The 144179-nt window shown below is 41.8% G+C and overlaps 2 protein-coding genes and 2 long non-coding RNA genes across 7 annotated transcripts in view; 2 read left to right on the forward strand and 2 right to left on the reverse strand.

Moving 5' to 3' along the window:
• Positions 1-15999: 15999 nt before the first annotated feature.
• Positions 16000-37501, reverse strand: ppp4r2.S (protein phosphatase 4 regulatory subunit 2 S homeolog). 2 transcript variants are annotated; one of them, NM_001093586.1, is given in 9 exon segments: positions 16000-17907; positions 20694-20950; positions 22484-22624; positions 22727-22801; positions 25779-25816; positions 26190-26283; positions 29049-29219; positions 30377-30458; positions 37417-37501. In NM_001093586.1, coding segments are annotated over 9 exon segments (1197 nt in total). In that variant the 5' UTR covers positions 37451-37501; the 3' UTR covers positions 16000-17602.
• Positions 37502-66334: 28833 nt separating this feature from the next.
• Positions 66335-98290, reverse strand: gxylt2.S (glucoside xylosyltransferase 2 S homeolog). 2 transcript variants are annotated; one of them, XM_018259621.2, is made up of 8 exons: positions 97756-98290; positions 84930-85113; positions 83065-83196; positions 76418-76669; positions 76155-76214; positions 70419-70542; positions 68867-69039; positions 66335-67463 (listed from the first exon to the last, which is right to left on the reverse strand). In XM_018259621.2, exons 1-8 carry the CDS (start codon positions 97983-97985, stop codon positions 67287-67289), a joined length of 1332 nt encoding a protein of 443 aa, XP_018115110.1. In that variant the 5' UTR covers positions 97986-98290; the 3' UTR covers positions 66335-67286.
• LOC121393373 lies at positions 73590-86399 on the forward strand. Of its 2 annotated transcripts, none has more exons than XR_005961033.1 (4): positions 73590-73678; positions 85428-85489; positions 85604-85703; positions 86263-86399. It is a non-coding gene; the product is annotated as an uncharacterized LOC121393373 (long non-coding RNA). The 2 variants fall into 2 exon arrangements; XR_005961032.1 differs by lacking the exon at positions 73590-73678 and adding an exon at positions 79970-80112.
• A 27917-nt stretch (positions 98291-126207) lies between the features above and the next one.
• LOC108715112 overlaps positions 126208-144179 on the forward strand; it is a 20669-nt gene continuing 2697 nt past the window's right edge. The window contains exons 1-3 of the long non-coding RNA XR_001935454.2: positions 126208-126696; positions 130664-130690; positions 142281-142396. This is a non-coding gene — a long non-coding RNA (uncharacterized LOC108715112). The remainder of the gene's footprint in view (positions 126697-130663; positions 130691-142280; positions 142397-144179) is intronic.

Genomic DNA, 144179 nt, shown 5'->3' on the forward strand with positions numbered 1-144179 from the left:
AACCCACCAAAACTAATTAAACTTTATTAATAAATAACTTACCGAAACTCCGCTTGCGCTCCTCTTCAGTAAAGGTGATGCAGCGACAATCCTTCGAATGGTGCTCGATTTCTCCTCCCTGGCTATCTCCTATAAGGAAGGCAAGGAGGAGAAAACGAGCGCCCCATGATGGATCGCCGGATCGCCTTTTTTGAAGAGGAGCGCAAGCGAAGTTTCTGTAAGTTATTTCTTAATAAAGACTTAGGGATTTCAAAGTTTCATTTGTCTTTGTGGTTTTTTTTCGTTGTATACTAACAAATTTAAAAAAAAAAAAAAAAAAAAAAAATATGATGTTACTGGTCCTTTAAGTACAGACAGCTATCATAACTCTACTCCAGTATATGTATTCCCTCTAATAAGATCAAATATGCCGCAGATGCTTAAAATAATATATGGAGTTTCTTGGCAGACTTAATATAATATGTTAATGTCGAGAGTAAATATAAATAACAAATGAGTTCTTAGGAACATATTTATAGGCCATTTATGACTGATGTTCCCTTCTCCCAGTGTATGTATGTGCATATTTAATATGAGAACCATCCATTGCATTCTGCTGAGCCTGAGCCGTACAGAAATAAATATATATACTCGCAGACCTCGCGGGGGCCCTGACCAGTAAAACCAAAACGAGGCCTTTGATATTTGGGGGAATGGCAGGTTAAAATCGATAGTTTTAATTTTCACGCGGAAACCACAATGTTGGGCTGACAATCTCAGCAGGTTTTAATGGACACAAACAATTTGCTTTTACGATTTTAATTGTTTGAGGACGATTCCTTTTTTATTGCGCTGTTTGGCACGTGGAATAAATTAATAAGAGCTGCCGGGTAATCATAACTGGGAGAGCTTCAAAGAGAACAGTTTGAATGTCGGCAGTCTCTGCTTGGGGTCTATGTGATGCCTTCTTGTATTATTACTGGTCTAGCGCTTCTTATATCCACCGGCCAAACCCTCCTATGGCGCATGCTGGGGCTCATTTCTCCATTGCTGAGCCTTAATCACCATAGGGCGCTCATCCAAGAACAGCTGCCCTGTGGGGCCAAAGATACTTAAAGGGATACTGTCATGGGAAAAAAATTTTTTTTCAAAATGAATCAGTTAATAGTGCTGCTCCAGCAGAATTCTGAGCTGAAATCCATTTCTCAAAAGAGCAAACAGATTTTTTGATATTCAGTTTTGAAATCTGACATGGGGCTAGACATATTGTCAATTTCCCAGCTGCCCCAAGTCATGTGACTTGTGCTCTGATAAACTTCAATCACTCTTTACTGCTGTACTGCAAGTTGGAGTGATATCACCCCCTCCCTTTTCCCCCCCAGCAGCCAAACAAAAGAACAATGGGAAGGTAACCAGATAACAGCTCCCTAACACAAGATAGCAGCTGCCTGGTAGATCTAAGAACAACACTCAATAGTAAAAACCCATGTCTCACTGAGACACATTCAGTTACATTGAGAAGGAAAAACAGCAGCCTGCCAGAAAGCAATTCTCTCCTAAAGTGCAGGCACAAGTCACATGACCAGGGGCAGCTGGGGAATTGACAAGATGTCTAGCCCCATGTCAGATTTCAAAATTGAATATAAAAAAAAACTGTTTGCTCTTTTGAGGAATGGATTTCAGTGCAGAATTCTGCTGGAGTAGCACTATTAACTGATTCATTTTGAAAAAAACATGTTTTCCGATGACAGGATCCCTTTAAGGTTCTGACCAGCTAACTAAATTGTAGCAACGTAGACTTTAAAGACCTAAAAATCTATTCACTGACACATCCACATTCTAATTATGTCACAGTCCAAGGGGGTTATTTATTAGAATCCAAATTTTTGTACTGTTTCGAATTAAAAAAAAAAAAGTCCAGAATCCACAATGTACCCTTATTTATCATTAAAAGCCACCAAAAATCAGATCTCAGAAAAATTTCCGGACTTTTTGATCTTGTGGCACGACTTTCCCGCTTGTCGCACATAATCCGAGTCTTTTTCGGATTGTTGTGCGAATAATCTGAATTTTTTCCGTATTCAACGCCTGAATAGTCCAAATTTTTCGTGAAATCGGCCGAAAAGCCCGAAATGTTTGGATTATCATATGAAACCCAGCGCAGACCATCATATCTTTAAATCACAAATAGGACCTCTGCCATTGACTTATATACAACCTTGACAGGTTAAAGATGGAGTATTTTCGGATTCTGACTTTTTGCATCCTCAGGGTATAATAAATCTAAAAAAAGAATCAAGGGGTTTTTTTTTCACAGAAAATTCGGATTTTATTGTAAGGGCTGGGACACACTGGGCGATTTGGGGAGATTTAGTCGCCTGGCGACTAATCGCCGTGACTTTTCTCCCGGAATGCCTCCCCTTGCTCTGCGCCTGGATAAAATGAAAAGTCGCCGTTGCTAATCAAACACGGCGATTAGTTTTCCGAAGTTGCCCGAAGTTGCCTCACGAGGAAACTTTGGGCGACTTCAGAAAACGAATCGCCGCATGTGATTAGCGCAGGCGATTTTTCATTTTAGCCAGGCACAGAGTGAGGGGAAGATTGGTCGCGGAAAGTCACGGTGATTAGTCGCCAGGCGACTAAATCTCCCCAAATCGCCCAGTGTGTCCCGGCCCTAAAAGAACTCAAATTTTTTGTGTTTTTAGCATTTGGACTTTAGTAAATAACCCCCCAATGCTAAGGGCAGTCACACATGGGCTGAACAGACAGAAAACTTAATTTATTTTATTTTAACTCAATGTTGATTAATTGCCTGAAATTAAAAGGGGTTTTCACCTTCAAACACTTTTCCCACTTTAGTTGGTTTCAGATAGTTCAATAGAAATAAAGACTTTTTCCAATAACTTTCTATTTGTGATCATTTTTCTAATATTGAATTGTAAAATTAAATTTTTAATTCAATTAAATTTTTCACCTTGCAAAGCAGCTAGGGGGGTCGCCATCCCTTTAACTGTTCTAAATTGATACATTTAGTTGATACTAGGGATGCACCGAATACAGGATTTGGTTTGGGATTCAGCCAGGATTTGGCCTTTTTAGCAGAATTCGGATTCGGCCGAATCATTCTGTTTGGCCAAACCGAATCTGAATCCTAAAGTGCATATGCAAATTAGGGGCGTGGAGGGAATCGAGTGAAGTAAAAAATGTTTTCTGCGTTCCACCACTAATTTGCATATGCAAATTCTGATTCGGTTCAGTATTCGGCCGAATCTTTTGCAAAGGATTCAGGGGTTTGGCCGAATCCGAAATAGTAGATTCGGTGCATCCCGAGTTTCATTAAAGGCAGCTGTTAAAATTGATCCAATAGTTGCTAATATTCCACAGATACTGCTGAGAAATGTAACAACTCATGAAGCCACTAAGGAAGTTATTTATCAAATTTCGAATTTATCTCTATAATTTCTAAAATATCCTCTGACCAAATCCGCACGGGTTATTTCCCCTTATTTATTAATACATTTTCCGGAAAGTTTCCTGTGTGGGAAAAAAACTTGAAAAAAACGCGAACAATTACGTTTACGCGAACGAATTTAAAGATTTTCCACCTAAAAACTCAGATTTTTTTTTGATTTTTGCCTGAAAACCACAAAATCTTCTGATTATTGCACGAAACCCGGCGCAGGATCTCTTTGGGACTTCTCTCAATGACTTATATACAATCTCGGCAGGTCTGAGATGGCAGATTTTTGTTTTTAGGTTTTTTTTCACTAAAAAAATATGTAACCCAGGCCAGTTTTAGGGGCCCGGGGTGGGATAAAAAAGAAGAAATGTACAGGACACGTGAGGACAAAATCACACTATTATGCGTGTTCTCTTAAAGGAGAACTAAACCCTTAAAATGAATATGGCTGAAATGCCATATTTTATATAGTGAACGTACTGCACCAGCCTAAAGTTTCAGCTCGTCAATAGCAGCAATGATCCAGGACTTCAAACTTGTCACAGGGGGTCACCATCTTGGAAAGTGTCTGTGACACTCACATGCTCAGTGGGCTCTGATTGGCTGTTGAGAAGCTAAGCTTAGGGCTTGTCACTAATTATCCAGCAGAAAATGAGCTTCCCTGGCTGTAATATAAGCTGATGCTACAGGTTTGCTGATTATTAAATTCTGATGCTAATTGCACTGGTTTCTGTGCTGCCATGTAGTAATTATCTGTATTAATTACTAATCAGCCTTATATTGTGACATTTCTATTCTATGTGTACTGTATATTGTGAGTGGGTCCCTAAGCTCAGTAAGTGACAGCAGCACAGAGCATGTGCAGTGGATCAGCAGAAAAGAAGATGGGGAGCTACTGGGGCATCTTTGGAGACACAGATCTTTACTGCTAAAGGGCTGTGGTTGCCTTGGGCTGGTACAGAAGCACAAAACATAATGTACAACATTTCTAGCCTAATTCTTTAGTTTAACTTTCCTTGTCCTTTAAACACCATAAAGGTCCTTTTATTTATTCATTCTCCTACCAGCATGTGCTTTGTGCCAATCTTCTGATTTAACGGGCAGTTTATTAAACAAATGTCCGGTCCCCAGTTAATTTGAACGTACCACAATAAGAGAGAGCTCAGCTGCACAGCAGCCCCGGGTCTGGATAATGGGCCTTATCTGGCTGCAAATTAAATGTCAAGTCATAGGCTGCACCAAGCGCTGTTTGATGGTCTCTCCCCAAGGGTCTTCAACTGCCCCCTGCCCTAGACCTTTATAGTAAGGATATATCACCCCCCCCAAAAAAAAACCCCTAATAAAACAGCTGAGAATTTGCATAAGGCCGGATTATGAAGGAGCAGCCGAGAGAAGCAGTTAATGAAAGTAACAAACAGGTTGCAGTGTAATAGGGCAATGCTTGTGTCATTATTTGGGGATTAATAGAGTGATGTGCAGTCCTGCTGGCGGCTTGATCAAAAGGCCTGCGCTCAAGGACACACAATGGATAATTGGGTCTCTGAATCAAAGGGTAACACTTTAATGGCCATAAATCTGCTTGGGAAGCAACGGCACAGGCAGGGAGGTCGGTTCAGAGAAGCACAGACATCGAGGTGATATGATTCTGCGGATGTCAGGGGAGGCATTCATGAATATACCTGAGAGCCAATAGCAGCAGCATAAATATCTAATGCATAGAGTTTAAAGGGGAAATAAACTCTGGTTATATGGTCATTTCAGCATAAAGGCACAGGTACTTACAGGGACAAGAGTAAAAGGAGTGATTCACCTTCAAGTTAAATTTTAGTATGTAATAGAACGGTAAATTCTAAGCAAATTTTCAATTGGTCTTCATTATTTATTTTGTATCGTTTTTTTTTACATTTTTGGCCTTCTTCTTCTGACTCTTTTCAGCTTTCAAATGGAGGTCACTGACCCATCTACAAATGCTCGGAAAGGTTACAAAAGTATAGTTATTGCTAATTATTCTCACTCCTCTTTCTATTCAGCCCCTCTCCTATTCATAGATTCTTATTCAAATAAATGCATGGTAGCTAGGGTAATTTGGACCCTAGCAACCAGATTGCTGACACTGCAAACTGAAAAGCTTCTGAATAAAAAGCTCACAAAATACACAAATAATGAAAAATTAAAACCAATTGCAAATTGTCTCAGCATATCACTCTCTGCATCATACTTAACGTGATACTGACACTAAAATCTTTATTTCAAAATATTAATCTACATGAAAAGTTACCTTTAGGTCATTTTAATTGTTTTTTGCTGATAGTTCTGCTTTTGTAAGTAATTGTTACTTGAAGCTTGTCAGTTAGAGCTAATAGACAACTGCTGCACAGATATGGCAGCCTCCTCAGGGTCGAACTACACGGACGTTTTCAGCACGATCCGACAAGCTGCGACAAAACGCCGGCATTATATGGCATGAGATGGAAATAAGGTAAGTGAATGCATTGTCGGATGGTGTCGCAACGTTGATCCGACGCGACACAACTGTCGGATGAAGACGCTGCACGCTGAGTCTGCATCCGACAGTCGTGTTGCGTCGGATCAACGCTGCGACTTCATCCGACATTTCCATTACTTACCTTATTTCCGTTGCGTGCAATTTAACGCCGGCGTTTGGTCACATCGCTTCTGATCGCGCTGAAAACGTCCGTGTAGTTCTACCCTCATAGGGAAAAAAGGGGATAAGAAAGGTAATGTAAAAGCATTAGGCAGATACTTTTAAGGCAACATTATAAATAGCATCCAAAGATAATGTTATGATATTAAGATATTAAAACAGTTTATTTTCTGGTGTCAGTATCAGTGTGCACGCCGATGGGGCGCCGTGTTCGCATGCGCGCCGAGGGGGTGCCGCACGCTGGGTCACAGTTGGGGGACGGGAGGCCTGTAGGGGGGCCCTGGAAATGCCCCTAACTTTATACTTACCCCTCGGTGCAGATTCAGGAATCGAAGTTTGCGGCAGCCATCTTCCGGGTCTTCGTGTCTTTTTCCGGTGCTTTGGCAATTTTCGTCTATTTTGTTGCAAACCAGTAAATTGCTCCAACTACACGCGCGCCGCTTCGCCGGTCTCCCACTCAGCTTACCGAAGGCCCAGAAGATGGCTGCCGTGAACTGCGATCCCTGAATCTGCACTGAGGGGTAAAGGTGGTCATACACGGGCCGATAAAAGCTGCCGACAGACCGAGTCGGCAGCTTATTGGCCCATGTATGGGGCCCCACGACGGGCTTCCCCGATCGAGATCTGCCCGAAATCGAATGGGACTAAAAATCCCCTCGGATCGTGGCCGCATCTGTTCGTTGATTCGGTCCCGCGATCCGACCGCGCCCTAGGGCCCAGGATCGGATCAGCCCGATATTGCCCACCTCAAGGTGGGCATATCGGGGAGAGACATTGCCAAACGAGCGGATCCCTCAGTGTATGGCCACCTTAAGTATAATATTAGGGGCATTTCCGGCTGGGGGTGAGGAGGGAGGGGGTCTACGTGGGGTGGGGGTAGGGGTTTTTTGGTAAACGGTTGAATTCTCCTTTAATATGCAGATGTTGAAAAACATAGGGATTTGCAACTGAATTTTTCACAATACACTGCATTGGCAAATCATATCTGGAAATAGGGTGCGTTGTCCCTTTAAATCTTTATTTGTACCAAGCAGCCAATGTTTAGGCGTCTGTAGCCAATTATAAGCCCCCGTTACACAGAGTAGATCTCTTTGCCTTAATGGGCCGTACATCAAACGTTAATGGGAGGGAACGCCTACGATAGTCGTGCTAATGGCCCGGCGCTGTGGAAGCAATTTGGTACCTTGTGCATAATCTTTCCTTCTGCCCCATGAAAAGTGATGATGTTCAGATAACGGGTCATATTGTGTTCTCGGGGCAGCGAGGAAACATCAGCAGAAATAATATTACATCCCACTTTTAATCTCCCCCTATCTCTCTTCTTGGCACTTTCTGGGCACTCGGCGCTCTCAGAGTGTTTATTTCCGAAATTACATTTCCTTTAATTGCCATTTAAGCCTCCCGTTCCCGCCGTCAATGCATCAATAAAAATATTAGTTTGAGCGACCGCAAGCGCTTTATACATCATCTCGGCTGCCTCGTGGCCTTGAGAATAGAAGTCTGGCGGCTTGAATACACTTTGGAGTAATTGCTGGTTAGGCTGAACAGCAAAACGTAAATGGGTCGACTAGAAAGTGATACGATAAAGTGCCAGCTCTTCATTGCACTCACAAAAGGGGACAAGAAAAGGACACAAAAATATCTTAGAGGGGGGATTTTGGTAAATTGTAGACAGTGTGAATTTGGCATTTAAAGAGTAACTGAGTGGTGTAACAACAGAGAAAGCAGAACCTCTTGTAACTTTAAGTGCAGAGACACACGTGGAAATTCAGGGAGATTTAGTTGCCAGGCGACAAATCGCCTCTTCTTTGCGCAACTAATCTCTCTGAACTGCCTTCCCACCAGCTAGAATCGAAATCGCCGGCGGGATGGCACTCGGAGTGCTTCGTTTTCCGAAAATCACCTGAAGTTTCCCCATAATCTCCCCGAACCTCCGCGTGTGTCTCTGCCCTAAGAGCAAAATTTTTGGGTTTTAACTCGGAAATTCGGCTCCGCTTGTGCAGAGAGCACTTTTGTCTTAATTGCACTAGCGATGGTGCCCCCCTTTGACCCTTATCATTTGTAATGGATAAGTAAACCTTAAAAATAAGTGAATGTAAAATTGACGAGAGGGCTGTTCTTTTGCAATGTACATTCATTATTTATTTATTTTTTCATTCCAAGATATTTAAAGGTTGCATGTACTGTTAAAGGAACAGTAACACCAAAAAAATTAATATCACGTAGTCAGTGTCGGACTGGCCCGGCGGGACACCGGGAAAATACCCGGTGGGCCCCGACCTTCAAGGGGCCCCGCCGGGCCAGACCCTCAATCGTAGTAGTTAAAAAAAAAAACCGTAGCCGGCGCGATGCGCTGTCTGCGCATTCTCGTCGGCACGGGTGCCGTCTGCGCATGCGCGCCGGCGTGGGACAACGCCAAAGGGGAGCGCGGCGCTGGCGCCACAGCAAGGAGACGCGGGGGCTGGGGGACGCGGGGGCTGGGGGGCCCTGGACAGCAGTCCCGGTGGGCCCCAGGCCCCCCAGTCCGACCCTGCACGTAGTGTTTCCGTGCACTGGTAAAACTGGTGTGTTTGCTTCAGAAACACTACTATAGTTCATATAAACAAGCTGCTGTGTAGCAATGGCGGAAATTGAAAAAATTCTGTATGGCACAGGTTAAATAGTGGATAACAGATAACACCATTATGTTCTACAGAACTTATCTGCTGTGTAACCTGAGCCTTTTCTCCTTTGAATGGCTGCCCCCATTGTTACACAGCAGCTTATTTTGATAAACAATATTAGTGTTTCTGAAGCAAACACACCAGTTTTACCAGTGCAGGGCAACACTGCATTATATTTTTATTACTTCAAAACACTCATTTTTTTTTTTATGTCACTGTTGCTTTAATATAAATTAATTTTGTTACAACAGCTCCACCCTCTGGTCATTTTCCAACCAGTCTGACCAGCAAGTAGTCAAGGAAGTTGTCAGGAGAAAGAAAGAGGCTGCTCTGATGTTCTTCTGCTAAAACTGGCCATACAAGGGCCGATAAAAGCTGCAGATAGACCGAGTCGGCAGCTTATTTGCCCGTATAGGGGCCCTCTGATGGGCTTCATCAATCGTTATCATGCTAATCGGGCAGGGCTGAAAATCCCGTCGGATCTGGGACCATATCTGTTCATTTGCAGTCCCGCGATCCGCCCGCCCGTATTCCTTTCATTATGATCTGATTGTTGGGCCCTAGGGCCCACGTTGGGATCAGCCCGATATCGCCCACCTAAAGGCAGATCTCTCTGTGTATGGCCACCTTTAGGAAAGGTTTCTAATTTTATTCCTAAGCAGAAGAACGTCAGATCAGCCTCTGGGGGAAGCTTCAGCAGAACCCAGGGTAGACGGGACTCCCCCTAGCTTCGCAAATGGGGACCCACCCGCTCAAGCTGTCCGCAGGCAGAGCCTGAGACATTTGGGCAACAGAGTCCATGCCTTCGGGTAGGACTCGGAAGGATGATTCAATATCATCAATGAACCAATGTGGTCCTCAATCCCACTGGATTTTTAAACCTGCCCAACTTGGCAGGGGACATTAAAGTTGACTCAACTCACTTTGGAACAGCCTTGAGTCTCACCTCTGTTTAACCTAAATCCAACAAATCTTCACTATGAAAAAGATGGCAGCTACAGAGGAAGCTTTTGCTAAATTTATGGACATACGGACCCCTTGAATTATTATTAACATGTATTTATATAGCCAACATATTTCACAGCGCTGATTCTCCATACCGAACAGTTATCATGATTCCCAAAGTTATTTCTCCGTTTTTGTCCCTGGAGGATTCTTTTGGTAAAGCTTTCTTGGGGGAGGGACCCCACAAGTATGTGACCCAATGGGCTGAACTCTAGGCTGGGGTGTATGTAGTCATGGAGTAAATATATATACAAATATACAAGTTTCCCTAAGAGTTGGGCTGAACTCTATGCTGTTTGTAGGTATTAGCTTTATATTTTATAGAATTCCCAGAGGGCTGGGCTGAACCTTATGCTGTCCATCGGTATTTGCAGTATATTCTACATGATTCCTAGAGGACTGGGCTGAACTCTATGCAGTCAATTGGTATTCACAGTGTATTTTCTTAGATTCTTTCAGAGCTGGGCTGAACTTTATACCCTCCGTGGGATATTTGCACAGGGATTCTCTCACGGATGGGCTGAACTGTAGGCAGTCCATAGGTATTTGCAAAATATTTCATAGGATTCCTAGAGGGCTGGGCTGAACTCTATTCTTTCCATAGGTTTTTGCAGGGCCAGATTTACATTGCGGGCACCCCTAGGCCCACTGCCGTTCATTGCCCCCGTCCCCTCCCCTTTATTCATGCAAATTTTCATAATCAGGACCAGAGCAATGGGGATTGGTGCATGGGAAATTTAAAAAAAATATTCTATCTCCTGCGCATCCCCAGTGTTTCTAAACCAATGTGGGTGTGGTTGGGCAGCATGCCACCCCTTAAAAAGCTGCTGCCCTAGGCCTGGGTGGCCTTTCGACAAATCCGGGCCTGGGTATTTGCAGAATATTTTACAGGATTTGTAGAGGGCTGGGCTGAACTCTATTCTTTCCATAGGTATGTGCAGAATATTTCCTAGGATTCTTAGAGGGCTGGGCTGAACTCTATTCTTTCCATGGGTATTTGCAGAATATTTCATAGGATTCCTAGAGGGCTTGACTGAACTCTATTCGTTCCTTAGTTATTTGCAGGATATTTCATAGGATTAAGTCAGGGCTGGGCTGAACTCTTGGTTGGGGGTGCATGCTGTCATCAAGCAAATATTTTTCATCAGTTTCATAAAGGGCTGAACTGTATGCCATTGAACTTTATGTTTCATTGGTTAAGTCATTGTATATATTCCATAGGATTCCCTCAGTACTGGGCTGAACTTTATGGGTTTTTTTTAGTGGGTATTTGCAGTATATTTCACATTCCTCTCTTCAAAGCCCTATGTTGAGACACATGCCCAAGCACCATTGACTGACACTGCCAGCATGTGTAACCTATGGCACGCCAGAGTGTATTGAACTACAGCTCCCAGCTTTCCCCCCGGCCAAAGTCTGTCGAGCATTGTGGGAGCTGTCATTCTGCAACACATGAAAGGCTCGGGCTGGCATTATCTCTGTTCTCCAGCGTTAAAGTGAAATGAGATTCTACAAATTCAGTGTCACAAATGCAAAAGTCATTATGAGGAATAAAACTGTTATTAGCCGCCCAGACCTCAGCTTTCCCCCCAATTATCTCTCCCTACCCTGGCACGGGTGATACCATGCCTCTGTCTGCTGATACTGAAAAATATAATTATTATGTAGTGTAAACAGGCTGCCCCCGGGGGACGCATGCAAATGAGAATGCCAGTCTCTGCCTGATATCCTGCTGCGAGTGAGCACAGATCAGAAACCATTGTACGAATCCTTCAGTTTGGAGCTTTCCTTAACCCTCCTGCTGCCACATATTGTAGAACCTGCATGTGGCAGGAATGCCTGGCACTGAAATGGTTAATCTAGGGGAGGGGGGAATGACCTCCATTGCTTTAGAATCTATTGCTCTTTGGTTTGGATTAGGGATGCACCGAATCCACTATTTTGGATTCAGCCGAACCCCCGAATCCTTTGTGAAAGATTCAGCCGAATACCAAACCAAATCCGAAAATGCAAATTAGAGGTGGAAAGGGGAAACCATTTTTTACATTCTTGTTTTGTGAGAAAAAGTCACCCGATTCCCCTCTCCTCCCCTAATTTGCACATGCAAATTGCAATTCTGATTTGGTTCGGCCGGGTAAAAGGATTCGGCCGTATCCAAATCCTGCTGAAAAAGGCCGAATCCCGAACTGAATCCTGGATTCGGTGCATCCCTAGTTTGGATGACAGAAAACATGTAAAAAAACAAAAAAAAAACAACAAAAAAAACAAACTATTGTGTTGTCTGATACCATAGCTCAGAGATGTGTGTGTGTTTAATTAGCCAGATCATTGCATTAGTGATAACGAGGGAAGATAATTATAGGCTGGGAGCTCCCTCTACTGGCTGGAGGTAACGGCAGCAAAATAACATTAATTTATGTTCTTCAGGTATGGGATCTGTTACCCAGAAACTAGGGATGCACTGAATCCACTTTTTTGGATTCGGCCAAACCCCCAAATCCTTTGTGAAAGATTCGGCCAAATACAGAACCGAATCCGAACCCTAATTTACATATACAAATTAGGGGTGGGAAGGGGGAAAAAATTTTACTTCCTTAAAAAGTCACCTTATTTCCTTCCCTGCCCCTAATTTACATATGCAAATTAGGATTCGGTTTGGCTTAGAAGGATTCGGCCGAATCCTGCTTAAAAAGGCCGAATCCTGGCCGAAATCCCAAACCGAATCCTGGATTCAGTGCATCCCTACCAGAAACCCATTATGCAGAATGGCCGCCTCACATAGTTTTATCCAGATAATATCCAAACCCTCTATCCAGAAAGCTCCAATTTGCAGAAAGGCCATCTCCCATTTGATCCAGATTTATATAATGAATCCTTAATGGAAGCAAAACCAGCCTATTGGGTTTATTTAAAGGGGACCTGTCCCCCTAAGAAATTATTCCAAATTCTTTTCTATCATAGTTAGTTAGTTAAGCAAAATAAACTTCACTCACACTATTTTTATTATTTAAATGTTGTTTCCTTGAGTCTCGGAATTCACAATCATAGTAAGCGGGCAGCTGCCATTTTGTGGACAAGGCAAGTTGTGTATCACCCCAAAATCTTGTGTATGTGCCAAAATGGGGGACCTAATGCCCATGCATAGTGCCCTACACAATTATATAGTGCGAGGAGGAGGCAGGCAAAATATGATTGACAGCCGAGACTTTTAAATGAGTTTATAACAGGTACGGATGTTTTAAAGAAAAAAACGGAATATCATTATACAGCTTTTACTGTCTGGTTGACAGGTCCACTTTAATGCTTCTATGATTTGACTTAATGTATGAAGATCCAAATTACAGAAAGATCTGTTATCCAGAAAACCCAGGACCTGAGCATTCTGGGTAACAGGTCCCATAGCTGTACTTACTCATTGCTAGTAAAAGTAAACTAAAGTGTATTTATCTTACTGTACAGACTGTGGCTTTATAGTAGGGATCTGGCAGCCAATAGCTTTGTAATTACTAAAGGGGTGGTTCGCCTTTAAGATAACTTAGCGTGTTATAGCATATCCAGTTCTAAGCAACTTTTCCATTGGTCGTCATTAGTTTTATTTATTTTTTAATTCTTTGCCTTCTTCTTCTGAATCTTTCCAACTTTCAAATGGGGTCACTGACCCCATCTAAAAAATCAAATGCTCCGTAAGGCTACCAATGTATTGTTATTGCAACTTGTCACTCATCTCCTATTCATATTCCAGTCTCATAATCAAATCAGTGCATGGTTGCTAGGGTAATTTGGACCCTAGCAACCCGATTACTGAAATCACAAACTGGAGAGCTGCTGAATAAAAAACACAAATAATCAAAAATGAAAAACCAATTGCAAATTGTCTCAGAATGTCACTCTCTACATCATACTAAAACTCATACTATTAACTCAAAGGTGAACAACCCCAGTTATGAGCTTCAAAGGCAATATTATAAAGTAACTTATGTGAGACACATGGCAGCTCCTCCCTAGTATAAGAGTTGCTTGGAACAAATGTTAATGCCCAGCAAAGACCGTGCCAACTTTAAGATGACAGGGACAAAGAGAATGGGGTGAATCTGAAAATTTTCAGTAAAGACTTATTTCATTCTATGGGGGAACATATGATAGTATTAGAGTATTCCTATTATTTATTACATTGAATATTGTACTGAGAAGAGATAGTTCCTGCAGGAAAAACACTAGGACAACTAATAGAGAAAATGTGGCAGTTTTTACAGACCCACAGTGCCCTCTAGTGGAGAACAATGGCATTAAATTATGAAAGCACCTTAAAGGAACAGTAACATCAAAAAATAAAAGGGTTTTAAAGTAATGAAAAAATAAGGTACTATTGCCCTGCACTGGTACAATGGGATTCTTCAGAACATATCTATCTACTGTGTATCCTGAGCTTGAATGGCTGCCCCCATGGCTACACAGCAGCTTGTTTATATAAACTATCATAGTACTTATCTGTTATCTACTGTGTATCCTGTGCTTGAATGGCTGCCCCCATGGCTACACAGCAGCTTGTTTATATAAACTATAGTGGTACTTATCTGTTATCTACTGTGTATCCTGTGCTTGAATGGCTTCCCCCATGGCTACACAGCAGCTTGTTTATATAAACTATAGTAGTACTTATCTGTTATCTACTGTGTATCCTGTGCTTGAATGGTTGCCCCCATGGCTACACAGCAGCTTGTTTATACAAACTATAGTAGTACTTATCTGTTATCTACTGTGTATCCTGTGCTTGAATGGCTGCCCCCATGGCTACACAGCAGCTTGTTTATATAAACTATAGTAGCGTTTCTGAAGCAAAAACAACATTTTAAAGGAGAACTAAACCCTATAAAAGAATGTGGCTAAAAATGCCAAATTATATATAAGTAGTTAATTGCACTCGCCTAAAGTTTCAGCTTGTCAATAGCAGCAATGATCCAGGACTTCAAACTTGTCACAGGGGGTCACCATCTTGGAAAGTGTCTGACACTCACATGCTCAGTGGACTCTGAGCAGCTGTTGAGAAGCTAAGCTTAGGGCTCGTCACTAATTATCCAGCAGAAAATGAGCTTCCCCTGTAATATAAGCTGATGCTACAGGGCTGATTATTAAATTCTGATGCTAATTGCACTGGTTTCTGTGCTGCCATGTAGTAATTATCTGTATTAATTACTAATCAGCCTTATATTGTGACATTTCTATTCTATATGTACTGTATCTTGTGAGTGGGTCCCTAAGCTCAGTAAGTGACAGCAGCACAGAGCATGTGCAGTGAATCAGCAGAAAAGAACATGGGGAGCTACTGGGGCATCTTTGGAGACACCGATCTTTACTGCTAAAGGGCTGTGGTTGTCTTGGGCTGGTACAGAAGCTCAATAACAATGTACAACATTTTTAGCTACTTCTTTAGTTAAAGGGATACTGTCATGGGAAAAAATTTTTTTTCAAATAACTCAGTTAATAGTGCTGCTCCAGCAGAATTCTGCACTGAAATCCATTTCTCAAAAGAGCAAACAGATTTTTTTTTTATATTAAATTTTGAAATCTGACATGGGGCTAGACATATTGTCAATTTCCCAGCTGCCCCAAGTCATGTGACTTGTGCTCTGATAAACTTCAATCACTCTTTACTGCAAGTTGGAGTGATATCCCCCCCTCCCTTTCCCCCCCAGCAGCCAAACAAAAGAACAATGGAAAGGTAACCAGATAACAGCTCCCTAACACCAGCTGCCTGGTAGATCTAAAGAACAACACTCAATAGTAAAAACCCATGTTCCCCTGAGACACATTCAGTTACATTGAGAAGGAAAAACAGCAGCCTGCCACAAAGCATTTCTCTCCTAAAGTGCAGACACAAGTCACATGACCAGGGGCAGCTGGGAAATTGACAATATGTCTAGCCCCATGTCAGATTTCAAAATTGAATATAAAACATCTGTTTGCTCTTTTGAGAAATGGATTTCAGTGCAGAATTCCGCTGGAGTAGCACTATTAACTGATGCATTTTGAAAAAACATGTTTTCCGATGATAGGATCCCTTTAAGCTTTAGTTCTCCTTTAACCTCTTAAGAAGTAACACATACAAGGAGATATTAGAAGACTTTCATATGAGACATTAGGCTACAGCATGTGTACCTTTATAACAAGTGAATTCAAATGGCCAGGGCAGATATATTAAAGCTGGAGAGAAAAACCACCAACATTAATCTGGGTACTTTACTTTTTAATTTTTTTTTTTGATTTTTGAGTGCATATATTTGATAAAAATTTTACTCCGGGACTTTTAATAACATTAATATTTATTGCTTCATATGAATACTGTATTGAAAGCCCAAGCATTCGGTTTACACACAGAAATCATACAAATTAAAGAACATTTCACAAAGGCAGTGAACACTTGGTTTACATTCTACAAAAATCTACTTTACATAAATTTAAAAATTCTACATATCAAAAAAGCTATAGGTTGAAGAAAAAACAGGTAGAAATTTGGCAGCCAGCAACAATGACAAAAAAAAAACAAAAAACGTTTCAGACTAAACCAACTTCAGAGGATGTTGGAAAACAAAACAATGAACAATGTGTAAGAACGGCTGTTTGTGCTTTGAGCTGGTCGGAGGGATCTCTCATCGCTGGCTGTCAAAGTGTTCAAAAATATTCGGTTCACTTCAAAAATGTGATACAAATGGCGGCGGTCTCAATGCACCTCAAGGACTTTATTCAGCCCAGGAAGGGAACGTAAATGTATGAACTCTCCATAAGATGATTGCAGACGTCAAGAGGAAATTATAATGCCAACATATATCAGAGAAAAAGAAAAAAAGTACCTTTTGAATTCCGACCCCCGATCTGTGAGTGTAAATCATAAACACCAACGCATCGAGTGCAGTTTCCACTAATAAGCGCATTCGCTCATAAATAAAAATGGAAAAAACGTATACTCTGGCACCTTCAAAAGAAATAAAACACAATATACGTCGGTTAGATCGCTTGGAATGTGTGAAAAATTTGGATTTTTGCAGCGTCCGTTAACCACCCACCGTTAAGTCTTTGTGTAGAAGATAAAAAAAAAAACTTTGCCGACTGATCCTTGAGCAGATTCATGGGGGGGTGGGAGCATTTCCTAGATTACGCTTCTTTCACATCTGAAAATGTAACTGGTTTAGGGTAGAACTCCATGGTGCGGCTGGAGCCCACATGTCGACATGCAACGAAACGCACGCAACCTGTCGGATGTTCTGAAAATACAGGAAGTGAATTCTGCGTTTTCATCCGACAGTCGGATAAATGTAGTTCTTACCTGCGATTTCTCCATTACTTCCTGTATCTTCAGAACATCCGACACGACGCATGCGTTTCGTCACATGGCGACGCGTCGGCTCAAGCCGCACCGAGAGGAGTTTTACCCTTAAACAGATGAAATCAACTGAAAGGACAACAGAACTTTCTTTTTCTCCTTCTAATAACGTAACCAATGTTGAAACCTCGAGGGGAAAGGAATAGCCATCCAGTTTAAAAACTTTCTAAACAAGAATAAAAAAAAAAAAAAAACACAAAAGAAATCTATACAAAAACCATTGTTTTTACCCAACTGACAATCAGCGGCGAGCACAGAACCTGGAGTTGCAGATTCAGTCTTATAAAGGGAAAGTAAAGCTCGTTCAGGTTTTTATTCCAGAGTAGTTTGTGGTTTACTTGCCTTTTGAAAAAAAACTAAAAAAGGTCCACTTTTTTTGTACATAAAATTTTTTTTTATACAGTGTAAAAACAGAAGTGTCTGGAAAATACTGGTGTGTCGGCGGCAATTGGTTAGTCTTGTTCCATAGGTTCCTCTGGCGCATTCGTGGCCTCTTCACTGTTTTCCATAGGAGACAATGAAAGGATTTCAGTGGATTTGATACCAATGTTTCCCTCGCTGGAGTCGGTACCCGCAGTGCTCGCCGCTGCAGCAGCAGAGTTCGGCTCTTCACTGTTCAGAGAACAGGCTGATTCAGACTGTTCAGATTCCTCCATCTGATGACTCTCCTCTGAGGACTCTTCACTCACACTCACAGTTTCACTGTCCCTCTCGTTGCACTCTACCTCAGTGGATTCACTCGCTGTCATTAAAGACTCTGCAATGGGAAAACGTGGATAAGAATGAATGACAAGTTATAAACCCCAAGTGACAAATCACAGATATTCCATTTATTACACTGGGAGTTCTATAGCTATGCAGCAAAGTCAGCTGTGGTGTTATAAATCACAGCACATAGAGGTTTGCCATCATTATCATACATGCAGCAGAGCAGTAATCTCCAACTGCCAATTGGTTGCTGGCAGTTACAGAAGTGATCTTTACCCATTTTGCTCAACCCTTTTTACTTCATAAAGTTTGTTGAATCAGAATTAGCCGGAGGTCTCTGAGGCCTATATAACCTCTGAACTTTGGTTCATTTCCATGCCAGTTTCTATCTATAAAGCATATATTTTTTGTTACAGTAATTAAGCCAAGTGCAATGAAAGCGGAATCTAATGGCCAACGCCTAGCTACCTGGTTATCATGATTTCACAGGCACTTAATAAGTCTCAAGGCCAGCCTTTAGATAAGGTGGAAGATAGTTTTATAAACAATATGTTGTATCATGGGCTCGAGGTTACTTAGAATTCGGGATGCACCGAATCTAGTTTGGGATTCGTCCAGAATCCGAATCCTGCTGAAAAAGGCCAAATCCTTCTGCCCAGCTGAATCCTAATTTGCATATGCAAATTATGGATGGGGAAGGAAATTGCGTGACTTTTTGTCACAAAACAAGGAAGTAATTTTTCCCCCCCCCCCTCTTCCCACCCCTAATTTGCATATCAAAATTAGGATACAGATTCGGTCGAATCTTTCGCGAAGGATTCGGGGTTCAGCTGGATCCAAAATAGTGGATTCTGTGCATCCCTACTTAGAATAAGAACTAAACTTATTGGGGGGGGAAAAAAAAAAAAAAAAAAAAAAGACGCTCACCGAGGTCTAGACCTAACACGTTTAACGAGGGTCAGAAACTGTAATGGAACAGACCTGCAGCCCCATGTCTATACAACTTTATGATTTTAAAGGGGTTGTTTACATCATACTAAAAGTTAATTTAAAGATGAAGTGTGCTATTCTGAGAATTTGCGATTAGGTATGTTTATTTTTTAATTAATCAGCTTGCTATTCAGCAGCTCTGCAGTTTGGCAGGTAGAGTTCAATTTAACCAAGCAACTAGGCAGTAAATAGGACTAGAGGCCGGCCTAAGTAATAAAAAGTACCAACAACAATAAAGGGCAGATTTATCAAGGGTCAAATAGTAAATTCGAATTTTCGAGTTTCAGAATACACACAAATTTTAATCTCCCTATTCCAATGTAAATTTGAATGAGAGATTTATCACAACTCAACGAAGAAACAATCCTAATTCGAATATTCACCACCTAAAACCTACAGAGTTCATGTACAAGTCGACGGCAGAGGTCTGTTGAGCCATTTGGAGATGTTAATAGCCTTCCTGACCGTATGTTTTGTTTTTTTTTGTTCAGGAGAAAAACTAGATTCATACAAATCGAATACAATTCAAATTTCCGACTCAGAACCATTAGATCGAATAAAGACACTCATTTTTTCTTAAAGGAGTGGTTCACCTTTAGGTTAACTTTTAGTATGTTATAGAATGGCCACTTCTAAGCAATGTTTCAATTGGTCTTCATTATTTTTTTTTTATTTTTTTTATAGTTTTTGAATTATTTGCCTCCTTCCTCAGACTTTTTCCAGCTTTCAAATAGGGGTCAGTGACACCATCTAAAAACAAATGCTCTGTAAGGCTACACATGTATTGTTATTGCTACTTTTTATTACTCATCTTTCTATTCAGGCCTCTCCTATTCTAATCTTTTATTGAAATCAGTGCATGGTTGCTAGGGTAATGTGGACTCTTGCAACCAGATTGCTGAAGTTGCTAACCGCACAGCGGCAAATAAAAAATGAAAAGCAATTGCAAATTGTCTTAGAATATCACTCTCTATATCATACTAAAAGTTTATTCAAAGGTGCACAACCCCTTTAAATAACCTCCCAGTTGAATTGTAAAAAAATTCACATGAATTCGAAATTTGACCTTTGACAAATAGGCCTCAAAGTGTAAAAAGACCAAATTAAAAACTTGCCAAGAGTAGACCATTCTATAGCATACTAAATCTCCCACATATTTAGGCATATAACAAATCTAGATTTTTTGGATTAACATCCTCTCCAAACCCTAGTTTTCATATTCAATTTTAAACAAAGAAAACTGCGACACCTCTGAACAAATCACCGTAACGTTTAGTTGTTATATCACTGAACCAAACCCAAAGAATTTGGCCAATAGCTATAAATCGATATAATTTCAATACTGAAAGATGTTTTTTTAACAGGAACTAAGAGGCAGCAGCTACTGCCATGTTTTCATGTCTCACCAGATTTTCAAGTTAACCTCACGCTGCTAATAATAATACTATTAATAATAATAATAATAATAATAATAATAATAATAATGATACCTTGGAGCAAATTGCCTCCATAGAATTCTTTAGGATTTGAACCTGGCCTAAACAAGTCTACGGCAGCTGTGATCTAGCTGCCATGTTTCCCTAAGGCTCGTTTTGTTAGACACGGGTCTATAACATTACGTCTGTGAAGTGAGAATATCCAGAAATATAGAGGAAAGCAGCTAAATCCAAAATACGGCGATATAAACAAGAAAATCATTTTCTGTTAAAGTCCATCTTTACGAAGTCTAAAAATTATACGCCCCAGGAAGAGTAGGAAAAGATAAGTGGATATCAGACATGTATAATAAAGATTATGGTCTCTCGTAAACACAAACTGGATTACATGCTCTAAGTCAGCTAATACCTTCATCTGCAGTCTGTGCTGTTTGACAGCTTTCTTTCCCTTTATCCGCACTTGTAGATGCACATTCAGCTTCCTCGGCCATTTCAGTGGAGACCTCACTAGATGCGTCTGGATTAGCACACGCTGCTTCCTCATCCTCTTCTGTATCAAATTTTAGTCTCTTGACTTCGTGTTCCTCAGCTTCTACAGAGTCCTCAGCTGAATGCTTATTTTTTGGAGTAGTTGCTTGTGATCCATCATCAAACACTGCAGAGTCACTGAGAATATAAGAAAGTGGGAATTTTTTTAGAAGGCTTACAGGAGGTGGCTGGCATTAACACAGGGAACGGAATGGTAGCAGTTAGGATTTGGTTCCTGGTACCAATGAAATAAATAGAGATGCAGCAAATCCACTATTTTCGGTCGAATCCCCGATCCCTTAGTGAAAGATTCGGGAAAATACCGAACTGAATACAAACCCTAATTGGCATATGCAAATAAACAGAAAAATTGGGGGGGAAAATGTTTTACTTCCTTGATTTGTGACGAAAGTCAGGTGATTTTCTCTTCCCACCTCTCATTTGTTTATGTAAATTAGGATTCGGTTCAGGCACAAGGATACGGCCGAATCCGAAACATGCTGAAAAATGCCGGATACCTAACCGAATCCTGGATATGGTGCATTCCTAGAAATAAACTAGGAATGCACAGAATCCAAGATTTGTTTCGGGATTCGGCCGAATCCTTCAGCCCAGCCAACCGAATCCAAATCCTATTCTGCATATCGTGGAAGGAAATCCTTGTCACAAAACAAGGAATTAAAAAAATGTTTTCCCCATGCCACCCCTAATTTGCATATGCATTGTGCAGATAAGGGTTCGGACAAATCTTTTGCGAAGGATTCGGGGTTCAGCCGAATCCAAAATAGTGGATTCTGTGCATTCCTAAAATAAACAATTTTATCATTATCACTACAGAATACTGAAGCAGACTGCCTCCAAAGACTCCTTAAATGAGAACTAAACACTAAAAAGGAATATTACTAAAATGCCATATTTTATATAGTGAACTTATTGCACGAGGCTAAAGTTTCAGCTTGTCAATAGCAGCAATGATCCAGGACTTCACACTTGTCACAGGGGGTCACCATCTTGGAAAGTGTCTGTGACACTCACATGCTCAGTGGGCTCTGATTGGCTGTTGAGAAGCTAAGCTTAGGGCTCATCACTAATTATCCAGCAGAAAATGAGCTTCCCCTGTAATATAATCTGATGCTACAGGTTTGCTGATTATTAAATTCTGATGCTAATTGCACTGGTTTCTGTGCTGCCATGTAGTAATTATGTGTATTAATTACTAATCAGCCTTATATTGTGACATTTCTATTCTATGTGTACTGTATATTGTGAGTGGGTCCCTAAGCTCAGTAAGTGACAGCAGCACAGAGCATGTGCAGTGAATCAGCAGAAAAGAAGATGGCGGAGCTACTGGGGCATCTTTGGAGACACAGATCTTTACTGCTAAAGGGCTGTGGTTGCCTTGCCTTTCTAGCCTACTTAGTTTAGTTTTCCTTTAAATATATTTGTGGCCAATCACCAGCCAGAAAAAAGTGCTGAACTGGTTCCTAAGTTATCTTTACATGAATCTGTAATCAAAGAACAAGCAAATTCTGTAAAATACAGCACTTGCTGCATGATTTTGCAAGAGATCTACAAACCATGTTCGCCAAATGAAAACCACAACAGAACTGTGCTTCACACCCCCCCAGGCAAGATAAATGCTTCATTGTATAAGAAGTACTGAATAACAACCTCAGACTCTTTTCTTTCTGCTGCAAGTCGGATTCTTTATTTTCCATACTGTCAGGCAAACCATTTGTGTTCATTGGACTCGACAAGGTGAATTTTGGCCGATTTGTCGGTCTTGGGGTTCCAGGACCATTAACATTTGACCTAAAAAACAAAAATATTTTGTGAAGAAAATAAATGCTTACACAAAAAAAATTCTATAAATAAAACAACGGAAGCAGTGTAACTTGTGTGCATGCAACATACCTGTCTGTGTAACTCTGGGAGTTGCTTGGAAACATAACGCCATTCATGCGGTTCAGACTGGGAGAAGTGTTTTTCCTAGAAGGAAATGTTACATTTAGGCGGGTAGTGAACGAAGGAAGGCTAAATAATTTTCAAAAAGAGGGGAAGTTAATTTAATATAAAAAGAAAATGTCCACAAAAATATAAAAATAATGCTCAACAAACCTGAATACAGTTCTAAAGCACAATGTAAATGTTTAATGTAATAATTTTTGAAGGCAGTACCCGTCTGTTCTGTGTGACCGGACTACCAATACCATTTCAATAAAAGTAGCAGTAGCCAGTTCCTGCCCAGATATCAAAATTCATTTTGGGATCAGCAGACCTGGGAAGATCAGATGTGCCCAAAAATGTGTTCCCACCTATACCTTTTATATAGTAACTGCAGTCCTGTACATGCACTATGTCTTACAAAAACAGTTACACATGCTCTGGGGTGTCAAGCAGAGAAGCTACTACAGATATGGGACCAGTTATCCAGAAAGCTCCAAATTACAGAAAGACTCCATTTTATCCAAATAATCCAAATTTTTTAAAATTATTTTCTTTTTCTCTGTAATAAAACAGTACCTTGTACTTGATCCCAACTAAGATATAATTAATCCTTGTTGGAAGAAAAGCAGCCTTTTGGGTTTATCTAATCTTTACATGATTTTTTAGTAGACAAAGGGCATGTAAAGGCAAAAAAATAAAATCCAATTTTTACTTTCTTTAATGAAAAAGAAATCTATCTCCAATATACTTTAATTACAAAATATGTACCGTTTTTATGGGAAACCTGACTGTATGCAGTGAAACTCTCCCTTCATTTACTGCTGTGGATAGACTTGTCAGACAGTCCCTAACTGCTCTGCAATCATACTTGTGAACAGCAGGGGGAGCCCCTGCCTTACTTCCCAGCCATGCAGAATTCGAGGAGTCGGCGACTGTGTAGAGATTTGTATTGGATTTTATATTTGCCTTTACATCCCCTTTACTGTTTCCAACTCCAACTGCATGGACAAAGATCATGGAGCCAGATTTAAACTCTGATTTTATTTGGAGGATTATTTTGCTGCAGCCACTGGTTCTGCAGAGTTGGAAAAAGCTTGTATTAAACAACACACAAACTATACAATCCCTATTAGATTACATGACAACACAGAACCCAGTGCAGTCTGTATATTCTGATTATTAATCAGTCTTGTTGTATCGGCTTCTGGCAGATATTTGATTTGTGCTGTTTAGATAATTTACGACGATCCCAAGCAGCCCAGACCCCACTGAGCATGTGCACAGTCTTGGTCTTGAAAAGATGTATAACAAAGTTACAAGATGATGACCCCCTATGGCCAACTTGAAAGCATAAATCATGTTTGATAGGCTTGAGATGCAGTAAGTTCATGTTTAGTATGCAAAATACAGCATTTCTAGCCTTTACTTCCCCTTTAAGGGGTGAAGATCCAAATTAGAGAAAGATCTGTTATCTCCAGCATTCTGGATAATAGATCCCATACTTTTATCAGGAAAGTAAGGAAGCTCACTTTCTCAAGGTTTAATGAGTGCACGGCATTGTGGAAATTTAAGTCTCTGCTCAATACCTAGTAGGGGAGTCAAGTAGAGAATAGCAAGGTGCAAATATTGCTTTTAACTGCACTTTTATTTGCAATTAATTTGAAACAGAAAGGTGCTTCATTCTCTCATTATACACTATTTTATATCTAGGTTGAAATTACTCAAGTTAAAAGTCCCCAACCTTTCTTAACCGTGAGCCACATTCAAATGACTAACCTCATTCCTCTCTGACAATAACCTGCTGGACCCCCTACAATCTGGTTTTAAGCCACAACACTCCACGGAAACTGCCCTGACTCGACTAATGACCTTTTAACCACTAAAGTCAACAATCATTTCTCACTACTAATACTGCTTGATCTCTCAGCCGCATTTGACACTGTAGATCACCCTCTCCTCCTCCAGTCCCTCCATTCGCTTGGCCTTCGTGACATAGCCCTGTCCTGGTTCTCTTCTTACATCACCAATCGTTCCTTCAGTGTCTCCTACAATGGAGTAGCATCTTCTCCCCTACCTCTTTCTGTTGGAGTTCCTCAGGGCTCTGTCCAGGGACCATTACTATTCTCCCTCTATACTTCTATACTCGGCAAATTAATCAACTCGTATGGTTTCCACCACCACCTCTATGCTGACGATACTCAGATCTATCTCTCATCTCCTGATCTCAACCTAGAACTCCTAACTCGCGTCTCCTCCTGCCTGTCCGCTATCTCTACCTGGATGTCGCAACGCTACCTTAAATGAAACCTCTCTAAAACTGAAATGGTTCTCTTTCCTCCAACTAACACCAGTGACATCCCGGAAGTATCCATCATAGTTAATTCCACTATCACCCCCTCTCCCCAGGCCCGGTGCCTTGGGGTTATCCTAGATTCTGCCCTGTCATTCACACCTCATATCCAGTCACTTATTAAATCATGTCACTTCCACCTAAGGAACATATCCAAAATACGATCATTTATCACCCAAAGTTGCACACAAGCCACCAGTTGGGGATCACTGCCTTTAAGGGGTGGTTCACCTTTAAGTGTGTTATAGAAAGGCTAATTCTAAGCAACATTTCAATTGGTCTTCATTATTTTTTATAGTTTTTTAATTATTTGCCTTTTTCTTTCCAGCCTTCTAAAAAAAAAACAAAGGCTACAAGTGTATTGTTATTGGTACCTTTCATTAGTCATCTTTCTATTCAGGTCTCTCCTATTCATATTCCAGTCCCTTATTCAAACCTAGCAACCAGGTGGCTGAAACCACAAACTGGAGAGCTGCTGAATAAAAGTTAAATAACTGAAAAACCACAAATAATAAAAAATGAAAACCAATTGCAAAGCTACAACTGAAATGTCCTACTGGCTCATTCTTAACTATGTACAAGTGAAGAGATCTGAACACAAGTGTGTCAATTTAATTGAACAGAGAATTAAAAACAAGTTCCAACAAGGTGTTTAATGGAAGTACTTACTCAGAAGAAGGGTATACACAGCTCACAACCATGATATTCTGCAAAATAAAAGAAACATTTAGTGAGTGCAAAGGAGGATAATTCAAATTTATTTACTTTTCTCCTTGTATTTGCCTATCAAAAAAAAAAAATTGAATGTGTAATTATTTAATTGCCTATTTAATTGCCTTCCCAACACTTTCAAGCTATATAAGACAAGCAACATTTCTTTCTCCAAAGCCCTCCTTTCATCCCTGCAAGAAACAGGCCTTGGGGATAACGATAGAGCCACAATTTGGAAAATTTTAAAATTGCCTGTGCTTTTCCCTCTAGAGTTTCTGAACCCCAAAATAAGAAAAACGAAATGATTTGCCCTTATGAAAAATTAGATTTTTTTTGGAATAGATGCTATTTCCGACATGCATCCAATACCTTTTCTACTCCTCTCAGAAACTTGTCTGTGCCTGTGTAATTCCTTCGTGGGTCAGTCAGTAACTCGCAGAGCCGCTGAATAGTAAAAGGAGTGCTGGAAGAAAAGGAAACAGTACAATGAAATCCAAGGTTAATGTATTTTGTGTAGGGATGCACTGAATCCAGGATTCGGTTCGGGATTTGGCCGAATTCTTCTTCCTAGCCAAACAGAATCATGATTTGCATATGCAAATTAGGGGTGGGACGGAAATCTGACTTTTTGTCACAAAACAGGGAAGTAAAAAATGTTTTCCCCTTTTAATTTGCCTATGCAAACTATGAATCAGATTCGGTTCTCGGCCAAATCTTTCACAAAGGATTCGGGGTTCAGACAATCCAAAATAGTGGATTCGGTGCATCCCTGATATAGTTTGAAGAAATTTTGCTGTGGTGGGCAATAGTGTAATGGAATCATTTCCCTCTAGATGTCACTATTAAACATGAAGAGCACCCTTTGTTAATAGCGTCCAAGACACTAACATAATGTTGCATGACTTCAGGTTCATATGTCTATGAAGAGTCTCATTTATCCAGGTCATGATATAGTATTTAGTAGAATTACGTCAAAGGCAACTGGAAATTTAGGAGTAGATTTATCAAGGGTTGAATTGAGTTTTTATATGGTCAACTGTCAGATTGGATTAGGGAATTATTCAAATTCGATTCAAGTTTTTTTAAAAAAAAATCCAATTAGATTTTTGAGATTTATCATGCTCTGGCCATTTAAAGGGATACGGTGAACGTTTTTTTATTTTTTCAAAACACATCAGTTAATAGTGCTGCTCCAGCAAAATTCTGAACTGAAATCCATTTTTCAAAAGATCAAAGAGATTTTATTACATTTAATTTTTAAATCTGACATGGGGCTAGACATATTGACAGTTTCCTAGCTGCCCCCAGTCATGTGCTTTGATAAAGTTCAATCACTCTTTACTGCAAGTTGGAGTGATATCAGTCCCCCCCCCCAGCAGTCTAACAACAGAACAATGGGAAGGTAACGACATAGCAGCTCCCTAACACAAGATAACAGCTGCCTGGTAGATCTAACATTCAATAGTAAAAGCAAAGACCCACTGAGACACATTCAGTTACATTAAGTAGGAGAAAGAACAGCCTGCCAGAAAGTAGTTCTATCCTAAATTGCAAGCAGAAGTCACATGACTGGGGGCAGGTGTGAAACTGACAAAATGTCTAGCCCCATGTCAGATTTCAAAATGAACTATGAAAAAATCTGTTTGCTCTTTTGAGATTTGGATTTCAGTGCAGAAGTCTGCTGGAGTAGCACTATTAACTGATGCAATAAACATTCAGTTGGGGTGAGTTTTCGAGTTTATGGGAGTTTTAAAAAACATGAATTTGAAATTCGACCCTTGATAAATGTGCCTCTTAAGAGTTTTTCTTGAAAAATGTTTCATCATTGAAGAAGCCACTCGGATGAGTGGTGAAACATTTTCAAGAAAAACTCTAAAATGTCCAGTTTCCCTTGACTTAATTCTACTAGATACTGACTTCCAGTTCAGTTTATCGGGCAAGGAAACAAAAAGCCTACTCTGTGTTTTGGACAACCAACTGACCACATTGGGTGATGGGCATCAGTGCTGCTCCCAATAGTCCTCCATCAACAGCTTTTGACTTTTCAGCCAGTAGATCATTTTCTGATCTATTTCATTGGAGAAGGGTGGGATTTAGGGCGTAGGAGTACCAATAGGTTGCCCAATTGATTGTGGGCATGTCTGAGGCCCAAAATGTATTAATATGATATTATAAAAAGTCCTCGCTGGAGTTCTTTGAGTGGACTGGAGGCCACAATAACTAAGATCATTTATAGATTTTCACCAACTGACCCTAAAACAAAGACACTGGTGCTAGATTAAATGATGTCCCTCTGTATTCTGGGTGCACCTATATGACCAGATACAGGCAGCAGCAATGCTTGGAGCATACACAAGTACTGAATAAGACAAGTAGAAGTCAGATTGCAAGCATACTTATGGCTGCCGTAAATCACAATGTTGTACAGCAGGAAAGTACGGTAATAAACAATTAGTGTAATTATACAACAGGGGTAGGGATGCACCGAATCCAGGATTCGGCCGAATCTTTCTGCCTGGCCGAACCAAATCCTAATTTGCATATGCAAATAAGTGGTGGGGAGGGAAATCACGTGTGACTGTCACAAAACAAGGAAAAAATGTTTTCCCCTTGCCACCCCTAATTTGGATTCGGTTCGGTATTTGGCCAAATCGTTCGCTAAGGATTTGGCCGAATCCAAAATAGTGGATTCGGTGCCTCCCCAAACAGGAGCATTGTGTCCATGGTTTCCAAAGGCCATAGCCCTTAAGAGTTGAATCTTCACTAGAAGAGACGTGCTACTGCCCCTCACACTTATAGCAAAATAAATGGTATTACAGAAGTGTCCTCATTACTTTCCACTGACCAGGGAAGGAACCTCCATTCAAAGAAAAGCCATTAGGTTAGTTAAAGGAGAAGGAAACCCTTTTGCAAAAAAAAAAAAAAAAAAAGGTACCACCCACCGCACGCGGAAATATGGATTAATGGTTGATAATATGTTAATTTTTCCATAACCTTCAAAATGGTAGCTTGAAGCCAAAACAATCTATGCGGTTCTACGGGCTTCTAAAAGTAGAAATCTAATACAGTGTGCTAGGTGGGGGTGGAGGGGAAAAAAAAAGACTGGGGAAAACACCATCTGTGGATATTTTCACCCAAACTGGCTACAAATCCAGCTGCTTGCCGCTAAAAGCATAGGAGCACCTCTTGAAGCAGCTTTAATTACAATTGTTCATAAAGAGAACATACCCATTAAAACTAGCGACAATCTTTAGTATTCTTTGCTTCATCTCATCAAAAGGAATATATTCCACATTTGGATTTGGGGGTCCTCTTTGTTCAGGAGCAGAAGTGCGAAAATCATCCATCACCTTCTCCAGTTTAAATAAAAAGTACTCTTTGAATTGTGGCCACTGGACCCTGCAAAACAGTTCAGAGGAGTTAACACCATTCATCTTAAAAGTTAATAGTTGCCTTGAAACTATAAGTATATAAATGCACTAAGCAAAATAACATGGGAACTTGGCTACAAAACAACCGTTTCGCAACAATGGACAACTAAGCAACTTTGGCTTTAGGGTTTTTTCAAGAACTAAAATGAGCTTTACTCAAGCCTCTCTCAATTATTTAATTTAAATAAAAAAATAAATCACAACAAGATAAAAAAATGTTACACCTACATAGCCCTTTAGCACTGAAGATCTGCACTTCTAGGCTGCTCTCAAAACTTGTACAGGTATGGGATCCATTATCCAGAAAGGTCTGAATTACAGAAAGGCCGTCTGCCATAGACTCCATCATAATTAAAAACAAATTAAAAAAAAAAAAAAATGATTTCCTTTTTCCTCTGATAAGACAGTAGCTTGTACTTGATCCCAACTAAGATATAATTAATCCTTATATCCTTACACATAAAAAGCTGTATAACAAAAGTTGTTTGCAAATCAAACATGGAACCCAAATAGTTTTTTTCATTAAAGTATCAATACCTGTTATAAAGGCGTTTAAATATCTGAGCTGTCAATCAAATATTACCTGCCCCGCCTCTATGCCTGAGGCATAGATATGGGGCAGTCAATTACTTTCACTTTCCATTCAGCACATCCTAGATGTCCCTGCTATCCTCACATTGCGCCTCCCTCCTTCCCCCTTTCGAGCAGATACAAAAGATTTTGGGGTGATACACAACTTGTCTTAACAGAGCCCACAAAATGGCTCCTGCCTGCGTGCTTTGATTGTGTATGAGCAAGACTGAAGAAAACAAAATTTAAATAAATGTAATTTGGAAATACTTCTTAGGGAGACAGGTCCCCTTTAATAAATGTTTAAATGATTTTCTATTAGACTTAAGGTATGGAGATCCAAATTACGGAAAGATCCCTTATCCGGAAAACTCCAGGCCCGACGTTCTGGATAACAGGTCCCATACCTGCACTAATTTTTAATAAATTCATATTGGAAAGTTGATTTTAATACAATCAGTTTTTGGGTTGACGTCCTTTAAGGACACAAAGAAAAAAAACAACAAACAAGGTGGATCAAAACTTCAAAAATGATCAAAATAACTTGCAACTTACACAGTCTCTCCAGTCTTTGCAACATGACACAGAAACTGGTCGAGTTCAGGAGAAACGTCCTTCTTTCCTCTTTTTTCAAAATCTAAGGAGGAAAAGCAAGAGGGTTTTAATACTTGTGCAGAGAGCCAGTGATGTAACAGTTTGGGCAGAAGAGCTTTTACGGTCATCCCAAACATATTAACAGACGTTCAGAGAAGATAAGTAAACCCCCGGCAAAGCTTTTATCTATGGCATTGTTCATTCATGTGAGAAACACCACAAGAAAGAAAAAAATATTTAAAGATGAAATTGCCACATTGGATTTGTTTTTATTAACAAACCCTAGTTTGGCAGCTATATTAGGAACAGTTCAGTATAAAAATAAAAACTGGGACAGGCTGTGCAAAATAAAATATGTATCTAATAGTTAGCTTAAAAAATGTAATGTATAAAGGCTGGAGTGACTGGATGTGTAACATAATAGCCAGAACACTACTTCCTGCTTTTCAGCTCTCTTGGTTTCCATTGATTGGTTACCAGGCAGTAACCAATCAGTGACTTGATGGGGAGAGGGGCACATGGACATCGCCAAACGAGCAGATCTCTCCGTGTATGGCCACCTTAACTCAGAGTTACAGAGCTAAAAAGCAAGAAGTAGTGTTCTGTTAGACATCCAGTCACTTAAGCCTTTATACATTACATTTTTGGCTAATTATATAAGAAACATTTATTAATTTGCACAGCCTATTTATCAAGTTTTTATGTTTACAAGGAACTGTTCCTTTAACTACAGCAAATGTTCCCAATTAGGTTTCTTGGAAAGCAAAGCATTGCCTAAAAATGAAATGAAGTGTGTGGGTTGAGGAGAGGTTTGAAAGACAATGAAGAGACAAAAAACGAAGAAGCATTAATGTCCTGGCAGAAGCAGTCATTAGGAGTGTGGAGTTGCACTTTATTAAAGCAAGAGCCAAGGCACGGATGTATTCGCTCAGTTGATAACCGAGGAGACAGAGGAGGCAGTGCAAAGCTGGATTATGCCAGTGCAATGGAAGGGATGGGGGAGGGAAGAAGGGAAGCAGAAGCTATGGACGAGCTGGTGCATCAACCTTCCTTCTTTGAATAAGGCAAAGTGCATTCACCACCATTACAATTATATCACAGACACAGCTATTGTTCAGTGCCATGCCCAGGATAATTGCCTCTGCACAACATTATCAGCAAAGCGACGGCCTACTGTTTCCAGCAGCACATAAACCCTTGCAGCCCTAAGGCTAACAGCACTTCTCTAACCTTAAAGGACAAGGAAAGTTAAACTAAAGAAGTAGGTAGAAATGTTGTACATGATGTTTTGTGCTTCTGTACCAGCCCAAGGCAATCAGAGCCCTTTAGCAGTAAAGATCTGTGTCTCCAAAGATGCCCCAGTAGCTCCCCAGCTTCTTTTCTGCTGATTCACTGCACATGCTCTGTGCTGCTGTCACTTACTGAGCTTAGGGACCCACTCACAATATACAGTACACATAGAATAGAAATGTCACACTATAAGGCTGATTAGTAATTAATACAGATAATTACTACATGGCAGCACAGAAACCAGTGCAATTAGCATCAGAATTTAATAATCAGCAAACCTGTAGCATCAGCTTATATTACAGCCAGGGAAGCTCATTTTCTGCTGGATAATTAGTGACGAGCCCTAAGCTTAGCTTCTCAACAGCCAATCAGAGCCCACTGAGCATGCGAGTGTCACAGACACTTTCCAAGATGGTGACCCCCTGTGACAAGTTTGAAGTCCTGGATCATTGCTGCTATTGACAAGCTGAAACTTTAGCCTCGTGCAATAAGTTCACTATATAAAATATGGCATTTTTAGCCACATTCATTTTTAGGGTTTAGCTCTCCTTTAAAGGGGTATGTCACCTTTAAATCAACTTATAGTATGTTGTGGACTGTCATTCTGAGCCAATTTGCAACTGGTCTTTTTTGTGGCTTGAAGGACAAACAAACCTTTAATTTAAAAAAAAAAACCCTACCCCCAACCTAGCTGCCCCCAATGCTTTACTTACCCCTCCGTGCAAATTCTGTGCAGCGGAGTTCTCGGACGCCATCTTCTTCTGTTCGGTAATCTTCTAAATGAGACCTGCGAATCGGCGCACGCAACCGGTTCACGACAACTGTGCATGCGCCGTAACTCATGAAAATTTCCAGAGCGCCGGTCTCATTCCGAAGATTACTGAAGCGGCTGAAGATGGAGCCCGTCAACTGCGCTGGACAGAATCTACACAGCAAGGTTAAGTAAAAAGTTAGGGGCATTTGCCCCGGGGGTCAGCTAGGCTTGGGGGAGGGGGTCTATGTAGGGTAGGGTTTTTTTTTAGTAAGGGTTGTTTCTCCTTTAAAGGGGTGGTTTACATTTACGTTAAGTTTTAATATGTTATAGACTGGCTAAATATGAGCAACCTTTTAATTGGTCATCTTTTTAATGTTTTTTTAATTATTTTGCTTCTTCTGACTCGTTGCAGCTTTCAAATGGGAGTCACTGATCCCACATAAAACAACAAATACTCTGTAAGAGTAAGGTCACGCTGGGCGTTTTGGGGAGATTTGGTCGCCTGGCGAGGAAACTGGGCGACTTCGGAAAAGGAATCGCCGCGTGTGATTAGCGCTGGCTATTTTTAAATTTAAGCCAACGCAGAGTGAGGGAAGGCGTTTGGGGAGATTGGTCGCCACAAAGACAAGGCGATTAGTAGCCAGGCGACCAATTCTCCCCAAAACGCCCAGTGTGACCTTACCCTAAGGTTAAAAAATGTTATTGCTACTTTTCCTTACTCATCTTTCTATTCAGGCCTCTCCTATTTATATTCCAATCTCTTATTAAAATCAATGCATAGTTGCTAGGTAGGGATGCACCCAATCCACTATTTGGGATTCAGCCGAATCATTCGTAAAAGTTTTGGCTGCATATGGAATCAATTTGCATATGCAAATTAGGGTCAGGAAAGGGTGGAAACTTTTTTCTTCCTTGCTTTTGTGATTAAAAATCATGTGATTTACCATCCTGCCCCTAATTTACAAAAGCAAGTTAGGATTCGGTTCGGCCAGGGATTCTGCCGAATCCCGGACTGAATACTGGATTCGGTGCATCCCTATTGACAGGGTAATTTGGTCCACAGCAACAAATTGCAAACTGGAGAGCTGCTGAATAAAAAGCTAAATAACAAAAAATACAAATAAAAATCAATAGCAAAATAGTCTCCGAATATCACTCTACAACTAAAAGTTAATATAAAGGTGAACAACTCCTTAAATGATTTTGATTTAGCTTTTTGTTCAGCAGCTCTCCAGTTTGGAATTTCAGCAGCTATGTGGTTTCTAGCATCCAATGAACCCTAGCAACCAGGCAGCAGTATGAATGATACTAGAAGATTAATAATAAAGGGCCTGAGCAGAACAATAATGGTGGCCATAGACGTTACAATTTCTGTATGATCTTCCTGGGAAAAGATCTTCCCAGGAAAGATTGTTAGTTTCAATACACACAAGTAGAGCTGAATCGTCGGATATATAGTGAATAATGTACCCCCTCTTGTAAATTATAAGGATATTATTAGTTACAGAGGAGTTTCATGACCATGTTTTTATACATGTCATGGAACTCCGAAATAACTTCTAATATCCTTATATTTTGCAACAGGGGGTACTTTATTTATTATAATACACAAATTTCAGCGAGTCATGCAACAAACCCTTACATCAGAACTCACCGTTTATAACTGATGACATGAGAACTCACAGTTTTTAAGGATATTATTTACAAGATATTCATGGCTTTTGTATATTATAAAGGTATAAACAATAGAATTCTACCTGTATCCGACAACCCAGCACTAACAATGGCCGATGTTCTGGGTGCCTTCAAAGGTAACCCGACCGACGAGCCGACCAATATCAAAGTCTTCTGCAGATATCCGTCGGCTCACCTCTCACCATACACACAGCGAATGTTGTATGAAAAATGTTTTGTATGATATTATCCGTGCATCTATGGGCACCTTAGGTAATACGTTTCTTAGATAAATTTTTTTCCTATTTTTTTTTTTTACCGGTTACCCCAATTGAAAGCTATAATGTTGCAGAACAGGAAGGCAATACAGAAATGATATGTCGTCAAAAAGTCAGTCCATGTCCAGTCCTAACTGGCCCAAAATGCAATCATTTCACTTTTAGCCACGATTGGCCCATCCTAACTGATGTAACTGTATAGTGGCAAGGCAAGTTGTATATAAATAAACAGGGTGAGGCCGAGGGTGCCACCAGCTGAAAGTGTTTCGGTTACAACCCACGGATTGTATGGTACTGTGCATGCCCAAGCCTAACTGGGAACCACCCGCAGGGATTTGTTGCTTCAACTAAGTATAATTTAGGTTGGAGAGTGTCTATGGGGGGGGGGGGGTGAAATTTAATGACCTTTTTTATCAGCACTACTTAAAACTTCTAAAAAAATACAGGGAAGCACTTTATGACCCAAAAATTGGCTGAAAACCATGATTAAAGGAGAACTAAATCCTAACTAAAGAAGTAGCTAGCAACGTTGCACATTATGATTTGTGCTTCTGTACCAGTAGAAAATATGCCATTTTTAGCTGCATTAATTTTTAGGGTTTAATTCTCCTTTAAAATGTACTAGAATAGGAGGAAGTTACACAGCATTCAGAGGGATGGGGGGGCTTATTTTAGGGTGTGGATACATAGGTTATAAACCAATGGCACAAATAACCTAGATCAGTTGATGTAAAGCACACAGAGTGGTAACATACATGTCTGCTGGTGTTTTTGCATGGAGGCCCATCTGTTGTTAGTTGTTACCACTTTGTGTGCATCAGGCAGGGTGCTATCAATTCTGCAACAGAAAGGGCAGAGATACACGTCAGATTAAGGGAAATTAGTCGCCCGGCGACAAATCACCCCGAACTGCCTTCTCGCCGGCGGGATGGCACTCTCATCGCTTCGTTATCTATAGTCGGCCAAAGTTTTCTCATGAGACAACTTCAGAAAACGAAGCGCTCTGAGTTCCACCCCGCTGGTGATTTTCATTCTAGCCAGCGGCAAGATTAGTCGCCCCAAAGAAGAGATTTGTTGCCGGGCAACTAATCTCCCCCAATCAGCCTATAGCTGGTGAGAAGCAGACAGAGAGGTTTTGAATGCTGCTGTTTCTACTAGATAGGAGCTGCTGCCACAATGTTGCGCTACTGCACAGCTCATGCCTCACTCAAGATCCCCAGGGCAAGAAGTATGGGGTAGAATTGTTCCTCGGTCTAGTGATCATTTTCTCCAAGAGGAGCGCCAGTCAGGGTTTCAGGTAAGTGAAAAGTCAAGGGAGGAGTGGGCTAATAATTAACCGCCTAATGAACAACTTTCATTATTTTCTGTTACTGTTCTTTTAACAGCAGAAGAGTATAGACTGAGGTGGACTGCACCCCTTCCCTGTATATCTAGCAGAATTCAGAATAATACAACAGAGACTCTTCTTGCCCAGGCCAGTCATAGTTAGAACCCAAAGGACTCCAGTAATATGAACAACTCCCAGAATCCCTTTGCCATTAGTAAGTCATGACGCTCCCTTAATCCTCCACAAAACCGAGTTGTTTACATTAGCTGGACACCCTATTCAGAAGCCACCTGGGACAAAACTGGCACCGCAGCTGCTGAAATGCAACTCCCAACACCTTCCAAGCTTAAAAGCAAATCCTTTCTAGCAGTAGGGCAACTATAGAGGAAGAAGAGCCTGCAGGGGGATGGGCCAACATGTCGGTTTCCTCTATAGCGCGAGAGAAATCCCCCCGCAATGGCCGCTAGGTGGGGCGCAAGGGGAGGCAATTGGGGGCTATGTTGTGCCTAGGGTTGCCACCTTTTCTGGAAAAAAATACCTTTATTCTTGACGGCTTTTCCTATAAATAACATTGGCATCAAGCATCATTTTTACCGGCCAGGCCGGTGAAATAACAGCCAGTGGCAACCCTAGTTGTTTCTCCAGACCCCTACTCACATTTTTTGCAGGGGGCCAAGTGAATTGTAGTTACACCACTGCTTTTTAGTCATACAAGTATGCCCTGTACTGGTACTATAGCAACTCCCAGATTTCTACAACAGCCTCAGCTCTCCCAAGTACTTATAAAGGGTTAAACTTAACAGGGAACCCTGCCCACAAAACATTTTTCTTGGACCCCCGTAGAAAAAGAAATACATTAAAGGGGTTGTTCACCTTTAAATGAGCTTTTAGTATGATGTAGAGTGATATTCTGAGACAATTTGCATTTGGTTTTCATTTTTTATTATTTGTGGTTTTGGAGTTATTTAGCTTTATATTCAGCAGCTCTCCAGTTTGCAATTTCAGCCATCTGGTTGCTAGGGTTCAAATTACCCTAGCAACCATGCACTGATTTGAATAAGAGACTGGAATATAAATAGGAGAGGACTGAATAGAAAGATGCGTAATAAAAAGTAGCACTGATGATACATTTGAAGCCTTAGAGAACATTTGTTTTTTAGATGGGGTCAGTGACCCCCATTTGAAAGCTGGAAAGAGTCAGACAGCAAATCATTCACAAACTATAAAAAAAAATAATGTAGACCAAATGAAATTTATTTTTAGAACTGGCTTTCTAATTCTATAAGATAATAAAAGTTACCTTAAAGGTGAACCACTCCTTTTAACTTCCCAAAACGCACTCAGTGTAAGTTCTAAGCAAATGTCAGGGCTATTGAAAGCAGTATTTTAGGCCTGGCCGGTTGTGACTCGTGAAACAATGTAGCAGACGTCAGTTCTCCCCCAGGTCAGCTGCCTTCTGTTGTACTGTTTCAGGAGCCACAACCAGCAGTGCAGAGAACACACGCAGTTACTGCTTTCAGTAGCAATTTAACTTTATAACTTATGAGAGAAATCACATTCCACTCTCCCCCTTCCCTGAAATACAACTCCCATAATTCCTCAGCAGCCCCACTGGACTAGGAGCCCCACTTTGAGTCATATTCACTAACAATGGCCGTGAAACTGTCGGGACAATGACCTTTCAAAGCCTCCTGGAGCCGGTCGACGTCCATTGCCGGAAGAGGAGGGTGTCGCGCACACACAGACACCGGCTGCCTCCCGTTACCCCTCGCTCCCAGCCCCGTCCGTAATCGCTTCCTCCTTCACAGAAAACGAACCCCACAGGAGGAAACGAGGGCCTGTTCCCTGCCTCCGCTCTCCACGCTGAGCAACGACGGAAACACCTCTGATCGAACCGAGATCCCAGAAGCCGCCGCCGCTGTCGCCGCGCAATATGGCGCTCGTGACGTCACGAGGAGCGCGCAAAAGGAGGGCGGGAGTAAGCAGCGGCTACAGTCTGATACTGGGCGCGTCACGTGAACGAGCACGCACAAGAGGAGGAAGTGGGGGTTGGGCGCTATTGATTGGCGCTTCCGAGAAAGGAAACTCATCGGGCCCGCTGATTGGTCGTGTGTAGCGGCAGAGTTCAGTGTGATTGGTCGTTATAGAATGACCTCATCCAGCAGTGAGTGTGTAGCGAACTGTTCTGTGGTGTTTTTTTTTTAACCTGTGGCGTCTGATGAGTGTTATTATTCTAGTTCTCTATTGTATTTGGTGTGGGACCATACGCTTATAAGGGGCTGATTTATCAAGGGTCGAATCTTCGAAATACGAATAAAAAAGACCAATTGAAATTTATTTGAAAAAATCGACGTTTTTAACTTTTTATTTTTTAACAATTAAAATTTATTTAAAAAATCAACGTTTTTAACTTGGGGTGAATAGGCTGTACCGAGTCGTTCGAATGGAAGTTTTACTGCATTCGATCGAATTTTGAATCGAAGGATTTGGCCCAAAAAGTCTTCGATTTTTCAAAGTCCACCAAATGACTCCAAATAGGTTGTAGGACGTCCCCCATAGGCTAAAACAGCAATTCGGCAGATTTTAGACGGCGAATGGTCGAAGATGACATTTTAAAGAGACAGGACATGATAAATTTCGGTATTTGAATAGTCACATTTTTTTCAAATTTGAAATAGATCGAAATTTTAATTTTTTTACTTAAAATTTTGACTTTGGCCCTTGATAAATCTGCCCCTTAGTGTTTTTGGGCTGCAGAAATGTTTTTTTTATATATATATATATATATATATACATACAGGCCCCGTTGCCAGGTTCCTCTTCCCATATCTGTTCGGTTTTGACCCGAACGGTTCGGTTTTTCTAAGGCCCGTTTGGGTCTCCAGTTTCTGTCCGGTTTTCAGCCTTGTGAAAAGCGAACACTGATCTCGACAATAAATGATCAAGTGAGGTTAATGTCTTATTACAGAAACAACAAAAAAAGAGCAAATCAGTCAAAAACAAAAAACTGTATTTCTAAATGAGCATTGCTGTGTTTTCAGAGCTTTCTGGATAACTGATTTCTGTATAATAGATCCCATATCTGTAATTAAAGGATTGGGCTTACTCATCAGGCAGAATATAGATAAGATAAGAGATAGGGTTGCCACCAGTGTGGTTTTGAACTGGACATCAAAACTTTCTGTCCGGATTACAACATTGAGAAAACGGGATGGAAAACCAGCAAATTGCATGTAAAGGTCATACACTGGGAGATCCGCTCGTTTGGCGATGTCACGAAGCGAGCAGATCTCTTTCCGATATGACCACATTGAGGTGCTAATCCGATTGTGGGCCCTAAGGCCCAACGATCGGATCAGAATGGAGGCAATACAGGAGGTTGGATAACGGGACCGCATTGACGAACAGATGCGGCCGCGATCCGACAGGTTTTTTTTACCCTGCCCGACTTTCGGCCAGATATTGATCGGGGACACCTGTCGGAGGGCCCCACACACGGGCCAATAAACTGCAGACTATGTGATGCAATAACCCCACCCAGTGTCGGACTGGGACACCATGGGCCCACCCAAAAATCTTAGACCAGGGGCCCACCAAAAGACCTTAGATCAAGGGCCCACTCTCAGTTCTATTATAATTCCTCTCCTCACGTAACCTCTATTCTACTAGTCTCTTTTCTTTACATACTATAATCTATTATTCAGTCTATTTAGTCTCTTTGTTCTCATAGAAATAGGGAATGGCCATGAAATAGTCCAAATGTTTTGAAGCAGGAGGGCCCACTGACACCTGGGCCCACCGGGAGTTTTCCTGGTATCCCTGTGGGCCAGTCCAACACTGACCCCACCCTAGCATCATAACTCCACCTACTTCAATGTATTTGCCTCTGATGTCACCTGTTATGCCAGCAAAAGTGGCAACCCTATTCCCAGACCCTCACTTCTGCCAATGTTGCTGAATATCAGCCCAAGGCCACAGCCCAATAGAATGGGAAAATAATAGAGTTTTATGAATAATGAGATTTTTATGATTTTTATTCACTGCCATTGCTTTTATGATCTTCTCAATGATCAGCAACACATAAGGGCATGGCCTAGATTGAAGAGGCAGTCTAGTGACAGTGTGGGAGCTGCCATGCTGAGTACTCCTCTGAGCAGATTGTCCATCATAAAATAAAGGCTGGAGTGACTGGGTGTGTAACATAATAGCCAGAACACTACTTCCTGCTTTTCAGACAGGGTTGACAAGTCTAGGTTTCAAAACCAGCCAAAATCAGCTACAAAACTAGCCAAGAGGCACTTCAACATTTTGGACAATTGGGAGGTATGCCCAAAAATAGCACAATATGCGCAGTCTAAAAAAAATTAATATATGTGACGATACGGCTTTTTCAAATTCACTGTTTTGCAAATTTTTCCATGAAGCAAAATGGGATAGATTGGCCTGCTACCAGGGGAGTAACTACAGAGGGGGGCCCAGGAGGTATAGGGGGCCCCATAAGGCCCTAATACATATGCAATTTCAAAAAATATTGGTAAAACAGGTCGCCCACATTAAACTTGTCAGTTGGCAAATTAAACAAAAACTACATAACCCAACATGTATTGGTTCGGCACATTAGGGCAAGAAAAAAACTTTGTCTGGTTTCCAAAGTATAAACCAGCTAAACGCCCAAAAAGTAGCCCAAATCCGTACTTTGGCTAGTTTGTACTTTCAAAACCCGCCAAGACTTTAAATTAGTAGCCCAATTGGGCTGGAAAATCGCCAACCTTGCACCCTGTTTGCAGTTCTCTTAGTTCCCACTGATTGGTTACCAGGCAGTGACCAATCAGTGACTTGATGGGGGCCACATGGGTCATAACAATTTGTTTTTGAATCTGAGCTGAATGCTGAGGATCAATTACAAACTCACTGAACAGTTATGTCCCATGTGGCCTCCCTTATAGTCACTGACTGAAAAGCAGGAAGTAGTGTTCTGGCTATTATGTTAGACATCCAGTCACTCCAGCCTTTATACATTACATTTTTACCTAACTAACTATATTAGAAACATTTTTTATTTTGCACAGCCTATCTATTTACCTAGTTTTTATTTTTACACTGAACTGTTCTTTTAAAGAACACATTCTCCTGAAATGATGGAAGTTGCTTCGCAGTTGTTTTTTGTATGTTTTTCTTAATTGCTCTAAAACAAACAAACGACTAGAGCCCTGAACAGCCAGTGACCCTGCCCTGCTTCTCCAGATGAAAACAATCTCAATCCCCCATAACATTGTGACAAACCCAGCTTGCGCATGTATTCCATACAGACTGAATAGAAGCCTTCCAGAACAAAAGGAGAACATTCCAAACATTTCTTTGCATCATGGGAAATGGATGTTGTGCTCTACCAACTGGAAAAAAAAAATCAGCAGCAACAATGTAGGGGTTTGATGCATCAGTGCACAGTAGCCACCAGATCATAATGAAAGGCAGCACTTATAACAAATACTGGGGTTTGAGAGTTTCATCTGGTCGGACCCACTTGGCCCAAAACCTGGTTCCAGGAAGACAATGAAGGTACAACAGACACACTGCTCTGGCTCCAGCAGAGGGAACGAGCATTCTCTCCAGCTATCACTCATCTCATCGGCCTTCACAATGATCACCAATTTGCACGCCCCAGGGCAACAAGCTTCACAGTATGACAATGTAGTCACCGAGGCATCGTTTTTCAGACGTTTTTTTAGAAGGCAATATAAACCCAAAAAATATGAATTGATGTAAACTTACTCAGGCTGCTTCTGCACTTCTGCACAGTCCTTTTTTGTGGTTTCTGCTATAGTAGGAGTTTTAAACTCCTAATTCCAGACTTTTGGACCCAAATTTACCCCATATTTCATCCTAGGATTAAGGTTGGCATCCCAATCTCCTGCTATAGAGGCAATTGATTAGTTGGGGAGCCTCTAACCCAGTTAGGATTACCACCTTTTCTGGAAAATACCGGCCTTCCTATATATATTTATCTTTTTTCCCTATTAATACCATTGGGATCAACCATCACTTTTACCAGCCAGGCCGCTAAAATACCGGCCAGGTGGTAACTCTAAACCCAGTACTAGTGTTTTCAGTGTGGATATCCGCATACAAGCCTTGACTTTTGTCACTGCTGATTTGGAGTGCTTGCACTTTCCCTACCAGATGATTCTTCTACCGATGTAAACGGTATCTCCAGCTTCAAAATACAAGAAACACCACAGGCTATCGGAAAAAACAAATAACAGAACCTAGTGCAATATACTAATAATAATATTCAGTGCAGTCACCAAAGTGTTACAAAACTAATCTGTGTGTGTCTTGAACCATAGAAAGTCTATGCACAGATTTTTTGCGTCTGTTCTAAACTGCTATAATGATTTCTACAAAGTGCTATAATATGCCGTACAGTTTTGGTCTCCATCTGTCAAACAGGACATTATTGTATTAGAGAGGGTACAGAGAAGGGCAACTAAGCTGGTAAAAGGTATTGAAAATCTTAGCTATGAGGAAAGACTGGCCAAATTGGGGATGTTTACACTGGAGAGGAGGCACTTAAGGGGTGATATGATAACTATATAAATATATAAGGGGATCATATAATAATCTCTCTAATGCTTTATTTACCAGTAGGTCTTTCCAGCTGACAAGAGGTCACCCATTCCGATTAGAAGAAAAGAGGTTCCGCCTAAATATTGGGAAGGGGTTTGTTACATTGAGAGCTGTGAAGATGTGGAATTGTCTCCCTGAATCAGTGGTACAGGCTGATACATTAGATAGGTATAAGAAGGGGTTGGATGGTGTTTAGCAAGTAAGGGAATACAGGGTTATGGGAGATAGATCATAGTACAAGTTGATCCAGGGACTGGTCCCATTGCCATTTTGGAGTCAGGAAGGAATTTTTTCCCCCACTGAGGCAAATTGGAGAGGCTTCAGATGGGTTTTTTTTTGCCTTCCTCTGGATCAACTGCCAGTTAGGCAGGTTAAAAAAAAAAAAAGTCAAAAGGTTGAACTTGATGGACGTGTGTCTTTTTTAAGGATGCACCGAATCCACTATTTGGGATTTGGCTGAATCCTTGGTGAAAGATTCGGCTGAATACTGAACCGAATCCGAATCCTAATTTGCATATGCAAATTAGGGTCAGGAAAGGAAAACGTGGAAAAAATCTTCTTTTGTGACCAAAAGTCACGTGATTTCCCTACCTGCCCCTAATTTACATATGCAAATTAGGATTTGGATTCGGTTCGGCTAGGCACAAGGATTCGGTCGAATCTGAATCCTGCTTAAAAAGGCCGAATCCCGAACTGAATCCTGGATTCGGTGCATCCCTAGTCTTTTTTTCAACCTAACTTACTATGTTACTATTTAACTATCTCCAAAATAAAATAATAAATCAAGTCAAACAGGCTGCTTATAGTGCTTGCTTCAATAGGTAAAATTAATTGAAATAAGGTGCAATGGTGTTTTCTTCAATCAGTAAAAGTCAGCAAGTGGCTTCTCCACTCTCTGGTGGGATTGGCAATTTACAAGAATCCTGATTTCAAAACAGCATATCAATATCAACTCCAGGGTATTCCTTTTTCTGTGAAGACATTAAAAAGCAGGGACAGCGCCCATAGTGTAATTTGCCTTTATTTTTTAAAAGGTTTTAAATTTCACTTACATAAATCACACTTCTGAGTGCATATCAAACAATCCAGTCTTACAGTGTAGATCATGGAGGTGAACCTTTGCAATACAAAGAGATGGGTTCTGCCGGCGTCTCCCTCTCCCATGTGTTCCACCTGTACATCCACTCAGGGCCGCCATTAGAAATCATGGGGCTCCGTACAAAAACATTTTTGGGGCCCCCTCTGGGCCCCGCCCAACCCAGACCGCAAGCCCCACCCCAGATCCCGCCCACTCCACACCACAGTTAAAAGACCACACAGACATCAGCGCTAAAAAAGGTAACCCCGCCCCCCACACACAAGTTATAAAAAGCTATTGATGGTCAGGGCCCGGTTATAAGTTAAAAAAACTGTCGAGCCAGGGCCCTCCATAAAAGTATATATTTGAAAATTGATGGTCAGGCCCCCCTACAATTTAAAAAAAAGAATTGGTGACCAGGGCTATCCTATAAGTTAAAAAAAACTTCAGACTTCGCCTCCTTTAGTGATTTTGGGTCTTTTCACTGCTTCAGGACTTTAACTTCGGCTGTTTTCCTGACTTCAGGAGAGGTGGCACAGCTTTGGTGCTATCAAGGGGGGTCCGGCTAAGTGCGGCACAGCCGGGCCCCCCTTCAGACCCCCTACAGCAGTACCCCCTGTGCCCCCCTGATGGTGGCCCTGCATTCACTCACTGCTGAGAAAGGAAGTGATGTCACACCTGATGCATTTCACTGAGGTCAGCTTCTTCAGAGTACAGGACAAATCTGCGGCAGTAGTCTAAAGCTGGCCATAGACTCAAAGATCCGCTCGTTTGGCGACATTGCCAAGCGAGCGGATTTTTCCCCGATATGCCACTAACGACATGGCTATATCGGGGGTAATTCGAACGTTCGGCCGTAACTAACTAACAGCCGCCTTTCACCTCGGGAGGCGCCCTCGGCTAATTTGATGCTGCCAGGTCTTACTAAGAGAGGAGCAAAGCTAAAGGTTCTGGACAAGCAAAGGGGCACGATTGTTTCACCTAGGATACTGGATGGAAGAGCACACAGCGTGGAAGCAGGCAAACCGGGCCAGCACAAGCAGAATAGTCAGACAGGCTGGAATTAGGATTGGAGAACGTAGAATAGTCAGACAGGCCGGAATCAGGATTGGAGAGGTCAGAATAAACAGCCAGGCAAGGGTCAGGATACAGAGCTCAGAATAGTCAGGCAAAGCAAGAGTCAATAACCAGAAGATCAGGCAGGTTTCACATAGAAATAGCACCAGGAACAAACTAATTGAACCTAACAACGGGCAAGGTCTATAACACTGAAGTACTATTTGAATTTCGCGCCATTGCTTGATGACGTCATTACGCTGGCGCATAAACCTGGAAGCGCTGGATGAAGACATGCGGTGGGGGTCCCCGCTGGAGACACGCAGACGCCCGGGCAGACGCTAGCCCATCAGGGAGAGCCACTGGACCACCAGGGTAAACTTTATTCATTACAGTTACATAGTTAAATCGGGTTGAAAAAAAGACAAAGTCCAACAAGTCCAACCCCTCCAAATGAAACCCAGCATCCATACACACACCCCTCCCTACTTTCACATAAATTATATATAGCCATATCTATACTAACTATATAGTTTAGTATCACAATAGCACAATAGCATACCTCCCAACATTTTGGAAATAAAAAGAGGGATAAAAAAATTGGCACGCATATTGCAGCAATGTTTACCATGCCCATTTTTTGGCCACACCCCCTAATTACCATGTTAATAATAATTTTTTAATAATATTTTTTTTTAAACATTTGCAGGTTATGAAAGTTTGAACATGTTATCTAAATTGTTACAATTATTATTTGCTTATCTCAAAATTGTTACAAAAGTATCTTATCTGCAGCTGTAGCTGTTCTGGGCTCTCTGCCAAAAGGCAATTAAGTTAGAAACATTGTATCTTTTTTTAGCTGTTCGATGCAGAGAAAATTGTGACTTTCCAAACATGGGGACTGCGGGTTGAGCTGTCAAAACCGGGACTGTCCCGCTGAAAACGGGACAATTGGGAGGGATGATTCAATAGCCTTTGATATTATGTCTGTCCAAGAAATCATCCACACACACTTGGTATTGCACGTGATTGCCTGGAGAGGATCACTGCAAAACAGAAGATGGACTTCTTCCAAGAACATGACAAATCTGCTTGAAAGAATCTCCACGCTCTCTTCTTCTAGCCAGAGTTAAATACAAGTTTAATTGGATCAGGCACAGAAAGTGCTCCACTGCGACAGCAGCTCTGAACAGCCAGCGCTTCATTTTAGAAGAAACAGAGAACAGGGGAAGTAATTTCTCCAGGGAAATCAAAACACGGGCTGAGCCAGGTGAACAACCTGCAACCCTGAAGATGTTCAACTACAATTCCCAGAAGACTGGCTATACCTGAGTTAAATGATTATACATTAATGTTTTTAAAAAGACACTGTTACACTGACATCACTGCCCTGTTGGATACAGCTACCAGAATTCATAGAAAGAATTCTGTTTTATATATATATTAGAAAGTATATATGTATGTATATATATATATATATATATATATATATATATATATATCAGGGATACACCGAATCCACTATTTTGGATTCTGCCGATTCACCAAATCCTTTGGGAAAGATTCAGCCGAATACTGAAACAATATGCAAATTAGGGGTGGAAAGGGGAAAACATTTTTACTTCCTTGTTTTGTGACAAAAAGTCACGCATTTTCCCTCCGCACCCCTAATTTGCATATGTAAATTTAAATTCAGTTCGACAGGGCAGAAGGATTCGTCCGAATCCTGGATTTGGTGCATCCCTAATAAATATATATATATATATATAGATAGATAGATAGATAGATAGATAGATATATACACACACACACATTAGGGATGCACCGAATCCAGTATTTTGGATATAACGAACCGATTCCGAACCCTAATTTGCATATGAGGGTGGGGAAACATTGTTTACTTCCTTGTTTTGTGACAAAAAGTCACATGATTTTAAGGATTTGTTTCGACCAGACACGAGTATTCGACTGAATCCTGCTGAAAAAGGCCGAATCCTGGATTTGGTACATCCCTAACACACACACACGGGATGCACCAAATCCACTATTTTGGATATACCGAACCAAATCCGAACCCTAATTTACTTATTTTGTTACAAAAAGTCACATGATTTTAAGGATTTGTTTCGACCAGACACGAGTATTCGACTGAATCCTGGCCAAAAAAAAACGTATTCGACGAATCCCAAATATATATATATATATATATATATGCTAAATGAGGCCCTATAGGATATGCAGTGATTATATCCAGCATCTTGTTAGCATTACTCTCTAACCATTAGAGAAGTAGTACAGGGGATTTTAAGGTCCATCTGGCAGGGAGAGGAGTGAATCGTGCGTTTCGTATGTTTTCACGAGTAATTACTCTCAACTGAGAAACTTCCAGCAGTTCCAAAAGTTTCACTTCGAAATATGAACCAGATGTAAGAAGGGGAATATGAATGTGCCAGGTCTTTGTTCAGCCTCAGCAGCACTCTCCAGTACTGCAGCTTTTCTATATATCAGCAGAAGCGTTCCTAGAGGGGGCGGGCCCTGGTGCGTGACGCGCAGCCGGGCCCCACCCCCCTCCGTACGGCCCACATTTTGAGTCGCGTGCGGGCTGCCGGGGGGCCCTGCTCCCCCGGTAGTTCCGCCACTGTATATCAGGGGTGTCCAAACTTTTGGCTTCCCTGGGCAACATTGGAAGAAGAAAAATGTTCTGGGGCCACACTCGAAATACACACAAACACTAACGCTAACTTTTGATTTATTTTATTGTAATAGTAAAAGAAAAGACGCAATCATAAACCTAGTGAGATTTTTGACATTGTGTTTGAGAAACTAATGTATCAATATCTGGTTCAATGGAAGTAGTTGCAATTCTCTGTGAATTCTCAACGTGCTCATCAAGTCATTTTTGTTCAAATTAGTCTTAGGGCCAGCTTTATCAAGGGTCGAATTTGAATTAATGGGAGTTTTTTGAACCAAGCGAAATTTATTTAAAAAAATTGAACTTTTTAACTTCGGGTGAATAAGCTGTATTTGAATCGTTCGAATCTAAGTTTAATCGCATATGATCGAATTTGAATCAAAGTATTTTCTCCAAATTTTTTTATTTTTTTTCCAGTCCACCAAATTACTCCAAATAGGTTCTAGGAAGACTCCCATAGGCTAAAACAGCAATTCGGTTTAAGATGGCGAATAGTCGAAGTCAGAGTTTTAAAGAGACAGTACATCGATATTCAAGTAGCCCAATTTTTTTCAAATTAGAATCAAATTTTGGCCTATTCGATAGTCGAAGTACACAAAAATATCTCGAAATTCTAATTTTTTAACTTTGACCCTAGATAAATCTGCCCTTGTGTGTTCATTCTTGAAAAAAGTTGCTCACAAATGTAGGCGCTGAATATATCCCTAGCATAGCGGCGACACAGCTGAAGAATGCTTACCTGCCTTTGTAAGTAACCGAACGCTCACTTGTTAACCGCTTTTTCTGCTCTAGGAATCCACACACCGCACACCCCATGTAAAATTGAAACCACACATACCCACAATTAGCGACCACGTAAATACGCTCTCTATGCGTGACATTGCAACATGATGTTTTCTGGATTGGCGGAAGTTCAAGCTGGGCCGCATTCATATCCATCCTGGGCTGCATGCGCCCTCGGGTCGTGGGTTGGACACCCCTGCTCAGGGCCGGAACTAGGGGTAGGCAGAAGAGGCACGTGCCTAGGGCGCAAATGTGGAGGGGTGCCAGGCACCGTACCTCTTCTGCGCCTTGCCCCTAGTTCGGCCGCTTCTTTCCCCATCTGTAGCAGCAATCAATGTCTTCCTAGGTGCGCATCCTTCCTATACGCGCACTCTTCTGCGCCTGCTTGTGCGCACGATCGGCTTGTGCGCTTGATTGCCCGTGCACACGCCTGTGCGTGCGCGCACTTCAGAAGGGGGCAATGTAGTCGGTCGGGTTGCCTTGGGCGCCCGACTGACTTGGCCCGGCACTGCCCCTGCTATATATTATACTGTATGTTAACATTCTCTAACTTGCCTGGCACACAGCAAACTGTATTTATTGTGTAGGCGGCTTTTTGTGTTAACGCGACTAACGTGTTCTTGTCGATATGTGGATAAATCCAGTCTGAGAAGCATTTAACACTTATTTAACCCTCTGGTGGGCCAACTTTTTTCCACTGTACCTTTACATACAATAGCAGTTAAGAAATCACCATGTATGGAGATAGCTTCACACAAAGCAAGCGGTAGGACAGCTCCTACTGAAGCACACCTTGCTTTCAGTCATCAAGAAATGCCATACGATGGAGCTTGGACAGTAGAGAAAATTCCATTGACATCTTCTCATTACCAGGGAAGCGGCAGGATTCAGACGATTTTGCAGGATTTGGATTTCTGTGTAACTGAGCCAAGTCTAAATTCGTTATATCATGTGACTTTAAATTGCTGGACTACTGCTTTACCCAGATCATGTTTTTATTGTAGCTCACATTTAAATATGCATATGATTATCTTGGCATTTTACAGCAGCCTCTCTGGCATTTGCACTATTTACAGATTGTCAATCTGGGCCTGGCTGAATCCTGAAATGATGGTCTGGCTACATTCCTAAAATAAACTCAAACTCAGGATCAGGATCAGACCTGAATGAGTATATGGCAGGAGACATGCAAGCCCTCGCTACTGTTATTTTTACCCGATATAGGGGCAAATTTATTAAGCGGCGAAAATTCGCCAGCGACAGCTATGCAGGCAGCTCATCACTTCTCCAGGCGAAAATTCGCTCAGACGCTAATTCACTAACATGCAAAGTTGCGTCCAGGGCGCCGAACGTTGGCGAAGTTGCGTTAGCGTTAATTCAGCAAGCAGAGCGAAGATGCGCTAGCGTTGCCTAATTTGCATACGGCGGGAAGTTAAAGTACAATGGACATATATGTTGCAGCAAATACATTACACTACACAAGCCTGGGAACCTTAATAAAATAAAATTGTTATAATGTCCTACACATGAGCCCTGTGTATAGTTTATGTGCCATATGTTAGGAAATGTAGGGGGGAAGCCGGTTACCCCAAAAAAAATTTACGTTGCAATCTATCACCCTGAAAAAAGGAAAAGACGCCAGCGTTTTTTGGGACTAATTCAACTAATTTTTAGGAAGTCCTATCTACTCTGCACTTCGCCTGGTCTGAGGTGGTGAAGGCAAGTCTGGCGCAAGAGGTAACTTTCAGTAAAATCCGCATCTTAGAGAATTTGTGCAGTTGCATCCCTTCGCCGGAGCGCAACTTCTTCTGGCGATTGAGTGCGAATGAGCGACCGCGTCAGTCTCTTTCGCTAGTAAAGTTCCGCCTGCACCCGTTTGTATATTGGCGAAGTACTGAAAAGACGTCATGCTGGCGAATCTTTGCCAGCGTTAGTCACTTTGCCCTTTAGTAAATTTGCCCCATGGTCACCAATGCATTAGGAGAAATCAGGAAGTTCTTATTGTTTGCCCCTAGACCAGTGATGATCTAGTCTTCTACCTATGAAAAACCCCACCTTCCTCAAATTAAATATGAACATTTTTAAATACACATGTACCTTATTTTTTCAATGCAAAATAAAATGAATAGTATTTAAATAGCCTAATAAATACAGCTTGTAATGATCCTGCATTTTTTCCAATTTTGAAATGATTACAGGTATGGGACCTATTATCTAGAATGCTCGAGACCTGGGTTATTCAAAATAACAGATCTTTCTGTAATATGGGTCTTCATATCTTAATTCTACCAGAAAATCATATAAACATTAAATAAACCCAATAGGCTGGTTTTGCTTCCAATAAGAATTAATTATATCTTAGTTGGGATCAAGAACAAGGCACTGTTTTATTATTACAGAGAAAAAGGAAATAATATTTAAAAAATTGGATTATTTGAATAAAATGGTGTCTATCGGAGAAGGCTTTCTGGATATTGGGTTTTCGGATAACAGATCCCATACCTGCACCACTTTTATTACACTTGGGGGCATATTAATCAAGGGTCGAATTTCGAATTGAAAAAACTTTGAAATTCGAATTCAAAAAGACCAATCAAAATTAAGTCCAAGTATTTTTTGGTTGAATAGGTCCGTATTTGGCCGAATTAGAATCGTACAAATCGAAGGAATAGCGCATTCGATTGAATTCGATTCTAAGTATTAGGTAGGTAGGTATGTTTTGCTAAGACAAAAGATCAAACTTTTTGGATATATTCTTTTCAACCACAACCCCACCAAAAGTTTCACTGAAAAGCAGGGGGTGTAACAGACCCTGCAACAGCTGGGGGGACCAGGAACTATAGGGAGATCCAAGGGACTATAGTATATGGTCATGGAAAATTTTTCATTTAGGAGTCCCAATGATGGGGCCCAAAAACTGGTCATTCTACTGCTGAATGAGGAGACCGCTCATATAATTCAGTAATAAGATCCCAATATAAACAGCTGATATTGTCATTCATATAAATAAATAAAATATTTAATTCATGTGCTAATAAGTCAGTTTATTGGGGGGGGGGGGTCAGTGTATAAGGGGTCCCCAATCTTTTTTACCTGTGAGCCACATTCAAATGTAAAAAGAGTTGGGGAGCAACACAAGCATGAAAAACTCCATTGGGTGCCAAATATGGACTGTGATTGGCTATTTGGTAGCCCCTATGTGGACTGGCAGCCTATAGGAGGCTCTGTTTGGCACTATACTTAGTTTTTATGCAATTAAAGCTTGCTTTCAAGCCTGGAATTCAAAAATAAGCAGCTGCTTTGAGGACCCTGAGAGCAACATCCAAGGGGTTGGAGAGCAACATGTTACTCACGGGCTACAACCGCTTTAATATAAAGCTTAATAGCGGTTGATAGCCGCTCACCGTTGGTAACAATTGGCTCAGGGGTGCACCTGCCCCAAACCCTGCTCTTATGACACAATCTTCAGCACGTTATTCCCAACGGTTATACTCACACATAGATATATACAAGAATCGGCTAACCCTCTCCATGCGGTGACCTGGGTGCTGCCGCCCCGAGTCTGTCGCTAAGGGAGACGTTTTCACAATGCACATCCAAGACGTTGCAGCGCACTCCAGAGTCAAATGATCGCTCAAGTTCGTGTTCGGTTAAAAGATCAGCCTTTATTAGTTACATCAGTTTAAAATGAAATGTTAGCTCATGGTCTGACGTCAGGTCTCTGATGAAGTATATAGTTACGAAACGCTGCAACGTCTTGAATGTGCGTTAAAGGAAGAGTAACACCAAAAATGAGTGTTTTAAAGGAATGACAATATAATGTACTGTTGCCCTGCAATATAGTTTATATAATACACAAAAGCCATGAATATCCTGTAAATTATATCCTTATAAACGGTGAGTAGTGATGTCATCAGTTATAAACGGTGAGTAGTGATGTCATTTCTGTCACATGACTTACTAAAATTTGTGTATTATAATAAATAAAGTACTCCCAGTTGTAAAATATGAGGATATTAGAAGTTACCTCGGAGTTCCATGACCTGTATAAAAACAATTATATGGTCATGTAACTCCTCGGTAACTAATAATATCCTTATATTTTACAAGAGGGGGTACTTTATTCACTATATAAACAAGCTGCTGTGTAGCCATGGGGACAGCCATTCAAGCACAGGATACACAGTAGATAACAGATAAGTACTACTATAGTTTATATAAACAAGCTGCTGTTTAGCCATGGGGGCAGCCATTCAAGCACAGGATACACAGTAGATAACAGATAAGTACTACTATAGTTTATATAAACAAGCTGCTGTGTAGCCATGGGGGCAGCCATTCAAGCACAGGATACACAGTAGATAACAGATAAGTTCTGAAGAATCCCATTGTATACTACAGAGCATATCTGTTATCTGCTGTGTATCCTGTGCCTCTTCTCCTTTTTCAGATTTGAATGGCTGCCCCCATGGTTACACAGCAGTTGTGTTGTGTTTCTGAAGCAAATACACCAGTTATTCCAGTGCAGCACAACAGTACATTATATTTTCATTCCTCTAAAACAATTTTTTTTTTGTTGCTGTAACAGATCCTTTCAGGTTTTAATTTAATTTATTGGGGGTCAGTGGCGTTTCCCTCTGTCATGCTTCTCTGCATTATCATTGCTTGACACGTGAATTATATAAGCTTCTATGTAAAGTTTTTACAGAATATACATAAATTTCACTGTAACTTCACTATGCAGCTGGACCCCTCTTCAGATTGAAATTTCACTGAATCCCCCATTCCCTCCCCTGATGGGAGGTCCTGCCTGTATAATTAACTTTTCTTTAGGTAAACGCTACACAGGGTGCTTTTCAGCCCTGCATATTTAGCTGGCAGAAAGTCTATGATCAATTCCCATAGTTCCAGTCTATTTAAGGGGAAACACTTTTGTTAGCACAGGTGTGAATTTAGCCAGAAAAGTGCTCAGACCTGAGCTGACTGCTGTTTCCCTGTTTGGTGAATGAAATCCACAGGAGTCAATGTTTTATTTTCTGCTTCTCTGTCTTGAAAGAACCTGCAATAATGCCTGACAGACAGGCAGGGACTGTTGTTTATCTTACCCAAGGTTATGATGGTGGAGGTTGTAAGTACAGGTATGGGACCTGTTATCCAGAATGCTCGGGACCTGGGGTTTTATAGATAACGGATCGTTCCTTAATTTGAATCTTTATACCTTAAGTCTAATCTTGTAAACATTAAATAAACCCAATAGGCTGGTTCTACTTCCAATAAGGATTAATTATATCTTAGTTGGGATCAAGTACAAGGTACCCTTTCATTATTACAGAGAAAAAGGAAATTTTTTTAAATTTCCATTATTTGGCTAAAATGGAGTCTATGGGAGACGGCCTTTCTGTAATTCGGAACTTTCTGGATAACGGATCCCATACCTGTATAAGAACAAAACAAAAAATCACCTGTTAGAATGTCTCAATACACAGATACATCAAATACTGATATTTGTTTTTTAAACTAAAAGAACACATTTTCAAATCAACCCTTTTTATATTTGGCTCATAGATCGTCATTGCCCATTGCCCTTTTAAATTAAAAAAAACCTGTCACTTTCTGTATGTTGCATATTCAGAGCACAGGGGCCGACACGTTCATTATTTACATAGAGATTTTATTAACACTTTTATGGAATGCAGTAATCAACTAGAGATTAAAAAAAGAACATTATAGTCAAGCAACCAGGGATTCAGTTTAACCAATGGAGCAACAGTCGCAAGCCAGCCTGGATCACCGCACATCAACCAGCGACATGCCAAATAACTGGATCTGAAATAGTTAACGCGAGATGCGTTGAGAATCTCTCGCACGTATAACCGCACATCTGCCATCTCCCTGGGAGACATAAAGCAATTAGTGCGCATTTCTCTGAGGGAGACATTTTTTAAGTGGTTTATAGTTCCAGTTTAATGAGCCCAATGTTAAAAAAAAAAATCCCATTTCTTTCCCAAGCCTGGGAAAGCAGCCAACAGGGAGTTAAATTGCTGCTAGTAAGGATTTTAGGGAATATTCTTTGCAAATGCACCTGTTATGTTTAACTCTGTACAAGTATTGGATCCGTTATCTGGAAACCCGTTATCCAGAAAGCTCCAAATTACAGAAAGGCAGTCTCCCATAGACTCCATCTTATCCAAATAATACACATTTTTAAAAATGATTTCCTTTTCCTCTATAATAATAATAAAACAGTACCTTGTACTTGATCCAAACTAAAATATAATTAATCCTTATTGGAAGTAGGGATGCACCGAATCCACTATTTGGGATTTGGCCGAATCTTTTGTGAAAGATTTGGCCGAATCTCGAACCAAATCCTAATTTGCATATGCAAATTAGGGGAGGGAAAGGAAAAAGTGTGAACATTTTTTCACTTCCTTGTTTTGTGATAAAAGGTCATGTGATTTCCCTCCCCGTCCCTAATTTACACATGCAAATAAGGACTCGGATCAGCCAGGCACAAGGATTCAGCTGAATCCTGCTAAAAAAAAGCCGAATCCTGGATTCCGTGCATCCCTAATTGAAAGCAAAACAGTCTATTGGGTTTATTTAATATTTACATGATTTTCTAGTAGACTTAAGGTATGAAGATCCAAATTATGGAAAGATCCATTATCCGGAAACCCCCAGGTCCAGAGCATTTTGGATAACAGGTCCCATACCTGTATAGTGCATTGGAAACACTTGTTCATAAAACCATGTCCATTTTAGCTTGTACTATAATATAAAAACAGTGATATTCTAAGCAATTGGTTGTATTGGTTAGTGATGTGCGGGTCAGGGTTTTCCGGATCCGCACCGACCCCAACCCGCCCTGCTCCAGCCCGTGCTTCCGGGGTCCTTTTATAGACCCGCCCATGACATCACAAAAGGGGCGGGCGAGCAGACGCGAGACTATAAAACCGGAACCCGGCTAGGGTGCCGGCCGGGGAGAGCAGGAGAAGAGCTCAACTCGCACCCGCCCGCGAGGAGCAAAGCGAGGTCAACCCGAAACCTTGGTTATTGGGTTGGCCCACACATCACTAGTATTGGCGGCTTTTGTTTGTATGTTCTCTGGTTTTACTGCTGTTGTGTTGCCAGGATTTCTGATCCTGGAAACCAAGATGTGGTTTGAATTACATAACGAAAAGAAGGTGATAATTAGGGTATATGTTGAGGTGGCTATTCCAGGGCAGATTTGGCTAATTCAGTCCAAGTCAGCATATCTGCTTGTCTATAGGGACCACCAAACGGCCAATTGAAATCTGGGTGAAAAGCAGTCCGGTAATGATCAGACAGACTTAAAAATCTCATCAAAGTGAAGACTACATTGGGGCCTATGTCAGAACAATCGGATGGGCCTGATATCGTTTAACTGAAGGTGGGTATATCACGCAAAGATCGGCTCAAAATTTTATTTCAGGTATTGAAAGTTTGAATATGTTTCTGTGGTTTTTATGTGTTATTACAGTTTTGCTAATAAATGTGATTTGCCCTTTAAGCTGCAAGTCACAGTTTCTCCAAGAGACCTGCTCTTAAATTGTTGCAATTGCTTCTTTGCTTATTTTAAATTGTTACAAAAGTATCTAAGTGCACCTGGCTGTTCAGTACAGGAGATTTATGAGAAAGTCTGGACATTTCAGTAACAATCTGGGACCAAGTCTGGACTGACAATAGGCACTGGCATTCCAAGTACACAGAGGCCCAAGCAGCCCCCCACCAGCCCACTAAATAGTGACTGTCTATGGCAACTTACAGCAGCCCCTCTGGCATTTGCCAGAACCAACAGATTGCCAGTCCGGGCCTGTCTGGGACTGCAGGTTGAGCGGACAAAATCGTGAAAAATTGGGAGGTTTGTGTCTAAGGAAGGCATTGGCTGCTTGTATTGACAAAAGCCAATCATTTTGAGCTGTTACTGCTTGGATACCAACAACATCTAACCTTTGACTCTGTATATACTAGAGCTTTCAGCAGTTCTCCCAAAAGAATTCTGACATAGATATCCCAGCTAGGGTTGCCACCCGGCCGGTAAAACACCTGCCGAGGCCGGTATTACAAATTCACTGGCAATGTAGTTGCCGGTAAATTTGTAATACCCTTAAAGGGCACCAATCATGACCAAAATCATTTACTAAGTAAATACACTATGTGAAAGTTCAAGAAATCCGATTTTTAAAACAGAATTGTTTGTATAATGTTAATGATCAGCTCACTATTCCTTCTGCAAGATCTCCCCTATCTCCCCTGCAGTTCTAGCTGAGGCAGCCATCTTGGATTTCACTGGCTCCTCCTACCTATATCTTCCCAGCCAACTGTAGCTCTGAAATCTCGCACATGCTCAGTTCAAATTCCTTGTTGCTTATCAACCCTTCTAAGCTATTATCAAATCAGCCAGACCTGTGTGTTAGCTGCTGTACAGTAGTGCTGCCACCTGCTGGAAGTTAGTGTGTGCCCTTCATTTGCATAATGACATCACCAGCAGGGGACAAGATAGGGAAATCTCCTGATACTTCTAGTGGAGGAGTTTACTAAAACAAGGCATTCTGGGTAGAATACTCTAAGCAGTGTTACAATCTGAGCATGCTCCTGAAATTTGCATATTAGAGTCTCTGTTATAGTCACAGTATGGCCTCCCTCAGTGAAAGAACCCATTTGACAAAGTAAGTGATTTTTTTTAAAACCTGCAGTTTTTTCAAAAAACTATATATGTAGTTTGATTAAACGTGTTTAGCTTGTACTGGTCAGATTGTTAATATGTTTTTTTTATTTTGGCTGTGATAGGTGGCCAGCCAGCAGAAATTTTATGAAAAGGGGAGAACCCTAATCCCACCATGTCTCATCAAAGAGGAACCCCACCCGACAAACTATTTATTTTTTTTTTTTTAAAGAAACTATAATTCTAAGCAACTTGCCAGTATGCAATCATTACACATTTTCAGTGGTTTCAGGTTCAGAGGTTTTAATTAAAGTTATACCTGTTATTAAGGGGCACATTTACTTAGCTCAAGTGAAGGAATAGAATAAAAAATACTTCGAATTTCGTTTTTTGGTTACTTCGACCTTCGACTATGAATCGATGATTCGAACTAAAAATCATTTGACTATTCGACCATTCGATAGTCGAAGTACTGTCTCTTTAAAAAAAACTTCGACCCCCTACTTCGCCACCTAAAACCTACCTAACCTCAATGTTAGCCTGTGGGGAAGGTCCCCGTAGGATTTCTAAGCTTTTTTTTGATCGAAGGAATTTCGTTCGATCGATGGATTAAAATCCTTTGAATAGTTCGATTAAAAAGATTTAATCGTTCAATCGAATGATTTTTCCTTTGATCGTTCGATCAAACGAATTGCGGTAAATCCTTCGACTTCGATATTCGAAGACGAAGGATTTAACTTCGACAGTCGAATATCGAGGGTTAATTAACCCTTGATATTCGACCCTAAGTAAATGTGCCCCTAAAACTGAAAAGCAGTATTTGTTTATGCATTTCTGTCTCTGGTTCTGACTCTTCAAACAATGTAGAAGTCAGTCACCTACATAGTTTCAAGAACCAGACGCACAAAATATAAACAGCCGGACAGAGGCAGCATTTAATAGTCATTACACTGGCAAATAACTTTGAAATTACCGGAAATAAAGTTAATGAATGGAAAGTTGCTTAGAATTATATTTTCTTTCGTGATGCAAAGGACAACTTTTGGGAGCAGGACTCAGTGTTCTGAATAGGAACGAGCCCATATGTGGCTGCTCCACAGAAACATGGGTTTTCGGCCAGGAATAAAGGTTTAAATCAGGCCAATAAGCAGCGATAAATACTGCTGCTCCTTCCTCGCCTCCCAGAGATAACGAGTAGGCTTAGCCAGCGAGCCCTATTGATTATCTGAAGCTTTCCCTGCTCTGTTTGTATACTTCCGACATCCATCCGCTCCGTTATTCTGGATGAAATGTGCCCCGTGCAGAGAGATTACTTTCTGAGAATTAAGCATGGCCCCAGCAGGTGTCCCCAGTGCGTGCGCCAGCTCACTATCAATCAATACCGGCTCCTCGTTATGCCGCCACTAAATCACTGCCTGTCTGACAGCAAACATTTTAATCTTTTTTTCTCTGCGTTTTGCAGCACGCGGCTCATCACCATTACATCGCACCAGGTAAGCGAGAATGGATTCAATTGCCAGCAGAAAGCGCCGCGCTCTCAATTACTGCATACTGTGAAAAAGTAAAGGCTATGGGTAATAATGAAAGCGTAACGGGGAGAAGCAGGCGACAGCTCCTTCCTCACTGCTAGCCGGGCAAAATGACAGTATATCGTTCTCTAGTTCTGTAATAAATGGCACAGGGTGTTATCTACTAGAGATAGCCAGACTATGCGGACTAGTGCCTCTCTAGTAGGGATGCACCGAATCCAGGATTCAGTTCGGGATTCGGGCAGGATTCAGCCTCTTTCAACAGGATTCGGCCGAATCCTAAACCGAATCCTGCCAGCCGAACCGAATCCTAATTTGCATATTCAAATTAGGGGAGAGAAATTGCGTGACTTTTTGTCACAAAACAAGGAAGTAAAAAATGTTTTCACCTTCCCACCCCTAATTTTCATATGCAAATTTGGATTCGGTATTCAGCCAAATCTTTCGCAAAGCATTCGGGGGGTTTGGCTGAATCCAACATAGTGGATTCGTTGCATCCCTACTATCTAGTGACGGCTACAAGGGAATGGGCCGCAATAACGCACATGGATGGATCGTACACATTTTAGGCAGCAAAAAACTTCCTATTTCCCCTTGATTCTCTCCTGTCTGTAAATGCCTCGTGTTGGCTGGAGGGGTCGGCACCTCTCCCGACAATATGAAAGAAGAAATTTGCCAGACACGGAAGGCTAATGTAGAGGGGAAATCCCCTGCACGTTTATTTTGTCATATGATGTAACGTTTCGGGGGCATACCCCTTCTTCTTAATCTTTTTTTCTCTACGTTTTGCAGCACGCGGCTCATCACCATTACATCGCACCAGGTAAGCGAGAATGGATTCAATTGCCAGCAGAAAGCGCCGCGCTCTCAGTGACTGTATACTGTGAAAAAGTAAAGGGTGTGGGTAATAATGAAAGTGTAACGGGGAGAAGCAGGCGACGGCTCCTTCCTCACTGCTAGCCGGGCAGAATGATAGAATATCGTTCTCTAGTTCTGTAATAAATGGCACAGGGTGTTCTCTACTAGAGATAGCCAGACTATGCGGACTAGTGCATCTCTAGTAGGGATGCACCGAATCCAGGATTTGGTTCGGGATTCAGGCTGGATTCAGCTTCTTTCAGCAGGATTCGGCCGAATCCTTCTGCCCAGCCGAACCAAATCCTAATTTGCATATGCAATTTAGGGGAGAGAAATTGCGAGACTTTTTGTCACAAAAAAGGAAGTAAAAAATGTTTTTACCTTCCCACCCCTAATTTGCATACGCAAATTTGGATTCGGTATTCAGCCGAATCTTTCGCGAAAGAATTCAGGGGGTTTGGCTGAATCCAAAATAGTGGATTGGGTGCAGCCCTACTCTCTAGTGGCGGCTACAAGGGAATGGGCCACAATAACGCACATGGATGGATAGTACATATTTTAGCCATACTGTAGAATTAAAGGGGAATAATCTGAATTACATTTAGTTTCAAATATTTCTTTTCAAGGGGAAGCTTCGCGAAAATTAAAATTTTATATAATATAAACTTTCTAAATACAATCAATTAAATATTCTGCATAGTTTCTGAAATAATCAAGTTTATGTTCACTCTCCCTCTCTCAGCATCTGTTTCTCTTTATTCTCTCTTCATGCAGCAGTTGGGTGTCAGATATTCATTGACAGTTAGATCCAATATATCTTCCTTTCCTAGCAGATGTGTTAGAGCTCACTCAAATAACTGATTCCAGTACAAACAAAATCTAACAAAATAACTGCCTTTTGCACAAGTCCTGCATGTAGTAAGACATGGGGGCAAATTCACTAAGGACGAAGCGCCTAACGCTAGTGTTAATTCGCTAGTGTAGCGCATTTTCGTTAATTCACTGATTCACTAACTGACGCTGGCGTAAATTTGCTAGTGTTACTTCGCACCCTTACGCCTGGCGAATTTGCGCAACGGACGTAACTACACAAATTCGCTGACGCACTAATTTTTCTGAACATACCTTTTACGCCAGACTTCCTTCGCCACCTCAGACCAGGCGAAGTGCTATAGAGTAGATAGGGATTGCTTCAAAAATAGTTTAAAAATTTTCTAAGTCCCAAAAAAACGCTGGCATTTTTTCTTTTTTTATGGGTAATAGGCTGAAAAAGATCGAAATTTTTTTTGGGGCTACCCTCCTTCCCCCCTACATTTCCTAACTCATGGCACCTTAACTATACAGTGGGCACATGTGTAGGGCAAAATAAAAATTTTATTTGCTGTTTTGAAGGTTTCCCAGGCTTGTGGTGTGATGCTACATATACCTCCATTGTAACTTCAATTTGGCGCCGTATGCAAATCATCGCTAGCGTAACTTCGCTTTGCTTGTTGAATTAACGCTAGTGCAACTTCGCAACCTTACGCTTCCCGAGCGCAACTTTGGATTTTAGTGAATTTGCGGAGCGCTGGCGAAAATACGCCTGGTGAAGTGCGGCAAAGCGGATGCTGGCGCAACTACGAATCTTAGTGAATTTGCCCCATGATGTCTGGTGAGTTTAATAGAGTGAGCTCTAAGACATCTTCTAGGCAAAAGGAGCCCCCTATAAGATATATTGGATCATTCATCTGACACCCAACTGCTGAATGAAGAGAAACAGATGCTGAGAGAGGAATAGTGAAGATAAACTTGATTATTTCAGATATGGTCCAGAATTCTAAATTGATTATATTTAGAAAGTGTCTTATTTCAATATGCTGAAGCTTATATTAAATTTTCATTTTTGCGATAGTTCCCCTATAATAATAAATTCTTAGGTCAAAGGCAGTTGATAAGGCAAGTTTGAATGGCTGCCCAAGGGGCCATACATGCTTTGAGCTACAAGCAGAAGCGTATTTAGGCCGGTGCTGCCATAGGCACACAATGTCAGCCGATGTGATGACATTCCCATGGCATAAAGCATCAGGGACCACAAACCCCCAACTTCTGGATTTGATAGGCAAGCATCTGGCAGCGGGGGGCGTTTTTCAAGGAAATTTGTTTTTGCTGTATAGGCAACTGAGGGCCACCTCCTTAAAGCTGCCACCCTAGGCACAGGTCCTCAAGTGCCTATATGGTAAATACGGTAAGAATGACCTTCATGTCTGGGCAGAACTAAAGAAAGCCAAGACCTCACTAGCTTGCTTCATCTCGCTCTCTTAGGGGTGGATTTATCAAAGAATGAAGTTAGAGATCTCAACAGTCCACTCTCCATTCATTTCTATGGGATTTTTTAAGACTTTTTTATAAAATGGTGAACTTTCACTATAACCTTTTCATAAATACGCCTTTAAAAATCCCATAGAGATGGAGAGAGAGGCGGTATTTCACTCTGTGGACTGTGGAGATCTCTAACTTCTATCTTTGATTAATCTACCTTTTAAATGGGTGGTTCACCTTGAATTTAACTTTTAGTATGTTTTGGAATAGCCAATTCCCAGTAGCTTTTCAATGGGGTTTCATTATTTATTTTTTTATAGTTTTTGAATTATTTGCCTTCTTCTGACTCTTTCCAGCTTTCAAATGGGAGTCACTGATACAAACTAAATAATGCTCTGTAAAGGTGGCCATACACGTAGAGATTCTGTCGTTTGGCGATTTTACCAAATGAGCAGATATCTCCCCGATATGCCCACATTGAGGTGGGCGATATCGGGCTGATCCAATCGAGAGAAAAAAATAGATTTGGAGATTTATTAAACCCCAAGGCTGTTAAAAAGTCAGAATAAAAAAATACTCTCAAACCTGCCGAGGTCACATAGAAGTCAATGGCAGATGTCCCATTTACAATTAGATGATAACATAATCTGAAATGGATTTTGTATAATAATCCAAAAAAATTGTGGTTTTTGGGTGTTAATCTGAAAAAAACAGTTTTTCAAGTATCAAATCATACAATTCGGATTTTTTTTTTTTTATTAGATTTTATCGAGTCTTTTCGAGTTTTATCGAGTCTTTTCCCGCAGTCCCAATCCAATTTATCACTTGGAGAGGTGTTTACTGGCCTGTGTATAAGTCCAAAACACTCACTAAAGAGAGGCCAAGCTCACAGACGATAGACAGACAGATAGATGACCCTGTACAGGCAACTGGAGGCCTGTGGCACACAGCAATTTTGGGCATTTCAAGGGCACATTGTTTTCACTCTGTATGAAACCATGATGTCAAAAATTAAATTGTTTCCAACTGGAATGCTCAGCACTCCTATAACTGTTCTCATACCACTCACATTGGTCATTTTCAGTATGGTAAAGCATTTTAAAGGGTGGACAATAAAATTAAAAAAAAATTGCCAAGCAAAATGGCAGAAATGCTGTGTGTCCCACAGGCCCAAAACACATTGCAATCTGTTGTGATTAATTGCTTGTACAGTGTTCGATATTCTAGAGAAACAGGTTTGCTATCCCTCGGGAAAGCACATGCCTCATGTTTGCTCAAACAGCAGCCAAAACACATCAGGAAACAACTCTGTTGAGTTCCGACCCCACCAAAACGCTTTGTATTGATTATTTGATTGTAAAGCCGAAAGGATTGCCAACACACTTGTTACAAGACTCTGTAATGGGAAGTTGAGTTATCTCTTAAAGGGATACTGTCATGGGAAAATATTTTTTTTTCAAAATGAATCAGTTAATAGTGCTGCTCCAGCAGAATTTTGAAATCTGACATGGGGCTAGACATATTGTCAATTTCCCAGCTGCCCCAAGTCATGTGACTTGTGCTCTGATAAACTTCAATCACTCTTTACTGCTGTACTGCAAGTTGGAGTGATATCACCCCCCCCCCCCAGCAGCCTAACAACAGAACAATGGGAAGGTAACCAGATAACAGCTCCCTAACACAAGATAACAGCTGTCTGGTAGATCTAAGAACAGCACTCAATAGTAAAAACCCATGTCCCACTGAGACACATTCAGTTACATTGAGAAGGAAAAACAGCAGCCTGCCAGAAAGCATTTCTCTCCTAAAGTGCCGGCACAAGTCACATGACATGGGGCAGCTGGGAAATTGACAATATGTCCAGCCCCATGTCAGATTTCAAAATTGAATATAAAAAAAAATCTGTTTGCTCTTTTGAGAAATGGATTTCAGTGCAGAATTCTGCTGGAGTAGAACTATTAACTGATGTGTTTTGAAAAAAAACATGTTTTCCGATGACAGGATCCCTTTAAAGCTGTTCAGCGCTATGGATATTGTAGTATATTGCGGTTTCAACTACAGTTTAAGCACACTTTATGTGTATAATTTGTAGTCATGGCTGCCCCGGCTACTGCTTTGGGTCTCCATACAGTGGTGAGCTCCACAGTTTAGAAAATGAGGGGGTTAATAGAATCTATAGTGCAGTTGTTAGGGATTTTTGGAATTGTAGTCAAACAACAGATGAAAAACTGCAGGATTATCATCCCAGGTCTGCAAGTTATATGCAATATGGCCCCCAACAAGAACAATGGGTCTATGAATTTGTACTGCAGTTCTGAAGTTGGAGCAATGGCACCTAGATATATAGGGGCAAATTCACTAAGAATCGAAGTTGCGCCAGGCGCAACTTCGCCGCTCTTCGCCAGGCGAATTTTCGCCAGCGCTCCGCAAATTCACTAAAATGCGAAGTTGCGCACAGGGGTAGCGTAAGTTTGCGAAGTTGCGCGAGCGTTGATTCGCTATATAAAGCGAAGTTGCGCTAGCGAAGGCTAATTTGCATACGGCGCGAACACGTATCTGCACTACAAATGCCTAGAAAACCTTCAAATCTGCAAATAAAAATTTTATTTTGCCCTACACATGTGCCCACTGTCTAGGTAAGTTGCCATGAGTCAGGAAAAGTAGGGGGGAGGAAGGGGAGCCCCAAAAAAATTTCGATCTTTTTTCAGCCTATCACCCATCATGTAGAAAACACGCCAGCGTTTTTTGGGACTTAGAAAAAATTTTGACTTTTTTTTTTTAAACAATCCCTATCTACTCTATTGCGCTTCGCCAGGTCTGAGGTGGCGAAGGAAGTCTAGCGTAAAAGGTAGCGTTCGCTACACTGCGCAAGTTAGTGAATTTGCGTAGTTTCGTCGCTAGCGAAAATTCGCCTGGCGTAAGGTTGCGAAGTAGCACTAGCGAAACTACGCCAGCGTTCATTAGTGAATTTGCGCAGTAGCGAAAATGCCGAACGCTAGCGAAAAAACTCTAGCTTTCGGCGCTTCGCGCCTTAGTGAATTTGCCCCATAGAAGCTTCTAATTTTCAGTTATGCTAACATTATACATATTATAATATTCTGTCTTGAATATTGTTAGAATGGAAAGTTAGAAAACAGTTAGAAAGTCAGGATTGTTAGAAAATTGGTAGAAAGTATAATCCAGTTATGTACACAATGTCACAATCTATTTTACATTATAATGTTGGGTTCTGATGTCACAATGTACTATACAGTTAGGCTGATGGCAGTTTTCTTCCCTGTAGCAACGGTTCCACCTGTCACTGCTCCAGATGGAAAAACGCACTAGTAATGGCTGTCTCCACTACAATTAACCAGCGCATTTCCCATAGCTCTCTAAGGGAAACAGTGACAGGTGACGGGTGTTCTGCCCGCGGATGCTTTCAACACGACGGCATAGTCTTTACTGTGTTCTTTATATTTTGAATATTATAGAATGTATTTGCCAACATAGGATCTATAATCCAAAAACCCTGATTAAAGTTATGTTTTCTCTTAAGGTGGTCATAGACATAACAATTACGATCTTTCCTGGAAAAGATGTTTCCAAGAAAGATCGTTCGTTTCAACACAAACGTGTAGAGCTGAATTGTCAGACATAAAGGTAGAAACTATAGAATTCTACCTGTATCTGACGATTCAGCACTAACAATGGCCAATGTTCAGGAGCCTTTGAAGGCTCCCGTTCAAAATTTTACAGCCAATTACAAGAGTCATCAGCACTCAACCCATTATCAATATATTTAAGACAGAGGGTTAAGTGCTGAGGACTTGTAATTGTCTATATGTATTTTGTGGTCACAGCCTTGTTGCACCCCCGCCTAATGGTTTTAAAAAACTAGTGGTGAGCACAACTTTCCCTTGTTTGTTAAAATTTTACAGCCATCCCAATCGACGAGCTGACCGATATCCAAGTCTTCTGCTGATATCGGTCGGCTTGTTTCCCACCATACACGCACCGAATACCGTACGAAAATTTGTTTTGTATGATATTATCTGTGCGTCTGTTGAATCCTAATCAGTCTAAATTCCATTCTGAGGTCTATATGACCTTTGAACTTTGGTTCATTTCTATGCAATTTTCTATCTCTTTTAAAGCATATATTTTCTATAATAATAATTTTATAAGATGCTGCTACGTGCAAATGCTACAGTTTTAAAAGTGTAACCTAATAGCCAACGCCTAGCTAGCTGGTTATTATGAAATTGTTTGTGGTCAGGTGGATAAACAACTGTACCAAGGATAAAGTTTATGCCCACATAAGAATATTTTTGCTTAAGCTGGCCATAGACGCAAAGATCTGATCATACGAATCCTCAATTCTTACGATTTTTGGACCTTGTGTGGAAGAGTCCCGACATTTTTCTCCCATGGAGATCGGTTGTTTGGACAATCGCCCAGGTTAAAAGATTTCTGTCGACTGCCGATAATATCTCTGCATGTATTGCCAATCTAACAATTTTCAGTGGGAGACTGTCACCAGCTTTGCCGGACATAACTTTCGTACGATTGCTGTCAGGGGCAGAACATCGGCTGATCTGTTCTTTTCTACTTTATTTGATCAGAATGGTTAGTGGCAGGTCGGGAGATGGGGAAGTCTGATCGTTCGAGGATTCGAACGATCAGATCTTTGAGTCGATGGCCAGCTTTAGCCTCATTATGTAGATTTTGCAGTGGTATTTAACCAATCATGTATAACACAATTCTTTTGATACGATACAAAACCAAATAAATATGTGTTTAAGGGTCGGGATGGGCAGAACGTTCTCCCGAACTGCTAAATGCTTCTGTTTTCTGTATCTCAATCAACTTCCTTCTCCGATTGAAACTTTGAAAGGACGTTGGCTGAATCATTGGGATAGATACTCACGAGGTCCAGACCCAACACGTCTACGGCCACCTTAAGACTGCGTTGACTATTTAAAGGACTCCACCAACCAAGAATGATAAGGGATTAAAATTTATTCACTGAAACCCTTGACTTGTGAAATATTTATCATCAAGTGCCTGTAAAGTTACTGCAAGGTGCACACAATGTTGGTGTAGCGCAGGGAGTTATCAGCCTATAAATTACCATGACCAAGTTAAAATAATTTAAGGCACCATAGAGAAGATGCCTTGGCAATAGGATACTTTCCTGTGCAAACTGCTTACTGCAAACTCGTTGGTGAGCCAGAAAAGGCACAAATGTTTAGGGAACTACTCAAAGACAAAGGACGGGACCTCTCTCAAAGCCTGTGTTGGCTTTGTGTAGCCCACAAAATAATCTGCTCTCTGTCTTGATTGTACTACCTTGGCAGAATTGATGGCTTTGTATCTTCATGTTCTCTAGAATCCTGAGGTCTTTTCACTAATGATAAGCAAAGCTCTGATTGGTAACTGCTTTAGTGTTGTTTAGCCGCCATGTAAGCAAGTTAGCTCCCCGGGGTGCAATGATTGCACTGACAAAGTGTATGCACTGGTCATCATTCTCTGCTCTTTTGGATAATCAGGTACAATCTCCTGAAATAAGTTCAAACCAAAGAAAAAGTTACAGGTTCAAACCCCACGTTCCTTCTTGGGTGATTTGATTGACTTACATTTCCTTCTGTATAGCTCATGATATTTTTGTTTTCCAGTTTTAGTTGACAGATGTAATCTTTGCATCCAGACAACACTTCCATGTATTATCCTGCTAGATATGATAGCCTGCTATAAACATATCCAACGTCATGATACAGCTTCATAGCCCAAACAACTATGGTCTGGATCTAATCCATCAACTCTTGTGAATTGATTTAAAGTTATTGTGGCCAATGTATTTTTTCCAAGGCTCTTCTGAGTGCAAACAGGCTCATTGAGATGCATGGCATATTTCTGATGCTCTGTCAGAAAAATATTTATGGCGATGCCAATAAAGTCATACATCGGATCTTATGTGGACAACAACACGTCTCTCATACATCATTTTCATGGTCTTTTCAATCTGCTTGAGGAACACCTGGGGGATCCGGCCACACAACGTATGAACGCTCTCTAGAAACTTCGACTGAAGGGGGAAATACATTGACTGGAAGAGATTGTCGTCAAAAGTGTACTGAAAGGGGAGAAAAGCAATGGGTGAATTTGTTAGGATTTCCAGCAATGTACTAGTGAGTAAATGTGGCCATTCACTTAACAATTACGATCTTTCCTGCAACCATTGGTTTGTTCATTTTCATAACAAACTTTAAGAGCTGAATTGTCAGATATACAGGTAGAAACAATAGAATTCTACCTCTATATGACAATTCCGTAGTAAACCCTGGCCAATGTCCGGGCGCCTTTTTTCTGTCTTGACGATCGTAATTATATGTATAACCCATTTCTGACCTTAACCTGCCCACCATTGACTTAATCGAAAGAAGGCAAGGTAGAAACAGGAATATAACTATAAGCCAACAAATAGCAAGGCAGGACTGTGGGTAGAGTCAGACCCACCACCAACTTTATGGAAAAATGTTGTGAAGTTGTCTGACTTGTCCAACACAGGTTTGAGGCCAGCACAACACTAGAGCACTGCACAAAATCCCCTGGAGACACCTTTAAATCAGGTGACATTTTATTTTAACATTTAAAGGAACAGCAAGACCAAAATATTAGAGTGCTTTAAAGGAATGACAAATACTGCTGCCCAGCACTGGTAAAACGGGTGTGTTTGCCCCAGAAACACTACTATAGTTTATATAAACAAACTGCTGTGTAGCCATTCAAGTTCTGACAAGTTCTGAAGAACCCCATTGTAAAATACAGCACATATCTCTTATCAGCTGTGTATCCTGTGCTTTTTCTCCATCTTTCAGTTTTGAATGGCTGCCCCCATGGCTACACAACAGTTTGTTTATATAAAATATAGTAGTACTTATCTGTTATCTATTGTGTATCCTGTGCTTGAATGGCTGCCCCCATGGCTACACAGCAGCTTGTTTATATAAACTATAGTAGTACCTATCTGTTATCTACTGTGTATCCTGTGCTTGAATGGCTGCCCCCAGGACTACACAGCAGCTTGTTTATATAAACTATAGTAGTACTTATCTGTTATCTACTGTGTATCCTGTGCTTGAATGGCTGCCCCCAGGACTACACAGCAGCTTGTTTATATAAACTATAGTAGAGGTTCTGAAAAAAAACCAAACCAGTTGCACCATTGTAGGCGACAGTAAATTATATTTTCATTACTTTAAAACGCTTTAATTTTTTTGGTGTTACTGTTCCTTTAAAAGGAAAATTTACAGTATATTATTTATAGATAATTACAGACAGACTGCTGCAGATGTGTGCCAGCATTTACACTGGAATTATGGGGAACACCGCATTATAGGTGAAAAAAAGCTGTGATTTGCATTTGAACTGCACTTAGCACACTAAAACGGTGTCATAAATAAGCCCTGATATATCATTCATATTAGTCCCTAATTTGGATCACAGACGCTTCTACAGAATGGAAATGCCACTTACATCACGTATGACTTCATAGAAAGCCTTGAAGGCAGGCTGCTTTTCATCATGGTATACCCCCCGATTACCATGGAGAATGGACACTCCCTCTTCCTCTGCTGCTTTACAGTTACTGCCGTACATACAATGATCTGGTCTGTAATTCCAGTGGCAGGGAAAAACATACAGCATCTCTGAAATTACATTAATGAGCACACGTTTAGGCTACATGGTCAAATTGCATTAAATACAATATGGTGCATTGTAGCACTTTGATGGAATTCAGAATATGAATTTGTTCATGGTTATTATTGAGGCTATCTTTAGTTGTTGTGGGCCCATAACAGATTTTAAGTGAGCCTCGTTGTTTCTGTAGGACTGACCATCCTATAGCCTTTCAGCTGCTGTTGAATTTCAACTCCTAGCTGCGACTTGTACTTCAACAACTGAGAGATTGGGCAACAGTAATAGATATATATATTTTATTCTAAGGGCAGAGACACATGCTCAGATTTGTAAAGATTTAGTCGCCTTTAATTGCCTTTTCTTCGGGGCGACTAATCTCCCTGAACTGCCTCCCACCAGCTAAAATCGAAATCGCCGGTGGGATGGCACTCGGAACGCTTTGTTTCCCGAATTCGCCAGAAGTTTCCTCGTGAGGCTCAGGGGAAAACGATTCACACCAATTATCATCCCGCGGGCAAATTCGATTCTAGTCGGTGGGAGGCAGTTCAAGGAGATTAGTCGCCCCAAAGAAGAGGAGATTTGTCGCTGGGCGACTAATCTCCCTGAATCTGAGCGTGTGTCTCTGCCCTTATGGTGCCATCTTGCCTTGTAATACCTGCTATTATTACTAATATGTATTTATATAGCGCCAACATATTTCACAGCGCTGTTTACCCACACTCTTCCTATCTAAAGTTGCAGCAGTGTTATGAATGCATAATGCCCACATACGAAGGGGCCAGCTGGGAGATCTACTGAGCTGCAAAGGTCCCCGGCCAACCACAACATTGCAATGCAAATGCATAGGGAGGAGTGGATTAACATCAAGGCCTATACGTAAAGTTGCTTTGCAAGTTCCCCTATACTCAGGGCAGCCTCTAATTTGTACCACTTAAATACAGCTCTGAGTACAGACCTCACAGATAAAACAAAGTATCTCTTCTTTATTTCAAACCTCTGACAGACCTTTGTCTGCGCCAAAAGATTTCGCTTTTCTCCCATACACCCACTCATTTCACAGACTTAAGTTAGAGTACATGAGGGTGATTGTCACTGGGAAAATTTTATTTGTTTTGAAATGATTACATTATTATTTTTTTTGTTAATGTTGTACACTTATATTCCCAAGGTTGAGGGTACAAATAAAGGCAATAATGAAATCATTTGTCTTTCTAGCTCCTCCCCAGCTCACTCCCTGCACAGCTGAAGGTTAGAACCCCCTATTATACCACTTCCCTTCCTTCCTTAGCTCTCAATGCATAACTATTATTTTAAGCACTGTAGCTATTGTTTTAAGCTTTATCATGTTTCTCTTCATTTTTTTATTTTAAATAATGATGTTTCTTACCTGGGTTAAAGTAAAAAATGATGTTTAATAAATCCTGATCGCCCCATGTGATATAGTTCTTATATTTCTGATATAAAGGATGAAGCATCTCTTCCCAAGTCAGTCCAGCTGGGATCATGTTATTCTGGAACAAAATAAAAAAAAAGATTAATAAACAAGAAGTTTGAGGAATGGCAAATTAAAAAAAACAATTCTTCAATAAAAATGTATAGTTTAAAAAAAAATAGAGAAATCAGTTGGGCTGACATGCGCTGGTGGGCAATGTAGTACAGCAACCACTATGACAATCTCCTTCTCTTTGTCAGAGGTTCCCACAGATACAATTAAGGATACATAAGCTGTTTTTGGCAGGACCTTCTTCACCTCTTGTATTGGTTGATTCTTGTATTTAAAAATAGTAATGTGTCGGTATCAGTGAAAAGAAGCTGCATGCAAACTATAAGCAGCTAAAAGCTCCCCAAAGCCGCCCCCCCCCAGCTCCGCAAACCTTAGTAACGGCGACTTGCCGACACCATTAAATCATCTTGCTGAGCTGTTCCAGTCACGCTGAGGGGCGGTGCGATCCCTCCATAGGCTGGAGTCCTGTTTTCATTTGTAATTAGCCTATCGAGGGATCGCGCTGCCCCAACCCAGCGTGACTGAAACAACTCCTAAAAAATTCGAGGGAGGGGACCTGGGGCAGGTATAGAGGTGCCTGCTATGTAAATCCGGTCCTGGGGAAAAGTACTAAAAGGATAAAATACAAAAGGTGCAGCCCACAGCAGCTGACCCAATGTCACCGCAGAACGTCACACTTCACTAGTATTTCTTTTGTATTTCTCATCCCCCCTTACTCAACATTTGCCGAGTTTGCAGGCAAGGTCACAGGTGGCCCAACCTTTGCTTTAACCAAAAATGAGATCGAATAACTAGATATCATGTAAAACTGTCCTAAATCTCCCTAAATCAGCCCCCAAGGCTGTAGCTCTGCAGCTGTTACTAGAAAACATCATCCTTTCACTGTCTGAGGCTGGCATTTTGTATTTCAGATCACATTGTTCTCAATCATACACTCTACCTCACACTGCATAAAGTAACTGTTGCTCTGTGGAGTTTTACATGGAGGCTTTCCCTTTTAAACCCATCTAAGGCTTTTTTAATACACTGCACTACAGGGTACAGTCCTGCATGGGGTTGAGTACCCCCAGAATACCCGCAAAGTGGTCGGGTTTCGGGGAAAAATTCCCTGGCCGTGCAGGCAGTCTGAGAGTAAGTTGGCTGGATAAGCAACAAAGGTGCAGGCTTGATCCCTACCACCCTCCCATGTGGTTCTGCCAGGTTTTTTTGTGACGGTTTGGCGCCAGAGTGACATCACTTCTGCTCCAATGTGATGTTACTTCCAGGTTCACATGTCCCCCAGTCCAAAGATTAGTTGGTATGGGTTGGGTAGGGTTACCACAGGGCATTTTCTCCATGCTAAACATGGCATTAAAACTAAAAGCACAATCCACCCATCTCCCTCTCTGCCAATGGAAATACTGTGAAAATACCAGCAATTCTTTTTTTTAGCTTGAAAAGGCGCCAGAAACAGCCATACATGCCGTGTGCTCTGTACCTATGCTACTGAGCACCAATGACAAGAAAACGGCAAATAATAATCACAAGGTAAGTCAAGCAATCCCCCCCCCCTCCAGGAACTATTGGCTCAGGTGATATTTAAGGATAAGGGGCTAATCACGCACTCACGGCAAGGCTAAGCAAAAACACGTGCGCTCAGTAATTCGTTGCTTATGGCTAAAATGTAGCCTGGCAAGCACGTCCCAAGGAAAGGTTTGTACAATTCAGAGCGAGCAGCATGATATATGATTTGTTACACATGGATGAGCCACAGAGCCAGGGGATATTACTGAACAAATAAGGTATTTCATTTTCATCAGCCTCCGTAATGCAGCACTGCGGCGAGCTTATGCCCAACCGCCAGCCCTGGATGCTGTTAATATTACATGTGCTTGTACTGATATCAGGTTATTGCACCTCACTTCATCTTAAATCCTCATTTTATCCAATTTTATACTCCAGTTTGATCCTGTAAAGAGATACGGTCACCCCAATTTCAAACTCATTCATATTTTATTTCACTTTCTCTCCTGATTTTGGTGACACACTGAGTGAGATGGCATAATTCAGTCATTTTTGGGATCAGCTGGTGGATTGTTGTTGGTGTGTGTGTGTATCTATTTTCAACAACTACTGGGCAATACATTGAGATGGCAACTGTGTGGTAAATTCATCTCCTGGGCTTGTGTGAACAGTTCTTGGGAAACAGGAAGTGACATGGAATTCCTTCTTCCTGTTTCCTGCAAGATCCTATTACTTGTGGGCAGAGATGTAGCTACTACAGTGAGAGGTGTATCTTTACAGTATCCCTCTGTACGTACGAAGAAAAGGGTTTTCTCTATGCTTTACAAATTTAAAGAAGGACAAAAACATCGGCTGCATGTAGCACGGCAACATTTTTTGACCACGCCTGTTTTATGGCCACACCCCCTAATTATCATGTCCATTTTACAAAATTTGGCATATTATGAAAGTTTGAACACATTTCTAAGAGTTTAATGGCCATGTTCAGGGCCGGAACTAGCTTGTCGGCTTGGCCCAGCCCTGGCCATGTTTTATATATTATAACAGTTTTGCCAATGAAGCAGATGAATGAATGAAGTCTTCTTCTGACTCTTTCCAGCTTTCAAACGAGGGTCACTGACCCCATCTAAAAAACAAATGCTCTGTAAGGCTACAAATGTATTGCTATGGCTACTGTTTATTGCTAATTTTTCTTTTCAGACTTTCCCCAATTTATATTCCACTCCCTTATTGAATGAATGCATGGTAGCTAGTGTAATTTGTTGAAATTGCAAACTGGAGAGCTGCTGAATAAAAAGCTAAATGACTCAAAAACCACAAATAATAAAAAATGAGAACCAATTGCAACTTGTCTCAAAATATCCCTCTGTACATTATACTAAAAGCTAACTCAAAGGTGAACAACCCCTTTTAAGCTGCTAGACTCAGTTCTCCCAAGAGACTTGCTTTATCTTATTAGTTACAATTGTATCTTTGCATATCTTAAATTGTTACAATTTTATCTGAGTGCAAAGTGCAGATGCTCAGTGTTCTGGGCTCTCTGCCAAAAATCATCTTTTTTTTTTAAATTAAGTTTCAGAAACTTTGTATCTGCTTCCGGTGTCAGTGCAGAAGATCAAAGGAAAACTTTGGAGATTTCGGTAAGAAACCTGGGACTGTTGGCTGAGCTGTCAAAATTGGGACTGTTCCGTAGAAAACAGTTGGAAGGTATTGTACGTCTCATCTTCTCCTTTTAAATTCTTATGAGCAGAATCCTTTTTACCTACTCTATCAGTCAGTAGGTAATCAGTTGGATACCTGATGCATATTCCCTTCTACTGTACAGCGCTGCAGAATGTGTTGGCCCTTTATAAATAATGGAGAGGGTCTTTTAAAGCCCGCTGACACCATTTTGCCTAATGTTAAAACCTCTTCTCTTGGCAATTGCAACTGCAATTGGAAAAACAGCAGTCAAGCAAATGGACCCCATTGATTAAAGGGGAACTATCAGTCTCTCTGTTTATTCTGTTATCATGCATTATTGCACTGCTCACAATTACTATATTAGTACAGGATCTATTATCTGGAATGATTGGAAACTGGGATTTTCTGGATGAGGAGTCTTTCTGTAATTTGAAGCACTAAAATCAATTAAACATGAAATAAACCCAATAGGATTTTCTGCTACCAATATGGAGTCATACAGCTTAGTTACCATCTAGTGCAATGCACTGTTTTATTACAAAGAAAAAAGAATAATTTTTAAAAATGTTGAATAATTGCCTGAAAATGGGCTCTATGGAAATGGCCTTCCCATAATTTGAAGTTTTCTGGATAATGGGTTTCCGGATAGTTTTTTCACTTAGCAGCACTGTTTATGTTTAAGGAGAAAAAGATGAATCATAGAATGAAAGGGAAATTATCCTATGACAGAATCCCTTTAAGTCTTGAGAACTGGATAAATGTTACATAAGAGTCCCTCTAACTCTGCTAAAAGCTTTATCCTGGTATTTAACAAAAAAGCACTTAACCTATAATGGAACAGGGAGAGACACTGTAAGAGATAACAGGCACGTGCCTCGGGTTTTAATCACACTTCACTGAAACTCGGCTCATACGGCTGCTAAGATAATGAGCCAAACTTTAAAAGAAAAGCCTTTCCTATTACAGGAAGAGGTAATAAAATAATAAGTATCACTCCAAGCAAACTGGGCCGTTGCATATAATTTAGAATTATTCCCATTGCAGTTATTTTACTGTTAAGGCAGAGTTCATTACTGTAGTGCACTCTTTTATAGTTAAATACCATTATTCTGTACAGGAAAGCTTTGGAGCTGCTGAACTCTTGGCACAGAGAGCAAAGGTGCACACACAGATAAAATTCACTGATTCCAACTGATATTCATATACTGGGGATATCGTCTGGTTTGGGGACTGGGCAGGATTGTAAATTTCATCTGCCGATGCACCATGTCGGCCGGCAGCTCTGCTGCTGTTCTGATATTTCATGCTCATTACACAAACAATTGAAACAGCAGGTGGACATACCGTGTCTGGCCCCTTGTGAACTCTGTCTGTTAGCCCTAATGGGCTAATTAGGGTTGCCACCCGTCCGGTAAAACACCTGCCAGGGCCGGTATTACAAATTTACCGGCAATGTAGCTGCCGGTAATTTGTAATACCCTTAACAAAAGGCCTTGCCCTCCAGTGGAAACATACCTTTTCTTCCTCATCTTGTCCTCGTGCAATGTGGCCCCACCCATTTTGTGCCGCAGCTCTGCCCCTTTTTGCATCACGGCCCGCCCCTTTAGTTCCCGGCCCTCCCTTGGCTGCCCGGTTAAATTTTTCAATAGGTGCATTTCCCTGATTTTAAGTAATGTTTTCCTGGATTTTACATCGAAAATGTGTCCTGATGTACCCAAAAACTGCCATTTTTCCTATATGTATTTTATTATTAGTGAAATAAAGAGGTTTAAAATACTAACTAGATGTATAGCTGCCATTGTTCTGCCTGTAAATGGTCAATTCCATTTAGTTTGCCCCTTATACAGTCACTTATTGCTTAAGGTTGTGTATGTGACTGACAGAGAGGCCTTGCACATGCCCCCCATAGTGTTAAAACTGCAATGCTTAACCCTTGTTATTAGCACAGTAAATATTGTATCTCAAATTAAAACGGACTCCTGTGCTTATATCCTTTCAGTACTTTTTTTTTTTACTTTTACACATTTCCCTGATTTTATATTTTCCCGGATTTTACATAATTTTTTCCTGGTCTCCTGAAAAAAACGTAAAGTAAAATGGGGGTTCTACTGTAGACTGATCTGGGTGCATCTTAGGCCAGCCTGTTCCGCCCTCGACTCTGCCACAGTCCCATACTAATTCTGCCTCGCCCCCATCAGCTGCTGTACTATCTGCTCCACTGCTTTGGACAGATATTAAATTATATTCTATGCACAGTGGAGCAGATAAGTTAGGTTTTGTCTGCAAATTTCTGTAGGTGATGTACCGGTTATTGACCAGGTGAGGGGGCTTACAGCAGGTTGACTCCAAAAAAGAACAGGTGAGTTTACTGGTCTGCAAATTAGGCCATGCCACTGGTTCACCCAGTTATGCCCAGACATACCCCTGATTCACCTTAAGCCCCACAGATTTCCACAAGGCCACCCATCCTTGCATCCACAATTGGGGACTGTGCTGTAAAAAAAACAGACCACTGGCAGTTATGCATGGAGCATGGTAGATCAAAGTCCAAGCCTAAACTGTAAAATATATGATAATTCTAATACTTTTATACCACTGCTGTAGTTTTTAGGATCTTAAAACTTTAAAGGCTGAATTAAGCTTTATTACATGACAACCCCCCCCCCCACCAATTAAAAAAAAACAAAAAATCTTACCTTGAAATGCTGGTTACGAATACGAGTAAGGTTCATAAGCATCACTCCAGAGTTGACCCCAGTAGTCCCATAAAACGGGTGTCGGGCGAAACGACTGTACCAGCCGATCTTTGATATCTCATGCTCTGGTGCCATGGCTGCCAGCTGGGTGTCATTAAAACGTCTCAGAAAAGCCCAGACGTGGTCCAGAGGCCTCAGGAACAGAACATCCGTATCCACATACAGCAGGGAATCCACATCTTGCAAAAGCATCTGCACATTGGAAATGTTGGGAAATGTAAATCAGAAGGCAAAAACCCTTATACATGCCAGCAAGTTCTCCGTATCATAGAGTACTAAGCAATTGCTTTCAGAAAGGATTGTTTTGCATATTCACATTACACATGTCACCTCCAAATGTAACATAATATTTGAAGAGCCTAATAAAATAAATCATCATTGTTATAAATATACTCGGAGGGATTTAGTAGGGAAACGCTTGCATTGCGGCCGTATTGTTACCTCCTTCTGTACACTTTTATGAGCAGCACCAGTGAGGAATAAAACAGGAGCAATAACTAGATATTAGGGGTGATATAGCTACTTCCCCTTTCTGCTTTATAATGATGGGACCTATCGGCAACATCCGTCTCAGAACCCCGATCTCCTGCCGCCGGTAATCGATTGCCCCTTGGCAGAAAAATGGCAATTAACAACATATACTTAAAGACACAAGGATTATACGAGTTGCTGATGCAGCGACAGTCATATTTATTGAAAGGAAGAAGTACCACCGTAACAAGGAACTGCCCAGAAAATAGGCATTTATTCTGCAATGTGCCTCTGCTTAATATGTTTATTACATAATATACTGGAAGCAGTACGGCTTTGTGTGTGGGTATTGGGTCAATATTCAATCACAGACGGGTCCGGATCTGGAGACGCTGGTAAACCTAGAAAGTAATCTGACAGCTGTGCTGTGATGGAGGAAGCTCTCGAATATAAAATAACCCCTGGATCACCTGGCTTCTATAGAGGTGCCACTGAATATTTATTTGATCTGGTATATCTGATAACCTTATATTAATACTATGTAATATAATCACTTATTAATTGAGTTCAGACAAGTTAAGCAGCACATAAATGAAATTGCTCATCATTCACCATCAGTCTGCCCTGTAGAGCTTACAATCTAAGGTCTCTATCATATTCACACACTATTGTCAGTAGATGGACCCGCACTCCTTCATTTTGGTGAAATAAATCAATGTTCTTTATTCACAACTTCATCTCCAACGTTTCGGTCCTCTCTGGGACCTTTTTCAAGGATGTCCCAGAGAGGACCGAAACGTTGGAGATGAAGTTGTGAATAAAGCACATTGATTTATTTCACCAAAATGAAGGAGTGGGGGTCCATTTACTGGAATACATTATGAAGTATTGACCAACGCACGGCCATCTATACATTAAATCCGGAAAGAGTGTGCTCACTGTACTGACATTATATATATATATATATATATATATATATATATATATATATATATATATATATATATATATATATATATATATATATTGCACTATGTGTTTTAAATAAGAACAAACCATATTCATTGGCTGAGCTTGTAGAGGGTTTTGTAGGTGTTGCAGAACAGCTGAAAATTAGCTGCAGAAGGGGATTATCTGGTGTGGGGTATATAAGTGGCCACAAGAGGGAGCTCTCCAACTCAGCAAGTTCACTTACCCTTTTTTTCAGTAGCTATAGGGCAGTGATCCCCAACCAGTAGCTCGTGAGCAACATGTTGCTCTCCGACCCCTTGGATGTTGCTCCAAGTGGCCTCAAAGCAGGTGATTATTTTTGAATTCCTGGCTTGGAGGCAAGTTTTGGCTGCATAAAAACCAGGTGCAGTGCCAAACAGAGTCTCAATGTATGTTGACAATCCACATAGGTGCTACAACATGGCCAATCGCAGCACTTATTTGGCACCCCAGTAACATTTTTCATGCTTGTGTTGCTCCCCAACTCCTTTTACTTCTGAATGTTGCTCACGGGTTCTAAAGGTTGGGGATCCCTGCTATAGGGCAATTACTACAAGTTTCTGTGAAGTATCACAGCATTTGCAAATATTTATTTCACTGGGGCACATATATACTGCACTGTATATCCAAAATTCAGTGGAATGGACATTGCTGGAATTGGGTGGGATGGCATCCCGCTACTTCTTTTTTTATTGATTTCCATCCCCTCTGTCCTGCAGTGGGTCGGGTACCCGCGGGTTACCCGCAAAAACTTGTGGTACCTTGCAGGTTGAGGGGAGAAGTTCTGGGTGCGGGTAATGACGCGGATCGGCGGTTCTGTGGGTTTGGGGTCGAGGGTCGGGCCTTCTCAATAGCGATATTTACTACTTTTTTTCTGGTCACGGCTCCTTCCGATGACGTCACTTCCGGTTTACAACGACAGCACTTCCTGTTGTACTGCTTTTTTTCTGATCACAGCTACTTCCGATGATGTCACTTCTGGTTTACAATGACAGCACTTCCTCATTCTTGATGGTCAACGGGTCGCAGATAAGGTAGGCTAGCGGTTCCAAGCAAATTGCGGGTTGTGGGTACGGATCCCAAAAAATGGACCCGCGCAGGACTCTATCTGGTGGGATGCCATGGCTTAGCATACCAGAGCTTTTTTTTTCCTGGCCAGAACTTTTTTTTTTTTGCCCGTGAGCTGCTAGCCCAGTGGCAGAACTACAGGGGTGCACCGCTGATGGGGCCCGCAACCCAGGAGAGGAGTTACGTTTATCCCGACAGCTGGGTACTCTGTGGCCCTGGCAGAAAGGCTAGTTCCTGCAGACAAGCTGGTGGTGATGTCCCACGCAAGGAAAGAGAGAAGCAGCAACCCCCAGCCAAGGAGTCTCCCTTCTCCATTAAGATACTTCTCACCTGTGAGCCTGCCCCCCCCCAAGGCTCTCTTCAACTCCCAAAAGGCTCTCTTCAACTCCTAAACAAACTAAGTACTGGCACACAATAGCAGTTACAATTGCTATTGTGTGCCAGTACTTCATTTGTATAGTCCATTGAATCGTGGGGAGAGCCGTATCCCCCAAGGACTGAGCACCTAGCAACAGTAACAGAGGAAGGCCAGGGTGTGCAGACGAGCTTCGCTTTATTCTCTCTTCACCTCCCCCTATTAAAGGGGCCCTGGGCGGCATAACGTTTGCAAGTACAGGCTGGAGCGCGAGGTGGGCTGATGCAGTTTGTATGAGGCGATTGTGAGAGGTGCCGGCACTGGTATGCACGTGGTGGTGAAGTGGATCCGGTGCAGCAAGCCCAAAACGGTGGAGATGTCGCTGCAGGAGTTCTGGGCGCTGTGGAGTATTCAGAGCCAGCACCCTTATGTCATCCACATGGAGGAGTGTCTGCTTCAAAATGGCCCGGATTCCATCCAGCCCATCAGCAGCCGTCGCGAAAAGCCTCCCAGCCACCTGCTCCTGGTAGAAAGCTGCTTGAAGGGACGGTGTTCCACGGGAGAGGGGTCCTGCTTCCTCTAGTTCATTACTGAGTATTGTGATGGAGGCAACCTAAATTACTTTATTCTCACTCGGGCCCCCCGCTGCGCCAGACTTGCATGCAACAGCTGACTGGGGCTGTGGCCTTCCTGGGGCCTGAAGCTGGAGAATGTGCTCGTGTCTCAGGGTCCCGCAGGACCAGAGCTCAAGGTCAGAGGAACACCTGCACAGAGTTATGGGATTGTTATGGTCAGGTATCTTATCTCTCAACTGGCTTGTTCAAATAATATGATCTTATGATCTTATTTAGTTCCAATGAAGCATATATGCCTTCACATCTCACCCTTCACAGGGTTAAAGCTATATAGAAACATTGGGGTAACAGTCACCCTGCTATAGTTCCAGGGGTACCCAGGGTACAAATAAACACTCACCCCAAATCTGCCCCTAACTGGCCTTCAGGCTGGGCCCCCTTAGCTCATAACAAGGTTACAGATATATAGAAACATTGGGGTAACAGTCACCCTGCAATAGTTCCCAGGGCACAAATGCATGCATGAGTATAATTCATGACAGGCTGCATCCATTTATACATGAAATAGAGATCCCGCTATGGGTTCTGGGGGTATTTATACATGATATTGGCACTTTGCCATCCCGGTTTAGGAGGGTGTGTCCACCTCTTCTCTGCTCTTCGTGCCGCATTCGCTCCACATTTTTATTGACGTTCCTTTTTCCTCTGGGCAGGGCTACACACACCACACATACCACCCATTCACCTTTTTGTTCCCAATTCAAGCACTGGGAATGGACATAAACCCATGCCATAGACATTTATGAATAGTACACCTGAGCCTTTAAACAATGAAATTCATGAAATTCAGGAAGCTTGGCCGAACCTTTCCAGGTATTTAATTTCATGGCAACTGTTTTGGGGCATACAAAGAAATGCACAACATTAGCAACATCCCTCCTCTGTACTAATGGGAAATTTCAAGTAATAGGGAAAAAGAAATGAGAACACTCGGAAAGGAAAGTTTTTAGCAAATTAAACCTATTTAATTCATTTAGTAAATGAACCAACAGTTTATTAGAGAGGTGTTAAAAAGTAATTTTCTGGATATGACCCAAATCAGTTTTAGATATTGCCTATACTTAGAGTAGCTATCCATTACACAGATGTTATGTATTGATATTCTTCTGTCTAAACCTGGGATAAATAATTAGCAAGGGATGGCAATAACATACAGTAATATTGTTACATCATTAACTTAGCTCATAAATTAAGTGTTTTCTAATTATGTTAATTTCAGGTACTTAACACCTTTAAAAGTGCAAATGTGCCATATACCGCTCTCTATTTCTCTCTCGCACGCTCACTTAATAATAAGAGTATAATATCACTGCAAATGAGTCCTACAAAATCTGCACTTGGCCTTTGTGCCTTACACCTCGCGGCTGCCATGTTTAGCAAAACACTTTAATGTAATACATAATCATGTCTAATCTGATTACCAAACATCGCTGATAATGCCATCTCGCCCATCGCCGGCAATTCCACTTAGCGCTTCATTATTCCCCAAGGATGCAGCTATTCCACTTTCCTAAATTTGTTTTTTATTTTTTTGTGCACAAAAAGCATTTCATAAGCAGCTTTCATTTTATTCCTTATGCCTAACCAGTGTATCAAGTGTTCCGTTTGTAATGGCAAAAGCAATATGAAATTCAGCTAATTAACATTAGATATCTTAAGTGAATGTGCAAGTATGCTGTGGCCAAAAGAATCCGGTCCCTCATCTAAAATGATACGTCCTCATTTGGAGTTTGCCAGAAGCAATGAACTATTCATAAGTCTGGGTTATTGATGGGTAATCAACACAATAATGCACAATAATGCCCTCAAGTACAACGTTAGGTCCATACAGAATAAGTTTTACGAGAAGGGAGTGGTAGAACTTAACTGCCCTGACTTCAATCAAAATTAACCCGTTGGCTGGATTGGAACTCCAACTGTGAGTTGGAGCCAGGCCTGAGCCCCAACCTCACTAATGCTCTTGTGGCTGAATGAAAGCATTTCCCACCAACAGTGTTCCCAAATCTAGTGGAACTTTTCCAGAAGAACTGTACTAGCAAAGGGATGAACTTCATATTAATCCACTTGGTTTGGGAATGAGATGAGTTGGACAGCAGATACCCCAATACTTTTGGCCAACAATGTTCTAACATCTAGTAGGAACCTTACCAGAAGAGTTATAGTAGCAAAGGGACAAACTTCATGTTAATCCATTAAGTTCCGGAATGAGATGCGATTCGGACCCAATACATTTCTGCAAAAATGTATGTGTAGCATTTACAAAGTCTACGTAGGAGAACAAAAGCTAGAAAATACTTGGGACTTGCCCTTCCATACCTTAGTCTTCCCTATACCTACTATATGTCCTGGGAGGCCCCAGTTTATGCAGTGCTTGGGGAGACGCCCCTATTTGAAACATCTGTAGACACTGGCCTACTCTGTACCTAATCATAATACATTCATGGCAGTACATCTCTCCAAAGTAGAGTATAATGGTCCCCATAGAAGCGACGATTCTTCTTTGGTGAACGACTGATTTCAGTGCAGTCCGACCAATCCATCAAATTATCTTGCGGTTAGTGGGATTCCAACGATTGTACATCTTACGATTTTTCGGCCGACATCTGTCAGAAAATTGTCGGCCAGGTTTAAAAATCTTTATCCCAGTGCAATCTATGTCTGCAGGGCCAAGCAGGCAGCTACTCTTCAGTTTTGCTGGCAATATCGACTGATGGCTTTTTAGTTGATGGACACATCGTATATTTAAACGATCATTTCGAGATAATTGTGTTCTCACGATAAAGATTGGATCTTTTAAAAATCTTTACATCTATGGCCAGTTTAAGGATCAATATTGCAGGCCATATAAAGTGCATGTCGCTCAGCTGCAAAACAATCAAGGAAGAAAAGGAAAGAAAATCCAAATTTGGTCCCAAACAGATTGAAAGATACATTCCTTGCTGAAGGGAGCTCAAGATTCATACAAAATGAGGAATTCCACAGATCAAAGCCCCCAATCTCCACATATTTAATCTGATCAGATCTTGGCAAGGACATAAGGAACAAATGGGAACCACATGGAATCTTACCGGGAGGAAAAGACGCTGAGCTGCACATGGCTTGAACAGCTTCTTCCACTCCTGGGTATTTCCTCCTGGGAATGTAATCGGGTAAATCTTGTATTCGATCTTTCTGGAGATCTGCTGGGGCCATATCTCAAGCTGCAGATGAAATGAAACAGGGAGTATTAACCTGGCCAAGGTTTGCACCAGTCCATTAACAAATCCAGTTATTGACTGCACTAAATTGGCCAGGTGTTATCTTGTTGCCATTGGGTACTGGGCAAGGCAAATAACCCCCAATTATGTGCAAATGGGGGTTTCGAGTTTTAAAGAACAGGTTGTTATGTGGAAAAAGTTCAGAGTCAGAGATAGTTGATCAACTGAAATAATGTTAAATTAGCCAAGGGACTGTAATACCCACTATGGGCACCAACATTCCCTAGTATACCTTCTATTTCACAGCCACAGTCCCTTCCCAGAGACTATTATCCCGCTGTTACTATAGGCACCATCTCTCCCTACTATACCTGTTATCCCACAGTCACACTCCCTTCCCAGAGACTATTATCCACTGTTACTATAGGCACCATCTCTCCCTACTATACCTGCTATCCCACAGTCACACTCCCTTCCCAGAGACTATTATCCACTGTTACTATAGGCACCATCTCTCCTTACTATACCTGCTATCCCACAGTCACACTCCCTTCCCAGAGACTATTATCCCACTGTTACTATAGGCACCATCTCTCCCTACTATACCTGCTATCCCACAGTCACACTCCCTTCCCAGAGACTATTATCCACTGTTACTATAGACACCATCTCTCCCTACTATACCTGCTATCCCAGAGCCACACTCCCTTCCCAGAGACTATTATCCCACTGTTACTAAAGACACCATCTCTCCCTACTATACCTGCTATCCCACAGTCACACTCCCTTCCCAGAGACTATTATCCCACTGTTACTATAGGCACCATCTCTCCCTACTATACCTGTTATCCCACAGCCTTACTCCCTTCCCAGAGACTATTATCCCACTGTTACTATAGACACCATCTCTCCCTACTATACCTGCTATCCCACAGTCACACTCCCTTCCCAGAGACTATTATCCACTGTTACTATAGGCACCATCTCTCCCTACTATACCTGTTATCCCACAGCCTTACTCCCTTCCCAGAGACTATTATCCCACTGTTACTATAGACACCATCTCTCCCTACTATCCCTGCTATCCCACAGTCACACTCCCTTCCCAGAGACTATTATCCACTGTTACTATTAGCACCATCTCTCCCTACTATACCTGCTATCCCACAGTCACACTCCCTTCCCAGAGACTATTAACCCACTGTTACTACAGGCACCATCTCTCCCTACTATACCTGCTATCCCACAGCCACACTCCCTTCCCAGAGACTATTATCCCTACTGTTACTATATGCACCATCTCTGCCTACTATACCTGCTATCCCACAGTCACACTCCCTTCCCAGAGACTATTATCCACTGTTACTATAGACACCATCTCTCCCTACTATACCTGCTATCCCACAGTCACACTCCCTTCCCAGAGACTATTATCCCCCTGTTACTATAGGCACCATCTCTCCCTACTATACCTGCTATCCCACAGTCACACTCCCTTCCCAGAGACTATTATCCCACTGTTACTATAGGCACCATCTCTCCCTACTATACCTGTTATCCCACAGTCACACTCCCTTCCCAGAGACTATTATCCCACTGTTACTATAGACACCATCTCTCCCTACTATACCTGCTATCCCACAGTCACACTCCCTTCCCAGAGACTATTATCCCACTGTTACTATAGGCACCATCTCTCCCTACTATACCTGCTATCCCACAGCCATGTCACTTACCTTCATTTGAAAATCTGATTTCAGAGAATCCTCCGCAAAGATGTGAAACTTTATTTTTTTGAAGCTAAATAGCACCGCTGATTTCAGCATGGTAACCGTCTCCTCCAAGCGATCCCCACAGGCAACAACAGCGAGATGCATCCATTCCTCAGGCATGGGGGGTTTCGGCTTTTGCTCAGGGGCTCTGCCGAGAGAATATGAAAATTATATTATTGATGAGTATGAGGGCGAAAGCTTCCAGGGCAAGAATATATATTCATATAATTCAATGGTGTGTAAATGTTGTTTTCCATGTCATAAGTGCATCAGATTGCATACATTTACTTTCATTACCTGGGCAGGACAGAGCTTAGGACTAAATGGCACAAATTATCTGTGATTTGCCCTAGAGCTACTGTGTGGCATTCCTTATACAGCATCATTACACAACTAATCCTCTTCCAAACTGAATCAGCCCACTCATCCTCCAACTTCTTCTCCCACTGTTTTTATTTGCAGACTGTAAGCAACTGTCCTCATGAATTGCACCTCCCACCCGTCTTCCAGTACGACTGCACATGGTAACGTTTACTGATTTACAGACCTGAAAGTGGGGTGTGGTTTACACAGAAGTAAAAGGGGTTGGGAGTGTGTAGAAGCCCTAAAATGACTTTTTTTCTTTGGTATATGTACAGGTATATAGATCTAAAAATGGCGGCCACCTGTAACTCGCTCACATACAGAGAAACACTGTCCCAGCCTCAACACACAAGGCACAAGCAAAGTCAATGAAAGGTAATACATACCTTATGCATGCTCAGTCATGTCACTACACTGGTAGTGACCTTCCTGGGCTCTAACATCTCAACACTCATTTTTGGAACCAAAGACTACACTAGTTACTCTACCCCACATTCACAGAGAAAGCTATAAAAGGGTTAGCCATATTGCTAGCATATTGTCATTGAAAACCACTGAGGCAGACCTCAACCCTATTTATACCCAATGGTGGAATGGGGTATAGTATTGGAAGAAATTAAAATTCTGTGTAAGCCCCTCTGACTTGGATGGATTTTGTTCTAAAACTAGCCTTGGTTGCTATTATCCTGCACTTCAGGGCAAAGCAATCTGTTTGGCTGTAAGACCAGTTCTTCTTTTGTTTTTCTGTGCTGTGGAGCGATATCTCTATGCTCTACCACTGGTAACTCCCTATAAGAACAATAAGAGAACAACATATCTGCAGTTATACGTTCATACCTCAGGGCTCTTTCTATCCTGAAACCTCCAGCCTCAATTCATTGAGAGGAGTCCAAAGAGGGCTAATCTGTCTTCCTTTTCTTTTTCCATACAACAGGAGTCCCATCTGGCCTACTAAAGCCTCCCACTTGCCAAGTCACACTAAAAGAGCTTCATTCTCCCACCCACAAGGCCACCATCAAGGGGGCACTGGTGGACAATTGTCCCCCGTCCCGACGGCTTTTATAAATTAAGGGGGCCCGTGGCCATGCTGCGTTTCCTAGATTAGCCAGGCCCCATTGAGCTGCCGAAGTAGGAGCCAAGTTGTGTTGAAGTAGGAGCCGTGCCGAAGTGAGACAAAAGCCACAGAAATGAGCTGAGGAAGAAGAAAGATAAGTTCCACTGAACACCAATGGAATTCTTTTTTTTAATAAACCGTTGTGCACTAATTTTTTTTTACTTGTGGAGGAGTCACTGATTTTTTCTTAACTTGGGGGGGTGGGATCCGGCTACCAAGGTTTTTTACTTGGTTGAGGGCCTGGCCACCAAGGTTTTTTTTTTTTTACTTGTACGGGTCCCTGGCCACCAATGTTTTTTTTTTTAACTTGTAGGGGGGCCACATCACCAATGTTTTGTTTTTTTTACTTGTAGGGGGGCCCAGAAAATTTTGTTGTACAAATTCTGATGATGGCCCCATCCGCCCATACGTTGCTGATGCTACCAACAACAAAGGGCTTCCCCTAAAGCAGGGGTGCCCAAAAGGTAGATTGGGATCTACCAGTAGACCTTTAGCTGATGATCAGTAGATCTCAAGACACTCAACAAACAACTTGTCTAAATCACCCTCCTGTTTTAATTTTTTTTTCATTCATATATTTATTCTGTTAAGATTACATAATAAATAGTTGTTTGTTTTTAATATAGAAATACAAATTCTCTTATAAAGCAATATAATATTTAAGTAATATTTTCAATAGAATAGAATGCTAACAATGCTTTTATGAATGTAGATCATAATGGGACAACATCACTAAAAGAAGACCTCACATCAGTAAAGTATGGGCACTCCTGCCTTAAAGGGTCTTCTCCATAGAGAGCAGAAAGAACACAGTGCCTCAATGTAGTTGACATGCCAAATATTATTTTGAATTTCAGGAGGCAACAGTGGGAGGGGCACTAGGCATGCAGCACTTTCATCTACTACCACTAGTTCGGTCCTTGGGTGTGTGAAAAGCAGGTCCTGTAGGCAAGTCTGGACTGAGATTCAAAGTAGCCCCCAGCATTATAGGTACACAGAGGCCCAAACAGCCCTCACAACCCCAATAAAAAGTGAGTGTCTATGGCAATTTACAGCAGCCCCTCTGGCATTTACTAAAACCCACAGAATACCAGACCGGGCCTCCCTGGAGGATCTTTACATCAGCATTTTTCAGCCGCCAAGTCCAAGCATTACCATGAGCGATTGGGGCTGTGTATTCAAGAACTACTTGCCTTGAGCCCTCCTTGACCTGACACTGATTGCAGCTCGCTGTTTACAAATATCCAACATGGAAATATTTTCAGTTGAACGTAAGCTCAGAAAAATGTAACACAAAAAGAACACAAAAAGAAAACAGGAAACATTCTTTATCAAAGCTTCAAGGGTTAAACCATTCTCCCTACCACTGTTTCAATAAAAGATTTAAAAGCTTAGATCTTAATTAAATTCCAGCTTCTGTGGTGTAGCCATAATGAATGTGTTCATTTAGGCAAATTAGTATTTACAGCCTGGCTTTTAAGTATAATAATGCTGAATTATTGAATTAAGCTGTTCTCATACTAAAATCCATATTCTTCCCAGCCGGCCTGTCTACTCTTTTCGTTAGTAATAGGAAACAAAGTAAAAAGTGGAAAGCCTTTCATGATCCCGAATGCTTTATGTGCATAATAACCCGCTTACATGTTTAAAGGGTATGTCCGGCCAAAAACTGGGTTTTTCTTGCATCATTTTGCATGCAATGTCATTCTAAGCCGCATTCCAATATACAATCATGACACTTTGTCGATTGCTGTTTGTAAATCGAATTGCCATTGAAAATAGTGTCTCTTACAATTCTCTCCTCTGCTTTCCATGACTAACCCAACTTTGCAACACTCAATCAGTAGTCAGCTCTCCTCCAGCTAAGACTCCAACTCAACATGTCCACTCATTCTAATTTTTCGAGTCACTCTAATTTACCTCCTCTTGCTGTCGCCCACTGTGAAATTTGCCCCCCAAATTTAATACACCTACTAGGGGTGTGGCCTTGGTGAAACAGGGGTATGTCCTTTTTTACCCATGATAACAGGGTTAATCCAAACTCGCACACCCTGGCCTTCACCGGATTGAGAGCCCGGTGCTTATTGATGGAGGGATCGGCACCCTCCCAATCTTCAACTACGCAGAAAATTCACTGGCACACGTGGCAAATGCAGGCAGGGCAAGCCCTTGCGTGTTAATCCAAACCATTTTCGGGGTTCCTGCCGGAAATTTTGCACTCACAAATAAACAAGCAAAGGCTTGCCCTGCTTGCATTTGCCACGTGTGCCAGTGAATTTTCTGCATCTTTTTTACCCATGAGCCACATTTAAATGTAAAGAGAGTAGGGGAGCAACTCAGGCATGAACAAAGATCACGGGGTGCCAAATACAGGCTGATTGGCTATTTGGTAGACTCTATATAGACTAACAGCCTACCAGAGGCTCTGTTTGGAAGCAAATCTGTTTTGTTTTTTTTGCAGCCAATGGAGTCCCACACTGGGTTGGGTACCCTCAGAATACCCACAAAGCGTTCGCATTCTGAGTGGAAAATTCCCGATTCCCTGACCATGTGGGTAGTCCACGAGTAACATGGATCTTACCCGGATCGAAGGGTAAGTTTAACTTTATTGGGTTGGGTAGCGGCTCTGGGTAAGGGGATGTGTTGGTTAGCGGGTGCGGGTCAAGTTAGGCGCCAGCTGGTCTAGGCCAGGCACAGGTCCTTTCAATTGGACCAACGCAGGACTCTAGCAACCAAAACTTGCCTCCAAGCCAGGAATTGAAAAATAATCACCTGCTTTAAGGCCACTGGGAGCAACATCCAAGGGGTTGCTCACAAGTTACTGTTTGCGCACCACTGCTGTAGACTGAATCAGAATGACTGGGAAGGGCATGGTTAAGACGCACCAAGTTTATAATGTTCTGTGATTAAAAGATCAGGAGAGGAAGCCTGGAAGGCATTGTGGGAAGAAGAGTCTTGGCTGGAGCAGAGTTGATGTTTTTGTCATCAACAGTGAAGGAAATAGTAAAGGGCAGGCAAGGTTGGACTGGCCAGTGACAGAAACAGATATCCATAAGGTCTATCTGGTTGCCAGAGCCATAATTCCCAAGAGGTTAAGTGATGTTGGAGGAGGGTGGAGTCATGGGCAGGACAGGTCATTGGCAGGGTGGGTCATGGGCATAGCAGAAATGTATTGGGGGGGGCTGGGACACAGCACAGGGCCCAAATAAGAATTAATCCACACCCGATTGTGAGCCCTGGGGGTGGCCAAAGAGTTGACCTATTCCCGACAAATATGCATGCCACTATCCTACTACTACTAAGCCCCTTTTGTTGTGTGGGCACTGCCAGTCCCATTTCCCTGCCCCTCTGCCTTTTATTGCTGCAACTTCCACCAATTCAATTGCACACAGAGAAGGGGGGCCCTGAGGTCAAGTACTGTACTGGGCCCTAGTCGGCCAAGTCCGACACTGAGAACAAACAAAATAATGTTTTCAATTGCACTTTTTTCAAATAAATTTAAAATCATTAAAGGTGTGGTTCACCTTTAAGTTAACTTTTAGGGGGTTATTAATCAAAGTTCGAATGCCAAAAAATCAAGTTTTTTTTTACTATAAAATCCAAATTTTTGTGGAAAAAAAACCCAGAGGGTCTTAAAAGTCAGAATAAAAACGTGCTCCAACTCAGACCGGCAGAATTCATTTTGAAGTCAATGGGAGAAGTCCCGGAGATAACCTGATCTGCGCTGGGTTTCCTGCAATATTACAAAGATTACGTGGCTTTCGGGCAATAATCCAAGTTTTCGTACGATTTGAATTTTTTTCGCGATTTTATCAAATTTTTTCCCACACAGGAAATTTTCGGGAAAATGTACTGATAAATAAGGGGAAAATCTGTGCAGATTTAGTTGCACTATTTGACCAAAATTTATCAGAAATTTTCAGATCTTGATAAATAATCCTCCCCCAATATTATAGTAAAGCTAATTCTAAGCATCCTTTCAATTGGCCTTCATTTTTTTTTCTTTAAATTATTCTATACATCTTCTTGTTTGCCACTTTCAAAGGGGGGTCACTGACCCCATCTAAAAACAAATTCTCTGTAAGGCTACAAAGATATTGTTACTTTTTCATCTTTCCTTTCAGGCCCTCTCCTGTTCATTTTCTTATTTTTTATCTTATTCATATTAAGTGCACGGTTGCTAGGGTAATTTGGACCCTAGCTAGCAGATTGCTAAAAATACAAACTTGAGAGCTGCAGAATAAAAAGCGAAATAACTCAAAAACTACAAATAATATAAAATGAAAACCAATTGCAGATTGTCTCAGAATAACACTCTCTACATCATACTAAAAGTTGATTTAGAGGTGAACAACCCCTTTAAAAAGTTGAATGAATATATTTTGGAAAGTGACTTAGAATGATGTCTTCTTTAATTATGGGGAAAAGACTGAGTTCACAGTTACAGAGGAAGGTTGTAGAACCCCACATGGCCTAGCCGTCTAATACATGTGACCGTTTATACGCTGCATCTCCGAGGGAGCAAAAGTGGCCGCTTATCCACTGCAAGTTAATGTGATTGATGAGGTCACGTTGGACGCGCTACCTGCAGAGGAAAAAAGGAGTTCGCCCGGCAAAAAGATCTATAATCCACTCCAATTTCGTGCAGCGTCTTTTATCCTAACCATTACCAAGCGGGAATAGGAAAATCAAAAAGCACATTTGTATCCATTTTCCCTGTGGCAGTTCAATCAATTACTGTTATAGAAAGGCTTTTTCTTCTCTCGGCTCACGTCTGCTTAGACAGGTTGTTTATCAAGTGTCATCCACGGGAGAGAAGAGAATTCTGCTTCGGGAACACTATTATTTTATATACTCTTTTATATACACTTTACATACATCTCACTTTATTGTATAGGGCTTACAGGGAATTTCAACACCATCACCCCCCCCCCACACATGTTCCTTTTATTCTATTTATTATAAACAAAAGAATAAAATAGAACGTTTTAAAACAGTTCCCTGGGCTGCTGTACAATTCCTCATGTTCACTCAGGAGCAATTGGGGCAGAACATGAGTTTGAAAGGCCAAAGAGCAATGCTTGAGGTGGCAGCTAGTGATAGTGATGTGCGGGCCGGCCCAATATCCGCGGGTTGGCCCGACCTTGCTCCCCCATTTGCGGGTCGCAGGCGGGTTTGGTGTGAGCTCTTCTGCCTGCTCTCCCCTCCTGCGACATTACACTGCCGACTTTCCATTTTATATGCACGCCCCTGTCTTCCCTGCCCCTTTTGTGATGTCATCAGCAGGACAGGGCGGGTCTATAAAAGGAAGGGAAGTTTGGTGCAGGTTAGGGTCAGGCGCAGGTTGAGTTGTTCTCAGCCATCACTGATGTATGGTTTAACAAAAGATTCGCCCTTTCCCAACCTGTACCTGACCCAACAAGCCATATATACCTGCACCCAACCCACACATCACTGCTGGGGGTGGGACAAGATAGGTGTGACTATTAAAAGGGATTGTTCACCTGTATTAGGATGTAGAGAGTGATATTCTGAGACAATTTTGTTTTAATTTTTTATTATTTGTGGTTTCTGTGTTCTTTAGCTTTTTATTCAGCAGCTCTGCTGTTTGCAATTTCACCAATGTCAAGTCAAGTGGATTTTATTGTCATTTCAGCCATATACAGTAAATAAAGTACATAGTAGAAACAAAATGGCGTTCCTCCAGAACCCCCCGGTGTTATACAACAACTCTAGTACACGGTCACACTGGGCAAAATGGACATTTCAGTTCCTTATGAATATATTCAGTTCAGTCCTTGGGAGTTGAGATACCTGATGGCTTGTGGAAATAGACTTTCGCATTCTGGAAGTCAGCGCTCGAATACTGCAGTATCTTTTACAGAATGGCAAGAGGGTAAATAGATCGTGTGCAGGGTGGGTGCTATCCCTGACAATGCTGGTAGCCTTCTGGAGACATATATATATATATATATAAATATCCATAATGGCGGGAAGCGAGACCCCAATGATCTTTTCCGCTGTCCTCACCACCCACTGCAGGATCTTGCGATCTGATACAGAGCAGTTTCCATACCAGGTAGTGATGCAGCTGCATAAAATGCTTTCAATAGACCCTCTGTAGACCCTAGGAGATAGTGAGAATGGGTGGTGGAAGGTGGGCTTTTTTCAGCTTTCGCAGAAAGCTTTCTTCACTATAGAGCTGGTGTTAAGGGACCAGGAGAGGTTCTCAGCCAGATGTAGCCCAAGGTGGTGCTCTTGACAATTTCCACCGGAGATCCGTCAATGTACAGTGGAGAATGATCCCCGCGTGTTCTCATGAAGTCAACAACTATTTCCTTTGTTTTGTTTGGATTCATAGACAGGTTATTGACTTTGCACCAGTCCAATGTGATCCAAATAACCCTAGCAACCATGCATTGATTTGAATGAGAGACTGGAATATGAACAGGAGAGGGCTTGAATAGAAATAGGAGTAACGTCAAGCAGCAGTAATAATACAGATGTAGCCTTACAAAGCATTTGTTTTCTAGATGGGGTCAGTGAATAACAATGGGGGTCACTGAGCCCATCTGAAAAGGCTACAATTTGAATGTTATTACTACTTTTTATTACTCATCTGTTTATTCAGATTCATATTCCAGTCTCTTATTCATAGCAATGCATGGTTGCTAGGGTGATTTGGACCCTAGCAACCAGATTGAGAGCTGCTGAATAAAAAGCTTAAAAAAAAAAAACGCAAAAACCAGAAATGATTAAAAATGTAAACCAATTATGAATTGTCTCAGAATATCACTCTGCATCATACCAAAAGTTAAATTAAAATCTAATGTGGTTAAATGCAGGCCACACTGGACTACAGTCAGTCTGCAGGTCTTTGCCCTCTAGTCTGTGTGTTTTTTTGCACTTTGCACAGAGTGGGGCATTGTAGTTGCACCCTATGATATTCTCTGAATAATATTCTTTTTATGAGAGACGGTGGGGCCTGCCCAAATGTTAAACCTCAAACAGGCACTTGAACCAAAATACTGTAATCCAAAGCCAACCAGGGCAGGGGACCATGCAAAGGATTCCTCAAGCCTCTGCACACGTGTGCCCCCGTACAGTCAGGGTCACTGAATTATTTGATCCGTGTTCAATTTTCTTTTTAGTACATTACATCTCACCCGCCTTCTGATATCCTTGAGCCCCACAATGCTTTAAGAACAATGTGTGTGGAATAACATCAAGTCCCCTTTCATTACATCAGAGGGGCTGAATTGGCCGAGGCCTTGGGACTACAGCGAACAGTCTATTTCTCTGGGTTCCAGGCAAGATGAACCAGCACCAAACCTTAATCCCTTTCAGCATTATATAACAGTATGTGATCCCAGCCAATCCTATAGAAGCAGTCCAACTGACAACAGCACTGGGCCCATAAATTACACCATATTTTCCTTAAAGGGAGACTGTCATGGGAAAAACTTTTTTTATCAAAACACATCAGTTAAGTGCTGCTCCAGAAGAATTCTGCACTGAAATCCATTTCTCAAAAGAGCAAACAGATTTTTTTTAGATCTGACATGGGGCTAAACATATTGTCAGTTTCCAAGCTGCCCCCAGTCATGTGACAAACTTCAGTCACTCTACTGCTGTACTGCAAGTTGGAGTGATATCACCCCCTCCCTTTCCCCCCCGCCCAGCAGCCTAACAACACAACAATGGGAAGGTAACCAGACAGCAGCTCCCTAACACAAGATAACAGCTGCCTGGTAGATCTAAGAACAGCACTCAATAGTGAAATCAAGGTCCCACTGTGACACATTCAGTTACACTGAGTAGAAGAAACAACAGCCTGCCAGAAAGCAGTTCCATCCTAAAGTGCTGGCTCTTTCTGAAAGCACATGACCAGGCAAAATGACCTGAGATGCACCTACACACCAATATTACAACTAAAAAAAATACACTCCCTGGTTCAGGAATGAAATTTTATATTGTACAGTGAATTATTTGCAGTGTAAACAGTGTAATTCAGAAATAGAAACGACATAATAAAAATCATGACAGAATCCCTTTGATTATATTTTGCATTTATTTAGCAACTGTATGACCCATCTTACCAGTGACTTCCCTTAATCCTGAGAAAGCCGTGGTAAAGGGCAAGTAAAAATCTGATAAATACTGTCTGCACAGAGGTGCTGTATGCTCAGAGCTAAGGTACACTGGATTATGTCCATAAAGCACTGGCAGTTTAATGGGAAAAGCTCCGTCCCAGTAGCAGCCCAGTCATTGGCAAATTACCAGCCTTGGTAATAAAATTATGTTACGTTTTCCTTGGGAAAATTAAGATATACTGGTAATAATAGAGGAGCTGTGGAAACACTGAATTGCTTTACATTTAAATAGGACTTAGAATTACTTTTTGTACATGTGTGAGGGGAAAGAATACATTATTGTGACAATTCTAAACCCAGAAATATGAATAAAGGATGGGGACTGAACAGAAAGAATAGGAATAAAAATTAGTAATCACAAAACATTTGTAGCTTTACAAAGCATTTGTTTTTTTTAGATGGGATCAGTGAAAGCTGGAAACAGTTTGAAGAAGAAGAAGAATTATTTTAAAGACAATAAAAAAGTAAAAATGAAGGCCAATTGAAAGGTTGCTTCAAATTAGCCATTCTATATAACATACTAAAAGTTAACTTAAAAGGTGAACCACCTTTTTAATATGGAAATACATGGAAATAAAGCAGTGAGTTGAGGCGTCACAAAGCATGAAGTATGCATGTAAAGTATGTTTAGCTCACAGTTTTTGAGTACAGTTTTATATACAGATGTGCTATTGGGTCGGCCTGGAAGTATCTGTTTGGTGCAGTGTTTCTTTGCATCCAGCACGGGAAATACTCACAGTGAAAAAGGATCCCCCACACCCACCAACACAAACAGGACAAAATACTGCCAATGTTGCAAAAACAACTGTTATCGGGAGGTGTCAGAGCTGCAGCCCGATTGGCTGATAGGGGACTTGTAGTTCCTCATAGTTGAATGCCCATGCAATGCACACGACCCTGTATACACAACCTCTCGGAACAAGACCCTGTATGCACAACGTCTTCCATTATAGGGGCAAATTCACTAACGGGCAAATTGTCGCAAGCAACCGCTACACCACACTCCATGCCACTTCGCCAGGCGCAAATTCGTTACCACTACGCTTACTCACTAAGTCTCGCTCGCTAGCGTTCATTTCTGCCTATCGAAACTTTGCTACCACTTGCAAAAAAAACCCTACCCCCCCCCTACCCTACATAGACCCTCCCCCCCCAGCCTACTTGTTACCCCGGGGAAATGCCCCTAACTTTTTACTTACCTCTCGGTGCAGATTCAGGCATAGGAGTTCACGGGCGCCAAATTCTGCCGCTTCGGTAATCTTCGTAATGAGACTGGCATGGTGGTGCAATTTTCTTTTCCGCAACAACTGTGCCTGCTCTGAAACTCATGAAAATTGCCAAAGAGCCAGTCTCATTCCAAAGATTACTGAAGCATTTGAAGATGCTGCCGTGAACTCTGATGCCTGAATCTGCACCGAGGGGTAAGTAAAAGTTAGGGGCTGAGCGGGGGGTCTTATGTAGGGTAGGGTTTTTTTTAACTTTTGAGTTTGCTTCTCCTTTAAGTTAACGTTTAGTATGTTATAGAATAGCCAATTCAAAGCAATTTTTCAATTGATCTTCATTATTTATTTTTTTTATCGTTTTTTTATTGATTTGCCTTTTTCTTCTGACTCTTTCTAGCTTTCCAATGGAGGTCACTGACCCCATCTGTAAGGCTACAAATGTATTGTTATTGCTACTTTTTATTATACGTCTTTTTATTTAGGCCTCTCCTATTCATATTCCAGTCTCTTATTCAAATCAGTGCATGGTTGCTAGGGGAATTTGGACCCTAGTGACCAGATTGCTGAAATTGCAAACTGGAGAGCTGCAGAATAAAAAGCTAAATAACTCAAAAACCACAAATAACAAAAATGAAAACCTATTGCAAATTGTCTCAGAATATCACTCTCTACATCATACTAAAAGTTAACTCAAGGGTGAACAACCCCTTTAAGATCTATCCTAGGAGTATTAAATAGAAGTTGTCCCATATAGTGATGTGCAGGTCGGTAAAACCCGACACGCACCCGATCCTAACCCGTCCCCGTCTGACTTCCAGCTTTCCGTCTTTAAAAAATGAAGCCAGAAGTTGGAAGCCAGCAGTTCAGGCCAGTTTTCTAGCCAAATTGGGCTCCTAATTTAAAGCCCAGGCTGGTTTTGAAAGTATAAACTAGACACGGTATGGATTTGGGCTACTTTTTGGGCCTTTGGCTGGCTGGTACTTTGGAAAGCAGCGATTGGAATAAAAGACTGGAATACGGTATGAATGAGGAGGACTTGAAAAGAAAGATGAGTAATTAAAAGTAGCAGTAGAAACAAATCTGTAGCTTTACAGAGCATGTGTTATTTAGATGGGGTCAGTGCTCCCCAGGGCCGCCATCAGGGGGGGACAAGGGGTACATGTGTCCTGGGCCTGAAGGGAGGCCCGGCAGTGCTGCACTTTCGAAAGAGCCGGGCCCACCTTGACAGTGCTGAAGCCGTGTGGGCATTTCCGGAGTCAAGATCAGCCGAAATGCGGAAGTGCCAAAAAGCCGAAGTCCCGAAGCGGCGAAAAGACCCCAAGTCACAAAAGGAGGCGAAGTTGAAATCCTGAAGCCACGAGTTCAATTCTACTGAACACCAATGTGTGTGGGTTTTTTTTTAATCCCCTGGGCACCAATGTATTATTTTAATACTCTAAATCCCCCTGCCACCAATGTTTTTTTTTAAAATATTCTCTGGGGCCCCAATTTTTTTAACTTGTTAGGGGGGCCCTGGCACAAATGTTTTTTTTTTTTAACTTATAGGGGGGCCCTGACCATCAATAGCTTTTTATAACTTGTGTGTGGAGTGGGCGGGATCTGGGGTGGGGCCTGGGGTCGGCAGGGACCAGGGGGGCCGATAATTTTGTTGTACGGGGCCCCGGGATTTTTAATGGTGGCCCTGGTGATCCCCATTTGAAAGCAGGAAAGAGTCAGAAGAAGATGGCAAATAATTAAAAAACTATAAAAAATAAATAATGAAGAACAATTGAAAAGTTGCTTAGACTTGGCCATTCTATAACTTACTAAAAGTTAACTTAAAGGTGAACTACCCCTTTAAGGGGGATGCTGGGAGTTGTAGTGCTGCGCAGGTGCTGGAAAGCTTTAGGTTGCCGGTGAGTAGCAGCTCAGCCCATACAGTAGAGGAATTCTCTCACCTAACATTGTTCCAGTTGGTCTTTTTCTTCCCCCCCTGTCTGGCATCCCTGCGGGGCACGTGATCCTCGAGCGCCCTGAAGTAGCCGGAGGTGGCGGTGAGTGAGGGGCTTCCCTGGGCAGAGGCGGGTCCCGGGGGAGGCTGCGGTACATTTCCGAGCTGCCGATAGAGCACGAGCAGCAGCCCCGTCACACACAGGAGACTTCCGAAGAACTTCCAGCGGAACCGCATGTTGTCTCATCCCGGACTCGCTCCTGGCGGCATTGTGCGCGACTTCCAGCGGGAGCTTCCCCAGCGGCGGCTCCACGTATCCGATTGTCAGCGCTGGGGGAGGGGAGAGAGGGGAGGGCTGGGGCCGTAACGTGAGCTGATCCTGGAGACTCTATTGCTCAGTACAGCGCTCAGTGCCTGCCGCCAGGGAATCTGCAGCAAAAGGACGCTCTCCAGCTGTTACACGACTACAGCTCCCACAATCCTCCCCGGGACTGACAACTGGAGAGACTCCTTGTTCCTGTTCTATCTCTTCAAGTCAGACACACAACTGTTAGGGTAGCACTCACTCCACCAGCGTTTTCGTCGCAACCCGATGGGCTGCGACACCATGCGACAATTCTATTACTTACCTTATTTTTGTCGCATGCGTTTTGCCTCAGCGCCAGTGGCGTAACTAGATGTTACAGGTTCTAGGAGGTCCCCCATAGGCTAAAACAGCAATTCGGCAGGTTTTAGATGGAGAATGGTCAAAGTCGAATTCTTAAAGAGACAGTACATGATAAATTTAGAATTTTTTGCAAATTCGAATTGACAAAAATTAGCTCGAATTTAGTTTTTTTTTTTTTTATTCAAAAATTCACCTTGACCTTTGATCAATCTGCCCTGTACTGTCTCTCTTTAAAAATTCGACTTCGACCATTCACCGTCTAAAACCTGCTCAATTGCTGTTTTAGCCTATGGGGGACCTCCTAGAACCTATTTGGAGTCAATTGCTGGACTTTGAAAAATCAAAGGTTTTTGGGGAGAAAACTTCAAACCGAATATGGACCCATTCGACCCAAAAAAAAACTTCAACTTAATCTCGGTTGGTCTTTTTCAATTTGAATTTCGAAGTTTTTTTCAATTCAAAATTCGACCCTTGATAAATCTGCCCCTTAGGAGCAGATTTATCAAAGGTCAAGGTGAATTTTCAATTGAAAAAAATTCAGATTTCGAGCTATTTTTTTGTGTACTTCAACTACGGAATAGTCCAAATTCGATTTGAATTTGAAAAAATTAGAATATCGAATAGAATTTATCATGTACTGTCTCTTTAAAAATTCAACGTGGACCATTCACCATCTAAAGCCTGCCAAATTGCTGTTTTAGCCTATAGGGGACCTCCTAGAACCTGTTTGGAGTCAATTGGTAGACTTTGAAAAATCAAAGGTTTTTTTTGGGGAAAAACTTTGAATCAAATGCAATATTCCTTTGATTCATACAATTCGAATTCGGCCGATTACGGACCTGTTCGATCAAAAACTAACCTATTCGACTCAAAAAAACTTCGGCTTCATTTCAGTTGGTCTTTTTGAATTTGAATTTCAAAGTTTTTCAAATTCGAAATTCGACCCTTGATAAATATGCCCCTTAGTGTCTCCAACTAGTGATGGGCGAATTTTTCCCGTTTCTCTTGCTGAAAAATTTGCTAATTTCCCGCAAAATTTGCGAAACACATTGAAGTCAATGGGTGTCAAAATTTTGCATAAATTTTGGTTCCTACGTCAATTTTTATACCTGCGCCTATTTTGTCCAAATGCATTAAAGTCAATGGGCGTTCTAAATCATTCGCGCTACTTTTCTGACAGGCAGCCAAATTTTTTTTATGTGGCGGATTTTTCGCTAGCGAATTGTCTCCACAGTTCCGCAAATGTATTTGCCGTTGGTGAACTGCGGAACTTCGCTGCAAATTCACGCCTGCCGAATTTATTCGCCCATCACTATCTCCAACCCAGTCCCGATCCACTTCACCTGCCCATTAACCCTAAGAACTACTGTTCTATCAGTGTCACCAAATACAAGTGATATCATGTTTTGTGTGTCCCTCCGCAGATGCAGCTGCCTGTGCCAGTCCCTGAGAATGGGATAGAAACTTTAGATTGTAAGCTCCGCAGGGCAGGGAATGATGAATGGGTTGGTTAACCTTTACGTTAACTTTTAGGATGTTATAGAATGGCTAATTCTAAGCAACTTTTCAATTGGCCTTCATGTTTTCTTTTTTTATATATAGTTTTTGAATTATTTGCTGCCACCTATCTACAGCTTCCACATGGGGTCACAGACCCCATCTAAAATACAAATGCTCGGTAAGTCTTCACATATATTGTTATTACTACTTTTTCTTACTCCTCTTTTTATTCAGGCCTCAACTATTCATATTCCAGTCTCTTATTCAAACCATTGCATGGTTGCTAGGATAATTTGGACCCTAGCAACCATACTGCAGAAAGTGCAAACTGGAGAGCTGGGCTGACGGGGGCTGTTTGGGCCTCTGTGTACCTGAAATGGCTTATTTTGAATCCTAGTCTGCATCTGCCTGTGCTTATGGCCCCCTGCCAGCAAGTAGAATGGGGCCCCAATGAAAAAGTATGACCCATTATGGAAAACCCTACCCATGATCCACATAAACCCTTCCTCTATGTCACAAGCACCAACCCCTCATCATCCGCAAGTCACATATCTCTTGGGGCCCAAAAGGACTGCAGTAACCAAGCTGATGGTATCCCTGCCCAAACGTCCCTCCAGCCTGACGTTAATTACAGCTCTCCTGTTCTCAAAGAACGTGTGACAAGGGGCACCTTGCATATGCCGGCCATTTGTAATTCTCATAGTGACACGTTCCTTTAAAACTGGAATGTCACTGTCCCTTTAAATTCAGCCATTTTTATCTATGGAAAATGATACACTGACTTAATTGGCATTCCACACTTTAGATTAATTTGGCCGCCTGCGGGCACCTTTCATTGCATGGCAGCCCCCTCCCATTCATACAAATGAGACCCCTTGTACAGAATAATCTATGGCAACCAGAGTCAGTGCCTGGTGATCATCCTCGTGCTGCTCTCAAACATTACCCCCCCTGCATGCACATGCACCACTGCTGCCACGTATTTTCACCCTTGCGGTTGTCATGCCCTTGCAGGTGGGGTAGCAGACCTGGGTTGGTGGGGCCAGGGGCCCACCAGGTTTTTTCTGGTGTCCCACACTGGCTCTCTAACTCTGAGTTAGTCGGTGACTATAAGGGGAGCCACATGGGACATAAATGTTCAGTGAGTTTGCAATTGATCCTCCACATTCAGCTCAGATTCAAAAGCAACAGTTATGACCCATGTGCCCCCCCCTCAAGTCTCTGATTGGTTACTGCCTGGTAACCAATCAGTGGACACCAAGAGAGCTGAAAAGCAGGAAGTAGTGTTCTGGCTATTCTGTTAGACATCCAGTCACTCCAGCCTTTATACATTATATTTTTGCCTAACTATATTAGATACATTTTTTATTTTGCACAGGCTATTTATTTACCCAATTTTTATTTTAACACTGAACATTCCTTTAAGGAGAAAATACACACTGGACTGGAAACCTTCGACTCGCTGCACTTAATATAACTTTGTAGTTTTATTGGTACAACATATGGCGGTAATTACAGGCTTGTGTCATTGTTTTCCTCTTTATTAAGGAACAAGAAGCCATGCGCTGCAACTTCCCAACTTCCTGAGCACTACTATTCCTTCAATCTGCTTCCAATAGAATTTCCTATGGAGAGAAAAGAGAGACAAAGAGGCATCTTGTTTTATAGAGAAAGGCAATGTGTCTCTAAACTGGGTGCTGGGCCCAAAGTAGCTGATGGGATTGGGGGGGGGGGTCTCTATGTAAAGGTCAGTTAGGGTTTCAGGTGTATTAGTGTATTTCCCTTTTAGAAGCCCTGGGAAGGGACCAAACTCTCTCCATATACAAGTGTTCCAGTGACATCCACTTTGGTTCCCAAACTGAGAGGCAGGGTCGGACTGGGACAGCGGAACACCGGGAAAAAACAAAGCCTTCATCAGTCGACCCAGTCCTACTCCCCGCTGCTGACAGGTGGCAGGAGGGCTTTGCCTGAGGACATGGTGACATTTGAATTGGTTTCTATACGACAACAACACTCATGCTTAAAATGTATTTATTTTCTCAAGTAGGAAGCAACATGTTTAGTGAAGTATTTTAGTGAAGTATCTGCCAGAGCAGGAAGCTGCTGTCTACTGCAAAACAGGAAGTTGTGCTGACTTCCTGTTTTGTAAGGTTATTGTAAACCAGAGCTCAGCAGGGCATTGTTGACTTAAAGGAGAAGGAAAGCCCCAGGGCGCAAAACCCCTCCCCCCTCCCCTGTGATGCCCCCCCTCCCTCCTCCCCCCTGGCCTACCTGTCCCCCTGGGCAAATGCCCCTAACTTGTTACTCACCCCTCTGCGCAGGTCCTGTCCACGGAGTTCGCAGTCGCCATCTTCTCCCACGCGCGTCTTCTTCCTGCTCTGACCGGCGTCTTCTGGCGCATGCGCAGTAGGAACAGGTACCGGTACAGCTCTATTGCGCATGCGCCGAATGTCACGAAGTTTTCCGATTTCACTTCGTGACATTCGGCGCATGCGCAATAGAGCTGTACCGGTACCTGTTCCTACTGCGCATGCGCCAGAAGACGCCGGTCAGAGCAGGAAGAAGACGCGCGTGGGAGAAGATGGCGACTGCGAACTCCGTGGACAGGACCTGCGCAGAGGGGTGAGTAACAAGTTAGGGGCATTTGCCCAGGGGGACAGGTAGGCCAGGAGGGAGGGGGGCAACACAGGGGAGGGGGGAGGGGTTTTGCGCCCTGGGGCTTTCCTTCTCCTTTAAGGCAGTTGCCATATTGTATTTTACAGTGCCCCAGAGGGGCCCAAACCCTGAAGTCATGGGATGCTGGGAGTTGCAGCTCAGAAACAGCTAGAAAGACACATGTTGAAGTTTTTTTATAGTGTATTCTCCTCAGAGTGGGTACAACCGAGTCATGTGCTTATCCATCCCTCGCTCTAACAATAGATATAGACATGTAAACATTTTTATTACTGTTATGAATTATGCGGCACATGGCCCTTACGTGAACCATGAAATATGAAACAAGCTCATAAAATGGGAACAATAAAACCCTGGCGGAAAGGCCACGTTGGCTCTAAAGGATAAATATGAATCTCCCAAACATCTGGTTTGCTTAAAGTTCCTTGGAAAGATCCCTAGTCCGTCGACCATCTCGAGCGTGGAGTGAGGCAGGCAGCGAGCAGCAGCTGTCACAGAACACATCATGTTTTTTTGGGGTCCCAGGATGAGGGTGCTCAGGGCAATGCAGGGAACTGGGGCCTCCAGCTTGAAATGTGTTAGTTCCTTACTCATCTGCTTGTGGGGCTATCACAGGTCTTTTGTTGACAAGTGGACAATGCTGAGCCACTCATTCTGTCTAAAGGGGGACGTGTAGCTCCTGTAACTTCTGGGTCAGGCAACGACCTTCCATACTTACTGATGAAAGAAAGATGGGCTTTTTTGTCCAACTGCAAAATGATAGTTTAAAGACACTTTTCACCTTTGAGAGGGTCATAGTTAAATCGTATTGAAAAATGACCATCAAGTTCAACCCCTCCAAATGAAAACCCAGAATCCATACACACACCCTCCATACCTTCACATAAATGATATATACCCATATCTATACTAATTATAGAATTTATTATCACAATAGCCTTTAATATGTTTGTCCACTAAATCATCCAAGCCATTTTTATAGTCATTAACAGAATCAGCATCACAACATCACCCGGCAGTGCATTCCACAACCTCACTGTCCTGACTGTGAAGAACCCCCTACGTTGCTTCAAATGAAAGTTCTTTTCTTCTAGTCTGAAGGGGAGGCCTCTGGTACGGTGATCCACTTTATGGGTAAAAAGGTCCCCTGCTATTTGTCCATAATGTCCTCTAATCCACCTGTAAAGTGTAATCATGTCCCCTCGCAAGGGCCTTTTTCCAGAGAAAACAACCCCAACCTTGACAGTCTCCCCTCATGATTTAAGTCTTCCCTCCCTCTAACCAATTTAGTTGCACTTAGTCTCTGCACTCTCTCCAGCTCATTTATATCCCTCTTAAGGACTGGAGTCCAAAACTGCACTGCATACTCCAGATGAGGCTTCACCAGGGACCTATAAAGAGGCAGAATTATCTTTATGCTTTTTTTATGCAAGACAGAACTTAATTTGCTTTAGTGGCCACATAATGACACTGCCCAGAATTAGACAACTTGTTATCTACAAAAACCCCAAGATCCTTCTCATTTAAGGAAACTCCCAAAACACTGCCATTTAGTGTATAACTTGCATTTATATTATTTTTGCCAAAGTGCATAACCTGCATTTATCAACATTGAACCTCATTTTCCAGATTGCTGCCCAGTTTTCCGATTTAGACAAATCACACTGCAAAGTGGCAGCATCCTGCATGGAACCTATAGTTCTGCACAATTTAGTCTCATCTGCAAAAATAGAAACAGTACTTTCAATGCCCACCTCCAGGTCATTAATAAACAAGTTGAAAAGCAATTGTAGTACAGAGCCCTGTGGTTTTCCACTAACAACACTGGTCCAATTAGAAAATGTTCAATTTACCCCCACTCTTTGTAGTCTATCTTTTAGCCAGTTCTCTATTTAGGTACAAATACTAAGTTCCAGGCCAATTGTAACGACCACGTCTGGAACCTTGATGGGTGACTGTACCTGTGGACGCACAGGAGAATCCTGTGGGTTCCGGTATTCACCGACGCCCTTTTGGGGCCCCGGGCTTTTTGCTGCGGAAGCCAAAAAGAAGTGTGTGACAAGTCTGTATGCGAGGTACCGGCAGGGGAAAATAAGAAGACATAGTCAAAGTCAGGTGAAGGGTCCAGGGCAGGCAGCAGAAGTTGTAGACAAGGATCAGGCAGAGGTCAAAACCAGGAATATCAAACACAATCAGACGCTTAGGCAGGAACAGATAACTGAAACCAGCTTGGGCATCAGCAAAATGGTGGACAGGCCTTTTAAACAATCTTTGACGCCAAAAACTCCAATTCAGTGACGCTGATGGACCCCAGCGTCACTTCGAAGCAGGTATAGTAGGGAGAGATCGTGCCTATAGTAACAGTGGGATAATAGTCTCTGGGAAGGGAGTGTGACTGTGGGATAGCAGGTATAGTAGGGAGAGATGGTGTCTATAGTAACAGTGAGATAATAGTCTCTGGGAAGGGAGTGTGACTGTGGGATAGCAGGTATAGTAGGGAGAGATGGTGCCTATAGTAACAGTGGATAATAGTCTCTGGGAAGGGAGTGTGACTGTGGGATAGCAGGTATAGTAGGGAGAGATGGTGCCTATAGTAACAGTGGATAATAGTCTCTGGGAAGGGAGTGTGACTGTGGGATAGCAGGTATAGTAGGGAGAGATGGTGTCTATAGTAACAGTGGATAATAGTCTCTGGGAAGGGAGTGTGACTGTGGGATAGCAGGTATAGTAGGGAGAGATGGTGTCTATAGTAACAGTGGATAATAGTCTCTGGGAAGGGAGTGTGACTGTGGGATAGCAGGTATAGTAGGGAGAGATGGTGTCTATAGTAACAGTGGATAATAGTCTCTGGGAAGGGAGTGTGACTGTGGGATAGCAGGTATAGTAGGGAGAGATGGTGTCTATAGTAACAGTGGATAATAGTCTCTGGGAAGGGAGTGTGACTGTGGGATAGCAGGTATAGTAGGGAGAGATGGTGCCTATAGTAACAGTGGATAATAGTCTCTGGGAAGGGAGTGTGGCTGTGGGATAGCAGGTATAGTAGGGAGAGATGGTGTCTATAGTAACAGTGGATAATAGTCTCTGGGAAGGGAGTGTGACTGTGGGATAGCAGGTATAGTAGGGAGAGATGGTGTCTATAGTAACAGTGGATAATAGTCTCTGGGAAGGGAGTGTGACTGTGGGATAGCAGGTATAGTAGGGAGAGATGGTGCTTATAGTAACAGTGGATAATAGTCTCTGGGAAGGGAGTGTGGCTGTGGGATAGCAGGTATAGTAGGAAGAGATGTTGGGCAATGGTGGGCTCCTGTATTTTAATACTGACATGGACACTATCGATGTACATGAGAACTGTAGCATTGCTATCGCTGTGTTTATTGTTGTCACTACGAGTTACAAGTGCTTTCCTGGCCAGTTAAATATTGAGTATAAATTACACAGGGAACACAGGGCAGAGGATGAAATACTGTTGTGACATTTCCAGGTTTGTAAACTGACCTACCCTAGCGTGAACTAAAGCGCAGATTTCCTGTCTTCCTTTAAACCAATTTATTACTGCAGACAGTCGTTTTCTTTTATAAATCCATTTGTGGTGTATGAAATAAATCTTTAGGGTTGGAGGTTGAAACCAACACAAAGGTTCCTCAGAATAAATATCTCATTTTAATCTCATTGCTTCTTGCCATTTTCAATAGACGGCCTTCTGCCTGCATTTACATTTTAATAAAAGGTGGTACAGCCTCAGGCCCTCATGAGAACTACAGCACCCAGCATTCCCTGCCAGACAAGTGCTGAGAGCTGTAGTATCACTATCAACAGCAACAGGAGGTTAGTTAGAAATTCATGTTTTAACTTGGATTTCTAGAAGGGCATGTGCTTATTGAAATGACAGTGTAGCCCCTGGAAGCACATTTGAAATAATAAGGGACAACCCCTCCAAACAAACCCCAGTGCACATTCCTATACAGACATATCTATGCACCCACATATTTCTATTTATATAATACACAAAAGCCATGAATATCCTGTAAATTATATAGTGAATAAAGTACCCCCATTGTAAAATATAAGGATATTATAAGTCACCGAGGAGTTCCATGACCATATAAAAGCACGAGGCCGAAGGCCCCATATTTTTCCCCATATTTTCCAACAAGGGGTACTTTATTTATTATAATACACAAGTTTTAGTGCATCATGTGACAAAAATGACATCACTACTCACCGTTTATAACTGATGACATCACTAGTCACCATTTAAAAGGACATAATTTACAAGATATTCATGGCTTTTGTGTATTATATGCTTTTAAACGGCTCTTAGTGATGTCATCACTTATAAAGGGAGCTTAGTGATGTCATTTTTGTCACATTACTCGTGCGTATAATAAAAAATTACCCCTTGTTGGAAAATATGAGGATATTAGAAGTAACCTTCAGCCTCATGCTTTTATATGGTCATGAAACTCCTCAGTGACTTATAATATCCTTATATTTTACAATAGGGGGTACTTTATTCACGATATATACCTATACTAAACTAACTAGAGATCTTAGATCACAGTAGCCTTAGGAATTCTGCAAATATCATCCAAGCCCCTCTTAATGGCATTAATATAATCAGCCATCACAACATCCTCCAGCAGCGCATCACCCAATCTCACTGCCCCCACCGTGATGAACCCCCTACGCTGCTGCAAATGAAAGTTCTTCAAATCTAAAGGGATGGCCTCTTATTCTTTGATCATTGCTGTAGGAAAAAAGATCCCCCGCTATCTGTCATCTAATGTACTTGAAAAGACGAATCATGTCCTCTTCCAAGTACCTTATTTTCCAGAGTAAACAACCACATACTTGACAGTCTTTCCTTATCCGTTAAATCCTTTATTTACATTAGTAGCCACTGAATGACACTGCCTAGAGTTACAGAGATTGTTATCCACAAAAATCCCAGATCCTCCCATAACACCTACCATAGAGTATATAACTCACATTTATGTTATTTATCAACATTGAACCTCATTTGCCAATTTGCTTTTCCAGTCTAGTCAAATCACTCTGCATAACAGCAATGTTCTGCATGGAACTTATGGTTTTTATTATGAGCAGTTGTAACAGTACTTTCAACGCCCACCTCCAGGTCAATAATAAGCAAATTAAAAAGCAAAAGTCCAAGGCAGACGCCTGCGGTATTCCACTATAAAACTGGTCTACTTTATAAATGTTCCATTTACCACCACTCTTTGTGATCTATCTTTCAGCGAGTTCTCTACCCAAAAACAAATATTATGCTCAGGGCCAATATTCCTTAAAGGAAAACTATAACCCCCAAACAGTGTAGGTCTCTATAAAAAATATTGCATAAAATAGCGTGTAAAGTGTAAAATCCTGCTTCATGTAAATAAACCATTTTCATAATAATATACTTTTCTAGTAGTATGTGCCATTGGGTAATCATAAATAGAAAATTGCCATTTTAAAAAATAAGGGCCGCCCCCTGGGATCGAAGGATTCACTGTGCACACAACAAATCAAACAAACTATACTTCTTAGGTCACATGAGCCAATTAACAGTCAGAGATCTGGCTTTTACTTCAACACTTCTTCCTGTTACAGTTTAGAACTGTAGTATTTCTGGTCAGGTGATCTCTGAGACAGCACACAGACCATCACGAAATGGTGGCTCAAGGCAAGAGATGTAAAAGGGTTACATTTACTTAAATATATAGACCAGTTTGGTAAGATTCTTTAATATGGCACTTAATATGATGTAAACTATCTGTTGCTTAAGTGTTCATTTTGGGGGTATAGTTTTCCTTTAATTTCACTCAGTAATCTTCTGTGGCACTGTATCAAATGCTTTAGCAAAGTCTAACTAGATCATATCCACTGCCACTCCAGAGTCTAGGTTCCTGCCCACCTCCTCATAGTTCAGTCTGGCAAGATCTATAACACATAAAAACATGCTGGCACAATTGTGATTTGCAATGTTATCAAGTATCGTATACCTTATTACCTTCAAAAAGCTTACATAACACTGATGTCAGACTAACAGGCCTATAGCTTTCAGGCTGAGATTGAGATCCCTTTTGAGTAGTGGCACCAGTCTCTCTGCACCATGCCAGACCTCAAACTATTCTGAAAAATTAAGTAATGATACAGCTAAGCTATTATGAATGCCATCCAGTCCTGGACCCATGTTTACCTTCAAATATCCTAGTCTTTAAATACAATCCCAACATAATCCTTCAGTTCGTTTTACTAGTCCCTGCTGCAGCAACCTGATTGGTAAGGTAATAGCTTAGCCCCAGTGCAAAAAATACAATTCCAGACCCCCCTTTATGTTGCATTACCTTGCCCACTGCATGGATTCAACAGTACAGCGTTAAGGGTTGTGGGTCCTTAATGGACCCCCTTTTCTTCTGGGTTCCCCGTGGTTGAAAGATCTGGTGATACTGCCTTTTGGCATTGTGGTTAAGTTACTTGATAATTAATATATTGGCCAATCAGGGTGCTTGCAGCTTGGAACCTTGAAACTGTTCCACTGAGATTTGGACTGTCACACTCATTGGTGGGTGTTTTTATACAGGTCATGGAACTCCAAGGTCATGGAACTTCTAATATCCTCATATTTTGCAACAGGGAGTACTTTATTTATTATAATACACAAGTTTCAGTGAGTCATGTGACAGAAATGACATCACTACTCACCGTTTATAATTGATGACATCACTACTCACCCTTTATAAGGAAATAATTTGCAGGATATTCATGGCTTTTGTGTATTATATAATTATTTGTTGCCTACAGTCTCCTACTGACAGTGCCAGCTATTACCATATACTTTGTCTACCAATCAGAATCAATGCTCCTTTGTCCCATCCTTCCCTGTACTGAACTCCCCTTTTGCAGTTGATATCCTGGGCCCCTCAGATGGGTTTTTATATTATCCTGATGATATATGAGTCAGGGCAACTTACCACAATTTGTGATTTTTGGAATAATGTTTTTTAAAGGGACACTAAAGATTCCTATCTCCTTGTGGCGTGTAAAGTCAAAGCATTATGATTATATCCAATTGTATGACATTAGACTCAGCAGACTAGTGGCCACTAAACCCTTATTAACAATGCTAAAATATTTTTGCTCAAAACATCCTATATTAATTTCAATGACCTGCAGGTGCAACTGGGAAAATTTTGACCATGCAAGAAACAAAATATTGGCTGTCTATTCGGACATTAATCATTAGACCAGTTGCCGCTGCCCTTTCTCCTACCTGCCACCAGCTGACTGAGGTAATACCCTCTTCCTACCTGTCAACAATCTGAGGCACATTTATCAAGGGTCGAATTTCGAATTCATGTGAGTTTTTTTAAAACTCCCATAAGCTCCTATAAATTCGAAATTTATTAATTAAATCAAATTTTTCCAACTCGGAGGAATTGAAATGACCTGAAAACTCGAATCTAATTCAGTCAAACTTGATTTGAGTTTTTTGCACTGAAAAAACTTGAATGTCAGGAAGGCTGCAAACATCTCCAAATTGATCCCTGGAACTCTCCCATTGACTTAAACACCAATTCAGCAGGTTGTAGGTGGCGAATAGTCGAATTTGAATTCTTGAAGGGCCAGAATATTTCAAAAAATTTAATTTGAATTTTTTTAAAAAACTCGAATCGAGTTTGGATAACTCCCTAGTCAAATTTGACAGTTTTGAAAATAAAAAAAATAAAAATCTGCCCCTCAGTGTGAGGCACTGAAGGAGTGGGTGTAGGCCAGGGTGTGCTGCTGGAGGATGGGGTTACCCCTAAAGGCAGGTTCTCTGGTGGGCGCCACAAACACACAAAGTAGCGCTACACAATTCTCAGCGATTTTTTGAAGCGTGGGATGCCGACTGTGACTCAGGTCAGATCCATACTTCCAAACATATTTCAGCAGCACTCCGATATAGTGAAAATTCAATTTATTTGTGAAGCAACGTTTCGGGCTTAACCAGCCCTTTATCAAGCGTGACTTCTACACTGAAATCCAATTCTCAAAAGAGCAAACAGATTTTTTTATATTTAATTTTGAAATCTGACATGGGGCTAGACATATTATCAGTTTCCCAGCTGCCCCCAGTAATGTGACTTGTGCCTGCACTTTAGGCAGGCTGTTATTTCTCCTACTCAATGTACCAGTGGTACCTGGATTTTACTATTGAGTGCTGTTCTTAGATCTACCAGGCAGCTGTTATCTTGTGTTAGGGAGCTGATATCTGGTTACCTTCCCATTGTTCTTTTGTTAGTCTGCTGGGGGGGGGAGGGGTTGATATCACTCCAACTTGCAGTACAGCTGTAAAGAGCAAATTAAGTTTATCAGAGCACAAGTCACATGACTGGGGGCAGCTGGGAAACTGACAATATGTCAGATTTCAAAATTGAATATAAAAAATCTGTTTGCTCTTTTGAAAAATGGATTTCAATGCAGAATTCTGCTGGAGCAGCACTTTTAACTAATGCATTTTGTAAAAAAACATTTTTTCTTATGACAGTATCCTGTCTCGTCCTGACCTGAAACACTGCAGTTTTTGCGCTCAAAAGCATGGCAACACTATGTCCCCGCCTCCTTCTGTTTCCTGACCAATGTAGGGATGTTAGCCCCCACGTTCCTTTCTGATACGCTGCTTCCAAGCTACAAAAAGCAGTTTTTGATTGGCCGAAGGGAGGTCCCGCTTTAATCTCAGCGCCAATTAGAGAGCTTGTGTTCTTGCTGTTTTGGAACACGTGCAGACCTGGCTACCCTGTTATGCATTGAGAAGGGGAAAGGCAGACTCTTTCATTATAGAGGAGGAGGAATGCTATAGAGCAGGGATCCCCAACCTTTTGAACCCGTGAGCAACATTCAGAAGTAAAAGGAGTTGGAGAGCAACACTAGCATGAAAAATGTTCTTGGGGTGCCAAATAAGTACTGTGATTGGCCATTTGGTAGCCCCATGTAGACTGTCAACCTACATTTAAGGCTCTGTTTGGCAGTGTGCCTGGTTTTAATGAAAAACAATCACCTGCTTTGAGGCCACTGGGAGCAACATCCAAGGGGTTGGAGAGCAACATGTTGCTCATGAGCCACTGGTTGGGGATCACTGCTATAGAGTAATCCAGAGTTTACACATGAGATAGAGTGAGGGGAGTTTGCATAACTTACCCCTAGTAAAGGAGATTCTAAATACGAGTGCGTGAACATAGGAGATCTAAAGAGAGAATGGGCAGGGAAGGACTGGCTTTAATTTTTGAGGTTGCTTCTTAGATTGTAAGCTTTGCCTGGCAGATGTTGCATTTTGCTTGTATCTCTTAAAGGAGAAGGAAAGGTTAAAACTAAGTAAGCCTTATCAGAAGGGTCCACCTAAATATATCAGTAAACCCTCAAAGTAATGCTGCTCTGAGTCCTCTTTCAAAAGAAACACCACATTTCTTTCCTTCTATTGTGTACTCATGGGCTTCTGTATCTGACTTCCTGTTTTCAGCTTAAACCTCCAGGGCTAGGGCTTGAGCATGCTCAGTTTGCTCCTCTTCCCCCCATCCTTCTCTGCTGTAATCTGAGCACAGAGCTATAAGTGAGCAGGGAGAGACTCAGGCAGGATGTGATGTCACACCAAGCTAATATGGCAGCTGCTAGCCTAAACAAACAGAATGAGCTTCTATATCTGTTTACTCAGGTATGGTAAAGCATTCTGCAGAATAAATATAGTGTTATAGCTTGCACTAATGCAGCTCATCTATTGGCAATAAACTGCCTTCTCAGCTTTCCTTCTCCTTTAAAGGGCATTAAACCTTTAGTATGTTATAGAATGGCTAATTCTATACTTTTCAATTGGCCTTCAATTGTTCTTTTTTTAATTTTTTTATAGATTTTTAATTATATGCTGCCTTCTGACTTTTCAGCTTTCAAATGGGGGTCACTAACAAATGCTCTGTAAGGCTTCAAATGTATTGTATTGCTACTTTTTATTACTCATCTTTCTAGTCAAGCACCTTCCTATTCATATTCCAGTTTCTAATTAAAAAACATGGTTGCTAGAGTAATTGGGACCCTAGCAATGAGATTGCTGACCTTGCAAACTGGAGAACTGCTGAATAAAACACTAAATAACTCGAAAAACACAAATAATAAAATATGAAAACCAATTGCAAATTGTCTCAGAATATCACTTTCTACATCATACTAAAAGTTCATTTAAAGGTGAACAACTTCTTTAAAAGCTTGTATCATTACTTGTTCTACAAAATGCTTCAGTAAATTATTTTCCCACTGCCCTTTAGAAGTTCCAGGCCAGGTAAGCAGCCGTGCTTGAGATGAAAGTAGATATACAGATTTTTATTTTGTACAGATTGGCATTATAGATCTGTGGCCCGGCACAATTATACCACCCCAATAAAACACTCTACAATAAATCCTATGTAAGAGATTATGGTTAAAGGAACAGTAACACCAAAAAATTAAAGTGTTTTAAAGTAATGAAAATATCATGTAGTGTTACCCTGCACTGGTACAACTGACCTGTTTGCTTCAGAAATGATGCTATAGTTTATATAAACAAGCTGCAGTGTAGCCATGGGGGCAGCCATTAAAGCACATGATACACAGTAGATAACAGATAAGTACTACTATAGTTTATATAAACAAGCTGCTCTGTAGCCATGGGGGCAGCCATTCAAGCACAGGATACACAGTAGATAGCAGATAAGTACTACTATAGTTTATATAAACAAGCTGCTGTGTAGCCATGTGGGCAGCCATTCAAGCACATGATACACAGTAGATAACAGATAAGTACTACTATAGTTTATATAAACAAGCTGCTGTGTAGCCATGGGGCAGCCATTCAAGCACAGGATACACAGTAGATAACAGATAAGTACTACTATAGTTTATATAAACAAGCTGCTGTGTAGCCATGGGGGCAGCCATTCAAGCACAGGATACACAGTAGATAATAGATAAGTACTACTATAGTTTATATAAACAAGCTGTTGCGTAGCCATGGGGGCAGCCATTCAAGCACAGGATACACAGTAGATCACAGATAAGTACTACTATAGTTTATATAAACAAGCTGCTGTGTAGCCATGAAGGCAGCCATTCAAGCACAGGATACACAGTAGATAACAGGTAAGTACTACTATAGTTCATATAAACAAGCTGCTGTGTTGCAATGGAGGAAATTGAAGAGTATATGGCACAGGTTAAATAGTGGATAACAGATAACACCATTATGTTCTACAGAGCTTATCTGCTGTGTACCCTGAGACGTTTCTCCTTTGAATGGCTGCCCGCATTGCTACACAACAGCTTATTTATATAAACTATAGTAGTGTTTCTGAAGCAAACACATCAGTTTTACCAGTGCAGGGCAACACTGCATTATATTTTTATTATTTTAAAACAATTTAATTTTTTGATGTTTCTGGTCCTTTAATATACTGAAGACAAGTTACCATATTGAGCAAGAGGAATGTCTCCTCCTCCGTAGAACTACCCAAGCAGCCCTCATCCCCTTGTTTATTATGTGGTTGATGTTGGGATTCTCCCATAAACCTTTTCCAACTCATCAGACAAGGCAATAACCGGGACCTTTTGTTATATGAACTGCCGATTTTTGCTCAAAAGACCAGTAACGTTGATCTATATTTAAAGTGCTGCAGGCATAATCCCTTTATTATTACTGTTCTGTGTGCAGCCGTTGTTGCTTCAATACTTCCTCGTCTTTCAACATCTAATTCTGTCTTTTACCCTGTGCTCAGGTTGGCACTGCCAGCAAGGATTGTAGAAGACGGAAGGCAAAAGGCAACTTATAATGCTGATGACGGTGAGGAATGAATAGAATTTCTGCTGTTGTTTGTACCATGCAGTTTGCTGGCAGTTTGCTTGATTATGAAAATATGTTTCTGTTTTCCATTAGTATTTGTGCACTGGGACTGTTTAGAGGTGAAGGCGTAGTTGTTAACCTCTTGTTGCTGGTGATGGGCAAATTTATTCGCCAGGCGTGAATTTGCGGCTAATTACTGTGTTTCACCGGCAGCAAATTAATTAACAAAATTTGCCGGTGAATTTTCGATCGCGTCCAAATTTTGCTTCACGCCAGCGACAATTCCGGCAACAATTAAAGGCACCCATTGACTTCAATTCGTGTCAAATTGTCACTGAAAATTGTGGCCGGCGTCAAAAACATTTTGCCGCCAGCGTCAAAATTTGCTTCTCTTGAATTTTTTGCTGTTTCCCGAATTTTGCAGGAAATTCGCAAATTTTCCGTCAAAACTGGAGAAATTCGCCCATCACTACTTGTTGCACTTGTGATTTGGAGCTGGTGATATGTGGGGGGTGGTACTGCTGACCCACCAAACCTGGCAGCTTCTAGGCAGGCTGAGCCTCTTTTTCACAAACTACTTAGGGGAAGATTTATTAAAGGTCAAACTTCGAAGTTATGTGAAAGTTTTTTAACTCTAATAAATTCGAACATACTCACAACTTGTATGGGAGGTTATTGATGAACAAAGTAGTACAAGCTGGCACACAAGGCGAGTTGAACCAAAAAAGCGTTTATTGCGTCATGCAATAAACGCACCAGGGGTATGACCCCAGTTCAACTCGTCTTGTGTGCCAGCTTGTACTATTTTGTTACTTGGAAATTGGGAGTGCCGTGTCCCTTAAGCGTTTGAGCACCAAGCGGAACCAGCTGTGAAGGGCCTGAGTGTACACGTGACCTTTCTACATAGGTTATTTATGAAAAAGCACGAACGTCTAATATTTGATCGAATACAAACGTCCCGAAAATTCATTGAATTCAAAAAAAAATGTCAGGAAGGCAATTTACATCTTCAAATGGTTCAACTGACCTCTGTCATTGACTTATAAAAAAAACTCTGCAGGTTTTAGGTGGTGAATATTCGAATTAGAACTGTTTTCCAGGGTCATTTGTGATAAATCTCACATTCGAATTTAAATTCGAGTTGGCGATTTAAAATTCAAATTTGTGAGTTTTGACTAAAAACCTTTGTGAGTTTTGACATATGTAACCTTAATAAATATGCCCCAGATGTACAATTTCAGAATGATCTTCTGTTCACTTTTGCCATTTATATAATTTTTTTTTTTTTAATGTTAAGCTGTCATGTGTGGAGAGGGGGGCAGCAGCCCCAGGATCGCCCCTAGATTTGGGCGTTCTTTTGGGGATGGTTTCGTGGTCAATGGAAAATTTTATGGACAAACAAAAATGCAATAATTATGATTAAACGTGTAGGGTCTTCAGACAATGTTCTTGAGGAGGAAGAAGATGAATTTGATTGGCAGATAGAGCAGACTCCTTTCGTGGAACCTAAAGGAGAGGCCCTCCAGTCACAGTGCACCTATGGCTTTGGGAATTTGCGGTCAGGGTTCTTCAGGCGGTTGGTTTTGTAGGCCGGAACTATAGTAGCTAATATAATGCTGTGGAGAATGTGCAACTCTGTGGGATTGGAATAAAGGTGTGTGGGTGGGAACCTCACTCTCTGCACCAATTCTATCCCCTGAACTGCCTCAGGCACCAAACAGGGCCGCTCCGGCCATGAGGCAAGGTGAGAATCTTGCCTCAGGCGGCACGGAGCGGCCAGTTACCAGGGGTGGCAAAAAGCCGCCTCTGGTAACTTTAAGAGCCGAATTTCCGTTTTTTAAAACGGAAATTCGGCTCTTCTAGCGCAGCGAGCGCAATAGCGCTCACTGCACTAGCGATGCGGCCCCTCCAACACCCGCTCCGACGCTGGTAGTTAGAAGAGCGGACCAGGAGGAGGGGCGGCATTGGGGCTGCTGCCTCAGGCGGCAGCAGCCCCTGAAATGTGCCTGGCACCAAAGAATATTGCTGGTGAGATGTAGTTGCTACATCCGAGTTTTTAGAGTGACAGGGCTGGCCTTAGGCAGATTGCATGGATTGGACCAGTGGCATAACAAATATTACTGGGTCCGTTGCAAATAATTTTTCAGACCCCCAAAATGTCTAGAGGTTGATCTGTTTTACTAATATTCATTGAAATTGCGTATGAATTAGGGCCTCATGGAGCCCCTATACCTCCTGGGCCCCACTGCAGCAGCAGGCTCTGCTTCCTCTGTAGTTACAACCCTGGATTGGGTCCAATCTGGCCCTACGCCTATGGGGGCTCCGCATCAGTGAAGCACGGATTATTTTTTCAAAACTTCATTCCGAGTGCTCCTACCTGCCCCCAACCCTGATTGGCTCAGCCCTCCCCAATCCTGATTGGCTCAGCCCACCCCCAATCCTGATTGGCCCAGCCTACCCTCAATCCTGACTAGCCAAGCCCGCCCTAGAGGGAATTGTAGACTGGCTAGAGAAAAAAGGAAAATGCTGGACAGAAGAGGTACAAAGCAATATTAAGACAATGGAAGAGTAGGGGTGATTTGGATTAATCTATCTATATTTCAGCCCTAGGTTGCTCCTGAAAATAGCAATGCAACTGTTTAAATTTTATCAAATATATGAGATATTCTAATAGTGCTTTTTAGATGCAGTTTAGCTGGTTGCCGGTTTTCAGCAGCCTTTTAAATCTGTGTATTCACCTGCATAATACAATGCACTCTGTGCCGCGTTTAGGAGGAATTGAATGATGTTATTGACTTAAGGGATCCAGACGTCACTCCGGCATCAGAGCGCACACGGAGGCGTCTGGCAGCTGAAAAGGCGAAGTTTGACCCCGATCATTACCTGTAAGTGCCTTTTAATGTCTGCTCAAGAACATATTTCCCTGTAGTATTGGGCACGGCTGTGTGGCTGTCTCTGGACTCTCTCCATACGGCCATGAGTGTCTGGGCTTTGATTTCCTGCAGCTCATTAACGTACCAGTGCATTACACTCATTTAGATATAGAAGAATTGTGCTTAAAAAGTAGTGTTTCAGGTTGATTTATTCAATATTTTTGCAAAAACCCTAATAATGCCTCCCTTCTCTTCCACTTCCTGCTCCCTGAATTCCCAGGCTGTACAGGGGAGCCGGCAGCTTTCAGCTCACTGCACTGTAGGACAGGAACCAATCAGCAGCTAGCAGGACCTGATAGGGAACTGAATCCCGTCTGTGCTTGTGTGACTGCAGGGCTGTGATTGGCTGTCCCCCTCCTACTGTGCTTCTGGCAGGGACTGTTAGGACACGCCCACCTCTCATTTAAAACAGGGACCAGTCAACATCTATAGGGAGCTCCAATAAAGGGGCTATTTTTAAAGATAATTTTAATTTTTAGCACCATGCAAAAGCAACACCATATATTACTCATAATTGTCTACAAAATTAGGTTGTTTTTTTTTTCATTTATCCTATATGTCTCCTTTAAGATAAAGATGACAGGAAAATGAAAATGAGAAAAAGTCAAGATTTCAAACATAAAAGCCATGTCCTATTAAAAAATGTCCCTTTCCCCAGCCTTAGTCTTTGTTAGGCTTTGAGAAAAGGAGCAGCTTATTATATAAAGAGCTTTTCAGTTTTTTTTAACCACCTTGAAAGACCAGGAAGTTGGAATGATTCTTACTTTTGATTTCCGTCTTTGCACAGTTTATATCAAGAATTGAATATTTCTCATTTAAAGGACAAGGAAGCCAGTCATTAGAAAAAAAAATGCACTGGCCTCAGGAAACTGCACAGCACTGATATAACTAAAAAGGAGCACCAACCCCTTTATTCTTAAAAAAACGCTGCCCCCCTACCCTACATAGCCCCCCCCCTGCTGCCCCACAGCCTAGGTGTAAATTCTGGTAATTGAGCTTAAGTCTTTACTAACCTCTCTTTGCAGATTCAGCGCAGCGGAGCTCACGGGCGCCATCTTCCGGCGTTTCGGTAATCTTCGGGTCTTCTTCCTTGCCTTCAGCTATTTTCCGTGACTTTCGGTGCATGCTCATTTGTTCGTGACCGGAATATTGCTACAACTGCGCATGCACCAATACGGCGCTAACTTACCGAAGCCCTGAAGATGGCCCCTGTGAGCTCCACTGCACTGAATCTGCAAAGAGAGGTAAGTAAAGACTTAGGCGCAATTACCGGAGTTTACACCTAGGCGGGAGGGGGGCTATGTAAGGTAGGGGTTATTATGAATAAGGGGTTTAGTTCTCCCTTAAAGCCATTGATGGAGCTTCTTTCTCTATCACCTTAGAGTTGCTCTTCTGCAAAGTCCAAATGCAGAATTAGGATACAATGTTAGACTAAATTCATTGTACTGTATCCTCTAGGGCAGTGCTGTCCAATTTATATGGTGCAGAGGGCCGGAATTTTTCTAATATACATGGTGAAGGGCCGATAATGGAAGCCAGTGTTAGCCACGCCCTGTTGTTACACCACTCCCACTTTAAACCACACCCATGTTACCGCAAGACCACATTAATAGCACACCAAAAAACCAGATGGTTGGTGCTCACTGCAGGGATCAAGGCCAGAACTAGGGGTAGGCAGAGTAATCATGGTCACTCAGTCGAGTGGAATCCTCCTTCTTCACCTTCTCCCTCTTGCCAGCAAGTAATAGCTCCTTCTGTGCGGTGCGGCAGTGCAGAGCGACGTGCATATATGCGTCAGTGACGTCACTGATATGTTGTATGACAGAGAGAGGCAGAGAGCTGGGGGGCTGCTTGGTGTGGCTTACACTGCTCTCAGCCTGGCACAGTTGCACTGAACTGAAGACTTTCTCTCTATTACTGTAAAGTGTGAAGCTTCCTGCTGGCACAGCCGGGTACAGATTTGGGGGCCATACGTTTGCTGTTGCTGCTGGGCTGGGCACTGGCACAGGTACATAAATACTTGGGGCCAATATGATGTGATCAGATTTACTTTTGGCTGCTGCTGACACAGGTAAAGATTGGGGGCAATATGATGGCTGCTGGAGGCTGTATGATGGATGGCTGCTGGCACAGGTACAGGGGGGGCAGTATGATGGATGGCTGCTGGGCTTGCTAGTACAGGGGGCAGTAATATAAATGAAAAAGTGTTGTACATTTTCTTGCTCTCTTTATTTAAAAAGAGAGTACTGGGTTGTTTTCTGAACAAAGATTTTTTGTGAACCAGTATTAAGTTGTATAAAATTGTCAAATGTGATAAACTGGCTGTGCAAAAATGTGGGTACCATTGTAATTTTGGGAATGGTTACAGACAACCCAAAGATCACCTCCAAAGACCTGCAAGAACATCTTGCTGCAGATGGTGTATCTGTATATCGTTCTACAATTCAGCGCAATTTGCACAAAGAACATGTGTATGGCAGGGGGATGAGAGAGTCGCTTGTTGTATGCAAAAGCTCATTTAGACAATACGTTATACATCAGTTGGGAGTCCACATCTGATCTCTATCTAATTAAGCCCCAGGGACTCACCCCAGTTCTAAGGCAATTGCACTCAAAAAAATTTCTTTATCCAAAGATAACTGTCCCAAAGCTTTTCTCAGTAAAAAGATTTTTCTTTATTTAAATTAGCATTAAAAATTCGGATACAAACTCACCCCACCAGGCCCACCTTACGCGTTTTGCACCTTCCGGCGCTTAGTCATAGGTGTATCAGATACACCTATGACTAAGCGCCGGAAGGTGCGAAACGCGTAAGGTGGGCCTGGTGGGGTGAGTTTGTATCCGAATTTTTAATGCTCATTTAGACAAGCCACAGTCATTTTGGAACAAGGGCTTTGGACTGATGAGACAAAAATTTAGTTATTTGGTCATAACAAAAAGCGCTTTGCAAGGCGGAAGAAGAACACCGCATTCCAAGAAAAATACCTGCTACCTACTGTCACATTTGGTGGAGGTTACATCATGCTGTGGGGCTGTGGGGCTAGTTCAGGGACTGTTAAAGTCGAGGTCGGATGAATTCAACCCAATATCAACAAATATTCCAACAAGACAATGACCCTTAACACACTTGGAAATCTGCAAAGGAATTTATGCAGAGGGAGAAGTACAATATTCTGGAATGGCCGTCACAGTCCCCTGATTTGAATATCATGGAAAATCTATGGGATGATTTGAAGCAGGCTGTCCATGCTCGGCAGCATCAAATTTAACTGAACTGTAGAGATTTTGTATGGACGAAAGGTGAAAAATAGCCACATCCAGAATCCAGACACTCATCAAAGGCTATAGGAGGAGTCTAGAGGCTGTTACATTTGCAAAAGGAGGCTCAACTAAGTATTGATGTAATATCTCTGTTGGGGTGCCCACATTTATGCACCTGTATAATTTTGTTATTATGTATATTGCATATTTTCTGTTAATCCAATAAACTTTATGTCACTGCTGAAATACTACTGTTTCCATAAGGCATGTTATATATTAAAAATAAGTTGCTACTTTGAAAGCTCAGCCAATGATAAATACAACTCCAAAGAATTAAGAGGGGTTCCCAAACTTTTTCATATGACTGTAGCACCAACTTCCTCAGCCAAGACTTGTTGGAATTTGGCCTTTCTTATCTTTCAGCGCTGATCTGTTTGAAGGCGAGCCTTTTCAGCATTTACTGAAATATCAGCCCTGGTGGGCGATGGAGATAGACACAGGATTCAGTCAGTCAGCAGAGAATCAGGAGAGAAGAGGTAGGCGAGTGAATGGTGTCTATTATCAAGTAGATTTATGTTAGTGCTTGGAAACTGCAGAGTCAGCCCTTCTGTATCTCAGTAAGATGTTCTCTATTTGTATTTAACCTCCAGTCATTGTTACTGCCTGTTCCTCAGAGCTGCCTTTAACATGGGTGTGTGTGTGTGTGTGTGTGGGGGGGGGTTACGGGGGGTTACAGTAGGGGGTTCCCTGTATAAATCAGCCTGCAGCCTTGTGCCTTTATATGGTCACAGAACCCCTCAGTGACTTCTAATATCCTTATCATTTACAGTAGGGGGTACATTATCCCTTATAATACATGAGTGATACTCAGAGTTCCCTGTATAACTCAGTCTGCAGCCTTGTGCCTTTATATGGTCACAGAACCCCTCACTGACTTCTAATATCCTTATCATTGACAGAAGGGGGTACATTATACCTTATAATACATGAGTGATGCTCAGAGTTCCCTGTATAACTCAGCCTGCAGCCTTGTGTCTTTATATGGTCACAGAACAACCCCTCAGTGACTTCTAATATCCTTATCATTTACAGTAGGGGGTACATTATCCCTTATAATATATGAGTGATACTCAGAGTTCCCTGTATAACTCAGCCTGCAGCCTTGTGCCTTTATATGGTCACAGAACTCCTCAGTGACTTCTTATATCCTTATCATTTACTGTAGGGGGTACATTATCCCTTAGAATACATGAGTGATGCTCAGAGTTCCCTGTATAACTCAGCCTGTAGCCTTGTGCCTTTATATGGTCACAGAACAACCCCTCAGTGACTTCTAATATCCTTATCATTTACAGTGGGGGGTACATTATTCCTTATAATACATGAGTGATACTCAGAGTTCCCTGTATAACTCAGCCTGCAGCCTTGTGCCTTTATATGGTCACAGAACAACCCCTCAGTGACTTCTAATATCCTTATCATTTACAGTAGGGGGTACATTATTCCTTATAATACATGAGTGCTATATAAATAAATGATGATGATGATGATGATGATGATACTCAGAGTTCCCTGTATAACTCAGCCTGCAGCCTTGTGCCTTTATATGGTCACAGAACCCCTCAGTGACTTCTAATATCCTTATCATTTACAGTAGGGGGTATATTATCCCTTATAATACATGAGTGATACTCAGAGTTCCCTGTATAACTCAGCCTGCAGCTTTGTGCCTTTATATGGTCACAGAACAACCCCTCAGTGGTTTTTAATAACCATATAATGTAAGGGGTACATAATCATAACCGTGTGGGATGTAGTTAGTAGAGGGGTATATCAGTCCTATTCCTTGTAACTCTTGACTCTTGGTGACATTGTACCATGGTGGTTAAGGTAAAGAAAGGCACATGCGTGGTTAAGCTGGTTAAGGGGAACTTGGACCCAATTAGAATGTTTGCAGCACAAAGCTAATAATGAACTGACGTAGAAACAGCATATTAATGTGTGTAGGGGACACGTCCTTACGGAATGAGGTTCAGACCTTCAAGTTGTGTCTATGTTTATCAGTTGCAGTCGTATAGGTAAAAGCATGTTGACTGCTGAAAGGCACTCGGAATCAATTTGGGGTGGATAGAAGGCAATTGCTTGCATTCAGCTGATAAAATGTAAAATGATTGCAAATAAACGGAGTTAAAAGACAAAGGGGAAAAAAATCTCACGTCTGCTTCTATGGAAACAGACCTAGTGATTAGCAAGGAACTGTGATATTGAGCCCCGGGGAGCTCTCAAACAACAGATATAGGGGGGTGTCGGTAAATGAACTCTGGGACTGTGATTATCAGAAAGTGCTGTGCCACTGGGACCTATAGATTCTACTGGGGGGACAAAAGAGACTTAGTGGAGCTGGGCCTCAGCCAGAAACTGTACGTTTGGATCTACGTGACGTTGCTCAAATCTATAGGCAAGGGTTGTGACCAGGGCCGGATTTACCCTCCTTGCCCCCCTAGGCCCAGCTACTGTGTCGCATCCCCCCCGCGCGCATTTTCTGGGTGTGAACTTGGCAGCAGCATAATCTTTGTAGTGCCTATTTCTCAGCAGACATCACAGCAGTATTTTTCATTATTTATATAATTAATTAAATTAAATAAACATTTTAACCTACATACTGTTAGAGACTGAGTTTCAATTTAAAAAGTACAGGTCAGTAAATGACTGCCAGACTGCCACAGTGAATGATTTTAGTTGCAGGCTTGCAGCCAAGCCTAGGGGCGGGCAGCCAGCCAAATTCTCAAGCACAGCACTCTGTTTGGGGGGCTCCTGTCCTGTGTGCTGGCGCCTGTTGCGCTCAACTTGCACTGTGCACACGCCACAGGCACGGCTCACGTGACGTCACACGCTCAGTAAGAGTCGCAGCTCGCACTCCCTACTCCTCCTATCCTATTAAGTCTGAGAGTGGTGCTACGCCTGCGCCGAGAGACGCTTGCGCAATCACGTGACGGGGTAACGTTACCATGTGCAGTGTGCGTGCATACTGAGCCAGAAGAGATCAGTTCGGACTGTTTTTGAATTGGGATTGACCAGCGGTCTGTAACCATTTTACAATTACTGTGGGTTTTAGAGAATGTTAGGGGGGGGCCTGCTTGCCGCCCCTAACATCTTGCCGCCCTAGGCCCGGGCCTAGGGGGCCTTTCCCTAAATCCGGGCCTGGTTGTGACCTTTAATTACTGGAGCACAGTCAGCGGTGACTGCGTTGGGCAGGGGGTCTGACAGTCAAAATGTTGCAGGCAAATAGATGATTGATTGCTATGGATTACTGGTATTGGTCAATCCGTTGCCCATGTTGCCAGAAAAGCCAAATGGGCTGTGTTTCTGTTAAAGAGATGGTAATGGCCAGGGCCGGATTTACGTAGTGGGTGCCTCTAGGCCCACTGCCGTTCGTCGCCCCAGTCCCCTCCCCTTTATTCATGCAAATTTTCATCATCTGGACCAGAGCAATGGGAATTGGCACATGGGTATTTAAAAAATTATTGTATCTCCAGCGCATCCCCAGTGTTTTTGAACCAATGTGGGTGTGGTTGGGCAGCATGCCTCCCCCCTAAAATCCTGCCGCCCTAGGCCCGGGCCTAGGTGGCCTTTCCAGAAATCCGGGCCTGGTAATGGCTTTTCCAGTGTCGGACTGGCCCGGCGGGACACCGGGAAAAAACCCAGTTGGTCCTGACCCTAGTGGGCCCCCTCCGGGCCAGTCCCCCTCTCCCACGTTTTTTCGGCTGTCTAGGCAAGTATGACGAGTGGTGCCTTCGCGTCACAGTAGGGGGGGGGGCTGTAGGGGAGCCCTGGACAGCAGTCCCGGTAGGCCCCGGGCCCCCAGTCCGACCCTGAGCTTTTCTGGGTTATGTGATAAAAGGCACTAAGTTTGCACAGGAGCGGTAACCCATAGCAACCAGTCAGCAGGAAGCAATTACTGGTCACCTGTTTTAATGCAATCTTATTGGTTGCTATTGGTTACTGCTCCTGGGCAAACTTAGTGCCTTTTATTACACATGGGGGGTGGTGATTTAGAGCAGGGGCGTCCAACCTTTTGGCTTCCCTGGGCCACATTGGACAAAGAAAAATTGTCTGGGGCCCCACATGAAATACACAAACACTTTTGATTTGTAAAAGTAAAGAAAATACACAGAAAAGAACTACAATACCGGTTGGACAAACAGATGGAGCTATACACTGGAATATGGGACACCTGGATATTAAATACACTTATTATTATATTATTATGAGGTTTCCTCTGGAACTGAGCGTTTCAAGCTGGGCCACATTCAGGGTCGGACTGGGGGGACCGGGGCCCACCGGGACTGCTGGCCCAGGGCCCCCCGCCCCCCTACTGCGCCGCTCGAACGCCGCCATGCGCATGCGCGAGCGCACTTCTCGGCGCGCAGGCGCCGATGCGCATGCGCAAGCGGTGATGCGATGCGCATCGCCAAAAACTTATAAACATTTTTTATACTATTGGAGGGGGTCTGGCCCGGCGGGGGCCCACGAGGGTCGGGGCCCACCGGGTTTTTTCCCGGTGTCCCGCCGGGCCAGTCCGACACTGGCCACATTCATATCCATCCTGAGCCGCAGGTTGGACACCCCTGTTTTAGAGTTTTCACTGCTACTTTTCCTGGGAAAAACTAAAGGGGTGGTTGACCTTTAAACTAACTTTTACTATGTATAGAATTGCTAATTCTAAGTAACTTTTCAATTGGCCTTTCTATTTTTTTTTTTAATAGATATTTGCCGCCTTCTTCTGACTCTTTCCAGCTTTCAAATGGGGGTCACTAACCCCATCTACAAACAAATGCTCTGTAAGGCTACAAATGTATTGTTACTCGTTTTGATAATCAAACTCTCTCCTACTCAAGTTCTAATCTTTTATTCCAATCGCTGCATGGATGCTAGGGTAATTTGGACCCTAGCAACCAGATTGCTGATATTGCAAACTACACAGCTGCTGAATAAAAAGCTAAATAACTCAAGAACCACAAATAATAAAAAATGAAAACCAATTGCAAATTGTCTCAGAATATCACTCTCAACATTATAGGAAAATTGAATTTAATGGCGAACAACCCCTTTAAGGGAAGGTGATTATTGTAGGTTCCCCGCCACTGAGTATAAAAGCCAATATGACCCATGGCCTGAGTTATCACCCAAAAATGCCCCCGTTCTTGAATATATTATTTTTTTTTTCATAGCACCCTATGAACAGAGAGAATCTTGCTGGGCTATTTAAAAGCCAGTACAGATATGGGACCTGTTATGCAGAATGTTCGGGACCTGGGGCTTTCCTAATAACAGATCTTTCTGTAATTTGGATCTTGATAACTTAAGTCTACTAGAAAATCATGTAAACATTAAATAAACCCAGTAAGCTGGTTTTGCTCCAATAAGGATTAATTATATCTTGGGATCAAGTACAAGGAACTGTACTTTTTTTTTTAAAAAAAAATTTAAATGGAGATTATTTGGATAAAATGGAGACCTTTCCATAATTTCTGAATGACTGGTTTCCAGATAACAGATCCCATAACTGTATCTTCTATGAGTGAGTGCACTTATTAGACTGTTTGTTAGAATGTTGTCCACAGATCATTAGGCTATTCTTATATATAAAAGAAAATTGTGCTCACCCCTAATTTTTCTTTGGCCTGTGCTGTGTATATACTGACAACCTACAGGCAACACAGTCAGAGTGTGCCAGCAGACTTGGGGTTAAAGGAGAAGCAAATAGTTTTTTTTCCAAAAAGTTCAGCACTTCTCGACACAACGGTGTTTTGAGCTCCCGGTGGAGCCTTCTTATTTTGTTTCTTCCCTGTTCTCTGTAAAATGGCAGAAATTGGCACAGTGGGCACCAAATGAACTGCGTTTCAATTATTACAGTTTCCTTCAGCGAGAAACAGAAGGAGCAGCTGAGAAAATTCACAAACAAGACACATTTGCTTGATAAGAAAACACAACAACGCCTACCTGGGGCTGATCGATCTCCTCCTGGCCTACTGCTATGAAGTGCGCGTTACGGAGTGCGATAGAATCGTAAGTGAATTCTCTGCTCTGGCCGCTAAACCTATTCAATCAGGAGCAAATCCTGCGAGGGCTGTCATTGTCTTTTATTCTATGGGGGGAATTCACAAAAGTGTTGGGAACGAAAAAATGTCTTTAAAATGTCGTAGAAAGTGTTGTAGCAACAGCCGACAAATTCACAGAGCATTTCTCCGCCAATTTTCCGACATGTGCGACACTTTTGAATTAGTGTCGTTAAAAGTGGGCGTGGTTTTTTCGGCGCCACTTTTCCCACCATTTTTATGAATTACTCGTAAACTCATTTTTTTTACCGACAATTTTTCAGACACTTTAGGCTCTCCAAAATGAAAATGTCAGACAAATTGTCGTTTAAAAAGTCTTGGTAAATGTCGTTTGTACGATGAAAAGATATACGACATTTTAGAAAATTGTCAGACTTACGAGACATTCAGAGATGGTAACATCTGCCTTTGTGAATTTGCCGTTCGTACGACATTTTACAAATTTGTCGACCGCCACTTCTGGGTTACTTTTTTTACCGACACTTTTGTGAATTCCCCCCTTTGTCTCACTCACAAGCCGTATTAAATAGACAATGATAAAGATAAAGAGAATTATCAAGAGATTTAGCCTCTTTTGTTCTACATGAACATACAAGTATGGGATCTATTCTCTGTAATGCTTGGGAGCTGAAGTTTTTCAGATAAGGGGCCTTTCCCTAATCTGGACAACTACATTTTATGACAGTGGCACAAGGGAAGATTTGTTGGCCGCGACTTTTTAGAGCAGACACAGACGAGAAGATTCTGGGAGATTAGTCGCCCGAAGAAGAGGTGATTTGAAAATGGGCGACTAAATCTCCCCGAATCTTCTCGTCTGTCTCTTCCCTTAGACGTGGCTGTGAGCTACAAATCTCCCGAATATGCCTCTCCATTGCCGGTAATTGAAATCGCTGGTGGTATGCCCAATGATGCCTCCAGAGGAAACTTCGAGTGATTTAGTGATCAGTTGGACAAACGGCCAGCGATTCCTATTACCAGCAATGGAGAGGCATTTTCAGGATATCTGTTGACCGCAGCCGCGTCTAAAAAATTACGGATGACAAATCTTCCCGTCTGTTACTGTCCTTAAGGGGTAGTTCACCTTTATGCTAATGTTTAATATGTTACAGTGGCCAATTCTAAGAATTTTTTTTATATAGTGTCTTCATTTTTTGCCTTCCTCTTCTGACGATTTCCAGCTTTCCAAGAAAACTATTGCTATGTGCGGCTAAACTGTTACTGTATTGTTACTTTTTTTTTTTTTTTTTACTTCTCCTTCTAATCAGGTGCTCTACTCTTAATATACAAGTCTCTCATTCAAACCACTCTGTGGTTGCTGAGGTCATTTGGACCCTAGCAACCAGATGGCTGCTAAAATTCTAAATTGGAAAGCGAAATAATTCTCACAGATGAATGATCCCTTTTAGGCTACTAAAAAAGCATTCATGGGTGGCAGGTAGTGTTGCCACCTGGCCGGTATTTAACCGGCCTGGTCAGTAAAAATGGTGGCTGATCCCAATGTTATTAATAGGGAAAAAAGATAAATATATAGGAAGGCCGGTATTTTTTTCCAGAAAAGGTGGCAACTACGGTTGCCACCCGGCCGGTATTTTACCGGCCTAGCGGGTAAAATACCTGCCAAGGCCGGGGCCGGTATTACAAATTTACCGGCAATGTAAATTTGTAATACGATCAAAAGGAGCCCTCGGCCTGCCCCCAATCGCCCCTAATCCCATGCAATTTACCTTTTCTTTTGCCTCTTCTAGCGTCCGTGTTGTGGCCCCGCCCCTTTTGATGTCATGTCCCGCACCTTTGAGGCCCCGCCCCCCAGCAGCCGGTAATTTTTTTTATAAAAGGTGGCAACCCTAGTGGCAGGTCCCATAAAACATATAATCTTACTGTGCCGTGTTTGGATCAGCCTTATGGGCCTTAAAAGACCCAGTTTTGAAATACGAGTTAAGAGGACCAGTGGCATCAGGGCCGCCATTAGAAATCACGGGGCCCCGTACAACAAAATTTTTGGGGCCCCCTGGGCCCCGCCCACACTGACGACCAAGCTCCGCCCCATATCCCGCCCACATCGCAGTTAAAAGACCACACAGACATCAGCGCTAAAAAAGTAACCCCCCCCCCCACACAAGTTGTAAAAAGCTATTGATGGTCAGGGCCCCCCTTATAAAAAAAATTGGGGCCCCAAAAAAAAAAAATTAAAATTTTTTTTTTTTTAAAAACATTGGTGGCAGGGGCCCCCTGTTAAAAAAAACTTGGGGCCCCAACAAACAAAAATTTAAAAAAACTAAAAAATAAACAAACATTGGTGGCAGGGGCCCCCTTCTAAGTTAAAAACAAATTGGGGCCCCAAAAAAAAATTGAAAAAAAATTAATTTTTTTTTGAAAAAAAAAAAAAAACATTGGCGGCAGGGGCCCCCTTATAAGTTAAAAACAAATTGGGGCCCCAAAAAAATTTTAAAAAAAAAATAATTTTTTTTTGAAAAAAAAAAAAAACTGGTGGCAGGGGCCCCCTTACAAGTTAAAAAAATTTGGGGCCACCAAAAAGAAAATTATTTTTTTTTTTAAAAAAAAACCCAAAAAAAAACAATGGTGGCAAGGGGCCCCTTACGAGTTAAAAAAAAAATTGGGGCCCCAAAAACAAAAGTTTTAAAAAAAAGATTGGTGGCAGGGGCCTATAGAATATTAAAATAATACATTGGTGGCCAGGGGATTAAAAAAAAAAAAAACACAAACTGGTGTTCAGTAGAATTGAACTCATGGCTTCAGTACTTCAACTTCGCCTCCTTTCGTGACTTCGGGTCTTTTCACCGCTTCAGGACTTCGGCTTCGGCTGTTTTCGTGACTTTGGGTCTTTGCGCTGCTTCAGGACTTCGGCTTCGGCTGTTTTCGTGACTTCGGGTCTTTTCGGCGCTTCGTGACTTCGGGACTTCGGCTTTTTCCGTGACTTCGGGTCTTTTCGTCGCATCGGCTTCGGCTTTTCGGCACTTCCGCATTCGGCACTGAAGAGGCAAGACGTACGGCTCGGGCGCTCGTAAGGGGGGCCCGGATTTTCAAAAAAATGCAGCGCTGCCGGGCCCCCCTTCATGCCCGGGCCCGGTACGCTTGTCCCCCCTGTCCCCCCCTGATGGCGGCCCTGAGTGGCATCAAAATAGTTTTTTAAAAAAATTTGTTAGTATACAATGAAAAAAAAACAAGACAAATTAAACTTTAAAATCGCAAAGTCTTTATTAAGAAATAGCTTACCTGAACGCCACTTGCGCTCCTCTTCAGAAAGCGATCCTTGCCGATCCATCGTGTGGCGCTCGATTTCTCCTCCCTGCCTTCCTTATAAGAGATAGCCAGGGAGGAGAATTTGAGCGCCACATGATGGATTGTCACCCTGTTGCCTTTTCTGAAAAGGAGCGCAAGCAGAGTTTCGGTAAGTTGTTTCTTAATAAAGGTTTTTGCAATTTTAAAGTTTAATTTGTCTTTTTTTTTTCAATCAACAAATTTGTAAAAAAAATGTTTTGATGTTACTGGTCCTTTAAGAAATGTCAAGGCATATATGGTGGGCCTATCAGCATCAAGCACGTCTGTTGTATTAAACAATGTAGGTGCCCTATCTCTTCAATAATTAAAGGGTTATGACACCTGGAGGCACCTACATTGTTCTATAGCTGGATCGGCTGTATAAATCAGCCCTCATAGAGCCTTTAGCTGAAGACAGCCTGCTACGTGTTAGAGTTCACTTAATCTGCTTGTTTTGCTATTGTACTCTGCAACACTGGAAGGCATCTTAATTTTAGCCAGTGATGGGTCTGAACTGCAACTCCAAACATCACTAGACTTGCTTCCATTTTAATACTGGCACCGGATTCTATGAGAATATAAATGATCTATTGTAGAAATTGGTACATTCTAATAGTGACCTGCCCTCTGTTCCACAGGTGGAATCTGCATGGAACACAAGGAAGGTAAGTGCAACGCTCAGCTGGTTCAAGGTATGAATTTAAATTTCACTTAAAGGACCAGGAAAGTTTAAAAGTAAAATCTGGTCCATGTAATGGCATACTCTAATGGGAAAAATGTTTTTTTTCAAAAAGCATCAGTTATAGTGCTGCTCCAGCAGAATTCTGCACTGAAATCAATCCATTTCTCAAAAGAGCAAACAGTTTTTTTTATATTTAATTTTGAAATCTGACATGGAGCTAGACAAATTGTCAGTTTCCCAGCTGTCCCCCAGTCATGTGACTTGTGCTCTGATAAACTTCAGTCACTCTTTACTGCTGTACTGCAAGTTGGAGTGATATCATCCCTCTCCCTTTCCTGCCAGCAGTCTAACAACAGAACAATAGGAAGGTAACCCTAAAGGTCCCCATAGACGCAAAGATCTTTCATTGGTGAACAATCGATTTCAATGCAATCTGACCAATCCATCAAATTATCTTGAAGTTAGTGGGAATCGATCTTTTAAAAATCTTTACATCTATGGCCAGCTTAACACAAGATAACAGCTGCCTGGTAGATCTAAGAACAGCACTCAATAGTAAAATCCAGGTCCCACTGAGACACATTCAGTTACATTGAGTAGGAGAAACAACAGCCTGCCAGAAAGCAGTTCCATCCTAAAGTGCTGGCTCTTTCTGAAAGCACATGACCAGGCAAAATGACCTGAGATGCACCTACACACCAATATTACAACTAAAAAAATATATACATTTGTTGGTTCAGGAATGAAATTTTATATTGTAGAGTGAATTATTTGCAGTGTCAACAGTGTAATTTAGAAATAAAAACTACATCATAAAAATCATGACAGAATCCCTCTGTAATGGTGACCTTAATTCACTCAGCTTTCAGTTCATTTACATGTAGCCGATCTGCAGTTCTCATAAAACTGCTGACTAAATAAAAAAGGAAAATCCCACAATACACCACATTTAGAAGACCAAGACTATGAGCATGTGCAGTAGATATAATTTCCAAAAGGTGCATGCTCGCAAAATTTTTTTCAAAGTGCGCTTGGTCTACTGTGAACAGTACTCTCGCATTACAAGGGTCAGCGGACAGGCCAATAATTGAGCATGCACAGGGCAGAGAAGTCCTCCATAATGATGACACAGGAAAGACAAAGATGGCGGCCAGGACTTAGCCGACACATTGAAAATTGAACAGACGAGCAGTGACTGATATAAGTGATATAATTAAAAAATGAGCTAGCAATCTAATTCAGCAATGGGTATCTTCTTATATACTGCAATCGTGTGATGATGGGTTTCCTTGTCCTTTAAACCTTTCCTGTGACTCTGACAGAGCGCAGTGTTGTCTTTTCTGCATAAGATTCCCCATCCAGTTGACTTAAGTTGCCCATAAATGTTCAGATCTGTAAGACAGGCAGACTGATTTCAGATTGCTGACCATCTATATCCATGGCGTGTTGGGGGTTCATTTTGGAATGTCATCAAAATTCCGTCCAGTTCATTTTGTTTTGAGTTGCTTGTTCTTTGGGCCTTGCAATATGACAAACATTTATGATGTGAATAGTAACCCTGCTTTTTCAGGGTTTCATCAAATCTTTGAATCTTAGGGTACAGATCTGGCCGAACACTGAACCAAATCCAAGCCCTCACACCTGTTGGAAGGAAATACCAAGCTTCGCATATGCACATTTTTATTCAATTCTATGTGGTTCGGATTGAGTTACCAAAAATTTGCCGCCGGCGAAATGTCGCAGACGCCCAATTCTTTTCACTATTAAAGCACTAACACCGTTATCCTGCTTCCTTTTCTTCATACAGGTATAGGATTTGTTATCCGGAAACCTGTTATCCAGAAGCTCCGAATTACGGGAAGGCCACGTCTTTGCTTTTTAAATGCAAATAATTCTAAATTTTAAAAGTGATTTCCTTTTTCCTCTTTTTAACAATTATAGGATTATAGGAATTACAGAAAGGCCTTCGGCCATAGACTCCATTTTATTCAAATAATCCAAATTTTAAAAAAAGTATTTTCTTTTTATCTGTAGTAATAAAACAGTAACTTGTACTTGATCCAAACTAAGTTATAATTAATTCTTATTGGAAGCCAAACCAGCCTATTGGGTTTACTTAAAGTATGAAGAATTACAGAAATTACAGAAAGATCTGTTATCCGGAAGGCCCCAGGTCCTGAGCATTCTGGATATCGGGTCCCATACTTCATTCACACTCAGCTGCATGAATCCATATTGGTGGCTAAACAACCCTACTAGGTTTATTTAAAATTAAAATTATTTTTAGCAGGATTATGGTTTGGAGATCCAAATTAGTAGGGATGCACCAAATCCAATATTCGGTTCGGGATTCAGCCAGCATTTGGCCTTTTTCAGGAGTATTCAGATTCGGTCGAATTCTTGTGTGTGGCCGAACCGAATCCTAATTTGCATATGTAAATTAAGTGTGGGAAGGGTAATCGTGACTTTTCATCTCAAAATAAGGAAGTAAAACATTCTTTTTCCACTTTATGCAACTCAGGATTCAGTTAGGTATTCGGCAGAATCTTTCACAAAGGATTCTGAGATTTGGCCGAAACCCAAATAGTGGATTCGGTGCATCCCTACAAATTATGGAAGAATCCCTGATCTGGAAAATCCCAGGTCCCAAGCATTCTGGATAATAGATCCTATACCTGTATATTAAACCATTGGCAAGTGTCAGAACACGACGTGAATGAAAGAATCTGGACAGCCTGGGTGTTTGGTTGTGCAACCCTTTGTGTTTGTTGACCATTTGCAGTTAAATCCTCAAACAATTTCATTAAAAATTAATGTTATCAACTTTAAAATGTTGACATCATACATTGAAATCCGTAATGCCTTTTGGAAGGAAGTGTAACGTAAAAATCCCTTGGAGGGACAAGTCTGGTCTATGGAATTGACCCTAATTGATAATATATTCTCAGCACCGGCCTCCTAATGTGCCTTTGTGGCTGTTGTGGGTTTCTATTAGCCCAGACACTTTTATTTCTTCTACAACATTGTATAGGTATAGGACCTATTATCCAAAATGTTTGGGACCTGGAGTTTTTTGGATAATGGATCTTTCTATATTTTGGATATTTATACCTTAAAGGGCATGTAAAGTCTTAAATAGAATAAGGCTAGAAATTCTGTATTTTGTATACTTAATATAAACATGAACTTACTGCACCACAAGCCTAATCAAACAAATAATTTATGCTTTCAAAGTTGGCTACAGGGGGTCACCATCTTGTAACTGTTAAACATATTTGCAAGACTAAGACTGTGCACATGCTCAGTGTGGTCTGGGCTGCTTAGGGATCGTCATCAACAAAGCTGCTTGAGTTCTGCATGGCTGGGAAGTAAGGCGGGGGCTCCCCCTGCTGTTCACAAGTATGATAGTTTCCCTGCTCAGCAGTTAGGGACCGTCTGAAAATTCCTATCCACAACAGTAAATGAAGGGAGAATTTCACTGCATACAGTCAGGTTTCTTATAAAAACGGTACACGTTTTTTAATTAAAGTATATTGGTGATAGGTTTCTTTTTCATTAAAGAAAGTAAAAACGGGATTTTATTTTTTTGCCTTTACATGCCCTTTAAGTCTACTAGAAAATCATGTAAACATGAAATACAGCCAATAGGCTGGGTTTGCTTCCAATAAGGATTAATTATCTCTTAGTTTGGATCAAGTACAAGTTTCTGTTTTATTATTACACAGAAAAAAAAGAAATCATTTAAAAAAAAAATGGATTATTTGATTTTAATGGAGTCTATGGGACGGCCTTTCCGAAATTCGCAATTTTCTGGATAACCGCTCCCACCCATACCTGTGCTATGGTCCTTTCTAATTTTACATGTTGACTCTATTGGTGCACTGGTGGGCTTGAGCTTGTATCAACATCCTAGAAATTGGCAGGTTGCGGTCCAAAATAATAATAAGACGTCTCCCTATCCAGTAATGTACAACTGTAGAGACCACTCATCTATGACATCATAAATGACATCATCAAATGAGGTGGGTTGGAGTGGGATTGGGCAAGAAAATAAGACTTGTAAAAATATTTAAAAACCTGCCGTTCTTCTCAGCAGAGGGGTTAACTGTGCACGTGTGAGGCAGGGATGAAGGAAATTGGCTTCTGCTGCTCTCGGCCTCCAGCCGCTTGAACTGGAGCCAGAAATAATAGAAGGCTGTGCCAGTAATGAGGAGAGAGCTCCAGCCTTCGCTGTAGATGCTGCTCGCGCTGGTCAGGCGTCTTACCAGGCCCTCTGAAAAGTGTCCACCTTGGAGAAACATTGGCAGGACTGCGCTCAGCTGGGGAATTACTTGTTTCATTTTGTGAATGGAGGATTCAGAGGGTAAATCCAGCTCTTTGGAAGAAGAGCCCAGTTGCAAAAAGATTGTTCGTCTTTTCATCCGTGCCAAGAATCAGCGGGCAGCCTTCACGCCAGGAGGTGTTTTTCCCTCTGAATTCAATTTTCTGCCTTTTCAGGATGTTTTATGCCCATTGAGTAATTCATCTTAAAGGGAACAAACGTATTTTCTAGAATTCTATATTCACCGGTCTATTTTGTGTTTTAGAGATTTGTTTCAGTGATTGGGCAACCGTCCATATAGAATGGCAAGGTCATCCAGGTCCCTATTCATAGGCCAACTGGGATCTTCATTTGACCTTTTTGGCTAGAATCTTTATTTTTCTGATGGATCTGTTTGAGTTCCATATAAAGACAAAAGTTACTAGTTTTGTTTAGTTTTTTTTAAAAAAAAAATATATAATTCTTTTTATTTGAAGAGCAGCCAAGGAACAAGTCATATCTCATTTGACAGTGTAAAAGTTACATTGAAAACTGTGCATTACATCAAACTCTCTGTTCTTAGGGGTATGAAGGTTCCTATGCACTGTGCCAAAGAATATATAAACATAACTTTAAATAAAACGGTGGTTTCGATTTTGAGCAACTAGACTGCCAGCCTAGCAATGCCCTGTGTGTGGTGTGCACAGGACCGCCATCAGGGGGTACAGGGGGGACAATTGTCCTGTCTCCATGGGTTTTTGTGGCTTAGGGGGACCTGCCGTGCCGCATTTGTTCAGTCACCCCCCCCCCCCCGCTGTCAGAGAGCTACAAACTTCGGAAAGGAGGGCAGGAGCTAACACCGGCATCATCTTCATGTTAGTAGCTTTTCTTTACTGCCGATTGGTCACTGAAGTCTATGTTCCGGGAAAGCTGCATGGGGATTGGATAGGCTGGATGGGAAGTTCAAATTTGACCCATCCAATCCCTGGGCCACCAATGTTTTTTTAATATGTGGAAGTAGGGTTGCCACCTTTTCCCCCAGTAAAGGTGGTCGGGGGGTGGTTGCCCACCAATGATTTTTGTTTAACTTGTAGGGGGGCAGGGGCTGGCCACCAATGTTTTTTTTAATTGTGTAGGGGGCCCGGCCACTAGTAGATTCTTTTTATTCTGACCAATTGATTAAACCAAATGACTTTTTGGGCATTAGAAATGCAGGCAAATTTTAAAACATAGTACAATTTAGGTTAGAGTAGGTACCTGCTTAAAGAGTCTACCTTGATGTGGTGGCAGGCTTTATAGTCCTTTTACTGTTAGCGCTCGTGTCTGTGTGGCCTTTTAAGGGTAAGGACACACAGACAGATTGGGGGAGATTAGTCGCCCTGGCAACAAATCGCCTCTTCTTCGAGACGACAATCTGCCCGAACTGCCTTCCCCATTCTTCCCGCCGGCTATAATGAAAAATGGCCAATGGAATGGCACTCGCAGCGGTTCATTTTCCGATGTCGCCCAAAGTGAAAACTTCGCAACACGAATCTGCCCGTGTGTCCTTACCCTTACTGTGGGTAGGAGGGATCTGGGGTGGAGCCCAGGGACCCATAACATTTTGTTGTATGGGGCTCTGCGATTTCTGATGGCGGCTGTGGGTGTGCATACTGCTCTTCAGTGAGTCCACCATGATTGTCTTTGTCCCTCTATCTGCTGAAATAGAAATCTTTGAATTCCCTGGATTCCGCCAGAGATATCTGTTTGCTTTCATGAAATATATTTCTTTCTAATAGTTGCAACTGACCGACTGCATGAGAAAGCTTACTATAAGGCCAGGGCCACACAGCTAAAGTGAGTTCCACATTATGGCCTGGGCTGAGGTTGATTTGGGGAAGGGTCTTGCAAGTTTTACTGGGGTGCACAAGGGAAGGTGTGAGTGTGTCTGTTGGATAAACCCCTGGTGAGATTACTGCTGATGTTCAAGGACCCATCATTGGGTATCATAATGCATCACTAGTCTAGTGTTGAGTCTGAGACCACACTGATAGTCTATCCCAATGATTGTAGCCAACAACCTTTCAAAGTTTCAGACAGAGAAGGAAGTTTATTCAAGCACAGAATACAGAAGTATTCAGTAGCTTGGAGAGAATTCTGTCCCAGCTGACAGTTACAAATACATTTATCACATATATCATATCAAAAGCATTTACTTTGATTGCTTAAGGCATTTGCGGCATAATACTAAGGATAACTTGGTATCTGGGCAGAAAGTTTGTACCTGGCCAGACTTAACTTCTAAGCTACTTAAAAACCCTTTGCCTAATTTATTTATAAATGGTATGAGTTATTAGGTTCCGCATTTTAGCTGTTACATTTTGCAAGAAGCTGCACCTTATGAAAATGATTGCTCTATATGAAAATACCCTAGAAAAAACAACAGTCCCAAGGTCCAATTGTGTCCACAAATCCCAGCCGGCTCCTACTTCAAGTATCCCTTCAAGTCCAAATAAAATCACTAAAAATGAAAGCCAACGCCAAAGGCACAGGAGACAGACAAAACAAAATATAGGGTAATATTGTTTTACAATGTTGCCACCTCTTGTGTGCAATAAAAACAATTATCTCCACCTTATAAGTGTTACCCTCATTCGGTATTACCCACCACCAAAAGGTTAAAAAACTTTCCTTAAAAAGACTTGTTTAGGTGGATACTCACAAACGTAAAATATCAACTTGCATGTAAAGGATCATGAAGCACTTCTCCTGAATACGCTGTAGAATGACACGCAGCAGCAAATAGTGTAAAATTGCCTCTTTATTTTTTAAAATAAAAGATTAAAATGCACTCACGTGGCAATGGTTGTTTAAAAAGTATATCTATGCATCGTCCTCCTGGAAGCTCCCCCTGTGTAGAACGTCCGCACAAAAAAGTCCCAAAGGTCAGAGTTACTTGGGAAGGTATTGGGTCAGCTTACAGCGTCCTTTCCTCATGTGCGATGTATGAAAATATATCTGTTTAACATCATAGATAACAATATAAAAAAGGTGAAAGGTTATATAGGCCCAAGGGTAGGCTACAGTGTCGGACTGGGACACCAGGGGCCCACCAAAAAATCTTAGACCAGGAGCCCACCAAAAGCTTTTAGACCAGGGCCCACTCTCAGAACTACTGTATTTTCTTCCTCTCTTCACTCAACCTCTATTCTCCTAGTCTCTTTTCTTTACATACTATAATCTATTATTCCATCTATTTAGCTTCTTTGTTCTCATAGAAATATGGAATGGCCATGAAATAGGCCAAAAGTTTAACAGCATGAGGGCCACTGTCACCTGGGCTCACTGGGAATTTTCCTGGTATCCCTGTGAACCAGTCCGACACTGGTAGGCTACATAATAATCAAGACTCAACACTAGAATAGAACCAGCCATAAGCATGTGTGTCTTACATCCCTAAGACCAGGGTTCCCCAACCTTTTTTACCCGTGAGCCACATTCAAATGCAAAAAGATTTGGGGCGCAACATAAACATGAAAAAGTCCCTTAGGGTAACAAATAAGGGTTTTGATTGGTAGCCCCTATGTGGGCTGGTAGCCTACAGGAGGCTCTTTTTGGCATTATACTTTGGTTTTATGCAATTAAAACTTATTTCCAAGACTGGAATTCAAAAATAATCACCTGCATTGAGGACACTGAGAGCAACATCCAAGGGGTTGGAGAGCAACATGTTGCTCACGAGCTACTGGTTGGGGATCACTGCTTAAGACATTTACTTGCAGGCATCTCAAATCCCCTACATCTCCAGTCTGACTTGAGCAACCTGGAACCTTAGAGCAATATCACACCAGTAGATTTTGAGCAATTTCTAGCTTGGCAGTCAGAGGGCAAAACAGGTTGCTGTTAGAGACTTCCATCATATGTCCCATCCAAGACTCTCAAGATTAATAAAAATAAAAAAAAATACTGTATAAATAGGGAGCCTCAATTCTAAAAAACCTTCTTAACTGTGTTGCAGGCTTTCCTAGGGCCGGCAATTTTTTATCTTGTAACTGCCCTGACCCCCCATTCCGTTCCAATTCAGGGGTTGCAATGTACAGCAGGGAGAGGGCAGGGGGACTCCTCCGAGCCGCAGAGGTTTCTGCTAAAGCACACGCTCCCCATTGAGGTTAATTGAAGACTGGCAGAGGGGTTAATTGCTTGGCAGGCCACAGAGCCGAATGCAGCTTTAATTTCTGCTGTGCGCAACACCATAAAAAGAGTGGAGCTGCGCCGTAAAATATTCATGTAACGAGAAACTGCTCTGAGCCTCCGTGCGGCACTGATTTAATTTTTAATCTGTGGTAAATGTTGATGTCTAATCAAGACAACATAATTCATAAACAGAATATGACCCAGAGAATAAGTAATTGCCTGCTGCATCGTCTCTGGTATCTCACTAGCGCCTGTGGCTTTTGCTTCCAACACAATGAGCTTCATCCCCGGCTGCAGATAATGAATCCACCCTTGTACCACAGCAGACCCGCTGCCTCGCACTATCATCAATCATTCGAAAGATCATCGAAGTACACTTGTATTCCAAAACAACATGTTGCTTTCCTGCACAGGGATCTTTCAATTTTAAAGAGGAGAAAAAGCAAATATTTATCTCTATCCTTCTCTCATGGTCAGATGGGCACGCTACCTCTCAACTTAGGTGCACTTATGATTGCTCATTTGCCCTTGTTTGTCCTGGTACTCTAATAGCTGCCATCACCTCCAACCTAAATTAGTTACTTGCTGGTCTGTGTATGGGCCCAAACCAACCACCTGCCCAACTGATAATGTTACTGGGATTCAAAGCAGGGTCTCTAGCTTAAAGGGATCCTGTCATCGGAAAACATGTTTCAAAACACATCAGTTAATAGTGCTGCTCCAGCAGAATTCTGCGTTGAAATCTATTTCTCAAAAGAGCAAACAGATTTTTTTATATTCAATTTTGAAATCTGACATGGGGCTAGACATTTTGTCCCCTGGTCATGTGACGTGTACCTGCACTTAAGGAGAGAAATGCTTTCTGGCAGGCTGCTGTTTTTCCTTCTCAATGTAACTGAATGTGTCTCAGTGGGACATGGGTTTTTACTATTGAGTGCTGTTCTTAGATCTACCAGGCAGCTGTTATCTTGTGTTAGGGAGCTATTATCTGGTTACCTTCCCATTGTTCTTTTGTTTGGCTGTTGGGGGGGAAAGGGAGGGGGTGATATCACTCCAACTTGCAGTACAGCAGTAAAGAGTGATTGAGGTTTATCAGAGCATAAGTCACATGACTTGGGGCAGCTGGGAAATTGACAATATGTCTAGATTTCAAAATTGAATATAAAAAAATCTGTTTGCTCTTTTGAAAAATGGATTTCAGTGCAGAATTCTGCTGGAGCAGCACTATTAACGGATTCATTTTGAAACAATTTTTTTTTCCCATGACAGTATCCCTTTAAGGGAAAACTAAAACCTAAAAATGACATATTTTATATACTGAACTTATTGCACGAGGCTAAAGTTTCAGCTTGTCAATAGCAGCAATGATCCAGGACTTCAAACTTGTCACAGGGGGTCACCATCTTGGAAAGTGTCTGTGACACTCACATGCTCAGTGGGCTCTGATTGGCTGTTGAGAAGCTAAGCTTAGGGCTCGTCACTAATTATCCAGCAGAAAATGAGGTTGGTCTGTAATATAAGCTGATGCTACAGGGCTGATTATTAAATTCTTGTGCTAATTGCACTGGTTTCTGTCCTGCCTTGTAGTAATTATCTGTATTAATTACTAATCAACTAAAAGTCCATCAAGCTCAACCCCTCCAAATAAAACCCAGCATCCATACACACACCCCTCCCTACTTTTACATAAATTTTATATACCCATACCTATACTAACTATAGAGTTTAGTATCACAATAGCCTTTGATATTATGTCTGTCCAAAAAATCATCCAAGTCCCTCTTATAGTCATTAACTGAATCAGCATCACAACATCACCCGGCAGTGCATTCCACAACCTCACTGTCCTGACTGTGAAGAACCCCCTACGTTGCTTCAAATGAAAGTTCTTTTCTTCTAGTCTAAAGGGGAGGCCTCTGGTACGGTGATCCTCTTTATGGGTAAAAAGGTCCCCTGCTATTTGTCTATAATGTCCTCTAATGTACTTGTAAAGTGTAATCATGTCCCCTCGCAAGCGCCTTTTTTCCAGAGAAAACAACCCCAACCTTGACAGTCTCCCCTCATAATTTAACTCTTCCCTCCCTCTAACCAGTTTGGTTGCACTTAGTCTCTGCACTCTCTCCAGCTCATTTATATCCCTCTTAAGGACTGGAGTCCAAAACTGCCCCCATACTCCAGATGAGGCCTCACCAGGGACCTATAAAGAGGCAGAATTATGTTTTCATCCCTTGAGTTAATGCCCTTTTTATGGCACTTTATTTGCTTTAGTAGCCACAGAATGACACTGCCCAGAATTAGACAACTTGTTATCTATAAAAACCCCTAGATCCTTCTCATTTAAGGAAACTCCCAACACACTGGTATTTAGTGTAAAACTTGCTTTTATATTGATTTTGTCAAAGTGCATAGCGATTCAGTCCCACCACTGCGTCTCAATTGGTCAATCTGTAAAAATAAAGCCCAAATCAGTAATTCTATGTTGACTGCATCAAATGACCTGCACCAGCACACTCGCCCAGTGCAGAATGGTCTGGTCAGTTGGCCTCTGACCAAGATGGGATGTCAGAAGAAGGCCACATTAATGTGCTGAAACAGTGCTAATCCAAAGGAATTTTCAAACATGGATTGTTCCATACATAAACCAATGAGCCGTCTACCCCATCATCTGGATGCACCAAGTATGCAGCTTTTTATTGGCCCAGGTAAAAATGTATTTGCTGTTTTTTGTTCTGTATACAGTAGCTGTTAAAGGGGAACTATTCACCCCGCAGTTGGCTTTAAACCACTAGGGCCTCTGAACCCTCCCCAACTGCATCAACATGAATCCCAAAGTGTCCTGTTCCCCCCTCCCCACACACCAGCCCATACCTGCAGATAAGTTTAATTGTATCACTTCTGTTCCTAAGTTACCAGAGGATATCGAAGAGCAAGTGGAAACTGGCTTCCATTTTGCATTCAGCAACCCTAGTTGTTAAAACCAGATCGAGGGTTAGGATAGGTTAGGATACATGCTAATACCCGTGTTTATTACTTTTAATGTCACAATAATATCCCATAATTTGTGTCAATTTAATGGATATGTTTTGCCCCCTTCTCACAGAATTCCACGTGTATAAAGGACATTGTGGTTTCATTTGGGAGACGAGTTTTAAGTTATCGACTTTATAGGCACTTCCAGCTTGTGGAAAAAGCACTTGCAGACAACGGATTCACTGGGTAAGATGCTCCCCTTGACTTAGAACTCTCATGTTTCAGAACAATTACATATAATCGGTTTAAATCAGTATAATAATATAATTGTAGACTTCACTGACCACATTGTAACAGGTGGGCATTTATCTTCTATATCCTAATGATTAGATGTAGAATTAGATACAGACTGACTATGATAAGAAATGGGATAGTCTATACCCCTACTGTAAATGATAAGGATATTAGAAGTCACTGAGGGATTCTGTGACCATATAAAGACACAAGGCTGCAGGCTGAGTTATACAGGGAACTCTGAGTATTACTCATGTATTATAAGGGATAATGTACCCCCTACTGTAAATGATAAGGATATTAGAAGTCACTGAGGGGTTCTGTGACCATATAAAGGCACAAGGCTGCAGGCTGAATTATACAGGGAACTCTGAGTATCACTCATGTATTATAAGGGATAATGTACCCCCTACTGTAAATGATAAGGATATTAGAAGTCACTGAGGGATTCTGTGACCATATAAAGACACAAGGCTGCAGGCTGAGTTATACAGGGAACTCTGAGTATTACTCATGTATTATAAGGGATAATGTACCCCCTACTGTAAATGATAAGGATATTAGAAGTCACTGAGGGATTCTGTGACCATATAAAGACACAAGGCTGCAGGCTGAGTTATACAGGGAACTCTGAGTATTACTCATGTATTATAAGGGATAATGTACCCCCTACTGTAAATGATAAGGATATTAGAAGTCACTGAGGGGTTCTGTGACCATATAAAGGCACAAGGCTGCAGGCTGAGTTATACAGGGAACTCTGAGTATTACTCATGTATTATAAGGGATAATGTACCCCCTACTGTAAATGATAAGGATATTAGAAGTCACTGAGGGATTCTGTGACCATATAAAGACACAAGGCTGCAGGCTGAGTTATACAGGGAACTCTGAGTATTACTCATGTATTATAAGGGATAATGTACCCCCTACTGTAAATGATAAGGATATTAGAAGTCACTGAGGGGTTCTGTGACCATATAAAGGCACAAGGCTGCAGGCTGAGTTATACAGGGAACTCTGAGTATTACTCATGTATTATAAGGGATAATGTACCCCCTACTGTAAATGATAAGGATATTATTAGTCACTGAGGGGTTGTTCTGTGACCATATAAAGGCACAAGGCTGCAGGCTGAGTTATACAGGGAACTCTGAGTATCACTCATGTATTATAAGGGATAATGTACCCCCTACTGTAAATGATAAGGATATTAGAAGTCACTGAGGGGTTGTTCTGTGACCATATAAAGGCACAAGGCTGCAGGCTGAGTTATACAGGGAACTCTGAGTATCACTCATGTATTATAAGGGATAATGTACCCCCTACTGTAAATAATAAGGATATTAGAAGTCACTGAGGGGTTGTTCTGTGACCATATAAAGGCACAAGGCTGCAGGCCGAGCTATGTAGATCATCGATAATGTACTGTATCTCCTACTGCTTAAATGTAAGGTCCAAAAGCTTTAAAAGATCTGGCTTCAACCAATCCAATAATAATTTGAGATATAAAATGGTTGGGAGAAGTTGCTGGGATGCTGGGAGAAGTAGTGCATAGCAGCAGCATGAAAGTGAGTTAGGTGTCCCTGACACAGTTATTGGCAAGCATCTTGGGGGTTTATAAAGCCACACTATTAGCCGCGTGCTCCTGGCGCCGCCACAGTGCAACTGATAAAAATAACAGATCTCTCCGCCATAACTTCAGTGTCTACTTGGCATCTGTCCTGACTTGAAC

The sequence above is a fragment of the Xenopus laevis genome, chromosome 4S, assembly GCF_017654675.1.
Source record: "Xenopus laevis strain J_2021 chromosome 4S, Xenopus_laevis_v10.1, whole genome shotgun sequence".
Classification (NCBI taxonomy): domain Eukaryota; kingdom Metazoa; phylum Chordata; class Amphibia; order Anura; family Pipidae; genus Xenopus; species Xenopus laevis.

What these genes read in the sequence shown, in the direction of transcription:
- ppp4r2.S (XM_041591349.1), bottom strand. Translation starts at nt 35,188, where the DNA reads ATGCAAAAACACCAGCAGACAT. An exon ending in GCAAAAACACCAGCAGACAT is followed by an intron (nt 30,459 to 35,166) that starts GTATGTTACCAC and finishes TTTCCTCCTTAG; the next exon opens with ATTTTGAAAAAAGAGGAAAG. An exon ending in GCAAAGACTGGAGAGACTGT is followed by an intron (nt 29,220 to 30,376) that starts GTAAGTTGCAAG and finishes ACTGTTTTGCAG; the next exon opens with GGTCCAGTGGCCACAATTCA.
- gxylt2.S (XM_018259621.2), bottom strand. Translation starts at nt 97,985, where the DNA reads ATGCGGTTCCGCTGGAAGTTCTTCGGAAGTCTCCTGTGTGTGACGGGG. An exon ending in ACCAACTGGAACAATGTTAG is followed by an intron (nt 85,114 to 97,755) that starts GTGAGAGAATTC and finishes TTCTCTCGGCAG; the next exon opens with AGCCCCTGAGCAAAAGCCGA. An exon ending in CATTTTTTACTTTAACCCAG is followed by an intron (nt 69,040 to 70,418) that starts GTAAGAAACATC and finishes ATGTAATTTCAG; the next exon opens with AGATGCTGTATGTTTTTCCC.